General features: G+C 44.5%; 5 protein-coding genes across 13 annotated transcripts; 2 read left to right on the forward strand and 3 right to left on the reverse strand.

The window, feature by feature from the left end:
* Window positions 1–4890: 4890 nt before the first annotated feature.
* PMS1 (PMS1 homolog 1, mismatch repair system component) lies at window positions 4891–80497 on the reverse strand. Its single transcript, XM_064157962.1, has 12 exons — window positions 80344–80497; window positions 70259–70441; window positions 66479–66581; window positions 64295–64458; window positions 45254–45370; window positions 41470–41592; window positions 37916–38059; window positions 33545–34440; window positions 26729–27184; window positions 26055–26185; window positions 9712–9872; window positions 4891–5261 (listed from the first exon to the last, which is right to left on the reverse strand). The coding sequence occupies exons 1-12, from the start codon at window positions 80473–80475 to the stop codon at window positions 5070–5072; spliced, it is 2802 nt and encodes a 933-aa protein (XP_064014032.1). The 5' UTR covers window positions 80476–80497; the 3' UTR covers window positions 4891–5069.
* A 2516-nt stretch (window positions 80498–83013) lies between these two features.
* Window positions 83014–92999, forward strand: ORMDL1 (ORMDL sphingolipid biosynthesis regulator 1). Of its 4 annotated transcripts, none has more exons than XM_064157925.1 (5): window positions 83258–83347; window positions 84237–84301; window positions 85136–85502; window positions 89461–89612; window positions 91473–92999. In XM_064157925.1, exons 3-5 carry the CDS (start codon window positions 85329–85331, stop codon window positions 91606–91608), a joined length of 462 nt encoding a protein of 153 aa, XP_064013995.1. In that variant the 5' UTR covers window positions 83258–83347; window positions 84237–84301; window positions 85136–85328; the 3' UTR covers window positions 91609–92999. The 4 variants fall into 4 exon arrangements, with proteins under 4 accessions (XP_064014022.1, XP_064013995.1, XP_064014014.1 ...); XM_064157944.1 differs by having other exon boundaries at window positions 85322–85502; XM_064157952.1 differs by lacking the exon at window positions 84237–84301 and having other exon boundaries at window positions 83014–83347; window positions 85322–85502.
* A 586-nt stretch (window positions 93000–93585) lies between these two features.
* Window positions 93586–105427, forward strand: OSGEPL1 (O-sialoglycoprotein endopeptidase like 1). 5 transcript variants are annotated; one of them, XM_064157873.1, is made up of 9 exons: window positions 93586–93776; window positions 94267–94519; window positions 95762–95854; window positions 97300–97687; window positions 100550–100754; window positions 100838–100986; window positions 101926–102056; window positions 102201–102272; window positions 105104–105427. In XM_064157873.1, exons 2-9 carry the CDS (start codon window positions 94305–94307, stop codon window positions 105195–105197), a joined length of 1347 nt encoding a protein of 448 aa, XP_064013943.1. In that variant the 5' UTR covers window positions 93586–93776; window positions 94267–94304; the 3' UTR covers window positions 105198–105427. The 5 variants fall into 5 exon arrangements, with proteins under 5 accessions (XP_064013943.1, XP_064013980.1, XP_064013952.1 ...); XM_064157882.1 differs by lacking the exon at window positions 95762–95854 and having other exon boundaries at window positions 93587–93776; XM_064157893.1 differs by lacking the exon at window positions 93586–93776 and having other exon boundaries at window positions 94356–94519; window positions 97305–97687.
* A 3804-nt stretch (window positions 105428–109231) lies between these two features.
* Window positions 109232–115845, reverse strand: ASNSD1 (asparagine synthetase domain containing 1). Its single transcript, XM_064157975.1, has 3 exons — window positions 114364–115845; window positions 113147–113328; window positions 109232–111205 (listed from the first exon to the last, which is right to left on the reverse strand). Exons 1-3 carry the CDS (start codon window positions 115843–115845, stop codon window positions 110944–110946), a joined length of 1926 nt encoding a protein of 641 aa, XP_064014045.1. The 3' UTR covers window positions 109232–110943.
* Window positions 115846–115859: 14 nt separating this feature from the next.
* ASDURF (ASNSD1 upstream open reading frame) lies at window positions 115860–119554 on the reverse strand. Of its 2 annotated transcripts, XM_064157985.1 has the most exons (4): window positions 119384–119554; window positions 117926–117979; window positions 117340–117415; window positions 115860–115938 (listed from the first exon to the last, which is right to left on the reverse strand). In XM_064157985.1, exons 1-4 carry the CDS (start codon window positions 119474–119476, stop codon window positions 115868–115870), a joined length of 294 nt encoding a protein of 97 aa, XP_064014055.1. In that variant the 5' UTR covers window positions 119477–119554; the 3' UTR covers window positions 115860–115867. The 2 variants fall into 2 exon arrangements, with proteins under 2 accessions (XP_064014055.1, XP_064014064.1); XM_064157994.1 differs by lacking the exon at window positions 117926–117979.
* Window positions 119555–142427: the final 22873 nt, after the last annotated feature.

Here is a 142427-nt window from a genome sequence, read left to right on the forward strand (position 1 = left end):
ACAGGCTGGAGGGAAGGGATCCATCCAGAGGCACCTGGACAGGCTGGAGAGGTGAGCACAAGTCAAGTGCATCTGGGTCGAGGCAATCCTAAGCACAAATCCAGGCTGGCCACTGACTGGCTGGAGAGCAGCCCTGAGGAGAGAGACTTGGGGGTGCTGGTGGATGAGAAGCTCAACATGAGCCAGCAGTGTGCACTTGCAGCCCAGAAAGTCAACCAGAACCTGGGTTGCATCAGGCAAAGTGTGGTCAGCAGGACAAAGGAAGTAATTCTCCCCCTCTGCTCTGGTGAGACCCCACCTGGAGTACTGCATCCAGTTCTGGAGCTCCCATTACAAGAGGAATGTGCAGATGCTGGAGCGTGCCTAGAAAAGGACCACGAGGATGATCAGAGGGCTGAAGCACTTCTGCTATGAGGACAGGCTGAGGGAGTTGGGGCTGTTCTGTCTGGAGAAGAGAAGGCTCTGAGGTGACCTTCTTGTGGCCTTCCTGTATCTGAAGGGGGCCTACAAAAAAGCTGGGGAGGGACTTTTCAGGCTCTCAGGGAGTGACAGGACTGGGGGGAATGGAGCAAAGCTGGAGATGGGTAGGTTCAGACTGGACATGAGGAGGAAGTTCTTCACCATGAGAGTGGTGAGAGCCTGGAATGGGTTGCCCAGGGAGGTGGTTGAGGCCCTGTCCCTGGAGGTGTTCAAGGCCAGGCTGGATGAGGCTGTGGCCAGCCTGATCTAGGGTACAGTGTCCCTGCTCATGGCAGGGGAGTTGGAACTAGATAATCCTTGTAGTCCCTTCCAGTTCTGACTGATGAATGATTCTAGGTGATCCTTTTTGCCAGGGCAGTTGGACCTGATGGTCTCTGGAAGTCCCTTCCAACCCCTAACATTTTGTGTCTCTTAAGTGTCCTGAAATAAGTCAGCAATACCCAGGACTACTCCAGACCCCTTCCCTACACAGTTCTTCACCCAAACACAAACTTTGTCATTAAAATCCCCAACACATTCACAAATCAAACACAGAAAAGGTGCTACATCCATATCAGGTTTCTACCCTCATTTATGTGACCCACAGGTGGCAACTGAAAGCGAGAACCAAGTGATGCTGGTTCATGGTCAGCCTCAGATCTGCCTACCCAGTATTTTAAGGGGTCCAAAACATACAACAATAAAATGCCAGCAGAGGGCAGAGAAAATACTGGAACTGCCCTAAAATGTGAGACTCACTAAGGTCAGAAAAGACCTTTAAGATCGTCGAGCCTGACCTTAACTCAACTAACACGACCACTGAACTCTATCCCTAGAGTGCCATATCTACGTGTTTCTCAAACACCTGCAGGGATGGTGACTCCACCACCTCCCTGGACAGCCTGTTCCCATCTCTGACCACTCTTTCAGGAAAGAAGTTTTTCCTAATATCCAACCTAAGCCTCCCCTGGCACAATTTCAGGCCATTTTCTGTCCTCCTATCAGTTGATAGTAAGGCAGAAGAGTGACTCCCACCTCACTCCAACCTCCTGGCTATAGAGAGCAGTAAGATGTCCTCGTGGCCTTCTCCAGACTAAACAACCCCAGCTGTCTCAGTCTCTCCTCGTATGCCATGCCCTCCAAACCCCTCACCAGCCCTGTTGGTCTTCTCTGGATGCACTCATAGAATAAAATCACAGAATGGTTTAGGTTGGAAGTGACCTCAAAGGTCATCCAGTTCCAACCCCCTGCCAAAGGCAGGGACACCTTCCACCAGAACAGGTTGCTTAAGGCCTCATCCAGCCTGGCCTTGAACACCTCCAGCCAAGGGAGCAGCCACAACCTCCCTGGGCAACCTGTGACAGTTTTTCATCACCCTCACTGAAAAGAACTTCTTCCTAACATCTAGTTTAAATCTCCTCTCTGTCAGTCCAAACCCCTTACTCCTCATCCTCTCATTATAAGACCTTGTAAATAGTCCCTCCTCAGCCTTTCTGTAGGCCCCCATCAGATACTGGAAGGCAACTGCAAGGTCTTCCCAAAACCTTCTCTTCTCCAGGTTGGAGAGCCTCAACTCTCATAGCTTGACACTGCAGGACCTTAAGGTCTTCTTCTACTCTAGCACCCAGGACCGAACGAATTGGCTAAGCTGTGGCCTCCTCAGGGAAAGCACAGGGACACAATCACTTCCCTACTCCTGCTGGACACACTCTCCTTGATACAGACCAGGATGCTGTTGTTGTCCTTGGCCACCTGGCTGCTTGTGGTGGAAACGGCTGAGGTTTCCATGGCATGGGGTATAATAACAGGGCAGCCTTGTCTGCTCGCTGCTGGGGCATGTGCCTGCCATGTCCCGCCCTGCTGCTTCTTCTTCTAAGGAAAGAGGCCAAGCACAGCAATAACCAGATCTACTCTTCACACCATATTTCAGGTTTTCTGCTCTCTCTCAGACAGACCATACAGCTGGGGACTGGCCAAGCACACAGACAGGCAGACTTTGCACGCTCTCCAAAGAGCCTGCTGGGATTCATCATTCAATGATACCCAAGTGGCACAAGATGAAGTGAGCCTTGCTTGTTGAGAAGCGTTACATCAGGGGCACCATTTGACTTTTTCACCTTCTCAGACTAGAAGTGGGGCACTTCCATTGTTTAAATAAGGACCGCAAAGCGGATGCACTAAGAGCACCTATAAAACAAGAAAGACCATCTCTAGAAACAGAAAACAGCATTTCCTTCTGCCCACGCTGGATAAAGGGAGACTCACCCTGTCTAAGGCCATCTCCCAATAGCACAGCATCAAAGCAACTCAGTTTCACCTTGCACCCCCTACCACAAGTAGCAGGATGGGGAGACACCAGGGCTTACTGCTCTAAAGTCACGCTACAGCCCTTGCCACTGCCACTCAGTCACACCACACTCTTCAGTGCTCCATGGAGACAGAAAGCAAACTCGTGGACCTAGAGAAAAAACTCTCTGAGCTAGAGGACAGGAAACCTAACCAACAGAAAAGGAAGGAACGCCCAGCTCCCAAATGCTTCACAGGGCACACCTGCACCCATGGCAATGCCTGGTGATAATTTGCTCCCCTAGCAACCAAACCCACCCTGGCACCTGTGAGCACCAATTTACCAAAAAGATTTTACCATCAGCCTAGGGCTGGAACACCAATTAAAGGCCTTCTCCTCCCCAGTGGTACTATTATCTAAAAGCAGGTGATGTTGCCTCTAGCCTTACTGAAGGCACTAGCATAATTAGGCAGGGGTACAATCAGGGTACAGCTATTTTGCCTTTTGGAGAAGAGATAGCAATTATTAATCTCATTAAATACTACACATTATATTCCCACCTGACTCCAGCTGGTGCACACATTCATTGCAACAAACTTGTTTGGAGAGAAATTTCTAGTCTCCAGCTTACTTTTGGCTTTTCTCACTGCAATGGCTACTCTCTAAACTCTCACAGTTTGCATTCAAACGAGAGTAAAAATAAACAAACTATAACCTTCTGCATCCACCACAAGGCTGGGATCCTGTTTCCCCCTCGGAGCCAAAAGTCACGCCTCCTTTCTGTGTCTCCATCCACCTTCTCACTTCCATTCTAAAAATTCACATCTTCTGCACTGAGTGACATTTACAGGCAACAAGTGTCCAGTTTTGCAGTGACATTCTCACCTTATGCCTTGCTCACTGGTCAAGCTTGGAAAAATATCCTGCTTGTGCCATCTGATCATCCCTGCTCTTTATGAGCAGGATAAACTTACTTTAATGACATAAGACAACCATAGAATCACAGAATGGTTTGAGTTGTACACTTCCAGGGTTTGTTTTTTTATCTCATCAATATAATTTTCTGTAGCCTCTATATCTGTTAATGGACCCCTGCCAACTAGAGAGAAACATAAGGTCCTTTATTTGATCTTTATCATAGAATCACAGAATAGTTTAGGTTGGAAGGGATCTCCAAAGGTCATCTAGTCCAACCCCCTGCAGTGAACATGGACATCCTCCACTAGATCAGGTTGCTCAGAACCTTGTTGAGCCTGACCTTGAATATCTCCAAGGGTAGGGGCCTCAATTCCCTCCCTGGGCAACCTGTTCCCCTACCCTCATGGTAAAGAGCTTGTTCCTAACACCCAATCTGAATCTGTTCTTCTGTAATTTCAAACCATTGCCCCTCTTCCTATCACTGCAGGCCTTTGCAAACAATTCCTTTCCAGCCTTCTTATAGGCTCTCTCAGCCTGTCTTTGTAGCAGACGTGCTCCAGCACCCTGATCATCTTTGTGGCCCTCTTCAGGACCTGCTCCATGAGGTCCATGTCCTTCCTGTGTTGAGGGCGCCAGAGCTGGATGCAGTATTCTAGAGCAGAGTGGCAGAATCACCTCTCTCAACCTGCTGATGCAACCCAGGATGCCATTGGCCTTCTGGGCCGCAAGTGCCCACTGCTGCCTCATGTCCAGCTTCTCATCCACCAGCACTCCCATTTTTTTTTCTGCAGGGCTGCTCTCAATCTCCTCATCCCTGAGCCTGTGTTGCTAAGAAGGACTGTTCCAGCCTAGGTGCAGGACTCTGCACTTGGGTCTTGTTGAAAGTGATGAGTTTCACGTAGGCCAAACTCTCCATCTTGTTCAGGTTCTTCTGGATGCCATCCCAGCCCTCTAGCATACTGACAGCACCACTCAGCTTGGTGTAATTATAACTGCATAGGGCCAAGACCAACCTTCAGTAACTAAAGCTATCTGCCCTTCCTTTGACAATTAACATATCAGATCCTCAGTAATCTCTCTACAAGAGTAAACTTCTGCTGAAAGCACCTCTCACCTAACAGATGTTGACATACTGGCATTTTCTAAACCTACAGCTGTAAGAAAAGCATCAAACCAGTTGAGAAGATTTCTTTAATGAACCCTTTAAGAAAAAAACCCACAGGGAGTAGTTGTTCCTCTACAGTATTTATTGCCAGTTTTCAAGTAGCATTTGAATTTAAATTAAAAAGTCTCTAGGTGGTAAGGAAAATCTCTAGGATAAGTTTTTATACAAAAACATACTGAAATTACAGAGTAGTAATCAAAATTAAGCAAGAGAAATATGATCCCAAACAAAGTGTTTCATTTATTGACTAATTTCCATGGAGTTGTGCTTGTAAACTTCTGGAATATCTGCTAAATGATGAAAAAAAGGACGACCATGGACACAGCCTTCATTTTCCTTTCCAAGCTGTTGCTTCATCCTGTGAATGGTGTTTTGTACATCTTCTTTTGATAAGTGCAAGGGCAGCTGCCGAGCTAAACGCACTGCTTCTCCCTGTGACAAGGAACAACAGAAACAAAACCCTGAGAGTTTTAAAGTACCACTTTTGAACACGCCAACCTGGGGCTACCAGCAAACAGCAATGAAACACACCCTGGTTAAAGGTCACTCTTCTCTTTTCTGCTCATCAATGCTCTGAATCCCAGAAACCCAACTGTCTCTAAAGGTATCTTAGTGCTAATTTCACAGCACTTCTATCACAGAGGTGCACACAGAGTCAGTCTCCTGGTCCTGCCTGCATTCTTCTGCTTTTAGAGTCCATTTCTGCAAGCTGCTTTGGTTTCTGAATATCTTACTTGTGCTGGCATCAGTAAGGGACTTTCACAAGAGCTTGTAGAGATAGAACAAGGGGGAATGGATTGAAGCTTGAGGAGAGCAGATTTAGACTGGAGATGAGGAAGAAATTCTTTATACAGTGAAGGTGGTGAAATACTGGAACAGATTGCCCAGGGAGGTTGTGGATGCCCCCTCCCTGGAGGTGTTCAAGGCCAGGCTGACTGAGGCCTTGAGAAGGGTGTCCCTGCCCATCTCCCTGCCAGGGGGTTTCAAACTAGATGATCTTTAAGGTCCCTTCCAATCCAATCCATTCTATGAACCTATGAAGCTGTTTACCATTTCACAACACATATTCTACACCACAAACTTTGTAACTAACAGACATGAGGCCAAACATACAGTTAAGAACATTTTCAAAATAGCATAGGGAGAGTTTAACTTTCTGTTCTACTAACTCTTTTCTGCTGCATTTACTCGTCTCATAAGGCTAGAAGCAGAACTGACTGCTAAACACCATTACTGAGGCACTTACCCTCAGAGAACAAGGCAACTTCAAAAAGTTGTCTATTTTTCTTGCTTCCTATCCATTCCTGCCATTGCCTTCTCTTCTGTACTTCAGTAATGCTGCCTAGACAGAAACAGTTGCAGAACACAATCTCCCTCCACATTGGACAAACCTAAAGAAGCCTTTGCAATATTTGAATATCAATCTTCAAATCTTTGGGTTTTTTGTTTGGGATTTTCTCCAACTCTTTCAAGTGGAAAAAAAAAGATCACTGTGATCTGTTCTCTACCTAGGAAAGCATCTTCTTTAACCATCACGTTATTGTTTCTTCTGAGTCTACCAAAAGACAGCAAAAAATGCTGCTCCAACATGAAACTTAGAAAAAAAGTTGCAATTCTGAACAACATTTCCAGCATTGACTCCCAAAAATGATCAAAGACTCCTCAGTGCTTAATTTTGTAGTTCTGGGCTTTTTTATTACAGCAATCCACATACTTCATAGATTCATAGAATGATCTGGGTTGGAAGGGGCCTTAAAGATCACTTAGTTCCAACCACCCTGCCCTGGGCAGGGACATCTTCCACTATTTCCGAGTTAATGTCTAATTTTCTGTCAGTGTTACTGATGTACATCCATCTTTTAAAGTTCCTCACAGGATCAACATTGCTCTTTAGAAGCCTTCCATAATCTCTGGGTGTGTATAACTCTCTCCGTATATAAACCAACTCCATCCCACTCAGTCCCGAGGCATTTTTAAGTAGAGAAAATAAAGCTTTTGAGAGGGCAGATTTAGACTGGAGGTTAGGAAGAAATGTTTTACAGTTATGGTGGTGAGAAACTGGAACAGATTGCTCAGGAAGGCTGTGGATGGTCCCTGCTTGAAAGTGTTCAAGTCCAGGCTGGATGGGGCTTTGAGAGACCTGGTCTAGTGGAAGGTCCCTGGCCATAGCAGGGGAGTTAGAACCAGTTGATCTTTAAGGTCCCTTCCAATTTAAGCCATTCCGTGATTCTGTGAGTATGAACCCATGAAAACTAAGTGTTGAGTTAGGAATGTCTTGCAGATTATCATGTCTGCTTTAAGCTTCTTTTGTGAGTGCATGAGAATGGTTCACTTGCTCCAAAGGCAGGCATAAACTCACTGTCCCCAAAGAGACAAGGAAAGATTTGTGTCATAAATGATTGAAAGCTAAAGGACATATTCTAAGTGCCCATGGTCCCATTCTGAGGTACCCAGATTCAGGAAAGCACCTTAAGAAATAACTGAAGTAAGAAGAGATTTAACACACATTTTGGTGATGGTTTTAAACAGAGATTTTTAGGGTTAGGATTAAAGACAGAATCAGTGAAATATCTAGACAAGTGAAACTATTATTGGTTGTTACTCCAGCTTTAATTCTTACTACATCTATTAGATGGGTTTGAAATTTCAGTGACAATGGTGTTTCTGGGTGATTTTATCTATTAACATGTCAAATATTAACATGAGTCATCCCAGTTCCAACTGCTGCATGATAACTTCTGTAAGAAAAGAGATGAAAGACTCTTTTGCTCAAGCACTGTGTTTCTGGCAAATAACAATGCTGGCTGCCTGTGAAGACCACATGGCTGCTTCTCTGTCAGAGCACTGCAGAGCTCAGTCACTACTGCACTGAATGAAGTGGACTTACAAGACACTGTTGGCTACCTTTGTGCTTGCTTTAGCTGTTAATTAAATACAGGTGATTGCAGAGGCATGTGGGGTTCACTGTGTTCACACTTCAACTCTATACTTCAATGTCTTAATTGCAGTGCTTTTCTGGCAAAAGAAATTAAAAACCAAATTCCATTAGTCTAGTTCTGCTCTTTCTCTGAATGAATCACAGGAATTTTTCTCTCTTCAGTGGAACTGGTGCACTGATGTTCATGATGTAGAACTCACTGAGCTTTAGTTACCCCTTACTTTTCATAAACTACTTCCTTAAAGCATTCTCTAAGTTCCTGACAGATGGCTCAGGTTGGAAGGGACTCCAAAACCCCCTGCTATGTCCGGGGACCCCTCTTCCAATCTGGGCTTAAACACCTCCAAGGAGAAGACATCCACAACCAGTCTGGACAACCTATTCCAGAGTGTCACCACTCTCATACTGAAGAATGTCTTCCTAAGATCCAATCTAAACCTACTCTCCCTCAGCTCCAAATCATTTCCCCTTGTCCTGAGACTAGACACCCACAGGAAAAGTCCCTCTCCAGCCTTCCTGACAGCTGTAAGGTCTCCTGAGTCTTCTCTTCTCCAGGCAGAAGAACCCCAGCTCCCTCAGCCTATCCTCATAGCAGAGGTGCTCCAGCCCTTGGATCATCTTTGTGGCCTACTCTGGACTTGCCCCAACAACTCTGTATCCTTCGTATGATGGGGACACCAGATCTGGATGCAGTACTCGAGGTAGGATCTCACCAGAGCAGAGCAAAGGAGGCTGCCCTGCTGGCCACACTCCTCTTAATGTAGCCCAGGACATGGCTGCCTTCTGGGCTGCATGAGCACAGTGCTGGCTCCTGTTGAACAAACAACATCCTCAGGAGTTAAATTTTGATAATTGCTCTGGACTCAGCTGCCTTCTCCATTTGGTAAAGTAACTTTCTGTCAGTTCTATACTGTAACATAGAGAAGTGCCTTTCTAGTCTGAGAACTGCCTACACAGAAACTCAAACAGCAGCTCTCACCAGGTATTATATCACACTGAGGACTGGCTTTGGATGTGTCTGATGGATGTATTTTGGCAAGCAATGCAGAGCTCATGTGCCTCACAGAGAACATGACATTCTCCTTTTCAAATGTGACTGCTGCTGGAATAGAACTACTTTAGCATAGATATCAATACAGGCTGGGGGATGATGAAATTGAGAGTAGCCTTGCAGGAAAGGGCTTGAGGGTACTGGAGGATGAGAAGCTGGACATGAGTTAACAGTGTGCACTTACAGCACAGGATGAATATTGTATCCTGGGCTGCATCAAAAGAAGCATGGCCAGCAGGTTGAGAGAGGTGATTCTGCCACTCTGCTCTGGTGAGACCTCACCTAGAGTGCTGTGGCCAGCTCTGGAGTCCTCAACACAGGTAGGACATGGACCTGATGGAGGAGAGCCATGAAAATGATCAGAGGGCTGGAATGGCTCTGCAATGAGGATAGGCTGAGGGATCTCGAGCTGTTCAGCCTGGAGAAGGCTCCAGAGACACCTAATAGCAGCCTTCCAGTAACTGAAGGGGACCTGCAGGAAGGCTGAAGAGGGACTGTTTACAAAGGCCTCAATTAGTAGGACTAGGGACAATGGTTTGACATTAGAGAAGAGCAGATTTATACTGGATGTTAGGAATAAGTTCTTTACTAGGAGGGTGGTGGAAAACTGCAACAGGTTGCTAGGGAGGCAGTTGAGGCCCCATCTCTGGAGATAGTCAAGGTCAGGCTTGACAAGGCTCTGAGCAACCTGATGCATTTGAGGATGTCCCTGCTGACTGCAGGGATGTTGGCCTAGAGGACCTTTAGAGGTCCCTTCCAATCCAAACCATTCTAGGATTCTGTTATTCTATAATTAAAACAGAAAGCTAAAGCAAAAAAAAAAAAATCAAGCTATTTAAGGAATTATTATAAGCTTATGGAAGCCAAAACATGAAAGTAAACTTCTGTCTTACCTCCAAGTAGTTTATCACTTTGAGTGGTCTACATTCATAAACCTCCTTTGCATTTCCATTAACTACTGCATGCAGAATTTCTCTCAAATCAGAAATGCCATAATATGGCAGACAGTTTGCCAGCCCTTTTATTTCCAGATGACTTTCTGTAGCTGAGGCACCTGAAAAGACAAATCCCACACAGTAATGCACACATTGCTTTCATTTCTATTCCAAAGTAATTCAGAGAAAATTAAACTGATGTAAAAGCACTTAGTAAATTAGTCTCTCAGTAAATTCAATACAATTAGGAAAGCTTATTTTGCTCCTCCCTTGCAGTGAAAAGCATTTATTTGTCCACTGTTTCACAATGGTGCTGTGTGCCTATTCACATCACAACTGTCTCAGCTGATTTTAATTCAAATCCTAACTGGCTCTGTTTAAATGCTTGAAATATTCTGCAGCATTCCCAGTCCTCACTTTAATTAAAGCTTCTAGGACTTTAATTTCATCTATGTTTAATTAAAGTAAAAGGTGGTAATAAAATACAATTTAATTGGGGAAAAAAACACATACAAAAACTGTTGGCACCTTTTCCTACGTAATTGTTTAAAACATCTGTAGAGTTGAAATGTTATCATAACAAATTCAGCTTCTACTGAAATAGAAAGCAGGTTTTTTCCTTCCTACCACAGCAGAGGAGAAGCTAAACCCCATGGAACTAAAGGCTCTGTGACACACTTCATAGTGTCACTCATATGGTATCACTGCTGTAGCAGGGACTACTCTGAATATAAATGATGAATAAAGCTTTCAAAGAACTTTCCCACCAGAATCTCTCTCTACTCTTCGAGCAGTAAGAGATTTTGCTTCTTATTCATATTACTCACAAAAAGTCTTAATGAAGCTGCTGCTGTACAGCTAAATTTTCTTCCACTCCCAGTCAGAAGCAGGGCTCAGGCTCACGTATGTTCATGCTCTTTCACAGCTTCTCCTCTCATTCATTTCAAGTGTACAGAAATCCCAATCCAACCTACCTGGCTACCTTCTCTTTTACTCAGCTACAGGTCCAAAAAATGAAGAGCTTCAGAAGGAGAGAACACAATTCATAATTGCAATAAGCTCACTCTTGTGTAGTGGCCCAGGTAGGATAAATTGTAGTCTGCCTGAGTCACCAGTGATTTTTGCAAAGTCAGAGAAGTTGGAGATTGCTATACAGTGGATTAAACTAACAACCTGTGACAAGGGATCATTCTTCTTCCTAACCCAACGTGAAAGGTTTCAGAAGTGAGAGGAAATCCATGTGTATAATGGAAGTCACTGCAGTGTGCTTTCATTAGCTAGCAGAAAGAGGCTGCTATTCATGACAAGGAACTGCTTGCTTAACAGCCATTAAGCAAGACACAGATGACTGATAAGACTGTAGGACAAGATTCCACTCAGGACCTAGATAGGCTGGAGAGGTGGGCTGAGGAGAATCTCACAAGGTTCAGTAAGGCGAAGCGCAAAGCCTTGCACCTAGTCGGGGCAATCCTTGATATCAATACAGGCTAGAGGATGAGGAGATTGAGAGCAGCCCTGCAGAAAAGGGCTTGGAGGTGCTGGTGGACATGAGCTAGCAATGGGCACTTGCAGCCCAGAAGGCCATCCTGGGCTGCATCAAAAGCAGCGTGGCCAACAGGCTGAGAGAGGTGATTCTGCCACTCTGCTCTGGTGAGACCTCACCTGGAGTGCTATGGGGCCCTCAGCACAAGAAGGACATTGACCTGATGGAGAATGGCCATAACAATGATCAGAGGACTGTAACAGCTCTGCTATGAGGACAGGCTGAGAGAGCTGGGGTTGTTCAGCCTGGAGAAGGGGCCTGCAAGAAGGCTGCAGAAGGACTATTTACAAAAACCTGTAGCAATAGGACAAGGGGAAATTATTTGAAATTAGAGAAGAGTAGACTTAAGATTGCATGTTAGGAACAAGTTCTTTACCATGAGGGTGGTGGAACACTAAGCAAGCTGTCCAGGGAGTAGTGGAGGCCCCATGGCTAGATGTATTCAAGGTCAGGCCTGATGAGGCTGTGGGCAATTTGCTCAAGCGGAGGATGTCCCTGCTGACTGCAGAGCGGTTGTACTAGACCTTCAGAGCTCCCTTCTACAGCAGACTCTTACTGTGCTGCTTTATCTCTAAAATGAGAACTCAATCTGTGTGACAGCATTTCAATAATTAACCTCCTCTATATATTTGAATCACAGAACACTTCAGCCCAACCTCCCCAACAGTGAACACAGACATGGTCACAGGTTGCTCAGAGTCCCAGACAATCTGACCTGGAATGGCTCCAGGGATGGCCCTATCTGTCCCCAACTCTCTAGGCAGCCTGTGATAGTGCCTCACCACTAAAAAGATTCCTCCTTGAATCTGGTCTAAACCTTGCTTTTATGGACATCACCCTTTGCCCTGCCACACCAGGGCCCTGCTAAAAAGTCTGTCCTCAGCTTTCTGACAGGCCCCTTTAAGTACCAAAAGGCCACAGTAAGCCTCTTCCTGGAGTCTTCTCATCTCTGGGCTGAAAAACCCCAACTCTTTTGGCCTGTTCTCACAGGAGAGGTGTTCTGGTCCTCACATAATTATTATGGCCTATCCTGGACCTGTTTCCACAGGTCTCTTTTCTTCCTGTACTGAGGGCTCCAGAGTTAGCAAAGACAGAACACAAAATGCTTTTAGATTTTCAGCTTTAAAACTCTTACATCACCAGATCACAGGATCACACAGGATGTCAGGGGTTGGAAGGGACCCAAAGAGATCATTGAGTCCAACGCCCCTGCCAGAGCAGGACCATACAATCTAGCTCAGGTCACAGAGAAATGCATCCAGACAGGCCTTGGAAGTCTCCAGAGAAGGAGACTCCACAACCTCTCTGGGGAGCCTGTTCCAGTGCTTTGCGATCCTTACAGTAAAGAAGTTCCCCCTTCTTTTGAGGTGGAACTGTTACTTGTCCTATCCCAGGGAGCAAGTGAGCAGAGCCTGTCCCCCCACCCAGCCCTCTGAGGTTTAAAAACATTTATTAAATCCCCTCTCAGTCTTCTCTTCGCCACACTAAGCAGACCCAAGTCTCTCAGCTTCTTCTCTTCAGGCAGTGCCTTCCAGTCCCCTAATCATCCTTGTTGCTCTCTGCTGGACCTCCTCCAGCAGATCCCTGTCCCTCTTAAACTGGGGAGCCCAAATCAGAACACACTACTCAAGATGAGTTCTCACCAGGGCAGAGTAGAGGGGAAGGAGAACCTCCCTTGATCTGCTGGACACACTCTTCTTAATACAATCCAAGATTCCACTGGCCTTCTTGGCCACAAGGGCACACCTACGTTATCCACCAGCACTCCCAGGTCCCTCTCCACAGGGCTGCTCTCCAGCAGATCACCTCTCAGCCTGTACTGGTGCACTTTATCATTCCTCCCCACATGCAGGACTCTGCACTTGTCCTTCTTGAACCTCATTTGGTTCCTCTGTGCCCAGCTCTCCAACCTGTCCAGGTCTCACTGGATGGCCACACAGCCTTCAGCTGTATCAGCCAAGCCTCCAGTTTGGTGTCATCAGTAAACTTGCTGAGCAGACTCTGTCTGTCTGTCTGTCCCCTCATCAATGTCATTGATGAAGATGTCGAACAGGACTGGACCCAGCACTGATCATTGGGAGACTTTACTGGTTACAGCTCTCCAGATGACCTGGCAGCATTGATCACCACTCTTTGAACTCTGTCTTGTAACCAGTTCCTAGTCCATCTGTCTGCTCTTCCATCCCACACTTCCTGAGCTTGGCTCACTAGGATGTCATGGGAGACAGTGTCAAAGGCCTTGCTAAGGTCAAGGTAGACTACATCCACTGGTCTCCATGAATCCACCCATTCAGTTATGTCATCACAGAATGCTATCAGGTTCAGCAAGCATGACATCCCTTTGGTAAATCCATGCTGACTGCTCCTCATAACCTTCTCCTCTTCCAAGTGCCTTGTGATGCCCTCCAGCAGGAGCCACTCCATCATTTTTCCAGAGATGGAGGTGAGGCTGACTGGTCTCTAGTTCCCTGGAACCTCTTTCTTGCCCTTTTTGAAGACTGGAGTGACATTGGCTCTCCTCCAGTCCTCAGGCATCTCGTCTGTCTGCCACGGTTTGGCAAAGATGATGGAGAGTGGCAGAGCAATAACCTCAGCCAGTTCTCTCAGCACCCTTGGGTGCATCCCATCAGGGCCCATGGACTTGTGAATGTTCAATTTGTGTAACTGATCCCTAACCCAGTCTGCACTGACCAGTGGGGAGCATTCCCTCCTCCAGGCTTCCTCTCCTTCATCCAGGGTCTGGAGTACATAGGGGAGTTCAGCCTTAGGTGTGAAGACTGAAGCAAAGAAGGCATTCAGCAACTCTGCCTTCTCTGCACCCTCAGTTCTCAGGGCTGCCTCCTCGTTCAGCAGTGGCCCCACACCTTCCCTGTGCTGCCTTTTCCTACTGATAGATTTGAAGAAGCCTTTCATGTTCTCTTTTACTTCCTTTGCCAGCTTCAGTTCCAAAAGGGCTTTGGCCTTACTTGTTCCTTTCCCACAAGCCCTGACAACTTCTCGACAGTCCTCTCAAGTGACCAATCCCTTCTTCCATGAACTGTAAGATTCCTTCTTCCCTGAGATTTCCTTCAGCAGCTCCTTGCTCAGCCATGCAGGTCTCCTAGCACAACTACCTGGTTGTTTACTCAGGGGAACACCTAGCTTGGGCTTGGAGGAAGTGGTCTTTAAAAATTAACCAATTTTCTTGGGCTCCTTTCCCCTCCAGAGCCTTATCCCATGGGATTTCTGCAAGCATGTCCCTGAAGAGCACAAAGTTAGCTCTGCAGAAGTCCAGGGCTGCAATTCTACTTGTTGCTCTGATTCTGCCCTGTAGAATACTAAACTCCACCACATCATGATCACTATCCCCAAGGCTGTTCCCCACCTTAATGTCCTCAACCAGTCCCTCTTTACTAGTTAATGCAGGTTCCAGCAGTGTACCTCTCCTTACTGGCTCCTCCACTACCTGCATCAACAAATTATCATTGATGCACTGTAAGAGCCTCCTGGTCTGGCTGTGCCTGGCTGTGTGATCTTCCCAGCAAACATGAGGGTGATTGAAGTCACTCATGAGTACCAAGGAATTAGCTCTACAGGCTACCTCCAGTTGTCTGTAGAAGGCCTCATCAACATCTTCCTCCTGGTTTGGTGGTCTATAGTAGATGCCCACAACAATTTAATCTCCTTCCCCACATCCCTTAATTCTTACCCACAGCTTTCAACCTGTTCTGCCTCCCCTCTTGGATAGAGCAACTCCCCCACCTCGTCTTGCTGGTCTATCCTTCCTGAACAGTACACAGCCATCCATGACAGCATTCCAGTGGTGGGAGCCATCCCACCATGTCTCAGTGATGGCAATTACATCATGGTTATTCAGCCTAATGCAGATCTCCAGCTCCTCCTGCTTATTCCCCATGCTCTGTGCATTGGTATATAAGCACTTCAGGGAGGGAGTTAATCTATTGGCTTTCACTCTTGCAGTCTGCTCATTCCCAGCCCCTTCCATGGCCACCAATCTAGCAGTAAGCTCTGCTTGTGCTGATTCCTCATCACTTGATTCCCATGGTCCATCTCTGTAAGACATAAAGAGTTCTTGTGTGTCCCCATCATACTGCAAGGTAACAGGCTGAAGGCTCTTGTTAGCCTCCCACCCTGATGTGCCATCTCTTGCATTCTCTCCAGCACACAACTCATTGTTGTCTACCTCCCCTGAGATAGCAATGGAGCTGACACATTGCCCCACAACTATCTCAGGCTTGCTTATATTAAGCCTGCCTTTCATCCCCCCCTCCTTCCAACCTAGTTTAAAACAGGATTAATGAGCCCAGCTAACTCCTGTGATATAAATCTTCTTCCAATTGGAGAGAGGTGCACCCCAGCTGCTGCCAGCATACCTGATGTCATGTAGGGGAGCCTGTGGTCAAAAAAGCCAAAATCCTGCTGGAGGCACCAGTCTCAAAGCCAAGAGTTGAGCAGGGGAGTCCTCATTCTTTCTGGGTTAGTGTCTTCAATTAGGAGGATAGAAAAGAGACCTGTGTGCCGACTCCCTTGACCAGTTGACCCAAGGCCCTGAAGCCTCTCTTCGTAGCCTTTAATTTTCTTCCTCCAAGGTCATCATAGCCTATGTGGAAGGTTAACAATGGGTAGTAATCTATGGGCTGTACTAGGGAAGGAAGCCTTTTTATCACATCCTTTACCTGGGCCCCCGTTAGACAGCAGACCTCCCTTTGGAGTGGGTCAGGTCTGCATGCTGGGCCTTCTGTTCCCTTCAAAAGGGAGTCTCCTATAATAACGACTCTTCTTTTTGATGTAAGATGTTTGTCTGGTGGGCTTAGGCTTCCTTAATTTTGGGAATTCCTCTAAGCCAGATGATTCACCTTCCTCACTGGCCAGCTGTAGCTGCAGGACATCAAACCTGTTATGCAAGGACACCTGGGGGGCACTGTTAATAATTGAAGCAACATTCCCACCATGTTGGGTAGAAACATGTTGCCACAGTGGGAGGTGGACAAGGCAGGAGTTTGTTTACTGCCTTGACCATGGACTTCCCTCCACTTTCTCTTTTCCTTTAAGTTACTGGCCTCAATCTGACAGGGGGTGGATACAGGGGATACTTGTCCCTCAGTGTCTTTTAATGGGTAATCCTGTCTCTCTATCAGGGCTGCCAGGGCCTGGCACCACCTGTCTATCTCACCTTCTGCTTCTCTGATTCTTCTAAGCCTCTGAACTTCATCCTTTAATCTTTCAACCTCATCTTCTAGCTGTGCTGCCCTTTTGAGTAGACAATCTACCTGCTCACAGCACACACAATTACTTCCATTGTTACCTTCAAATTTCATGACAGTGAGGTTTCATAGGTTTCACAGAATGGTTTAGGTTGTAATGGATCTTGAAGATCATCTAGTTCCAAGCCCCTTGCCATGGACAAGGACATCTTCCCCTAGAGGAGGTTGCTCAAGAACCCATCCAACCTGACCTGAACACCTCCAGAGAGGGGAATCCACCACCTCGCTGGGCAACCTTTTCCAATGTCTCACCACCCTCACTGGAAAGAGCTCCTTCCTCATCTCCAGTCTAAATCTGCCCTCCTCAAGCTTCCTTCCACTCCCCTCACCCTATCACTAGAAGCCTTTGTGAAAAGTCCCTTCCAAGCTTTCTTATAGGGCCCCTTCAAGTACTGGAAGACCTCTAGAAGTCTGTCTGTCAAATCCAGCAAACCAACCATACCTGTTTGCTAATTGGACGAATGCTCAGTATTTGTCAGATTCAGCAACAGCAGCTGTCCTGTTCACAACTTTTGACAGCCAGACTTGACTGTTTTGAGAGGACAAGAGGCAATGGTTTGAAAGCAACAGACTACATACAAAGAAGACATTTTTTACGCTGAAGGTGCTGATACACTAGCCTAGCTTGCCCAAAGAGGTAGTAGATGCCCCATCCCTGGAATCATTCCAGTTTAGGTTCTCTGAGCCTCTGAGCAACCTGAAGATGTTCCTGCTGACTTTAGGGTTTTGGACTAGAAGACCTGTAACAGTCCCCTCCAAATTAAAACTATCAACACTTCCGTGACTTCACCATACACAGCTCTGGTGAGGCCACACTTTGAGTACTGTATTCAGTTTTGGGCAAGAAGGACGTGGAGGTGCTGGAGTACAGAGGAGGGCAACGAAGCTTGGGAAAGGCCTGGAGAATAAATCTTATGAAGATTGACTGAAGAATCTGGGGCTGGTTAGTGTAAAAAATAGGAAGCTGAAGGAGACCTCAACCTTGTCTACAGCTACCTGAAAGGACACTGTAGAGAGGTTGGTGTTGGTCTCACAGGTAATTAGTGACAGAACAAGAGGGAATGGCCTCAAGCTGCAACTGGGCAGGTTTAGATGGTACATTAGGAAACATTTTTTCCCAGCAAGAGTGGTCAGGCTTTGGAAAGGGCTGCCCAGGGAGGTGGTGGAGTCACCAGTCTTGGATGTGCTTAAAAGTTGTTAGGATATGGTGCCTGGGACATGGTTTAGGATGAACCTTGTGCAGTAGGGATATCAGTTAGACTCAGTAATCCTGAGGGCCCTTTCCAGCCTGAATGTTTCTGTGATTCTGTGATTAATATGAATGCCAAAAGAAGGCTTCCAAGAGTCTAGCAGAAAAAGAAATCATACAAAATCCTGGCTAAGAGAGGTTTTCCTCTTTGTCATTTGTTTGTGTGTCATTCTCTTTTCCTGCTAACCTTCTTCCCACCTCAAAGCAGCTCACTGCATGCTGATTAACATCTACTTCTCTGCAAGTCTTTGCAGGAATTCCTCTCTTGGCAGCATTTGATGACAGAAGCAGATGTCCATGCCTCAGTGTTCTTGTAAATTTTTGACAAAATACACCTTAAGGTTTTTGAGTATTCAACTAGCAGGCTTCAAGCACTTTCTATGGTAGCTTCTATGAACTGATTTGCAACTTCCAAGGAAAATATTCCCGTGCACAAATAAATTATCTATCAATTGACTCAAAATGTGGATTTCTCATTATTACAAATTTCCCCTTTCTCCTTCCAATCATCTTTGGATAATTCCTTCTTGATGGCCAAGAAAAACTGCTCTCTTCCAGCTGTCACCTAGATTAGGTAACATTGTAAGACTATGGATCTTCCCAGTCTATGGTCAAAATCAATCTGAAACCAAGCAGCAGCATAAGTTTCTATCAGTAAAACATTTATAAGAGTTGAGGCAACTGACATGACCAAAGAAGATGGGTTATCTACCTACTACTGCCCTTGGAGGCTCTGTGAGCACATTCTTTCAATCTGTCCACATTTGATACACACATTCTGCCAGGCAGATGATTCTACCCTAAAAGTCTGCCTTGGAGCATAGTCCATAGTCCACCATTTTTACAAACCCAGGTTAAGATGTGTTTTCTTGCTCTCAGTTCACATTGCTCTGGGTCTTTCCCAAAGGCATGTAGACAGATGTGCAGTGAAGGTACACAAAAGAAAGACATCTCAAGAAGAGCCAGGAGGAAAGCAATCAATCTTACTTCTCAAAATGCTTTTCTGCATGTAGGGATCACTGCAAGCTATACCCAGCAAGCAAATGCCTGGCAGCTGATCCCAGAAAACTGAGTTAAGTAAAAGCAAACAGACTGCATCACTTGAAGTCTCAGCAAGGCCAGAGCATGAGGGGGCGGGAGGGCAGTGGAAGACAGAGTGGAGCTCAGCGCCACAGCTTTGCAGATCACAATAACTGGCATGTTCCACAAAGAAACCATTGATTTTCTCTGACACACTTAGAGCAAGAGGCCTTTTCTGAGCTATTTCACAACATGTTTTTCACTGTCAGCTATCCAGAGAAAGATCTAGCTGAAAGCTCCTCAGACTGCTGTGCAATCGATATAAAGAGAAACAACCAATATAAAGAGAAACAGCAGATCCTAGCCTGTAGAAGTCCCTAGAATCACAGACTGGTCTGGGTAGGAATGGACCTCCAAAGGTCATCCAGTCCAACCCACACTGTAGTAAGCAGGGGCATCCTTAACTAGATCAGGCTGCCCAGAGCCCTGTCAAGCCTCACCATGAGTATTTCCAGGGATGGGGCCTCAACTACCTCCCTGGCAGCCTGTTGCAGTGTTCCACTACATTTATGGTAAAGAACGTCTTCCTAACATCCAATCTGAATCTACTCTTCTCTATTTGAAGCTATTGCCTCTCACACAGAGCACATCCAAGATCTAAGGTACTTGGAACAACTTTGGCAGTAGTTATATCAAGCCTTTGAACAATATTGAGATGCTGCTGTCTTGCGACAAGAGAACGTTCCTTCAGTGAACGACAGGCAAGTGAGGCCTGGAACTCCTGCACTCTGGTAAAAAGAACAATCCAAGGGCTGCATTTCTGAAACAGGGAATCCTCCTAAGAAGCTCAGTTTTCCCACTAAAACGAAAGACCAGGAACAAAACTTGTTCATTGTTAGGAGGAGAAGGTCTAATTATACCTTTACAACCCTAGCAGGAGGGGGTACATGTAAGGTGACATGGTACCATGGGGTTCAGAATGAGGCATGTGAGCTATGCCTTTGAGAAAGACTGCAGGTAGTCAGAGTAACTAAAACTCAGAATCATCTCATGAGCAAAAAAGTCTTGGCCATTAAAGGACATAGCTGTGTTTCAGGCTCTGCTCAGTGATGTGCAATGATAGGACAACGAGCAATGGGTCCAGACTGAAGCACAGGAGCTTCCCCCATGAACATAAGAGAAACGTTTTCACTGTGAGGGCAGGCTGTCCAGAGAGGTTGTGGAGTCTCCTCTGGGTGTCAAGAGGGAGGGGACAAGATCACAGGAGGTTAGTGGTTGGAAGGGACCCAAAGAGATCTTTGAGTCCAACGCCCCTGCCAGAGCAGGACCATACAATCTAGCTCATGTCACAGAGAAATGCATCCAGACAGGCCTTGGAAGTCTCCAGAGAAGGAGACTCCACAACCTCTCTGGGGAGCCTGTTCCAGTGCTTTGTGACCCTTACAGTAAAGAAGTTCCCCCTTCTTTTGAGGTGGAACTGTTACTTGTCCTATCCCAGGGAGCAAGTGAGCAGAGCCTGTCCCCCCACCCAGCCCTCTGATGTTTAATAACATTTATTAAATCCCCTCTCAGTCTTCTCTTCGCCACACTAAGCAGACCCAAGTCTCTCAGCTTCTTCTCTTCAGGCAGTGCCTTCCAGTCCCCTAATCATCCTTGTAGCTCTCTGCTGGACCCCCTCCAGCAGATCCCTGTCCCTCTTAAACTGGGGAGCCCAAATCAGAACACACTACTCAAGATGAGGTCTCACCAGGGCAGAGTAGAGGGGAAGGAGAACCTCCCTTGATTTGCTGGACACACTCTTCTTAATACAATCCAAGATTCCACTGGCCTTCTTGGCCACAAGGGCACACCTACGTTATCCACCAGCACTCCCAGGTCCCTCTCCACAGGGCTGCTCTCCAGCAGATCACCTCTCAGCCTGTACTGGTGCACTTTATCATTCCTCCCCACATGCAGGACTCTGCACTTGTCCTTCTTGAACCTCATTTGGTTCCTCTGTGCCCAGCTCTCCAACCTGTCCAGGTCTCACTGGATGGCCACACAGCCTTCAGCTGTATCAGCCAAGCCTCCCAGTTTGGTGTCATCAGTAAACTTGCTGAGCAGACTCTGTCTGTCTGTCTGTCCCCTCATTAATGTCATTGATGAAGATGTTGAACAGGACTGGACCCAGCACTGATCATTGGGAGACTTTACTGGTTACAGCTCTCCAGATGACCTGGCATCATTTATCACCACTCTGTGATCTGTGTTAGATAGTATGGTCCTGCACTGGCAAGGGGGTTGGACTCAATGATCTCCTTGGGTCCCTTCCAACCCCTGACATCCTGTGATCTTTGAACTCTACTGTGTAACCAGTTTCTAATCCAACTCATTGTCTGCTCTTCCATCCCACACTTCCTGAGCTTGGTCACTAGGATGTCATGGGAGACAGCGTCAAAGGCCTTGCTAAGGTCGAGGTAGACTACATCCACTGGTCTCCCTGAATCTACCTGTTCAGTTATGTCATCACAGAATGCTTATTACGTTAGTTAAGTGTGACTTCCCCTTGGTAAATCCATACTGACTACTCCTGATAACCTTCTCTGCCAAGTGCCTTGAGAAGGAACCTCTCCATCATTTCTCCAAGGATAAATGTGAGGCTGACTGACAGGCTCTTTCCACTTGCTGCCTGGTATAGGACAAGGAGCAATGGATGGAAGCTGCAGCACAGGAGATTTCACTTCAACACAACGGGGAACTTCTTTACTGTAAGGTCCCAGAGCACTGGAACAGGCTACCCAGAGAGGTTGTGGAGTCTCCTTCCTCTGTGACCTGAGCTAGACTGTATGGTCCTGCTCTGGCAGGGGGGTTGGACTCAATGATCTCTTTGGGTCCCTTCCAGCCCCTGACACCCTGTGATCCTTCTCTGGAGACACTGAAAACCCCCCTGGATGCGTTCCTGTGTGGCCTGCCCTAGGTGATTCTGCTCTGACAGAGGGTTTGGCCTAGATAATGTTTTGATGTCCCTTCCAAACTCTAACATTTTGTGATTCTACAAACTCCAAGCACTGTGAGGGAGCTGGATTCAATTGCCTATTATTAATCCAAAAACCTTATAAATTTAATGCAAGATTAATTATTTTTTTTTAATCATTTTTTTTTTTATCTTATGAGAGAAATTGCTCCTTACAGACAAGTTATCCACATAAAGAAAACCCAATACTAAGTGGTGGAGTTTTAAGCAGGAAACTATCAGAATCAGGTATTAAAGGTTTCTCTGTGATATACAGCACCAAAAGGTACAAAAAGTAAGAAGATACTGTGAAGAAACATGTTTGACAGAGACCAAAGGGAATGCAAGCTTAAAGCATCAAAGGAATTAATTACTTAAGTCACCTTCCCAATTAAGCCTGTTTAGACTTTTTTGTTATTAAATAACATCCGTCCTGTAAAACACAATCCACCCCAAGAGGAAGTAAAGAGTGAATCTCTGGTCCTACCTAGGTGCACATCATGTAGGAAACAGTCCTAGCGGGACGCTCAACACCAAGGCAAGAGGTCTTGCATTCCAAATTACTATCTGAGAATTATGAGTAGCATAAATTTATATTAATGGACAGCAATACTTAGGGTCCTTCTCATCTCCTCTGGCAGAGTATTTGTGGAGATTTAAACAAATAATCAATGCAACCTACAAGACTGACAGTCCTCTTCAGAGAACATCAAAAGTCTAGGAAAGCCTCTTCTGCTGCTGACAAAACTGACAAGTATCCAATACTACCAGCTAAGTTTCCTTAGTTTCCTTCATTCTTGCTATGGAAACTATCTTAGAGCTACCAATGTCACCACAGAGTTCTCCAAAAGGATCAGCAGAAAGGTTTGTTATTCATCAAGAAGGAATTCCCAGAAATACCATTTTCACATTCAAACTCAAAAGCTAAAGAAGTGGAACCTTAAAGAGTATATTTCTGACAGGAAGTGGGCAATTTCTATTACAGAAAATAAAACTCTTAGCCCAGGGTGAAAAAGGAAGCTGTGTACAAGTGGCTACAAATAAGGAGTCAACTAGCAGTCAGAAAAAGACATTTAATGTGGCCACATCAGCTTTGAAGACCCAAAAGAAAATAGAGATCTTCAAATACACTACATCAGACTTTGACATCAAGAAAGCATTAATGAAGTTCAGTGGAGAAACAGCAAATGCTAGGACTGACTCAATTCACCCTGAAAAGTTGAGCAAAAGTCAGTTATAAAGGTGAGTGCACAGAGAATGGGGTTCAGGTGTGCTCCTATGGATACTGCTAAGGTGACACTCTCCAGCTACCATGGGTTAAGTGCACATTTGCATTCTGGAGACTTCTGCAGTGCAAGCTGTGACTTTATCACCCACTATGCAAAGTCCTAATCCCTCTCTCCAACAAATTAACAGTATATCCTGAAGAAACAACTTTTCTGAGGCAGCTTTCAGTTCAGTAACATCTGAGCATCCCTCTTTTAGGCTGTGTCTGAGTTTAAAAACCCCACAAAAGCAGACACTGAATTCAGACAAGAAAAGAACCCCCAAAAAACCAAGCTTCTATAGGATAGAGAGGAACGTTTTATCGGACAAACTTGTTCTCTCCAGCTTGAGAAATCCTACAGAACACTCATGTTTAAGTGGGGCACATCACTTCTGGTCTGCAGGTAACTTTCTGTGAGTACTGTATCACAAGAATCTATGAATTAAAGAATCTTGAACTGCACAGTGAAATTCCCATAGAAGGACACATGTGGAGTGTTAATAATTAACACCTGTGTTCCTAAAAAGCAGTTTTAACAAGCTACTTGTAGAACACAAAGGCATGTTTGTAGAAGACAGCATATGTTGAGGATGAGTTTAAGAAAAAGGAGGGATTGATGAAGTATTAAGTAAAAATTCTGGGGTCAGTTGGGAAATAAGCTGGGAGAAATTCCATTTGTTTGCTGGTATCTCTACCTTCACCTGCTTTTGTAACAGTGCTGGCTGTAGCTGCTACAATGGCATCAGCAGAAGCTTAAAAACACAACTGACAAGCCTCAGGTGTTATTAACTTTTCCTTCACGTAGTTAGATAAGACTGGTGACAAATTGCTGAAGTAGATTCCCATTCTTCAGGTGGGCTGGTAGTGATTGAGCTCAGGACTACAGCTCATCAATGTGTATAATGCACAGACAGCACTCCTCCTTTAAACCAAATGAGAACAATTTCCTCACAAGATTTCACCTCTGTACATACTTAGGAACATCAATGAAAGTGTAACCACTGGGATGAGGGAGGTGATTCTCCCACTCTGCTCTGGTCAGACCCCACCCACAGTACTGCATCCAGTTCTGGTGCCTGCAGCATAAGAGAGATTTAATTGCTGGAGCGGGTCCAGAGGAGGCTACAAGGATGTTCAGGAGGCTGCAGAATCTCTCCTATGGGGACAGGCTGAGAGAGCTGGGACTGTTCAGCCTGCAGGAGAGAAGGCTCTGAGAAGACCTTAGAACAAGCTTCCAATACCTGAAAGGGGGCCTTTAAGAAAGCCAGGGAGGGACATTTTACAAAGGCTTGTAGTGATAGGATGCGAGAGAATGGATTGAAGTTGAGGAGGGGAGATTTAGACTGGAGATTAGGAAGAAATTCTTTACAGTGAAGGTGCTGAGACACTGGAACAGGTTGCCCAGGGAGGTGGTAGATGCCCCCTCCCTGGAGGTGTTTAAGGCCAGGGTGAATGAGGCCTTGAGCAACCTGGTCTAGTGAAAGGTGTTCCTGCCCATGGCATAAGAGTTCTAACTAGAGGATCTTTTAGCTCCCTTTTGACCCAAACCATTCTACGAATCTATGAAGACAGGATTGGAATATAGCTACTATGTCCCAGCTACTGTTCTGCTGTACGACCCTGCTCTTAAGATAAGCCATCTTACAACTAGTTTCTCATCTCTAGTACCACAAGATTGGTCAACAACTCCCTTCCATTGCTACCTAGAAACTATTCAAATTTTCACATTCCATTTTTTCATTCATTAGATTCTGAGCAAACTTACAATATCAGGTGAAACAGACAAAAAAAGTATGTGAGCAAAAAGGCTGGAGACGTATCGGAGACCTCCTCAGCTTCTTACGTGCTGGACTGATTTGCTGCTAAACCTTGTAAGAGCTGCCTCTGACAATATGCTCTTTCTTCCCCTAATCATTCAGTCTAAGATTGTGATCATCAATATCCCTTCTACACTTTTTTTTTTTGCTCTTTATGGAGGGATTTAGCAAGTCAGAAAGATGCTTCCTTGGTGTTGCTGTGAGTGATTCAGTAAAGAAAACAGCTTTAGGCTCCATTCTTCCCAAAACCAGCCTCTGAGTTACTCTACATCCCTTTTTTTGTATCCACCCTTAAAAGATCCCATATGTTCTAGTAGATCTGTCATCACTGTCCATATGTGGGAATCTGTAACACATGAAGCTATAGCATTTCTAACAGCTCCTATAGTGAATCTTGTCTCTGAGCTGTCAACTAGGTACTACCCCCAAAGATGTTTGCTTGCCTTGGAACCCTGCTAGAGAAATTCTGATCTGCAGAACCAACCCTGGGTGGGCTGCCTCTGGGTTTTAGCAGCACCCCTATGAATTGTGCTTCGGAAAAACACAAGCATTTGATCTCTCTGGCTAAGGGAAAAGGATCTCACGCAAAACATTTGTTTTGTGATCAACCTAAGGGCACTGAAAAGAACTCTATCAAAAGGTGTGATGGTGATTCTGTCACCCTCCTTTACTGGACCCTTTGCAACTCTGATACAAGTCAGTCAAGAATCAGATTTAGCATCTTACTGGACCTCCTCAGATGTTCAACAGCAGAGAAGTCATCCTCTAAAGCACGTACTTCAATTATCTGCAAATATTGCTCTCAGAAGAAGCCATCAGGACTAAGATATCTGCACCAGTTTAAATTCTGTCAGGATGGCAGTTAAGGACACTGACACCCAGCATTTTGAGAAAAGAAATAGAAGAAAACTGAGGAAAACAGAGATTTCAGAGCATTCGTTGAAATCCTATTAAAGTTTTCCATGCAGTTACCAGTTGCCAACAGTCCATGTTCCATGTCAAAGGTGACATTCACTGCCAAGCAATAAAATCTCATCATTAAGAAAAGCAGGATGTTAGAACAACACAACCCACATAAAAACACACAATAAAGCAAAAGAAACAAGCCTTAGCTGGAGTAAGAGACTAAAGATTTTAAAACCATCATACCTTCTATCATTATGATCTGGAATCCATTTGCAACAAGCCTTGGATCTGACAACTGACTTGATCCATTGAAACTCTGGTAACCCTTCTGCATTTTATAAAGAGCAGCCATATACTGAGCTCCACCAATAAGACTGGGGAAAAAAAACACAAACAAAACCAAACCATGTATCACCGAAGTGTTAAAACCCCAAATGTGAAAATTCAAACTGTGAGAAAAAGACTGGAAAAAAAAAGTAGCAAGTGATGAGGAGAGATCAAGATCTTTAAATATATTCTGAAAATGCAATTTGTTTGAAGAAACAAAATTACAACTATCTTAAAGAGTGACCACATTTCAGCATATAATGATAGTAATTACATCAGCCATTGCCTAACCTATAGTGCGAAAATTTAGCTGGAATGGTGAAACTGTGGAGCATTTAAATTTTCCTCTGGTGGAAGAAATTTACCTCTGCTCTACTACCAGTGAAGCTGGTCAAAATTCATACTTAGTGCAAGTAGAGCATGAGCAGGCCTGCTCATTACTAAAAAGTAAAAGTCTACAAAACATCAAAAAACCATCTTCTTACAGATATATATACAAATAATCCTGGAATTAGCAAACAAGGTCTTAGGAGAGTTTACTGTAAATCTTTATGGAAGATCACAGACATTTTTGTTCAGTTGTACTATACCTGTCTGTTAACACAATTGGTTTGTCCAGTTTCTCTACTGGAAGCTTATGATTCATCAGCAATCTCTTACATAACAGGGCTTCTTCCAATCTGTATGGGTTCAGCAACATTAGCTTTTTGCCAGTAGCAAATATCCAGACATCAGGAAAACTCTGATTACGGATAAGGAAAAGCTCCTCTTCATCTGAATCCTTTCCTTGGCATCTCTGAAGGTGACGCCTACAGGAACTCAGAGAAAAAGGCACTGTGACAATTTTTGTAGGCTCTTCAGGTTTCCTCTTCCTTTCAGTCTGAGCATGAAATATCTTGTCGAGCTTCTGCTGGTCAGCTGGGGAAGCCTTCAGCCTGAGTTTCTGTTTCTCACTCTCCTTCGTTGGTCGGTGCCCTCTGTGTCCCATAGCTTTCTTGACCTCTCTGTTGTACCGTTCCAGGTCTTTAGCAGCTTTCATTTCATAACTTGAAAGAGAAAAGAGACCAGCAATGCAATCAGATAAAACCCCTCCAACCTCAACTCCTAATGTACTGACACAAAATGCACTGTAGCCATTTCAGCAGCTCTCCCATGGCTCTTTCCAGCAGCCACATCAATTTGCTTTCCACTAGGATGGAGGTGGAAGGACATTGGGCACCGTACCCGTATTACGTTACCCTTTGAAGAGGATGAGTTGGACATTTTCCTGCATCATGACAGCCAGCAGAATCTGAATCACTGAAGGGGGAGGAGTAGGCTGCACCATACAAAGAGCTGCAGCAAGCTGCTTTGGATGTAGTCCCAAGGACTGCATTTAACCCTACAATCAGACAGTTTTGGAAGGAGTTTTGTTGCAGGCACTTCCAGCTCAATTCACAAAGTCACTTAAGCTTCTAGAGCTCTACAGACTTCAAGGGGAGTCCATGTGGTTGGGTAAGAGTTTGGAGCCCAAATAACTTTGTAAGCCTCAGGCTTCACTTAATAAAAAGAAGTCAATTTGATTTCAAATGGCCTAAAATTAGCAGCATAAAGGCACAAGAACACAGAATAGATACAATTACCCTAGATTTCTGTAACTAATAAACTTCCAGAATTCTCAAAAGTACTCAGTAATGAACACTACTCCTCAGTGGTTCAAACACCCCTACACACTAAATCACAACCTGAATGATCCTTACTAAGTTTACAAGTGTCAGGAAGACAGCTAAACTTTGACAGATGCCAGGTTTATGCTTGCCTACTGCATACGAACCTAATTTTTTTGGAGGTCAAATGAGTGATTTGTTAAACTCCCTCTTTTTTGCCCTTATTTGACGTCCTAGATTCCAGCAGGTAATGCAAAACAGTCCAACCTTCAAGCAAATAAATTACAAATAAAAGTAGTACTATCATATGTAAGTATTGGCAATCAGTATTTCAGCTGGTCATATTTATTTCTTGCCACTTGCTGGAACAGTTTGATTCAATTATGTGCATGCATGCTGGAAAATTAAGGTCAACAAAAGGGTCACCATTTGCAATTAATTATGATGTGCTAGCCTTCACATATGGTACCAATATTTAGTTAACTAAAAATGTCAGCTTAAATAGTTTCTTGCAATAAATCATGTCCTAGAAAATATGGAGTAAACATTAAGATAAAAAACATCTGCTCCTTTTAAAATGAATGGATGAAATCGCTTGAACAGAACTTTTTTTATCTCAAATGCACTTATAGCTTTGACCAGATCAATAAATACTTTGTTTTGAATAGGCTCAGTTGTAGTGGAGGAGAGTATTTAATTGAACTGAGCTTTCAGTGGTATGCTGATGGTCCAGAACAAAAACATTTCCAAAGTCCAACCTGCCTGTCATTCAGCATCAGAAAAATTCCAGTCTTACAAGCATGGATTCTGAGGGGTTTGCAAATTGACACAAGTCACTGACAGTGCTTTGCTCAGAATCAGAGAAAGCAGCAGGCTTACAAACTATGAGGGAACACCTTTGCCTGTTCTAAAAGCCTTCCACAGAGGCAACCATAGCCAGCAACTGCTGCAAGAGCAGTTTCTTCTCTGTGAATGAAGACTGTAAATTCAAGATCCTTTCCTGAAGCTACCAAACCTTAAGGCAAGGAAATTTGCAAGACTGGGTCCAAGGAGGGAGTGGAAGACTAGAACGAAGTCTAGTTTCAAAGGCAGTTTGGGTTTAACTAGAAAAATGGGTTTATTATTTTCTCCTTGCAACTTATACCCAAAGGAAGTATTTAGCATGTTACAAAACCCTTTTAATAGAAGGCCTCTTCTCAGATCTGAATTTGAATATCTGAAGTAAACTCTGACTGGAAATGGCCACTTGAGTACATTCATGCGTGTCCAGAATACAGAGGCATCCCTTCCTGAATGCAACACATCTCAGCAGAAGCCTCTTCCCATAATGAAACCAAATCAGCTCCAATTATCACCATAAGCATTATGTCCTGCTCCTGCATTTCCTTGCTTTGTGAAGAAGGAAATGAAAATACAAGCTTTTACCTGCCCATATCAGCTTTTTAGTCTACTTCTGAAATGCACAGGTTTCAGCACTGGTTCCTAGGAGTGGACACCACAGACCTACTACAATGCCTGAACAGATGCTGGGGACAAGCAACAGTATGAGAGGAGTCATGCCAGTTATTAATATTCAAGATTAATATCTGGCCAGTATATAAATAGAGCTGGCTAGAGATATGATGGATGGCCAATGAACAGATGGTATGACTAAATGTCCTCCATTCAAAGGAAACATTCCTGTCAACTAAAAGGTTAAAATACAGTAAAAAGTTTTTCCTTATGCTCATGTGGAACCTCCTCTGCTCCAGCTTGCACTCACTGCCTCTCGCCCTATCACTAGACACCACTGAGCAGAGCCTGGCTCTGTCCTCCTGACACTGCCCTTCACATCTTTATAAACATGAATGAAATCACTCTCCAGTCTCCTCTTCTCCAAGCCAAAGAGACCCAGCCCCTTCAGCCTTTCCTCACAAGGGAGATGTTCCACTTCCTTTGGGATCTTTGTGGCTCTATGCTGCACTCTGTCAAGGAGTTCGCTGAGGTTGTTCTTGAAGTGAGTGGCCCAGAAATGGGTATGATATTCCACTCCTATTTGTGCTTGATATGCAAGAAATAGTGAGTCTAGAAACACACACAACCTGTACGAAGTAAGAGAAGAGCAAGTGCAAGAAATTAAATCCTGGCTTTGCAAAGCAGGGAGATCCAAGATACTGCCAACATGGACACACACAGAAGCTTTCCTCTGCTATTATAACCTAAAGACCACAACATTTTACATTCTGGTTGAGTAATAAATGCTGGATTGTTTTGAAAGGGCTATCCTATGCCACTGCAAGACATCTGTTGGTTGTACTGCTCCCCAAAGGCATTTAAATTCGTTCAGACCTGGCTGAAGGAGCCACAGAGAGAAACACAGATGCCAAAGCTGAGCACACCCATTGTAAGGTAAAGGCATGGCTTTGTCACAGCAGGTTGGAGGAGCAGAGCCCAGGAAAGGTGATAGGGAGTTGGAGGTATAGTGTGCTCAGCAGAGCTGCGGCACTTGGACTGTCCTGCTGTATATACATTTGTTGTTACCTCTAGGTGGCCCAATTTATCCAGAGTATCTGGTAGGCAAGACTTAAGTTCTCTGCCAGCCGTACATCAGCTCCTCTGGATTGTTGCCTTGGAGGAGATGATGTCCAAGTGTCTCTTCCTATTGTTATGTTCTGAGGCAAGTTTGTCATCCTTGTGGCCCTTCTCTGGACATATTCCAACTCATCTCGCTGCTTGCTTGGTGAGCTTTAGATGAGCTCAAGCAGAAGCTGGATAAGAAGGTTTAACTGCAGTGTGACAGAGCTCTTACTGAAAATAGTGCAGATGTCTACAAATCAAAATAGTCAAGGGAAAAACAGGAACTCCAAGAGCAGCAGTTCAATGGCTACAGCTTCTCTTTCTCACCATTTCCCTAATCAAATCTCTTAGTGTTAAAATGACTCTGCCTTGGCTCAAATCATCTTATTTTCAATGGTCATTCTGAATTCCCTCTCCTGGTTTCCAGACCATGAAACAAACACATTTTCACAAGTCTTCACTGACTTCACTCTTCGGAACCAAAACTCCATGTCCCAAGCTTTCTGCTAGAAATCACACAGACAGACAGATCACATTGGGTTGGAAAGGATCCTCAGTGGCCAGCAGGGACACCTCCAACTAGAGCAGGCTGCCCAGGGCCATATAAATTCTCATCTTTAATGTCTCCAGGGATGGGGCGTCAACCATATTCCCATATGCCTGGACAGCCTGTTCCAGTATTTCACCATTCTCACTGTAAAGAACTTCCTCTTGATGTCCAGCCTAAATCTGCCCTGCTCCAGATTCAAACCACTGCCCCTTGTCCTTCCCCAGCCTTCCTGTGGATTACCTTCAAATACTGAAATGAAGCTCTAAGGTCTCCCCAAAACTTTCTCTTCTCCAGGCTGAACAGCCTCAGTTCTTTCAGCCTGTCTTCACAGGAGAGGTGCTTCAGTCCTCTGTCATCCTCATCTGAAGTCACATCAGCAGGTCCATGTATCTTTTGTGTTGGGGGCCCCAGAGCTGGACACAGGAATCCAGATGAAGTCTCACCAGAGCAGAGTAGCATCTGCTGGTCACACTTCTTTTAATGCAGCCCTGGATGGGATTTGCCTTCCAGGCTGCAAGTGCTCATTGCTGGCTCATGTGCAGCTTCTCAGCCATCAGCACCCCCAAGTCCTTTTCTGCAGGGCTGCTCTTGATTTCATCATCCCCCCACAGCCTGCACTGATATCGAGGATTGCCCCGACTCAGGTGCAGGACCTTGCATTTTGCCTTCTTGAATCTCATGAGATTCTCCTCAGTCCACCTGAGGACATGCTCCATGTCTCCAAGTGCCATGGCCACAGGTTTTTTTAACACCTCCAGGGACGGTGACTCAACCACCTCCCTGACCCACCTGTTCCAGTGGGGACCACTCTTGAAGGAAAGACACTACTCCCCACAGCCAATCTAAGCCTCCCCTGGCACAATTTCAGGTCATTTCCTCTCGTTCTATCATCTGATACTAGGGAGAAGAGCCCAACCCCCATCTCACTCCAACCTTCTTTCAGGGAGTTGTAGAGAGCAATAAGATCTCCTCTCAACCTACTCTTCTCCAGACTTAAAAGACCCCAGGTCCCTCAGGCTGTTCCTGACCTGATCCTTCGCCATCTTTGCTGCCCTTCTTTGGACCCATTCCAGCCCCTGAACCTCCTACTTGGAGTGAGGGACCCAAAATTGGACCCAGTACTCAAGGTGTGGCCTTGCCAGTGCTGAATCAAACAGCTGGAAGATGAGCTTTAAGGTAGCTTCCAAATGAAACAATTGATCCTACGATCATTTACAAGGAGTAATTCTGCAACTCAAGAGTAATTAGTTGGAACTAATCCAACTCCTGCCTCAAACTAAGCTAAAATAGTTCTCTCCCTCCAAAAACCCATTTGAGTAAAATATGGAAATTAGCTGTTCAGACTGTAAGCTACAAAGAAATGTAGTTGTGACTGAAACAGATAAAAATTCAAACTGCATTATACTCCCTGAATAAGCACTGGAATAGCTGTTTAGGTGGAAAAGAAATTCCTCCATTTGATTGGGCTTTATAAATACAATTCTGATTCAATCTGGGCTGAGACATGTACTAAATGTAGAGGAAAGGAGTTTACCAAATGTTTGAGTCCTAAAGATACTGAAAAGGAATTCTCACTTTGAAGCAATAAAAAAAGAACTGCTCATTGGAAAAGCTCTGGAGGAGCTATACAGGGCTTCATCCACTACCCATGCAGGCTTCCACCAACAGTCCATCAGGAGTGATAACATAGAGGCAGGCCTCAGAAATGTGAAGTTGGCAGGATTCAAACAGTACTTTTTCTTGCACTGTATCTCTAAACAATCCAGCAAAACTGTCGCTACCCAACTGCTGCATGGCACAGTGGCAAAACGACAGACTCAAATCAGCACCGTGCGTCTGCAAAGGATGACAAATCACCACACTGACTGTGAATTAAAGGTTGGACCAGTTGATCCAGAAGTGTGACCAGCGTGATGAGAGAGGTGATTCTCCTGCTCTGATCTGGTCAGACTACACCTGCAGTACTACGTCCAGTTCTGGTGCCTGCAGCATAAGAAGGACAAGGAAATGCGTCAGCAGTTCCAGAGGAGGCAACAGGTCATCAGAGTGCTGGAAAATCTCTCCTATGAGGACAGGCTGAGAGAGTTGGGGCTTTCAGCCTGGAGAAGAAAAGGCTCTAGGGAGACCTTAGAGCAGCCTTCAGTACCTGAAAGCTGGCCTACGAGAAAGCTGGGAAGAGATTTTCTACAAAGGCTTGGAGCAATAGGATGGGAGGGAGTGGACTGAGGCTAGAACAGGGCAGATTTAGACTGGAGATTAGGAAGAAATTCTTTATAGTGAAAGTGGTGTCCAAGATTCTATGGAATTCTGTCATTCTATGGTGAGACACTGGAATAGGCTGCCCAGGGAGGCCATGGATGCCCCCTCCCTGGAGGTGTTGAAGGCCAGACTTGATGAGGCCTTGAGCAGCCCACTCTAGTGGAAGGTGTCCCTGCCCATGGCAGGGAGGTTAGAACTAGATGATCTCCAAGGTCTCCTCCAATCTGAACCATTGTGTAAATTTATGAATCCTTGAGGTCCCTTCCAACATATATTCTGAGACTAAAAATTCAAAAATAATTTTCTGGTTTATTTTTTGTTAACTAGCTGGGAAGCTGCAATTGTTCTAATTCACCACGTGTGGCTGACTGGCAACTATCAGACTGAAAACTTACTTCTTTTTTCCCTCTTCGTTCAAATTCTTCCACTTGTCTTCAATTAGGAGAAGGATGTCGTCCATGCTGGTCTTTGGATTATCAGCCATCACTTCTGGGCGATGCTCTTGAGTGAAAAATCCAATTGCAGACTTTGGTTTCTTTATTATTCTGCTGCTAATTAAATCATAACCTGTCACGTGGCCAAATTTATCACTTATCACATTTCTTTTCTTTGTGCTTGGATTGGAGCTCTGTGGGTGATTGCTCTGCTCACCAGGATGCTCATTCTGCTCATTCACTGTTCCCTCCTCTTCAGGAATCAAAATTTTAACAGGTTCCACGTTGTCTCCTAGATGATTTTTAAATGCACTTCCCCTACTCCAATGATCAGCAGAGATCTCAAGGGGGGCTCTAGGGACTAAGGATTCCTCATTGTTTTCTATTTTATCAATACTGTCACAACTCAAATGATGCTCATCAACTTTTTTAGGCTTGGGGTCCACAAGAACCCCGTTACTTGCAATATCAATCAGATTCTGCCCATTCTGCTCCCACTCACACAATAAATTTAAGGAGCTCTCTGGAAAGGCATCGCTCTTCAAAACCTCTCTTTCGTCCAGGCCACTACGTACATTATCACTACAAAATGTCTGATGATTTAAGCAGATCTCTGTGTTTTTTCCTGCTTGACAGTTCTGCACATCGCTGCTGAGTGAAAGGAATGAAGTATGAGCATGTGGCTCATCGTTTCCAGATGGTCCCATTTCATTAACCACCACATCTGTTTGTTCTGTTCTAGGAGCAAACATGTCTTCAGAGGTAACAGCTGTTTTATTACTTTCACCAGGGACTGCAGCAGGTAGTGGCCCATACAGCGATTTCAACACGTTTTCAACAGCAAGGAAGACAGATTCCTGCAGAAAGAAAACCAGCAGCATAAAAACCACACACACAAGCACACCTTATAACGCAACCCACAGATACCAAGGATACAGAATAACAAGCCAAGTTATCTCATATGGAATATTTACAGGCATATCAGGGCAGATTACCTGAAGATAATCTCCAGTATCTGAAGGGGGCCTACAGGAGGGCTGAGGAAGGACTTTTTACAAGGTCTTGTAATGACAGGATGAGAGGTAATTCTGTGATTGTTGTGTTCCAGTTGTTCACTTGTGCTCAAAAGAACCCTCTGAACTGGACACCTTTAGTCTCAAATATTTTATGATTGATACTCTGCTTCACTGGTTATCACAAAACTAGTTAACAGCTTGCCTGATAAAAGGGTACTGATTGCTTTTATCAATAGCAGGCAAAGCTATGCCCACCTAATACAGAGTAGGAAGCTTATAGTCACAGCAAACAGAATCACAGAATGGTTCAAATTGGAAGGGACCTCAAAGATCATCTAGTTCCAGCCCCTCACCATAGGCAGGGACACCTCAGAACAGGACTCATATCTTCCTTTCATTAACCCAATTATAAATTCCTATCATAGAATGATCTATGTTAGAAGGGACCTCAAAGATGTATAGATAATGAATTCCAGCTAGCCAAATTACAGCCTCTACTTCGCCTATCCACTGTACTGGCTGCTTTTGGAAGGGTGAATTGCTATGTGGTTGCATTGGGCTTAAGCACAAAAGACATGAATCATAGAACGGTTTAGGTTGGAAGGGACCCCAAAGATCATCCAGTTCCAACCCCCCTGGCATAGGCAGGGACAACTCCCACTAGAACAGGTCACTCAAGGCCTCATCCAATCTAGCCTTGAACAGCTCTTTTCTAACCTCAGTGGGTCCCACGATGTTGTGTAAGCCTGCTGGCCTGGGTGCTTTTATTGTGCCTGCTTTCCCGGTCAGCTTTGAACCAAACGATGGAAATTAAAAAGAAAAAAATAGGAAACAAACAAAAAAAATTCCCAAACCAAACCAAATAAACAAAAGGATAAATCAGTCACCTTTCTTAATGCCAACTATATCATATGTGTGAATGCTGTGTTAGTTCTCATGCAAGTGACACTTAACAGGCAATGCATTCACAGGATTAACACAGACAAATACAAAAACTTTTCTACATACTTTCGCTCTGAAGAACCACCTCACCTCTGGAGCCTTCTTAATTTGCATGACCCTGGTTTTCTCACTAGGTGCTACTAAATGGAAACGACTTTATGGAAATCCATCTCTACACACCCTCTGAAGCACAGGTATATGTGGTCTAAATGTCAGGACTTGACAGTACAAACAGGATATCGTGACACTTGATGGGTGCCAACACAGATAATGGCAAAACAGTGTTTTGACCAGAAATCACAGAATATTAGAGGTTGGAAAGGACCTTGAAAGATCATCAATCCAACCCCACTGCCAGAGCAGGGTCACCTAGAGTAGGTCACACAGGAAGACATCCAAGCTGGTTTTGAATGTTTCCAGAGAAGAAGATTCCGCAGCCTTTCTAGGCAGCCTGTTCCAGGGCTCTGGTACCCTCACAAGGAAAGTTTGTTCCTTATGTTCATGTGGAACCTCTGCTCCAGCTTGCATGCACTGCCCCTTGTCCTGTCATTGGACATCACTGAGCAGAGCCTGGCTCTGTCCTCCTGACACTGCCTTGCACATCTTTATAAACATGAATGAGGTCACTCCTCAGTCTCTTCTTCTCCAAGCTAAAGAGCTCCAGCTCCCTCAGCCTTTCCTCACAAGGGAAATGTTCTTCTCCCTCCATCATCTTTGTGGCTCTGTGGACTCTCTCAAGCAGCTCCCTGAGGTCATTCCTGAACCGAGTGGCCCAGAACTGGACAAAATATTCGAGGTATCTCCTCATCAGGGCAGAGTAGACAGGGAAAAGAACCTCTCTCTATCTACTAACCACAGCCCTTCTAATCCACCCCAGGATGGCAGTGGCCTTCTTGGCCACAAGGGCACATTGCCGGCTCATGGTCATCCTCCTGTCCACCAAACCAATTCCCCCTCCACTTCCACCTTAAGGTATGTGGTGTTTAAAAACTGGTTAGCATAATGATGAAGGTAAGAGTCAGACATATGGAAGGACACCCATCATAAGTCCATGTAGCTCCTCTCACCCTAATTCACCAGGGAAGTCACTGTACTCCTGTAGTCAGCACTGGCGAAGTCACACCTTGAGAACTGGATTCAGGTTTGGGGCTCTTCACTCCAAGAAAGACACTGAGGTGCTGGATTGGGTCCAGAAAAGGGCAATGAAGCTGGTAAAGGGTCTGGAGAAGAGATCTTATGAGGAACGACTGAGGGAACTGGGGATGTTTGGCCTGGAGAAAAAGAGGGTGAGGGGAGACCTCATTGCTCCCTATAGCTACCTGAAAGGAGGTCAGAGTGATTAAGGTGTTTATCTCTTCTCCCTGGTAAAGAGTGATAGGACATGAGAAAATGGGCTCAAGTTGTGCCAAGAGAGGTTTAGGTTCAATACTGGAAGACATTTCTCCCCTGAGCAGGTTCTCAAACACTGGACTAAGCTGCCCAGGAAGATGGTTGAATCCCTGTCCCCAGGGGTGTTTAAAACAGGCAGAGATGTGGTGTTAAGGACACAGTTTAGCACCAGACTTGGCAGAAGTAGATCATGGTTGGACTCAATCTTACAGGAGTTTTCCAACTGAAAAGATTCCATAAATCTAAAGTTATTTGAAAATGAAGTGATACACATGTTTCTCTGGCAGCACAAACATGTTTTTTTTAAATTAACTTGGAGTTAGAACATACTGCCAGAGAGCCTGGGCAACACTCTGCAAACAAAGCAGCCCTGTGAGAGAGCGTGCTATCTGGTGCCCCCAGTGTAAGAAGGACATGGAACTGATGAAGCAGGTTGAGAGGAGGCCACAAAGATGATCAAAGGTCTCAAGAACCTCCCTTATAAGGACAGACTCATAGAATCTGGGCTGTTCAGCCTGGTCTCTGGGGTCACTTTACAGCAGCCTTCCAGTACCTGAAGGGGGCCTACACGAAAGCTGGAAAGGGACTTTCTACAAGGGCTTGTAGAGATAGGATGAGAGAGAATAGATTGAAGCTTGAGAAGGGCAAATTTAGACTGGAGATCAGGAAGAAATTCTTTGCAGTGAGAGTGGTGAGACACTGGAACAGGTGATGGATGCCCCCTTCATGGAGGTGTTCAAGGCCAGGTTGGCTGAGGCCTTCATTGACCTGGTCTAGTGGAAGGTGTCCCTGCCTATGAAAGAGGGGTTTGGAACTAGATAGTCTTTAAGGTCCCTTCCAACCTAAACCATTGTAGCAATCTGTGAAATGAAACCCACCAGTGTCACTGTTTACTTTCCAATGCTTCAGCAGCCCCAGAACCCACTCTCATTCTTACATAAGCAAAAAGATTGACAGCTCAAAACCAGATGAAAAACTGACTTACTTTATAATGCAGCAAGACTTGAGTTTTATCAGGTGTTACATTCACATCCACAGCAGAGGCAGGCACTTTAATGTTCAGGAAGAAGACAGGATACAATCGAGTACAATCCTTGTGCAGCACCTGGCTGCAGTACTGTCGAATCAGCTACAGATTGATTTAACGAGAAGTCAATAAAGACAATAAAATAAGCACAAAAGGTGCAGAAATAAAAGCCTCACATTCTAAAAGCATAACTGGTTTGCTGAGGTAGTTTGTTTGGAGTGCTAAAAAGCTCCTCACAGGTACTCGTGTATGGTGGAACCATCACCAAAAGAGTAGTTAGCAGTGGTGGTCTCTCTGTCTTCACAGCTAAACTATAAAGAACCGTTTCCAGAACATTAGTGGTGGCTACTTTGATCTTCTGAATGCATGTACTGCTCATACCTGGAAGAAAAGATGTGATACCCAAATTGGACTGCAACTCCAATGCTTACTGCCTCGATCAACACAAATACTGTTGCTTGGGTGTTAAAATTCACTGCTATAACGTACAACTACACTGCTCCTATGTCAGCCAAACTACCTTTGTTTGAGAAAGCACTACCTGCACCACAGCCTTGCCCTCTTCTCAGAACAGGAATCATCTTTCATTAACCCAATTATAAATTCCTATCATAGAATGATCTAGGTTAGAAGAGACCTCAAAGATATATGGATAATGAATTCCAGCTAGCCAAGTTACAACCTCTACTTGGCCTATCCACTGTACTGGCTGCTTTTTGGAAGGGTGAATTGCTATGTGGTTGCATTGGGCTTAAGCACGAAAGTCATGAATCATAGAATGGTTTAGGTTGGAAGGGACCTCAAAAATCACCCAGTTCCAACCCCCTGACATAGGCAGGGACAACTCCCACTAGAACAGGTCGCTCAAGGCCTCATCTAACCTGGCCTTGAACACCTCCAGGGAGAGAGCATCCATAACCTCCCTGAGCAACCTGTGCCAGTGTTTCACCACTTTCACTGGAAAGAACTTCTTCCTAACATCTAGTTTGAATCTCCCCTCTGTCAGTTCAAACACATTACTCCTCATTCTGTCCTTGCAAGACCCCCCCAGTCCTCCTGTAGGCGCCCTTCAGACACTGGAAGGGCACTACAAAGTCTCCTTGAAGCCTTCTCTTCTCTAGGCTGAAGAGCCCCAACTCTCATAGCCTGTCCTCATAGTAATGCTGCTCCAGCCCTCTGAGCATCTTTGTGGCCTCCTTTGGACTTGCTCCAACAGTTCCATGTCCTTCTTGTGTTGGGGGCTCCAGAACTGTACACAGTACTCCAGGTGGGGTCTCATGAGACCTGTTCTCAAACTCTGCTTGCCCTTACTCTTCTCTCTATACTCTTAAAAAAAAACTACTCCAGAAGTCTACAAAATTATTTTGTGTCAGAATTCTGGCCTCACTTACTAGTAGGAATCTTGGTGGATGAGAAGCTGGACATGAGCCAACAAGGTGCACTTGCATCTGAAAAGGCTAATCCAATCCCAGGCTGCATCAAAAGCAGCGAGGCCAGCAGACTAAGAGAGTGCATTCTGCCACTCAACTATGGTGAGAGAGCTCACCTGGAGTACTGCATCCAGCTCTGCAGCTCTCAACACAGGAAGGACATTGGCCTGATGGAGCAGGTCCAGAAGAGGGCCACAAAGATGGTCAGGGGGCTGGAGCAGCACTGCTACGAGGACAGCCTTAGGGAGCTGGGATTGTTCTGCCTGGAGAAGAGAAGGCTCTGAGGACACCTAATAGCAGCCTTCCAGTACCTGAATGGGGCCTACAAGAAGGCTGAAGAGAGGCTGCTTACAAAGGCTTATATGGATAGGGTAAGAGGTGATGGTCTGAAATTAGAGAAGAGCAAATTTAGATTGGATGTTAGGAACAAGTTCTGTACCAGGAGGGTGGTGGAACACTGCAACAGGTTGCCCAGGGAGGGAGTTGAGGCTCCATCCCTGGAGATATTCAAGGTCAGGCTCAACAGGCTCTGAGCAACCTGATCTAGTGGAGGATGTCTCTGCCAACTGTAGAGGGAGTTGGACTAATGACCTTTGGACATCCCTTCCAACCCAAACCATTCTATGACAAAGGTCAAATAAAGAACCTTACAATTTCCCTGTAGTTGCCAGGGATCCTTTGACACCAATACTAGAGAAAATGGTGATACAAAAGCATCCTTGGAAGTGTAAAAAAATCACAAGCTGCTGTAGATAATTTTTGAAACAAATTTCTAATTCTAAAATACTGTTTAAATAACATTTAACTCATTTAAGTATTTCTCAGTTATTTTAATATTCCCACAGACTATCCTTGGCTGGTACTGAATTGTAGTGATAAGATGTCCAGCAGCACTTAGAATCATAGAATGATAGGATCAACCAGGTTGGAAGAGACCTTCAAGATCATCCAGTCCAACCCATCCCCCAGCCCTATCCAGTCAACTAGACCATGGCACTAAGTGCCCCATCCAGTCTTTTCTTGAACACCTCCAGGGACGGTGCCTCCACCACCTCCCTGGGCAGTACATACCAAGGAGATTTAAGTGACCTACAACTTGCTTTCCTAAATGTGGTCTCACAGCTGTATTGTTAATGCTTACTTGGTCAGAAATAAGCAACGCAAAAACTGAATTAAAAAATAAAAAGGAAAAGAAGGCAGCTTACCATTGTAGAAGAGCAGCCTTAAATGCAGGCCAGTGTGTTGAACCCACCCTGAACCCAGGCCTCTGTGCCTTGGTTAAAAAGCTGTCCCTGTCATGGGATGCAAGCTGAGCTTTTAAGTCCCAGGAGAACCAGGCACATCAAATACTACGTGGAGACATATTAGCCGCATTTGGCACTTAACACACCAAGACAAGTTCAGGGTTCACATCTACAAAGCTTGGTTTGTTAACTGAAAGCAACTTTCTTGCCTCCACTTTAAACTCCACAGATATATTTGGGCAAGACCTTGATTTTCTTCTCTGGGGAGGGACAGCAAGGCTGCTCCAAGCTAGGTGCTGCAAGCTTCAGTAGTGTGAGAAACCCAGGAGTATCAAATTCTGCCTACAAAATGCCTAGCTGTAGCCAGTGCTGCTGCACTATCACTTTCATTTTTATCCAATGCACACACAAACTTAAAGGGAAAGTCTGCCCATGTGCTTGAGAAGCCCACAGCAAGTGGACACAAATCCAAACTTCATTTCCAGAAGACTTCTCTCACAAGAAACTACATCAGGTTCCCACATGGAAAACTGCACACTGTATTTCTGCAAGCTACCACAGAGAAAGAATTGACCATTCCGGCTCTTTGCAGAGCTTCACTGAAAGGAGATGATTTTAAACAGCTACGAAGATAACCTCCAGCTCTGTGCTCTGAAGTGACCGCAGCAAATGAAACAGAACAGAGGCACCAGGAGCATCAAAACCGTGGAATTCTGTTGTAAATTCTTCTGTAACACTCCAGCTATTTTATGTGGGAAAAAAGGTTATAGACTGCAGAGGAAAGTGTCCTCAAAGAATTTTGTTTACATTTCTTGAATAAAAAGGTAGAGGCTGTTACCTTCAGGATTTCCTTCTGCTGAACTGGACGATTATTCACAAAAATGAAACTCCTTTCTGAACTTGAGAGGATTGTCAAGGAACTGTCTGACTCAGCTTTTGGGAGAAATCCAGAAAGGTTTATCTGCAATGATAAAACAAACACAGTGCACAAGGTTGGCTTTTTTTAAAGAGAACCTCAAGAAGGTGTCAGGTGAGAGATTAAAATGAAATTGTCCAGGACACTGTGTCATTCAGGGGCATGGCTTCCTGAAAGTTATGAAACAAAAATAGAAAAGCACTTAAAAAAACCAAAAAGCAGAGGTTAAGGAGGATGAGTTTGTATCTGTTTTCCTTCATTATTTTATGGAGAACCTTCCCCTCCAGCTTGCCAGTTGCACCAGGTCACCATCTGCAGCTGAGAACTCCAGCGAAGAACAGCAGCCAGCTTTAGGTTTGCTGGTCGCAGGGCTGCCAACTTAACCCCTGCACAAGCTCGAGTCACACACAGCTGCCCAACCTGGTGAAGGCAGCAGTGAATCACCCCTATGAGGAAAGCCCAAAACACACAATCCCTCCCTTCCTACACACAGGGCACCTTACATGGCCTGTCAGAGGTCACCTAAATTTACCTACGCCACCTGTATCCACATCATCTGACTCTCAAGTGCTAAGCATACACAGTCGGGACTGCAGCAGACTCTCTGAGCACAAAGCACTGCCAAGGAGGCTCAGAAAAATCAAGCATTCAAGCATTTAACTCCCAGTTTAAAGATTTCATTGTTAAGTATTGTCAGCTTAGGGGTGGGTTTGGTTTTTTTTGGTAAAAGTGAGGCCAATGATTTGTGCTGCCTGCCCCATTACCTTTCTTTCTCCCCCACCAAGCAACTTTGAAACTGTGGGTTCGATTTCGGTTCAATCTGGTGAAGAACCAGAAATGCCAAAGATGATATTGTATTTCCACAATTTCTGTGCTAACTGACAGCTGCTTGGAGAGGAGAGCCTCGAGATCCTGACCTTACTGAGGAAAAGGCAACTGTTGCTTCTCAAAAGCCAGAAGCCGTCAGCATGAGATGTCAGCTAGCCCACATACTGCCCCGCTGCTACCTGCCCAAATAAGAGGTGAAGGAGGGTGAAGGCATTGTGGAGATTTTAGAGACAGGGGAAAGTCTGGAGAATGTTCTTGTAGCAAGGTGGATGGCTGAAGGCAGAATCAGCCCTGGTTAGATTTGCTTTTGGCAGAGCCACTTGTATTCACTAAAATCCAAATTATTCTGCATCTGAGATGGAACTTAAAATCCCTGGGATTTGGCCTGTCCTTCCCATTCATCTACGTCATGCCAGCTATCTGCTCATGTGCTCCCTTATTCCCTCTTGACCTTGCAACGAGCATTCTGTGCTAAAGCTGGAGCGTTCCGGTCAGCAACGTTGCACATAACCAAACACCACTGGTCAAGTTAAAGAGGTGTCAAGTATCTGCTGGATGATTATCAGAAAACAACATGCAGCACTTTTGAGATTTTATTCTGCAGCTTTAGCACATCCTCCCTGAACGTTTCTCCCCTGTGCTCCAAGCTCCTTTTGCAATTCCAAATACGTGGCCGATGAGTCTTTCACTTCAAACAGTATTTTTATGTGCAGACAACATTAAAGCAAAACTGAAAGTCTCAAAATAATTAATTTAAGAAGGTGCCAGATTTAGACATGGCTGACTGCTGTTACTATTTAAGGCCACACAGAATATCACAGGAGGCTCATTACAAGTTAGCAACAATTTCTAGAATTAGCCTTAATTATTAGAATTTTCATCTAGGAAAGCAATTGAAGTATAAAGGTAAAATCAGAGAGACTGGGAAAGATGACAGAATTTTTGCTTTTAAGTTAGATCAACTGCTTTCAAAATTAATACTTTCATAAATAAAACAAACTACTATATATCTATTAAAATACATATTGGTTAATGGACAAAATGCCTTTCTTAAGTACTTTTCTCTTTCCCAGTGGCTGCTGGGAAGAAGAGGTTAGGACAATGTCCTGTGTGAGAGCTTTCAGCCCAGATACATCCATGTACATGACTGAGGATGTGAAAAGCAGAGATGCTGCTTTTGTGTTAATTTTTCATTTTCTTAGTTTCATTTTTATTTTACCAGTAGCTTCTGAGTTTGCATGCTTTGGAGTCAGCTTGAAGTGTATTCTTGATTCATTCAGTGCTCATCATTCAGATGTTTTGAAGAAGGCCAGTCTTTGAATCCCCTGGATCACCTGCTAGAGAGGTTTTAACTCTGCAGTTACTAAGGTGAAGTTGTTTACAGTTCTGTTTTCAGAGCAGACCTTGCAGCAAAGGAGTACAAGGCTATACAGTGCAAAGTAGGAAAGAAAAAAAAATACAGAGCTGTGCTCTGTTCTGTGTATTGAATGAGGCACAGACCCAATAGGAAAGAAAAAAGCAGCATATGCCTTGTCATCCTGACACCTGCACACTTTGAAGAAAGAAAGGGTTACTCAGGCAACCTTAATTCTATCATTTTGTGGTGCTTGGCTGATCCATCTAGAAATATCTGTGATTTTTGAACCCAGCTTTGGGGGTGACCAGTCTGCAGGGATACACCTATGAATGATGCACGTGGTATTTTACACACTATTTAGAGACAGAGAGAGATATGGAATGTTCTCCAACTTCTATTCCAAGGAATACGGATGCCTCAAGATATAGCAGAGAGGTAATGTGAGAACCTGAGTGCCTCCTTCAATCCAGTCCCTTCTAAATCCCCCCATGTCTTCCTTTTGGAGCCCCTTGCTCTCTCCCTGTGAGGCACATCCAACCTGCCTTCAGGTAAGAATAACTCTGAATGTTCTCTTCAGGCATAAGCAACTACAACTCTGCAAACTTCAAGAAGCAGCTTTGCCTTTCCCAGCATATGCATACCACAGCATTCTGACAAACTCAAGATTTAAGTCTGAATAATGCTATTAAACTTTATTCAGATAGGAAAGTCTGACTAATGCTATTAAATCAAACTTAGCAAGCTGAGTGCAGCATGGTAAGCTGTGTTTCAGCAGCCACTGTGACTTTGCAGGTAGTGATTCATTTCATCTATGTGACTTGTCAAGATTAATTACTAGAAGACACAGGAAAATGTAACTTTTCGAGTCAGCAGTAGGAAGTCTTCCCTTCATAAGAATGTCTCCAACATAAATGGAAGCAGAGGAAAAAAATCTGTTGAAAATACCAGACAAAGGAGTTCTCCCAGTTTCAACAGTGGCAAAGAGAGCCAAGTGTATTGAATTTTTTTGACAAGTAACTGGTATGTCTTTAAAACAGGTATTTACTGGAAATTTTGTACAGCTTGCTTTCTAATTATCTGTTGCTTTTACTGCTTAGGTGCCCCTGACTGAAACTGAGGGGATATTCTTTAGCGTATAAGGCCAAGAGGCCACGAAGATGAGAACCTTCTAAATACTCAGATATTAATCAGGGTACAACCTGCCTGTGGGCCAGGAATCCCAAGTTAGACAGCTCTGAGCAATCAGCAATTCTGCATTTGTCATCACAACTGTTTTTACTGCCATTTGATCAGTGCCACATGAGTCCTGACTAGATGATTCTTGGAGTGGATTTTCAATCACCAAACCAATTAATTTTACAGAGAGGACAGTAATAGAATCAGATGCATTAATCAGACGTCAGCCTGGAGATGAGTGTTCTCTTTATCCAAGCTTCTCTCTTTTTGACTATGGATTTAGCTTCTCTTCACAGATAGGCTTTAAACTTAAAGCAGCTTTGGGAGAAGGAAGTTTAAGCTCACCTCTGGATCTTGGGAGCAGTGCTGAAAAGGTACCATACTGCCCATAACGGCTGTTCCCAGAACTGACATACAGGCCATTTTGTGATCTGACACCTTGGTCTTCTGCCAAATAACTGCCTGAAACAAATGGCACCCAGTCAAATTTTTGACATTATATTTGTTGAACTCAAGTCATGTCTACGAACATGCAATATGCAACTGCACACATACTGTATATGTAACATTCTGTACTCTGACCCCCTTACATTCACAACTTTCAGTGTTAACACACACACACATAATGTGATCCTTTCGGGCATGTCTGCTCCTATTGTGTCACTGAGGTCAGCTTCTAGCAAATGGAAAATTAAGAAGGGTTTGTATTTGTGGCTCTTACCTGGCTGATCTGGACATCTGCACCTGAAACAATTGTTAAAAACAAATCAATACAAACACCACTCCTCCTCTTACAGATATCCAGCAGGAGGTTTTGTGTTTTCACCAGGTGTATAAACTGAGGGTTTACAACATGTTTCTGGCACAGTGGTCAACATCTGAAGGTGGACACTGCAATGCTTGTGGTACTTGAGAGAGGCCATTTTGGTAGGAATCAGGCTATTAGATGTTCATTCACAACTCTCATCTGGATAATCTAGGTCTAAGACAAGCCTGCAGAAAGGATCTCAGCTCCTGAGGTAGTACTTACAAGAAAAGCAATCATCTAATGAAAGCTTTGTAAAAGTCAGAAGGATAAAGGGGTAGCAGCCCTATTAGCCAAGTATCTTGCAATACTACTGCAAAGCTCTAACACAGACAACAAACCAGAATGAACTGCAACCTGCCTCAGGAGTTACCTGTCAAGTCCACTTATATATACGGAAAGTATTAGCTACTTTGGGGGGCAAAAATTAGCCTCTCGCTAATGAGAAGTCTAAACAGCTACAAACTTGACTCTGAATCTGCTGACTTTTATTGCTATGTAACAACAACAAACAAATTCTGCTTAGCTGGCTTTCTGCTCCTAGGCAATTGACACTGCTAGATTCAGATCCACTTTATATCTATTTCTGTCACTGCTAGCTGACAGGAGTGTATTTCAACACGGAACATTCAAACACAAAAGGGGGAAGAAATAAAAAGATGCAGCAAAGTTGCAGTTAAATCTGGGGTTACAGTGTTTGAAATAGGTGCTATGTGTCCAGTCAATTCAAAATGAGCCTGCAGTACTCTGGCTATTTTGTGAAAGCCTGGTAAGCAAGCGAAAAATATACAGGCACCCATCTCAAGAAATGCAATACATAGCCTTAAAATTCCACCTGTCCAGTGGGATATTTGCTGGCCCTGAGGGATGAATTCCATGGAAGAACACGGTACTCCTGTAAAATGATACTCCCTTCTTACAGGACAAATGGAATTGTAAAGCTTTGTGAGGGTTGAGCCTGAAACTGTTCCTCAAATCTTTGCATCTCTGTTTCCATGCACACCCTGCAGGATTTGAGAAGTGGAGCTTTCAGTCCTGCCTGAATCTAACTCCATGCTGTGACTGGGGAGGTTTAGACTAGACATTAGGAAAAACGTCTTCCCAGCATTGGAATGGGCTGCCCAAGGAGGGGGTAGTCACCAACCCTGGATGTGTTTAAAAGTCATTTGGATGTGATGCTTGGGGATATGGTTTAGGGGGAACCTTGTAGAGTAGGGTTCTGGGTTGGACTTGGCAATCCTGAGGGTCTTTTCCAACTGGAAGGTTTCTGTGATTCTGTGATTCACCTCCCAGGCACCAGCCCCTTGCATCCTCAGCCATCCTACAGCGAGCATGAACCCCTCAGACATCACTTATGTCAGGGAGGGAAGTGAACACAAAAAGCAGAGAAGGAGAAAGGAGCAAGCAGAGCCAGGGCCAGGTGTCCACAGCTCTGGCAGAGGGAGTCCTCCATCGTGCTTCGTCAGCAGCAGGCAGTGGCAAAGGACAGCCTGGGGCTGCCCAAAGCATGCTGCCTCTCGGCCTCTCTCCTCTACACCTGCTGTAAATCTCCTCAAAGACATTTCAGAGTGATGAAAGAATTTGTCCTCTTCTTTGGAGCTCCTCTTATAAAACATATCCTGTACTGCTTCTATTTTAAACTCGATTACTTAAAATGGAAACACGAAGTGCCAAGCCTTTTTTTTTAATCTCTCTCTTTACTGGATATATTTTAAAGTTAAATGCATGTGACCAAACTGAGAAAGACATTGGTTACATGACTAACACAAACACCATGCTGTTTATTTAGGTTAGCCTCGTGTGATGCCACAGGTACAGATATAAATCTTAGCTGCTGATTAATGCAAGGTTATTGAGCTGCTTGACCTGCTGAATGGCTGATATACAGAACTGGGAAAAAAGATCACTTTGCTAAGGGTGTTTTAAGAGAGCTGTGGAGAATGACAACCTATTAAATGCAAACTTGCCAGAAGTAGAAGCTGTTAGTAAGTTCAGGGGCTGTATTTTAAGTAGTTGTACATTTATCAGATATTAATATTCAGAAGTTAGTTTCCACTGTAGGTTAAATGAAAGCCTACATATTGATGTGGCCAGGGAATGCCTCAATTTCTATACTGTATCAACAATATAGTTAATATCATCAGGGCAATCTCCCCCAGTAGGCTGGGGGAGGAGTGGTATGAGAGCAGTCTTGAGGAGAAGGACCTGGGATTGTCAAGTTGATGAAAAACCTCAATGTGAGCCGGCAATGGTCACTGGCAGCCCAGAAGGCAGCTGTGCGCTGGGCTGCATCCAAAACAGTGTGACTGGCGGGAAAAGGGAGGTGAATTCTGTCCCTCTGTTCTGCCATTGTGAGACTCCCCCTGGAGCACTGCATCCAGTTCTGGTGCCACCATGGTAAGAAGGACATGGAGTGGGTCCAGAGGAAACCACAAAGATGATCAGTGCTAGAGAACCTCCACTATGGGAACGGGCTGAGAGCTGTGGTTGTTCAGCCTGAAGAAGAGAAGGTTCCAGGGAGACCTTAGAGCAGCCTTCCAGTACCTGAAGGTGCCTACAAGAAAGCTGGAAAGGGATTTTTACAAGAGCTTGTAGTGATAGGACAAAAGGGAATAGATCAGAGCTCGAGGAGGGCAGATTTAGATTGGACATCAAGAGGAAATTCTGCACAGTGAAGGTGGCAAGCCACTGGAATAGGCTGTCCACAGAGGTTGTGGATTTCCCCTCCCCTGGAGGGGTTCAAGGCCAGGCTGGATGAGGCCTTCAGCAAGCTGCTCTAGTGGGAGGTGTCCCTGCCCATGGCAGGAGGGCTGTAACTAGATGATCTTTAAGGTTCATTCCAACCCAAACCATTCTATGAACGTAGAATAGAGTGGGTACTAATTTCTAGCCCTGATTGCAGTTATGAAGCAACAGCACAAGAGGAGCTGGTAACCTAAAGAAAACTATTTTCTTGGACTCTCTGGATACATTAACAAGTATTAAAAAGCCCAACAAAAAATAATGCCTGCTCCATTTATTTTAGCAAGTGCTTGTTTCCAGGAGGTTTCTGTAATACCCTATTTTTTCAACCTTGCTTATACCCTTTAGTTTAGCTAAAAATACATCCCCATACACACCCCCCATATTTTTTTTCTAGGTCATATAAAGCGGGTGTCCAGGATGAGCCAAGGAAGAACCTGACTCTAGTCAGTATGATGACACTGCAGAAACAGCCTACTCAAAGATATATTGTTACACATGGCCCATCTTAGCTTTTGCTAAAGCTACCCAAATATATCCCACCTCCTTTCCTACTTCATTGAAGGGGGCTGCAGGAACTGGACCTTACAAAATGCAAAATGTACACAAAAACCATTGGACAGATACTTACTTTTGTGGACAGTGACACTGTCCCTAGAGGGGTACCAAAACCATGCAGATATGGCATTTTGGGACATGGTTTCATGGCCATGGCGTTGCTGGATTGATAGTTGGACATGATGACCTTAGAGGTCTTTTCCAACCTATGATTCTACATACACACATGGAGCAGGCATCACTGTTACTTCAGGATGCACACACATAGTCCAGAAGGATTCCTTCAAAAACAAGGGAAGAGTGCAGAAAGAGCTATCAGCCTCTTCCCACTGAGGTCCCTGGTTTCTGGCACTAAAGAGAGTAAAAGCTGTTCATTATTTATCTCCTCAAAGACACCAAGGAAGGACAGAGAAATAATGAAGCCATTTCTCATCCCTGTCGATCCTTCATATTTTAGAACTTCTATCAGCAGCAAGAGATTTGCAATCACAGACAAAATAAAAGTCTTAATTAGAACTGGGTCCTGGATGCTGTTACTGACTGTGGCTACTTCACTGAAGTTACAATGCTATGAATTACAGATTCTTTTTTTTTTATCTTCTTACTACATGAGGACAACAACCTGCCAAAGTCAACTTTTACTACCTGAAAATCATCGATTTTCTTTATTTCTTTCTGGTAATTGTTGTGGGGTTTATCCTGTAATAAAAGTCAGACAGTAGTAGAGCAAGCACCGTAGATGATCTGTAGACTGCTAACATACTGTGAGTTAGCTCTGTGAAAGAGAAATGCATTTCACAGTCTCTGAGTTGGTTCTTTTCCACATCTCAAAAAATCCTGGCACCTGAGGTCTCACTGCAGACAGTTAAATCTTGGGGCTGGTATGTTCCTTAGCTTTCCTGGCTTAAAACCTTGGATTTTATCAGGCTCCAACACAACTGAAAACATGGCTGCCTATCAGATAAACAAACAGAAAAAAGGGGGAACAAAGCCAGGCAGCAACATCCAAAGCTTGGATTGAGCCCAGGGGAATAAAAAAACCCTCGCCTTGTACGTGCATAACCTCTTCTGCTTAGGATGCACAGACACCTGCACATTCTCTGCAGAAGAAAGTCCATCAGCTGCGATCATGAAGAGATCAAGTTGACGTCTTAACTGCTTTAAAATCCTAGCCTCCAAACATGTTGATATCCTTCATCAGCTCCACCCTTGCTTTGTTCTACAACCAATGCTATTACCTTACTAAAAGAGAGCCCTCAAGTAATGTTCCCTTGAAAACATGAAATCACAGCAGGTTTTTCAAGTCAGCTTAAAGAAAAATAAAATACCTCTGTAAAACCATAATTATTTTCCTCATATATTCTATACATGTCCCTAAGGAATGAGTTGTCCTGCCCGTTTTGTAAGTGACGGTGGGACAACTACCACTTCAGCTATGCAAAGGAGAAACTCAAGGCGCTGATTTTCCCCCTCCTCAGAGGCAGTTGACATACCTGTCCATCCCATGGGTATCACACATTACAGCCAGCAAGGGGATTTGTTGAAAGACAGTAATGTTCCACTGTCCATCCTACAAATTCCAACATATTTCCTGCTCAGATTTCCCTCCTGTCAGACAAGAGCAGCGTCTTAAAAAAAGGTTTCCTTGAGCAGTGGAGAAATGCTTGGATTTGGGAGCTGGAAGGTAAGCTAGGAGAGGAGCTAACAGACATTACAAAGAGCCAAGGACCTTCGTGTAGTCATGTATCACTTCAGAGATTTTCAAGAATTACAAAGACTGCATAGAATTGTAAGATTTTGGCTGCTTAACCACATGTGTTCAGCTGAGGTAGTTGAGAGAAATTCCACGTCCACCACAGAAGGGAATAAAACCCCCAAATCAGATCTCCAAAACAACTAAATTACTGTCAAAATCACCAGCTTCTAATTCTGAACTGTCATTCAGAGGTTGGAAACCACCACAGTGAACTCCATTTAAATAAAGGGAGGTTTAAGTGCTTTTTGTAAAAGGTTTTGGAGTTATTTTTGCTGTGGTTAACAAAAATAACACACCTAACCGTGATAACGCACATTGGGAAAAGAAGAGGGAGAACTTCCAAGCATCTTTGGAAACATCTTTTTTCTGCTTAACCATTTTTAAGTGCACAGAGTGAGCGTGAAAGCCTTTCAAGGTACATCTCGGTCTCTGCACCACACGCTGCCTATGTGAAACAGTAATTGTTTTGAGATTTCAGGCATATACTCTGCTGTCATTTGAAATAAGTGATGGATGAGAAACTGGAAACCTCAAGGAATTAGTAATAGGATATAAAGCATTTCACCTCTAGGTCACCAGTTCAAATTCGACCAGGTTGGGAGTGACCAAAAGTAGTTACCATCTGGCAGCTGTTCTCTGGCTGATGTAAATTGAGTTGAGGGTCTCAGCGCATTTCCTAGTGGACAGGTGTCCTCAGCACAAAAAACACCATAATTAACTCTCTGTTTGGCTTTCTCAGCAAAGCCACTGAACAACTCGTGGAAGTAAAGACTGAGCTATATTCCAGGTCAACAGGAAAGCATGTTGGCTGCAGAGCACTTCAGATTCTTAATCAGAATTCCTCTTTATATTTTAAGACACACAGATTAGGGAGGGACTTCATTTATCATCATTACATTAAATGGAGTGGCCTTTCAAACTGAAGAAAGAGCTTATGTGCTGCTGCCTCTGCTCAGGGTATGCTGTTTTTCAACATGCAGTTACAGCAGAGTTTGGGAGCACAATAAGATGAATGCAAAGCATAAGCCTAGTATTAAAATCTGTAAATTTGCCCTAGCGTACTTACTCCATCTCAAAACCCCACACCCATTACACAAGACTCAAACACAGAAAACAAACTGTTTTGAGGCTACTGGATGCAAACTGTAGGTATTCTACTTTGACTTAAAAATAAAAAGAAAGAAAAAGATGGCATCTTTTAGGTCAACACCAGCCACAAACGGGGTCTGGGAAAGATCATCTGTAGTTAGAATAGCAGCTTTACAATACACCTCTTGCATCCAGAAGTTTTAATCCAGGACTCTCTGGAGAAACAAACAAGAAGTTATTCCAGGCTGAACAGCGTGACCAAGGCTTCAAAATATTATGCATGAAAACCAATGGCGGGGGGGGGGGGAGGGAACATATCTCTATATATACATATAGAGACATATACACACCCTTATGCAGAATTGTCCTCAGCTGAAACTGCAAAAATGTATTGGTCTACATAGGGCCCTCCAAGGCATGAGACCAGCTGTGTATGGTATGACTTGCTGGTAGGCACCACCTAAACCTCTCTTCAGCCTTGTGGGTGTGGTTATTGGTGTCCTCCTCCATTTTAGCAGTTGTGGAAGAAAGACAGCCATAACCCAATCCAAGTACTGCTGTTCATCTGCCTTTCCACACAAAAAGGAATTTCTTGAACATCAGTGGCTTGCAAGACTGACTTGAAGGCTACTGGTGCTAAACAGTTCAGAGTGTGAAAGCTGTTGTTCCAGAGAACAGCATACACCACCTCAGGTAAAACACGGCCAGAGCTTGTGGGTGGCTAGAATGTGGTGTTTTGGGCTGAAGAGTTTGACGTGGTTTAAGCAGTAGCTGACTTTGGAATGTTCTTAGCACGCCCTCAGATAATGTTAACTTTAAATAAACTTGATGAATACTCATGTAAATTATTTCCATTTGGCTGTCTCATTATTCAATATGCTTTCAAGGAACACGGTGATGAAAGAAGAAAAATACCTCTTTCTAACATAACCATACTGGCAAGAGGATCAACATTATCAGTATTCAAAGTATGTCTTGGCAGGATAAACCTTCATAAAAAGAAGGAGCACTAGCTAATCCAAGTTGTCAAAATAGCCATAGTACTTCAAGGCTTGATCTGCAAAGTGATTATTTATTGCTCGTGCAAACAAAACATTCTGAGCAGAAAAAGCAGTCGGGTGTTTCCTGTCTCAGAAACGCACAGACACAGAGCACACAACAAATAAACGCGAAGATGATGGATAAAAAGACACATAGTAAGGATATTTTCTTAATCAGTAAAAAACAACCCAAAGGCAGGACAAGCACTGTGGTTCTTCACAGAAATCAGAGACAAGTTGGGAATAATTTCTGAGCTACCACAGATATGAAATGTGGCAGGAGAAGAAAAAAAAACCTCCAGGAATTTCATTGGGACCTTTAAAAATAACCACAGTGGAAATAAAACACTTGGCATATTGTGCATCCCAAAAGCACTGATACATTCAACAGCTCGATTCAAGGAAGTTTCTGCTTGGATCAATCAGGCAGCTGATTCCAGATGCCCAACCTCAGACACTTCCAGCTAGCCTCATCTTTCTTGCTTGGCAAAGTGACAGTTGTGTCCATTCTCCCTTCATTTCTTATAAAATAGAGGACTTTGATTATATATATATATATGTATATATATATGTATATATATATATATATATATATATATATATGTATATATATACAATCTTTATAGAATCAACCAAGTTGGAAAAGACCTCCAAGATCATGTAGTCCAACCTATCACCCAGCCCTATGCAATCAACTGAACCATGACACTAAGTGCCTCATCCACTCTTTTCGTGAACACCTCCAGTATGTAATGTATATATACATTTTGATTTATTCTGAAACACATTTACACTTTTGTGATGGTTTGGGGGTTACCCCGCCCCCCCACACTTTTGTATTTGCCCCAGCTAACTCAGACGGACCCTGGGAATATAGATGAAGCAATTTATTTACAGCTAGCAGAATTTACAAGCAGCTATTTACAATATATACAGTTATATACAATTATATACAGTTATATACAAAGGATAAACAATACAAAAGCACAACTCCCCTCCCAGAAACCTGAGTCCCCAGGAGGGGCTCTCAAACCACCCCAACACCTCCCCCCGGCCCTCTCAACCTTACCCCAGTTCTCAGGAAGAAGAGAGGTGCAGCCAAGAGGTTAGGGAGCAAGGTTAGTAGGAGCAGGGTTAATGAGATGTGTCTCGGTCTAAGGCCAAAGCAAGAGTGAGAAACAAAATGGAGAATGTTTTCTTCTTCTTCCCAGAGTTCTCAGCGAGACTGTGAGAGAAGTTGACATCAATTGTTTTTCATTTCACTGCCCGTTATCTAGTTCTGTTACCAAAACATTCCAGCTTGCTTCAAACTAGCACAATCCACCCCTTGTCTACTTCGCTCAAAGTATCGCTGAGAATTATCCAATCTAATCTAAACCAATATTTACACTAAGACAATATATACAAGTTCAGTTCACACTTCAATCAGATGTAGGTGATTCAAAAGCTCAGAACAGGGACTCCCAGGTGATGTTGGGTTCGTGCTCACGTACTGTAGATTCTATTGTAGATTCTCTCAGTGTTGGGCGCCGATGTTACCTAGAACAGAAAACTCCTAACAGCTTGGATTTAAACTCTCTCAGCTAAGGTTAGATTTCTCTGTGGAATACACTGGATTTCACCATTCTCCTGCATTACCCAGTATGTATGACCAGGACCTTCAGCAGATACCACCCCTCGGACAGGTTTCCCTTCACCCGAAGGAGAAAACACCCAAACAGTTTTCCCTAACAGATTCTTCTCACGTACAACAGGAACTTTATCACCGTCTACTGTTTGGACCAAATCTGATTGTGCAGGTCCTGCTCTGTTTACTGAACCTCTACTATTTACCAACCAAGTAGCTTGTGCTAAATGTTTGTCCCAGTTTTTTAGAGTTCCACCCCCCATGGCTTTTAGGGTGGTTTTCAGCAAACCATTGTAGCGTTCAATCTTCCCTGAAGCTGGTGCATAGTAGGGTATGTGATAGATCCATTCAATACCATGCTCTTTGGCCCAATTTTTCACAAGATTGTTCTTGAAATGAGTACCATTGTCTGACTCGATTCTTTCTGGAGTTCCATGTCTCCACAAGATCTGTCTCTCCAAACCAACAATGGTGTTACGTGCAGTTGCATGTGGAACTGGATAGGTTTCCAACCATCCAGTGCTGGCTTCTACCATCGTCAACACATACTGCTTGCCAGAACGAGATCGAGGTAAAGTGATGTAGTCAATCTGCCAGGCTTCACCATACTTGTACTTTGACCATCTCTCACCATACCATAAGGGCTTGATTCGCTTAGCCTGCTTAATAGCAGCACAAATGTCGCAGTCATAGATGACTTGGGTGATAGCGTCCATGGACAAGTCAATTGACCTATCGCGAGCCCATCGGTATGTTCCATCTCTGCCTTGATGTCCAGATGAGTCATGGGCCCACCGAGCTAAGAACAGCTCACCTCGGTGTTTCCAGTCAAGGTCAATGTCAAGTTCAGAGTTGGTATCAACTTGAGCAATCTTAGCAGCTTGGTCTGCCTTCTGGTTATGTTGATGTTCCTCAGTGGCTCTACTCTTAGGCATGTGTGCATCTACGTGCCGCACCTTCACTGGAATTTTCTCCAGCCGTGCATCAATGTCCTGCCATAGATCAGCACACCAAATAGGCTTTCCTTTCCTCTGCCAACCATTCTTCTTCCAGTCCTTCAGCCAACCCCATAGAGCATTGGCTACCATCCACGAGTCGGTGTAGAGGTAAAGGATAGGCCAATTCTCACGTTCAGCCACATCAAGAGCAAGTTGAACAGCTTTTACCTCAGCGAACTGACTGGATTCTCCTTCGCCATCTTTCGTTTCGGTAACTCTCCTGGTTGGACTCCAAACCGCTGACTTCCATCTTCGCTTGTTCCCAACAAGACGACAGGAACCATCTGTGAACAAAGCATAGTTCTTTTCCTGATCAGAGAGATCACCATAGGGAGGAGCTTCCTCAGCACGAGTTATTTTCTCCTCTGGAGGTTTGGGACAGTCTGTGCCTTCCGGCCAGTTGGTGATCACCTCCACCAGACCAGGTCGGTCAAGATTACCCATTCGTGCTCGTTGGGTTATCAAAGCCATCCATTTAGACCAGGTTGCATCTGTGGCATGATGTGGTGATGAACCTTTGCCCTTGAACATCCAGTTAAGTACTGGCAGTCTAGGAGCTAAAAGCAATTGTGACTCAGTTCCAATCACTTCAGAAGCTGCTTTCACTCCCTCATAGGCTGCTAGAATCTCTTTCTCAGTTGCAGTGTAATTTGTCTCTGAACCTCTGTAACAACGTCCCCAGAAACCAAGTGGACGACCACGTGTCTCATTTGGAGCTCTCTGCCAGAGACTCCAAGTTGGACCATTGTCACTGGCAGCCGTGTACAGAATGTTTTTAATGTCTGGACCAGATCTCACAGGTCCCAAGCCCACTGCATGGACTACTTCTCGTTTGATTTGATCAAAGGCTGCTTGTTGTTCAGGTCCCCACTCGAAATTGTTTCTCTTACGAGTCACATCATGCAGAGGTTTGACAATCTGACTGAAACCAGGAATGTGTAGTCTCCAAAATCCCACCACACCAAGAAAAGAAAGTGTGTCCTTCTTACTGGTGGGAACTGCCATGGTAGAGACTTTGTTAATCACATCCTGAGGAATGTAACGGCGACCATCCTGCCATCGCACTCCCAGAAACTGAATTTCTCTGGCAGGTCCTTTGACCTTGTCTCTCTTAATGGCAAAACCTGCTTGCAGCAGAATGTCAATGATTTTGTTACCTTTCTCGAAGACTTCCTCAGCAGTTTGGCCCCACACAATGATGTCGTCGATGTACTGGATGTGCTCTGGAGCTTTACCTTTCTCCAGTGCATTGTGGATGACTGAGTGACAGATGGTTGAGCTGTGTTTCCACCCCTGAGGCAAACGGTTGAACTGGTACTGGATTCCTCTCCAGGTGAATGCAAACTGAGGCCTGCACTCCTTTGCTATGGGAATAGAGAAGAAAGCATTAGCAATGTCTATGGTTGCATACCATTTAGCCTCCTTCGATTCCAGCTCGTACTGGAGTTCCAGCATGTCCGGCACAGCTGCACTCATGGGTGGCGTCACCTCGTTGAGGGCACGAAAGTCAACTGTCAGTCTCCAGTCGCCCGTAGGTTTGCGCACAGGCCAGATGGGACTGTTGAAAGGTGAATGAGCTTTCTCGATGACAGCCTGACTCTCCAATTGACGAATCAGCTGATGAATGGGCAACAAAGAGTCACGGTTAGTTCTGTACTGCCTATGATGAACAGTTTGAGTTGCAATTGGCACTTCCAGGTCCTCTATGTCATGATGTCCCACAACTGCAGATTCATCAGAAAGTTCAGGCCTAACAGACAACTTCAATTTATCATCCTCAATCTCTACAGATGCTATTCCAAAAGCCCATTTATGACCCTTAGGATCTTTGAAACAACCTTGTCTCAAAAAGTCAATTCCCAAAATGCAAGGCGCATCAGGACCAGTTACAATAGTATGTGTCTTCCACTCTTTACCAGTTAAACTGATCTCAGCCTTTACCTTAGTTAACTCTTGAGATCCACCAGTGATTCCAAAGATAGAAATGGACTCTGTCCCTTTACAATTAGATGGCAATAAAGTACACTGAGCACCTGTGTCAACTAAAGCCCTGTATTTCCGAACTCTTGAACTGCCAGGCCACCTAATGAATACATTCCAATAGATTCGGTTCTCTCCACTATCCCTTTCCTCCTCCTGGCTGGAGGCAGGGCACCCCTAATGCTGAACATGGCATGTAGGGTGTACACAGTGATTGGTGTTGTTGTGAGAGGAATTGCAACTGTTGGAACAATTGCAGTTGCTCTCGGGAGCTGAAGAAGTGACAGCTACTTTTCGGGCATTGCTGCCTCTGTTTCTGCCACTCTGCAGATCCCTGACCCTCTTTGAAAGAGCTGAAGTAGGTTTACCATCCCATTTGTTCATGTTCTCCCCGTATGTGTCACGCAGAAGTATCCACAGTGACGCACGTGATTGCTGCTGTCTGGGTGGAACTTGTCTCCTCCTGGGCTGGAATTGCCTTGCAGGAGGTGGGCGTCTGTTCCTGACGGCAGAAACATGCACCCATTCAGATGATGCAGGAATGGTATCCTTTACCAGATTTTTGAGATCCTCCTTCAGTTCTTTCATAGTATCTTTAATCTCTGTAGTCATAGTTTTTATGGCACAGATTATACCAGAATGTGACAAACTGTCCTCAATCTGCCTGAGCTGATCAGTGAATTCACCAACAGTGAAAGATCTTCCATTATCACTCCTTGATAGAAACTTACTGGCCAAGATGTTAGCATAAGATGAAGGAGCAAGCTTAATCAGCTTCTTCATGAGACCTGTTCCCAAAGGAATATCGTCAGGCTCATGAGTGCCATGATCTCCATAAAGCACTTCCTTCACAGCGAACTCCTTCAGAAGCTTAATTCCCTGCTCAACGGTGTTCCACTTCTTGGCAGCCCATGGCAAATCATCTCGGGAAGGATATCTCATAGCCACAGCCAACAGAAGGCGTGTCCACAAGCTAACCCTACCAAGAGGACTTGCCAGGTGTTTGTCCACTCCACTCTCCTTAGTGAGTGGTCCCAGCTGCTTGGCAGACTTGTCTCCTACCTGCAGAGCATTAGCACCAATGCCACGGCATCTCACTAACCAGCTTAGGATTGGCTCACCTGATTCCCTTGTGTATTCCTTCCTAACTTCCCTGACCTCTCTGAGTGGATCCTTGGAGCCTTGGATGTCATCTTCCTCCTCTTCTTCCTGTTGATCTGGTGGTGCCTGGCCTAACACAATCTTCCTCATAGCATTCCTAAACTCATGGGAACCATCCTCTCTCTTGGCAGCTAACCTCACAGCGCTCCTCTCACTTGAGTATTGTTGTCTCAGCACATCTACAAGGTCTCGCAGACTAACTGCCTCCTCTTCCTCTTCTTGCTGCTGATCACCAGAGGTCCCCTGTCTTACATCCTCCTGCGAACCACTCTTTGTCTTAGCTTTTGCCTTAGCAGGTGCCAGAAGGGCCTGAGCAGCAACAGACTTGGATGTGTCTGCTGGAGGATTTGAATCTTTAGGAGTCTGACTCAAAGGGTTTGAATCCTTAGGGGTCTGACTTGGAGCTTGTGAGTTCAAATCTGCCTTGCTTTTAACAGGAGGATTTTGGTTCTGGTCTGCTGGCTGGGGGTTCGAATTGGCTGAGCTGGTGTCATTAGGATTTGGACTGACTGGGCTAGCGTTACTAGCACTAGCAGTGTTATTATTTGCCTGTCCTCCTGGGATGCCTGCCAACCCTGACGTGTTTTGATTGTTGCTAGGAACATTCTGATTTTGGGTACTTGCCTGTGTTCCTGAGGCCCCTGCTAAACTCTGTGGCTTGTTTTGGTTATCCTTATCATTGTTTACGTTAGTGGCGGGAACGCTGGCTGTGTTCCCAGAACCTACAGAGGAGGGTGGAGAGGCTGGCAAGGGGGAAGCCGATAACTGTGTTCCCTTGTTTTGCTGTGAAAGAGACTGCTTCTGAGACACAGAAATTTTCCTAGCTCTTACAGAAGCTGGTTTTGAATTTTTCACACATAATGCCAAAATTAATATGAATATCAAAATCATGAGGCAAATATTAAAAACTGTGAGAAGAAAAACAGTTTTACACGAGCATGTGCCTATACAAACAGTTGGAATTCCTGTCTTAGGCTGAATAACTCTCATTAGAGCCATATTTAAAGCAGAATTTCCATTGATTGTCACATTATTGACCAGAGCTCCTGTAATGTCCTTGGTAATATTCTCAGAGATATTAAAACCAGCATAACCAAGAATAAAATCACCCCAGCTCCAGAACATATCTGAAACCTTAGCTTTAGCCTTATTATAAGCCAGATCAATGAAATAAGCAACAATTTGACCTTTTAACCAACTAAATACCAAGAAAACAAAACCAGACCAGAGCAATGCACCAACCAAATACAATAGCTGCTTGATTAGCTTCATCTTAATTCCCAGAGCTAATTTCCACTCACTCCAAAATATCTAGCCCCACGTTGGGAAAGCCAATTAAAAAATGTGATGGTTTGGGGGTTACCCCGCCCCCCCACACTTTTGTATTTGCCCCAGCTAACTCAGACGGACCCTGGGAATATAGATGAAGCAATTTATTTACAGCTAGCAGAATTTACAAGCAGCTATTTACAATATATACAGTTATATACAATTATATACAGTTATATACAAAGGATAAACAATACAAAAGCACAACTCCCCTCCCAGAAACCTGAGTCCCCAGGAGGGGCTCTCAAACCACCCCAACACCTCCCCCCGGCCCTCTCAACCTTACCCCAGTTCTCAGGAAGAAGAGAGGTGCAGCCAAGAGGTTAGGGAGCAAGGTTAGTAGGAGCAGGGTTAATGAGATGTGTCTCGGTCTAAGGCCAAAGCAAGAGTGAGAAACAAAATGGAGAATGTTTTCTTCTTCTTCCCAGAGTTCTCAGCGAGACTGTGAGAGAAGTTGACATCAATTGTTTTTCATTTCACTGCCCGTTATCTAGTTCTGTTACCAAAACATTCCAGCTTGCTTCAAACTAGCACAACTTTTTTCTCTTCCTAGCCTCTCTATTCCTTCAACCCATCTTTTCTTGCTCCTTCTGCAATACCTCATCTCTGCTGCTTTCTCGCTCTTATAAACCTCGGAACCTGATCTTACTCCCTGACGTGGATCTTCCATTGCAACAGAAAGTATTGGATCAGCCTCAAGAATTTGGGATTCTAGGAACTCCTTGGAATAACTGTACATATAAAATATTTTGAACAAATAGGTAATCAATGAGCTACATGAAAAATAAAGCCAAGCTAAGAAGTCAGTTACTTCTCCTAGGACATTTCAAACAGAAATCCAAACAGCCACCACAAAACCAAACCCCCAAATCCCAGCAGAGCATTATTCTAGCACAGCCATACTAACAACTACTAAAAACTTCTCATCTGAATTAATCATTTTAATGATATTAATAGTCAGCACTTGAAGAAAAAAACCAACACAACCACTAATGAATATTCATGTTCTTTGGTATTATGGCTAAAGGGGTGTACCTAAACCTGCTCAAAATTGTTCTGCATTGGAATTTCAGGGTGTACCTATACCTGCTCAAAATTGTTCTGCACTGGAATTTCAGGGATTCAAAGTGTTTAAAAGGTAGGATGCAAAAGGTGTTGTTTGTTTTTTTTTTTAATTTTGCAAGTAATAACATCAGAGGAAGAAACAGAGAAATCTGTAGTCCAAGTTTAGCATTTTCAGATTATTTTAAAGCATTCACAGGCACACAGACTCCACTTTCTGTAGGATTCAATTCTCTTCGCTCAGCAATAGCTACTGAGCGACCTCTTGTGTTGAAATGTTTCAGCAGCCTCCTACTTGCCCTTTTTTTTTAATCCTCAAAAAATGAACGAAAAGCCAGCAGTGAAAAAACAAACAAACAAACAAAAAAATCACACCCAGCACCCTCTCTGACGCTATAATGAAAATCTCTGCCAGCAGTCAGCATGTGCATTGATTTATCTATCTCTTCAAACTGTATGTAATTCGCCTCTGAAGCTAAGAGCATAGGTAGTCAAAACCAATGTGCAATGGCTGCTATCACAGAACTATGGATTAGGATTAGGCTTAGGCAAAGACCTTTAAGGTCATAAAGTCCAACCATTAAGCCAGCATTACCACATCCACTGACCCTCGCCACCAAAATTCTGCATCATTTAGATTCCTCCAGAGAGGATGATTCAAACAGCTTCCTGGAAAGCCTGTTTCAGGGCTTGACAACCTCTTTCTGTAAAGAAATCTTCCGGATGTCCATCCTACACCTCCCCTGACATAACTTGAGACTCTTTCCTCCTGTCACTTGCTGCTTGGAACAGACCAACACCCACCTGGCTAAAAGCTCCTTTCAGTCCCAATGAAGTCAGGCTGAAAGTAGCTGTGCTTTGAAATACCAATTCTGCAACCAAAAAGCTGGCTTTTGTTTTCCACACATCTATATTTTGGTATCTAGAAACACAAACATAAATATAGTCACAGCATGCAACAGAGCTCCAGGAAAATATCATAGAATGGTTTAGGTTGGAAGGCATGTCAAAGATCATCTAGTCCCAAGCCTATGGGACACCTCCCACCAGAACAGGTTGCTCAAGGCCTCATCCAACCTGACCCTGAACACCTCCAGGGAGGGAGCAGCCACAGCCTCCCTGGGCCACCTGTTCCAGTGTTTCACCACCCTCATTGTAAAGAATTTCCTCCTAACATCTAGTTTAAATCTCCCCTCACCCAGTTTAAACTCATTACTCCTCATCCTGTCATTACAAGACCTTGTAAATAGTCCTTTCCCAGTATGGGCAAGCTGTTGCCATTTCAAGAAAGCCAAGTGTCATTCATCATTCCTGCTGAAAAGGAACACATGCATGAATGTTTGGTTGATAGAGTCAGTGATGAAAACTGCTCAATGAACAGGCCAAAGAACAAGATCATTGAACGAAACTGTTTTAAAACGGATGAAGAGTTGCTGAGGAATCTGGCCACGAGATGTCACTCTCTGCTTTGAGGCAAGTTGGAAATTCCTTCCCACAGCTTTCCTCTCAGGTGTCCGAAGCAGGAGTACAATCAATAGGAGGAGTGATGTTAAATTTGGGTCAGGTAAAGGAGAACTGCTATAGCTCTGTAATTGCTGTAGCTGTGCTGGACAAATACTGTTCAGTGTGCTGTGAAGTCAAAGGAACCTCCAAGCAGTCTCCGAATCAGTTCCCTCAAGTCTAACCAAAGTAGCTCTACTAAAGCCTGTTACAATGTACATTAGTCTTCTCTACACCAATGCAGCCAATTGTTTTGAGTGAGTATTTGTGAGCCTTTTTAAATAAAACCATCAGTATGAATAACATCATTATAGAGACTGGAGACAAGCAGTGTCTCTCAGGGGCCCACACGAAGACCAGCACTGTTCAGTATTTTTATCAATAATAGCAGTGGGATTGAGTGCATCATCAGCAAGTTTGCTGATGACACCAAGCTCAGTGCTGCTGTAGATATGCCAGAAGGATGGGAGGTCATCCAGAGTGACCTGGACAAGCTGGAGAGGTGGGTCCAGATGAATCTTTTAAGTATCAACATATACCAAATGCAGGGTCCTGCACCTAGGTCTGAACAATCCTCATTATCAACACAGGGTGGGGAACGAGGTGGTAGAAAGCAGCCCTGAGAAAAGGACTTGGAGTTCTGATGGATGAGAAGCTGGATATGAGCCAACAAGGTGCACTTGCAGCCCAGAAGACCAACAACATCCTGAGTTGCATCAAAACCAGCATGGTCAGCAGGTTGAGAGAGGTGATTCTGCCACTCTGCTCTGCTGAGACCTCACCTGGAGTACTGTGTTCAGGTCTGGATCCCTCTACACAGTAAAGACATGGACCAGACAGAACAGGTCTAGAGGCGGGCCACAAAGATGGCCAGGGGTCTGGAGCACCTCTGCTACAAGGACAGGCTGAAGGAGCTAAGGCTATTCAGCATGGCAAAGAGAAGGGTCTGGGAGCACTTAATAGCAGCTTGCCAGTACCTGAAGGGTGCCTAGAAGAAAGCTGCAGAGGGAATGTTTACAAAGGCCTGCAGTGATAGGATGAGTGTCAGTGGTTTAAAATTAGAGAAGGGGAGATTTAAATTGGATGCTAGGAACAAGTTCTTTATCACAACAGTGGTAGAACAGGTGGCCCAGGGAGATAGCTGTGGCCCCATTCCTGGAGACATTCAAGGAAAAGCTCAATAGGACTCTGAGCAACCTGATTTAGTGGCAGATGTCCCTGCTGACTGCAGGGTGCCTGGACCAGGTGACCTCTGAAGGTTCTGTGATTCTGTACTGAGCTCTTACCATATCACAAGCTACCTGTATGTGCCATAGTTTCTATTCAGAGAGAGGGCCTAACCAAGTAAGATTTGAGAGCTTTTTTACTTGGCTTAGCTTAACATCAGATCAGGCCCCGGTGCCTCATGAGGTCTCACTTTGTTCTGCAGAACACTGCTACCACCACCACCACCATTTCTACTAATCATTAGCATGTAAAGTCATTCTTACACCACTGGCATGTAACAGAATTTGTATACTTCATATACCCAACCAGATCCAAGTCTTGAGTTTTACAAGTTTAGGATCATAGCCTCAAACTGTTGTAAATATACATCTCAAAAGTGAGAGAATATGTCAAAGTTCAGCACAAACCTAGGAAAATTCTTAGGAAAGAAAGATTTTGTGGATTGGATGAGTCACCCAAGTTCATCAGAAGCTTATCCTTAGGATAGCTGATAGAGAAAAAATCATAGTTACCTTATTATGTGTTAAGGTTATCCTCAGCTCTGGTTTTATGACAGCATATGCTGTCAGGAGATCTTGGACTTTTTTCAGCTCTTCCTTACATTTTCTAGTTGTTGAGTAAAATTGCTTCCTCACAGGAAGATTTTTGAATAACTTTAGGACTGTTACTGTAGTACCTGCAAGCAGATGACAGAAGTAAGCGAAGTGACACTGAAAGCATACTGGATATTTTTACTTGAAGAGACTTGTCTGGATGCTGCTGTACATAAAATAAACCCTAGGAACAATAAATTACATATTAATATCAGAAGAAATACACGAAATTAGTAGTCATCCACCCCCAAAAAGTACCTGTAGACATCAAGAGCTCTAATCAACTTCCTTTAGTTAGTATTGACTGCAGGACTAAGCTTCTGTACAAAATGACAATTGTGAGAACTAGCACTAAATAAAGCTGAAGACTCTTTCACTGCATATTAAGGTAACATTCATTAGTTAAATGATAGACTAGAATCTAATCAGACATATCTGGAGGCAAAGGAATATTGTGTTTTATTAAGGTCCTTCATGAGCATTTAATTTAAGGTAGTACCTAAAGAGCCAGATACCTCCATCCAAAGCAAAGCACATTATCAGAGGAGGAACATTCATCTAGCAACACTAGCACATAAATTCCCAGCCCATAAGAATAGGAGGTTATTCTTCCCCTGTACTGAACAGTGGTCAGGCCACACCTTGAGTACTGTGTCCAGTTCTGGACCCCTCAAATCAAGAGAGACGTTGAGGTGCTGGAACATGTCCAGAGGAGGGCAACAAAGTTGGTGAAGGGCCTGGAACACAAACCCTATGAGGAGAGGCCGAGAGAGCTGGGGTTGTTTAGCCTGGAGAAGGGGAGGCTCAGGGGTGACCTCATTGCTGTCTACAACTACCTGAAGGGACATTGTAGGCAGGTGGGGGTTGGCCTCTTCTCCCAGGCAACCAGCAACAGAACAAGGGGACACAGTCTCAAGTTGTGCCAGGGGAAGTATAGGCTGGATGTTAGGAGGAAGTTCTTCACAGAGAGAGTGATTGGCATTGGAATGGGCTGCCCAGGGAGGTGGTGGAGGCACCATCCCTGGAGGTGTTGAAGAGAAGACTGGATGAGGCACTTAGTGCCATGGTCTAGTTGACTGGATAGGGCTGGGGGATAGGTTGGACTGGACGATCTTGGAGGTCTCTTCCAACCTGGTTGATTCTATGATTCTATGATAGTGCAAAGTATTAAATGCATCACAGCATTCTGTAAGTCATTCAACAATTTTGACAAAAGCAAATGCAATCTACAACCACTCTGGGCAACCTCTTCCAGTCTCACCGCTCTTGTACTGAAGAACTTCTTCCTATGATCCAGTCTAAACCTGCTCTCCCTCAGCTTAAAACCATCCCCCTAGTCCTCTCTCCAGACACTTTAATGAGAAGTCCCTCTCTACTGGGGATAATCATGGTAGCCAGCTGAGAAACAGCTTGTGGGCCGAGTACACTGACAATACTGGGCCCAGAATGGAGAAGCAGCTGCTGCAGCTCTGCTGGGAAAAAGCTGCTAGTTACAGAACAGCTCTACTTTGTACTCTGCTCTGTGAAGTCTGTTCAAGCCACAAGCCACTCCATACCTGTGCCAGGTCTGAACCACCAAGGCCACCTCTGAGGTGAGGGCAACCTTTCACCCCTCACACAAACACACAGAAGGACTTCTAGTGACACACCCTTTCTGCAGGTTAAAAAGAACTGTGCCTTTTCCTGGTCCTGTGGCCACGCTGCTTCCAGTGATTCCTTCACATAGCAGCAGAGCAACTCCTCCTTCTCCAAGAAAGGATTTTTCTATGCTACTTTGATCCTGGACAAATCTTTCATATACGTATATAAGCCTGCCTGGACCTGGGTCACTGAATTTTCAGAGCATTCATTTCTGCTGTCAACTTGAAGAAGTGAGTCAGAGAAGGAGAAACTAGTTTGTAATTGCTATCTAAAGCATCTTCCAAGACAAACTGTTTCTACTATAACAACACATTCTCACCTAACAGACATTAAGCAAGAAATGTCCACAGCTGCAAAGATTCCATACTCGGCTTTCAAGTGCAGAGCAGGTAGAACCAAGTAGAACCTCAGAAACACAAAATGCTTGTGCCACAGCACACCAGCACAATGGTGGTACCCTACCTTGCCCAAGATGGGAAGGCTTTTTCGAAGTTACATGCCCAGTGCTATCCAAAGCATACTGAGTGCTGAACTCATCAGTAGCTGTCTTGGTTGTGACCAAAACCTGGAAAGAGTGATTTAAAAACCAATTATGTTAAACAAGGATTTACAAAATTCAGAATGAGATAAGATAACCTTTGCCTGCTGCTCTGACCACTGCTGTATTTTCATTATCATAATTACATTTAATTAGTTTACAGAGTTTTTCTTTTACAGGTGTTTCTTGCAGTCATGGAAACATTTTACATTGCTACAACTGCACCAGGACAGGTTAGGGATTGACTTGTTGGAAAGCAGCTCCATGAAGAAGGACCTGGGAGTTCTAGAGAACAAGTTTACTATAAGCAAGCAATGCGCTCCTGTGGCTGAGGCCGGTGGGGTGCATGAAGAAAAGTATGACCAGCAGACTGAAGGAGATTCTTTTCCTTCTCTACTCTGCCCTAGTGAGGCCACACCTGAGCTCCCTACTTCAAGAGAGACAGAAAACTACTGCAGAAAATCCAGTGGAGGTTGAGGGAATTGGAGCATCTTTCTGACAAGGAAATGCCAAGACACCTGGGGCTGTTCAGCCTGTAGAAGACTTACATATATTATATTATCAATGCTTAAAAATACTGAAAGGGCATGGAGCATAAGGATGGGATCAGACTCTCTTCAGTGGTGCCCACTGATAGGACAAGGGACCCAAACTAGAACTCCGAAGGCTCCACCTAAACATGAGGAAAAACTCCTTTGTTGTGAGAGTGCCAGAGCCCTGGAGCAGGCTGCTCAGAGAAGCTGTGGAGTCTCATTTGAAGGCTTTTGAACCTCACCTCGACATTGTGATACTGTGCAACCTGATATGAGGGACCCTGCTTCAGCAGGAGGGTTGGACTAGACAATCTTCAGAGGTCACTTCTAACTCCCTCATCATTCTGTGATTACTCTTTTTTTTTTCACCCACTTAATTGAAAGCCACCCGTTCCTATCACACTACTACACAGCACACAGCAATCTCTACAACCTACAACACAGACTGATGTCCTCTTCCCTAACATGGGTTAAATAAACAATGAAATCAGTTGATAACTTTGCATTTTCACCTTTTGTGACAGAAGGCACTCCATGACAACTTCTGAAATGCATGCATGGTTCCACAACATAATGACTACTATCAAACAAACAATGCATTATCTTCCCACACCCAAGCCTATCTAGCAATCAATACCAGCATGTTTTGTAAGCTATTAAAGGTAGTGCACAGATTGGCTGTAGCCAAGACCAGACATGAACCAGACATTCCACAAAACTGTAGGTCCCTGAGATCAGGTTATCAACATTTTGAACAACAGAACCACCTAAGAGACATGAAGGTTATCATGCAGATGGAGGTTCATGGTGTCTGTTATTTTAGCATCTCACAGGAACCATTCAGAGTTCACCAATGCCTCCAGAGGGAAAAACCTGTCATTAATTAATTGGAAACTACAATATTACAGACTTACCAGAGGGCCAATAGTAAAGTACCTTTGAACTGGAACTTCAGGGAGCAGTTTGGGTAGGCTGAATGCAATTAATGTCCAGAGTGTTTAATTAACCTAATTACTGATCGAAAGACTAAAGTAACACCTACTAAAGTACTAAATACACTCAGGCCACCTCCCATCTCTTATGAAACCCACCACAGAGCTGATTAAAAGCTCACAACAGATGGCATCCTGCTCTGACAACTCATTAGAAGGAATCAATGACAGAAGTCTGTTATTACCTATCAAAATACCAATACTTTGGAAAACATCTTTGGAAATCTCCATCCAAACACACACACCACTACTGCTTAGTGCAACGTGCACATAGCCCAAAGTAGCAAGGAGTCAAGCTCTAACATCTCTCTTGACTTCAACAGTTGATGGTTCCAACCAGCCATAGAGAACAGTACCTTCTTGCAGAATCTAGTCCTTGACAGGCTTAGAAAGGAGAATCCAAACTTTGGCCTTAGCACAGCATGAATACAGAAAGGCAGAACACAAGAGAACAGGCAGATGTTGTGCTTTTCACAGCCAACAGTCTGAACGCTTTTCAGATGGGTTTTGAACTTACTTTTAGTCAACAAGTTAAATTCTAACACAACACATGGCCAGACACAGGCCAGGAAGCAGGTTGTTGTTTACTCATCAGGACAACAAAGTTTGTGCAATTGCAGTCATATGTCAAAGAGCAATGTGGAGCTCAGCAAGATCCCATGACTTGGAATCACCTGGATAACATCAAGGCAGAAGTCACTGCTGGAATGGTAGGTATGTGAGCCCTCAGTTCTCTGAAAGAATTTCTCCTGGCCACCACCTGCTGTTCTTCACTTTGCAAATCAAAATGAGAAACAACAGGTGGTGGCCAGGAGAAATCCAATTCAAGTAGTCCTAATTCAAGTAGCAAACTCTGTCATAATATCAAAAAGTATATCTGCTTATAGCACTAAAGAGAACAAACCAGTGTTCTAAGGACCCATGTATCTACACAAGTATGCATCTCTAAGTATCTATATGTTAATATAGATACTAATCATCTGGACAAGGGGATTAAGGGCACCCTAAGTTTGCAGTTGACACCAAGTTAGGCATGAGGGTTGACCTGTGAGTGTAGGAGGCTCAACAGAGGGTTCTGGGTAGACTGGATTGATGGGCTGAGGCCAACTGTGTGAAGATTTAACAAAGCCAAGTGCTGGGTCCTGCACTTGGGTCACCACAAGCCTGTGAATGCTTCAGGCTTGGGGCAGAGCAGCTGGAAAGCTGCCTGGTGGAAAAGGATTTGGGGGTGCCAGCTGACCGTCAGCTGAACACAACCCAGCAGTGTGCTCAGGTGGCCAAAAGGCCACCAGCATCCTGGCATGGATTAGCAATAGTGTGGTCAGCAGGACCAGGGAAATGATCATGCTCCTGTACGTGGCACTGGTGAGGCCACACCTTGAATAGGTTCAGTTTTGGGTCCCTCACTACAAGAAGGACATTGAGGGGCTGGAGCAAGTCCAGAGAAGGGCAAGTAAGCTGGTGAAGGGTACAGGGAACAGGTCTTGAGGGAACTGGAGTTGTTTAGTCTGGAGAAAAGGAGGCTGAGGGGAGACCTTCTCACTCTTTACAACTCCCTGAGAGGAGGTTTGAGGAAGGAACAGACTGAGACAAAATGCTTGAAATTGCACCAGAGGAGGTTTAGGTTGGATATTACAAAAAATTTCTTCACTGAAAGGGTTGTCAAGTCCTAGAACAGGCTTCCCAGGGAAATGGTTGAACACTCATTCCTAGAGGGATTTAAAAGATGCAAAGATGTGCTGCTAACACACATGGACATGGTAGTGTTTGGTTAGTGGTTGGATTCAATGACCTTAAAGGTCTTTTATGGCCTAAACAACTTAGATTCTATGTACCAGGAATCCTGCATCTATGCCCTGATACAAAAGCAAAGGATACAGTAAGCAATCTGCCCCTGACCCATCTTGCCTGAGGAAAATAAACAGAGCAATGCTGTGACCAGTATGACAGAGAGGCAGGACTGACACTAACAATAAATGCACACTTCTTCCTAATCATATGCCACGACTTCTGGCGAGGGAGAAAACGCAGGATGGACAAGCCCAACTTCAGAACACACATCCCTGGCAGGCTGCAGGAACAATGTAAAGTCTCTGCACTCTTATCTTAGCAAAACTTGCACAAACACAAACAAAAGCACAGCAAAAAAAGACCAGACACATTTACAGTAACTGCTTACCTCTGAAATAGAGCAAACTGATCCCAATGCTTCCCCACGAAAACCGTATGTTGTCAACCTGTCCAGGTCCTCAGAAGAGCTAATTTTTGAGGTGTAGTGTTTAACTGCCATAACTGGGACATCAGCAGCCTTGATTCCATTGCCATTGTCTCTTACTTCTATTCTGTTAAACCCATAATTCTCCTGCAGAAGAACAAAGGAGCACTGAAACAATCCAAAGAATAAAGACACAAGTTTGAAGTAGCCAAGTTTACAGCTTCCAATCATCCACAGAAGTGGGGGTTTTGTTTACTTGGAGAAACTGAGCAGCTGGAAAATGGTAAAACAATGATAAGTGCTGCAAGTCTCAGGCACAACCCAGCAAGCTGTGAAATAAAATGTCTGAGTTTCCATTCTCTAATATAAAATGTCTGGGTTTCCATTCTCTAATATAAAATGTCTGAGTTTCCATTCTCTAATACTGTTTTCAAGTAATCCAAAATTTATCATAAAATCAAACAATGGCTTAGGTTAGAAAAGACCTCAGAGACCATCTACTCCAGTACCCCTGCCACAGCCAGGGACATCTCTCAACTAAACTTGGCTGGTCAAGGCCTCACCTAATTTTGCCTTTAAAACATCCAGAGAGGGGCATCCATCACCCTTGTACTGAAGAACTTCTTCCTAAGATCCAGTCTAACCCTACTCTCCCTCAGTTTAAAACCATTCCCCCTCGTCCTGTTGCTAGACACCCTTATGAAGTCCCTCTCCAGCTTTCCCATAAAATCCCTTCAAGTACTGGAAAGCCCCCAGCACCTTGTCTTTTCTAGGCTGACGAACCCCAGTTCCCTCAGCCTATCTTCATACAGGAGGTGTTCCAGCCCTTGGATCATACTTGTGGCCCTCCCCTGTATTTGCTCCAACAGTTCCACATCCTTCTTATAACTGAGACACCAGAACTGGACGCAGTACTCGAGATAAATGCAGTCATTGAGCTGCATTATGGTATCAACCTTATTTAGACTTCCTTCAGTCAAAATAATCTTTTGATACAAAAATAGTCATATCACAAAAAATCCCAGGAAAAAAAAATCTAAATGTTCTACATCACTGCTGTGATGGTTTGGGAGTTACCCATGCCCCCACACAATGAATTCACCCAGACTAGACTCAGCCAGATGGAGGTTAAGGAATGAAGCACATATTTACCAATGTATTACAAATATTTACATCTATATACAGAAATATGCAAGCTAATACTGAAACACAATACCCCTCCCAGAAATCAGAGTCCCCAGGAGGGGTTCCCAACCGCCCTTCCACCTTCTTTCCACTCTCTACCTTACCCCAGAGTCTGCCTTATGTGCAAGGTGAGTTGTAAGGATTGGCAAGGGGAGTTAGAAGCAGAATGATTAGTTGGGTTACACGGATCCAAGAAAAACCTCAGGAAGAAAACACAGACATCAAACTCCAACAGACAGAACTGTCTTATCTGTGTTTATGTCCTTGCTTTTATACATCACAGCAAACCTGTGAGTGAAGTAGACATCATCACTGTTTTCTTTTCACAGCCTGTAATATTTCTCCTCATTAAAATACTCCAATTAGCCTCAAACCAGCACAATCTACTCCTGTCTATTTCACTCAGAGTATTGCTGAGAACTGTCTAATCTAAAACAATATTTACAAAAATGAATATTACAAGCTAAGATTGCACTTCGTTCCGGCTACCTCAGATGTAGGTGATTCAAAAGCTCAGCAAACAGTTTGTCTCCTCACAGACGAGACGAGAACAGGGACTGCCAGGTGACATTGGGTTAGGGCTCACGTACTGTAAATCCTCTCGCAGGTTCTATCTTTGGACGCCAGGTAAAACCTAGAACAGAAAACTCCTAACAGCTTGTATTATACACTCTGAATTTAAACTCTCTCAGCTAAGGTCAGATTTCTCTGTGGAATACACTAGATTTCACCATTCTCCTGCATTACCCAGTAGGTGTGACCAGGACCTTCAGCAGACACCACCCCTATGATCAGTCACCCTTCACCTGAAGGAGAAAATACCCAGTTTTTCCTAACAGATTCTCTTCATGTACAACAGGAACTTTATCACCATCCACTGTTTGCACCAAATCTGATTGTGCAGGTCCTGATCTGTTTACTGAACCTCTACAATTTATCAACCAGGTTGCTTGTGCTAAATGCTTGTCCCAATTTTTCAAAGTTCCACCCCTCCTTGCTTTTGAGGTCGTTTTTTGCAAGCTACTGTAGCACTCGATCTTCCCTGAAGCTGGAGCATAATAGGGTATGTGATAGATCCACTCAAGGCCATGCTCTTCGGCCCAGTTTTTCCACAAGATTGTTCTTGAAATGAGTGCCATTGTCTGACTCGATTCTCTCTGGAGTTCCATGTCTCCACATGATTTGTCTCTCCAAACCAACAATGGTGTTACGTGCAGTAGCATGTGGAACTGGATAGGTTTCCAGCCATCCAGTGCTGGCTTCCACCATCGTCAGCACATACTGCTTGCCAGAACGAGACCAAGGTAAAGTGATGTAGTCAATCTGCCAGGCTTCACCATACTTGCACTTTGACCATCTATCACCATACCATAAGGGCTTGCTTCACTTAGCCTGCTTAATAGCAGCACAAATGTCACAGTCATGGATGACTTGGGTGATAGTGTCCATGGATAAGTCAACTGAGCTCTCACGTGCCCATTGGTAGGATGCATCTCTGCCTTGATCTGCCTGCTGGTTGTGTTGGTGTTCCTCAGTGGCTCTGCTCTTGGGCACGCGTGCATCTGTGTGCTGCAGCTTCACTGGCATTCTCTCCAGCCATGCATCAATGTCCTGCCATAGATCAGCACACCAAATAGGCTTTCCTTTCCTCTGCCAACCATGCTTTTTCCAGTCCTTTAGCCAACCCCATAGAGCACTGGCTAGCATCCATGAGCTGGTGTAGAGGTAAAGGATAGGCCAATTCTCATGTTCAGCCACATCAAGAGCAAGTTGGACAGCTTTTACCTCAGCAAATTGACTGGATTCACCTTCTCCATCTCTTGCTTCAGTAACTCTCCTGGTAGGACTCCAGACTGCTGATTTCCATCTTTGCTTGTTCCCAACAAGACGACAGGAACCATCTGTGAACAAAGCATAGTGCTCTTCCTGATCAGAGAGATCACCATAACAAGGAGCTTCCTCAGCTTCAGAGTTACTCTCTCCTCTGGAGCTTTTGTACAGTCTGTGCCTTCCAGCCAATTGGTGATCACCTCCACCAGACCAGGTCGGTCAAGATTACCCATTTGTACTCGTTGGGTTATCAAAGCCATCCATTTAGACCAGGTTGCATCTGTGGCATGATGTGGTGCTGAACCTTTGACTTTGAACATCCAGTTTAGAATTGGCAATCTAGGAGCTAAAAGCAATTGTGACTCAGTTCCAATCACTTCAGAAGCTGCTTTCACTCCTTCATAGGCTGCTAGTATCTCTTTCTCTGTTGCAGTATAATTTGTCTCTGAACCTCCGTAGCTATGACCCCAGAAACCACATGGACAACCACGTGTCTCGTTTGGAGCTCTCTGCCAAAGGCTCCAAGTTGGACCATTGTCACTGGCAGCCGTGTACAGAATGTTCTTAATGCCCAAACCAGTTTGAACAGGTCCCAAGCCCATTGCATGGACTACTTCTTGCTTGATCTGATCAAAGGCTGCTTGTTGCTCAGGTCCCCACTTGAAATTGTTTCTCTTACAAGTCACATCATGCAGACGTTTGACAATTTGACTGAAACCAGGAATGTGTAGTCTCCAAAATCCCACTGCACATAAGAAAGATTGAGTCTCCTTCTTATTGGTGGGAACTGCCATGGTGGAGACTTTGTTGATCACATCCTGTGGAATGTGACGGCGACCATCCTGCCACCACACTCCCAGAAACTGAATTTCTCTGGCAGGTCCTTTGACCTTGTCTCTCTTAATGGCAAAACCTGCTTGCAACAGAATGTCAATGATTTTGTTACCTTTCTCAAAGACTTCCTCAAAAGTTTGGCCCCACACAATGATGTCATCAATGAACTGTATGGGCTCTGGAGCTTTACCTTTCTCCACTGCATTGTGGATGACTGAATGACAGATTGTTGAGCTGTGCTTCCACCCGAGGCAAACAGTTGAACTGGTACTGGATTCCTCTCCAGGTGAATGCAAACTGAGGCCTGCACTCCTTTACTGTGGGAATAGAAAAGAAAGCATTAGCAATGTCTATGGTAGCATACCATTTAGCCTCCTTCGATTCCAGCTCGTACTGGAGTTCCAGCATGTCTGGCACAGCTGCGCTCATGGGTGGAGTCACCTCGTTGAGGGCACGAAAATCAACTGTGAGTCTCCAGTCGCCCGTAGGTTTATGCACAGGCCAGATGGGACTGTTGAAAGGGGAATGAGCTTTCACGATGACAGCCTGACTCTCCAGTTGATGAATCAGCTGATGAATGGGCAACAAAGAGTCACGGTTAGTTCTGTACTGCCTGTGGTGCACAGTCTGAGTAGCAATTGGCAGCTCCAGATCCTCTATGCCATGATGTCCCACAACTGCAGATTCATCTGAAAGTTCAGGTCAGATGGACAATTTCAATTTACCATCCTCAGTCTCTACAGATGCTATTCCAAAAGCCCATTTGTGACCTTTAGGATCTTTGAACCTACCTTGTCTCAAAAAGTCAATTCCCAGAATGCAAGGCGCATCAGGACCAGTTACAATAGTATGTTTCTTCCACTCTTTACCAGTTAAACTGATCTCAGCCTGTAACTTAGTTAACTCTTGAGATCCACCAGTGATTCCAGAAATAGTGATAGACTCTGTCCCTTTGCAGTTTGACGGCAATAAAGTACACTGAGCACCTGTGTCAACTAAAGCCCTGCATTTCCCAACTTTTGAACTGCCAGGCCACCTAATGAATACATTCCAATAGATTTGGTTCTCTCCACTATCCCTTTCCTCCTCCTGGCTGGAGGCAGGGTACTTGGAATAATTGCAATTATTGGAATAATTGCAGTTGCTCTGGGGAGCTGAAGAAGTGACAGCTATCTTTCTGGCATTGTTGCCTCTGTTTCTGCCACTCTGCAGTTCCCTGACTCTTTTCAAAAGAACTGAAGTAGGTTGACCATCCCACTTGTTTATGTTCTCACCAAAATGGTCACAAAGGATTACCCAGTGACCCACGTGATTGCTGATGTCTAGACGGAATTTGTCTCCTCCTGGGCTGTAACTGCCTTGCAGGAAGTGGGTGTCTGTTCCCGACAGCAGAAACATGCACTCGTTCAGACGATGAAGGGATGGGATCCTCTGCCAGACTGGATATGGAGGTTTTAAGTTCCTCCTTCAGTTCTTTCATGCTATCTTTAATGCCATCTTTTATCTCTGTACCCAGAGTTTTTATGTCAGAGACTAGGGCAGAATGTGACAAGCTGTTCTCTATCTGTCTCAGCTGGTCAGTGAATTCACTTCCTTCACAGCAAACTCCTTCTGAAGCTTAATTCCCTGCTCAATTGTGTTCCACTTCTTAGCTGCCCATGGCAAATCATCTTGGGAAGGATATCTCATAGCCACAGCCAACAGGAGGCATGTCCACAAGCTAACTTTACCAAGAGGACTTGTTAAGTAATTGTCCATTCCACTCTCCTTTGTGAGTGGCCCTAGCTGCTTTGCAGACTTGTCTCCTACCTGTAAGGCATTTGCAACAATAGCACATCATCTCACCAGTCAGTTTAGGACTGGCTCTCTTGATTCCCTTGCATATTCTTTCCAACTTCCCTGATCAAATTGAGGGGATCACTGGAATCCCAGATGTCATCCTTCTCCTCTTCCTCTGGTTGTCCTTGGCCCAGAAACAGAACTTTCTTAAGAGCACTCTTAAACTCCTCAGAGCCATCCTCCTTCTTGGCAGTCAATCTCCCATAGCTCTTTTCATCGCTGTATTGCAATTCAAGTGTATTGGCCAAATCTCTAAGGCTGTATTTCTCCTCTTCTTCCTGATGTACCAGAGGTCCCCTTCCATAAACCCTCTCTTGAATTACTCTTTGTCAAATGCTTGATCTCGGCTTGTGCTTTTGTGAGAGCAGGAAAGGTGGTAGATGTTCCTTCTAGTGGGCCTGAACTGCTGTCTGTGAATTTGAATTTGGTTTAGGGTTAGAAATTGCTGTCTGTGGATTTGAACAAAGTGAGGAAACGGAGACTTGAACAGCTGGACTTGGTCTTTGACCTCCTACCACACCATTGTCAGCAACTGAGACTTTGGCAGTTGTCCTAGAACCTGTGCGAGGAGGTGTAGCAGCAGACATGGCAGCCCCTCCAAGCTCTCCCCTTGAACAGAAATTGTTTTGAGAAAGTTGCTCGCTATCTCCTGTGGGATTCTGGCCAAGCACTCCTAACTCCGTTTCCCCAACTTGCAAACTCTTCGAACACTCCCTCCTGCCTTTCCCCAGCTGTTTTTCTACGGAGGCGACAGCCAAATTCTTGACACATAATACAGCAATTAGACATAAACCCATGATTATTAGATCTAAGATCACACATGATCAGTATACCACTGTATTACATGTGTAGAACTTGCTACAGGGATGTGGAATTTCAGTTTTGGGCAGAATTACTCTAATCAGGGATGCTGAATAAGTTGCAGCAGTTGTAATATTTCCTGACTTACTAAAAACAGAGTGGGTAACAGTTTCAGGAATATTAAAGCCAACCCAACCAAGACAATAATCTCCAAAATCCAAGAACGTTCCTTGAATCTTTCTCCACATTAAATCAAACAGAAGAGACCCAAGCTTGGCAACAATCCAGGTATCATAGTCCTAATGGATAAAAAATTGTCCAGACCAACCAGATAAGCTTCATTTTTTAAATTCCAAGCCTAAGTAGCAATCAATGAAGTTGAATTAGCCCCATGTTGATGTGACAGAAAAATAAGATGCGACGGTTTGGGAGTTACCTGTGGAAGCATTTCTTGCTGACAGAGGACATGATTTGATAAACATGAGCAACCTGTGCTGAGAAGAGCGTCCTTGAGCTCATCTTGGAGGCAGGAATTAAGGTGATGAAACAATCCCCACATCCAGCTGCAAGGGGGTAAGATCTGCTGGCCACAGGAGGCTGGCCCTACAATTGTTTTCTTTAAGCCTTAACCTATCTGTACCTTAGACATAGCCTTAAACCTTCCACATGTACCAATCTTAAAGTAAGTTAGCTGTGCACACCACTTCCAAGTTAGCGTATAAGACGCTGTATACCCACAATAAAATGGAGAATGATCTAACTATACTGATATCCGCCATTACTCTGGCTGCCTTTCCACCGACAGTTACCCACCCTCACACACAATGTATTCATCCAGACTAGACTCAGCTGGCTGGAGGTTAGGGAATGAAGCTTTATATTCAGAGCTTAGCACAATATACAAGCACATATTTACAATATATTACAAATATTTATAGCTATATAAAGAAACACAATACCCCTCCCAGAAATCAGAGTCCCCAGGAGGGGCTCCCAACCACTCTTCCACCCTCTACCTTATTCCAGAGTCTGTCTTACATGCAAGGTGAGTTGCAAGGATTGGCAAGGGGAGTTAGAAGCAGAACAATTAGTTGGGTTACACGGATCCAAGCAGAACAGCAAAACCCCAGGGAGAAAACAGAGACATCAAACTTCAACAGACAGAACTGTCTTATCTATGTTTGTGTCCTTGCTTTTATACATCTCAGCAAACCTATGAGTGAAGCAGACATCACCACTCTTTTCACAGCCTAAAATCTAATCTTTTTCATTAAAATATTCCAATTAGCCTCAAACCAGCACAACTGCTGTGCACAGTTGTGCAAAGGGCAAGTTTTCTCTTCTCCACTAGTACCTACAGCAGAAAAAGCATCAAATCTCATTTACTCTCTGACAACCTGGTAAAGACAGGTTGGTTTGGTTTAGAAATACAGGAATTTGGACTGCATTGAACTAACAACAGAAATCCAGGCGACTCATGCACTGGAAATGGCTGAAGATGGTCTTTTCAATTGTTTTGATACCTCTCACTATAGAAACATTTAGTTATCACCCCGTGAAATTTCAGCACAATAGGGGTTGGAAGTGACCTCTGGAGATCATTAAGTTCAACTCCCCTGCTGAAGCAGAGTCACTCAAAGCAGATTTCCCAGGACTGAAATGTTCAATTTGGTTTGGAATCTCTCAAGAAGATGACTCCACCACCTCTCCAGGCATCCTGCTCCAGTGTTCTGGCACCTTCACAGGGAAGAAGTTTTACCTTAAGTGCAAGTGAAACCTCTGTTTCAGTTTGTGCCCATAATCCCTTGTCCCATCAGTAGCCACCACTGAAAAGAGCTCAATCTCATCCTCGTGACCTTCACCTTTTGGATACTGATCAGAACTGATAAGATCCACTCCCAGTCTGCTCCTCTCCAGGCTAAACAGCCCTGGGTCTCTCAACCTTTCCTCATCATAGCCATGCTCCAGTTCTCATCACCTCTGCTACCTCCCCTAGAATCTCTCCAGTAGTTCCCTCTTTCCCTTGAAGTGAGAAGCCTAGACCTGGACACAGTACCTCAGATGTGGCCATACCGGTGCAGAGTAAAGGGCAAGGAAACTCTCCCTTGAGCTGCTGGCCACACTCTTTATGAACCTCAGGATCCCACAACCTTGGGCACAAGAGCATGCCAAAGGGCTTTCTTCTCCATCTATCTGCATGGCTCTGCATTGGAACTCCAGTAAGAGACAAGATTTGTTTAATCATTTTTGAAGGCTCTAAAACTTTCTGTTGACTTCTTGCAGTTTTTGATTGGCACACAGGATCCAATTCTGCCCCCAAATGCAGATGCACTGCTCACTTTGGAGTTACTCATGAAACAAGATACTATGCAGTCTAAATATTGAGAGGACAGAGGTCATCACAAACCATAGTGATGACAGTTATCTTCAGCTCACTTGAGACAAGTAAGTATGTTTCTTGGCATCTGCAAGAAATCAAACTCCAATGGAAAACACTTGTGGCTCATTCAGAAAAGACAGCTGTGGCATGGACAAGGAAACAAGCTGAAATTCAAGTTCCCTCCTAACTGAGAGCATCCATCTAACACTTGATTCCAGAGCAGGTTATGCACTGTTATTTGCAGACTGGCAATTGGATGCATCTTATAAAATCAGTAGCTAGAGCTCAGTATGTGATAGTTTATACTACACAAGTATCTAGCACAGCCATCAAACTTTTCCACTGTTTTAATTTTCACCTTCATGGCCCTATTTTGTACTGAGCATTAAATATGCCAGCAAGTCCAACCCTGAATCAGTACAATTCACAGAATGTTTTAGGGTGGAAGGAACCTTTAAAGGTCACCTAGTCCAACTCTCCCATAGCGAGCAGGGACATCTTCAACTACAGCAGGTCCCTCAGAGCTCCAGTCTGACCGGGAATGGTTTCAGGGATCAGGCATCTACAACATCTCTGAGCAACCTGGGCCAGTTTCTCACCACCTTCACAATAAAAATTCTTCCTTGTATCTACTGTATATCTCTCTCTTTCAGCTTCAAACCATCACTTCTTGTCCTGTCACAACAGGTCCTGCTAAAAAGCCTGTCCCATTTAAGTACTGAAAGGCCACAAGAAGGTCCTCCTGGAGTTTTCTCTTCTCCAGGCTGATCAACCCTCACTCTCTCAGCTTGTCCTCACAGCAGAGGTGCTCCAGACCCCAGATCATTTTTGCAGCCTCCTGTGCACCTGCTCCAATAGGCCCACACCCTTTTCTGTGTTGAAGGTCATAGTTTAAAACAAGCAGTTAGAAAAACCTATTTGGAAGTAGGAAAAGTATTAAAAGGTGACTTTTTTCCCCAAGATATATTTGTGCTCCTGAGTGTGTCTCACTGTTGCAGTGGGGGCTCAAAAATGTTAAAGGAAACTGATTTGGGACCATTTTTATTTGAGATTAAAACACACTGTCAATACATCCTCACTCCCCAAACCACAACAGCCTACAAAACAAATACACAGGACAAAAACTCTCCTTGCATCTTATTTTCCATCCAACTCTGCAAGAGAAGGAAAGAGGACTCACCAGTTTAATATCGATATTTGTAGCATCTGCATCCAAGGAATTTTCTATCAGCTCCTTCACCACATTGACAACTGATGTGATCACCTGAGAGCTTGAAAGCAGACGAATCGTCTCTGCTGACAGCTGTTTCATAGTGGAATAAGACTCAGAGAAGCTGCGCAGAAAGATAACAGAGGAAGAATGTCAAACCATGCATTACATACACACTTTCCTAAGTGATGGTTTCATGGCAAGTTTTAAGTGTAGGCAGAACACAACGTTGTGGATGAAGAGCCAAATCTTCAAGACACAGCAAGGCTCAGATTCCACTGTGCTATATGTAGGATTTTAAATATCATTGAAGAAATATAACCTGAAGGCAAATGTTTTGGAATTGGGAAAGAAGCAAGGAAGAGGCACAGTAGCGCAAGTCATATGGAACAGCAGTATGATCTACTGGCAACAATGAAAACCAAACCAAACCCAGAAAACCGGTGTGCCCTGTCCTGGCTTGAGCTAGAACAGATCTAATCCTGCTCAGCAATTTGACTTCTCTGCTTGGTGCTGGCACTTTGTGCAGTTCAGGGCATGCTTGCACAGAAAGTGCCTGCAGTGAGAATGCACATGGGGAGAGGTACTGACAAGGAGTGGGGTCCAGAAAGGCTCTTGCTTAGACTTGCTCCTGTGCAGACCAAGGGCACTGCTAAATCTTGTGTGCTACATTGAGGGTGTAAAATAAAAGGGCTGCACCTGCAGGGAGAAGGGGATAGGACAGGTGACCCTAAACCGATCAGTAAGAGATTCCATCCCATGAACATTGTATTCACCAGGGATCACCAGGGTCAGGCCTCTTCTAAGGTCAGCATCCCAGGAGGACTTCTGTCTATTCTCTCTGGAATTGCAATCCACAAGTTCCTGAATCCAGTTCTTGTCTGCCACGGGGTCCAGTTTGGGACTTCCCAAGTGCCTGCCCACAGCATCAGTGGTGACACTGACTAACTGTCATCAGAGGTCGGGTTCAATATTTGCTTTGTACCTGTTTCATTTTATTGTGATTATTTCCATTAGCGCTGGTTCTCTTTCCCAACCCATCAGTCTCTCTCCCCTATTCCTTCACTCTGAGAGGGAAGAGGGGTTAACAGAATGTATCTCTCACTCATTTAGTGGCCAGCCCAGCCCTAACCCTTGACATGCCCTCAGCTGGGTCAGTTTATTTCTCTTTATCTTCCACTTGAAAATGGAGATGCCTCATGTTATAAAGCTAGAGGAGATTTTTAAAACTTATTTCTATCACTGGAAACACTTAAAAATGGCTAGAGAATTTCAGCTGCACTACAGAGGCACTCTACTATGAATATATTCTAAGTGTATCTGCACATTTTTTGCATACGTTTTTGTTTGATTACCCAAATGGGCAATATTAACCAAGCTCCAAGAAAATTTTTTTTCAATCCTTGTAGCCTGACACACTCAAGTCCAGTTTTTCATGCATATGAGAATGGGTGGAGAAAGAGGATTGCCTGACAGCTCTTTGCATCTTAAGAGTGGTTCAGGTTCTTTGCTAGGTCACATTACATAATTTTATTTACATCAAAAGGCAAACAATCCTGCCAACTCATTCCAAGCCCAGACTGCACACTCAGCACCTGTCCCAGGGATATGAGCACACGTGGAGGAATGGAGTAGACCCAGATCTCCTCCTGATGCGGCCAAGACACAGTGAAGGGCTGCGGCCAACACCCCAGAGCACCACTACCCTACAGGATATATGCAGCTGATACCACCATTGCAGGACACTTCTAACATAAACACAAAAGACAAAGCTAAACCGAGGTTAACTGGGACGGGGAGTACAAGGGTTTGGAGAAAGCAGCATCAGAACTTTTTAAGAGGTTTTGCTTTATACTTGTTATTTAGACTCCAAAGGTGGTAAACAGATCTAACTATTCAGTTTTCCACCAACGAAATTGGGAAAGGCACAAAGGAAGGCAGACCAACTACTGATCTACTAATGACAGGTGCCAGATCACAGCAGAATGCCTCCACCACAACATGCTGACAAAACCAAGGGAGGATCTTAGACGAGAAACGCTGCAGATCCCAAAGATAAGTTTTCCATGAGGCATAACTCTTACAGGTTTCTGGGGACAGAGAAACCAGCTTCTGGTGTGCCCCCTTTTTCTGCAGCCAAGCGACCCTGTGCAGGGCTGGTGGGTTTGAGCTCCGCCACTAATGCAATCCTTTTACCCCTCTAAACGAAGTTTGACACCTCAGCAACAGGCCAGTATCGCAGGTCCTCGGGTAAAACCGCCAACAAAAACTCCTTCGGCTTCACAGACGCCTGAAGCAGCACCCACAGCCCACTCCAACAACCGCCTTTTGCACGTACTCGGATAACTCCTCAGCTGATGAACGAAAAAAGGGAGGCACTATGCAGACGGTCACTTTCGAGTTTATGTACAACACAACGAGTGCTCTGAAAACACAGGGTAAGGGAGAGGCGTGGATGGCCATGAGCAAGGCCTGGCTGCCGCCCCGGCCTCCGGGCCTCACTCCCCGACAGGGCCCGGCACTGCTTCGGAGGCGACTGCCGCACCGCGGCCCACCAGACCGAGGCCGAGGCCTAGGCCCGTCCCTTTCTGCCCTGGGCGGCAGCCGTTCCCGCCGCGGTGCCGCCGGTGGGGAAAGACCTCCCCTCCCCGGCTAGGCCCTGGTGGAAGGCGGCGGTTTCCCGCGCGGCGGGCAGGCAGCTGCCCTGCCCTGCCCTACCCTCTCCCGCACCGCCCCTCCGCTCTTCCCGGGAGCCCGCGTCCCGCACGGCGCCAAATCTGCGCTACCTGCCCGTTTGCGGCTCTCACACCGCCGCCGCTGCTGCTGCCGCCGTGGGCGGTGCGGGCGGCCCGGCCTCTCCCCGCCCCTCGCTGACAGCCCTGCCCACGAGGTCGCCGGCGGGCGCAGCCTGCGGCTGGCGAGTCGTGGGCCGCGCTCTGCTCCGCTTCTCGGCGCCCGGCGGCTCTGCGGAAAGGTGGGGTTGCGCTCGGAGGGCGAGCAGGCGGGCTCAGCTGGGCTGTCGCTGCTGTTCGCGCCGCGGTGCTTGCGAGCAGGCCGCAGAGCGTTCGGCGGCGGCTGCTGAGAGGCCCAGCTCTGAGGCGAGCGGCGGCGGCCGGTGGGGCGGGAGGAGATCTGCCTGGGAGCCCGCACGGTGCGTGGCCGGGAAGGGAGGCGGCTCTCGGAGAGAGCCCAACTCTTGCGGGCACAGCGCCCCGCTGCTTTTGTGCGGACAAGGGCCTGGCCGTGAGAGCTGAGAGAAGGTGCCCATCTAGTGAAACATGTAGAATCATGAGGGAAAGCTAGGAGGAGATCATAGATGTCAGGGGTTGGAAGGGACCTAAAGACATCATCGAGTCCAACCGCCCTGCCAGAGCAGGACCGTACAATCTAGCTTAGGTCACACTGGAACACATCCAGACAGGCCTTGAAAGTCTCCAGAGAAGGAGACTCCACAACCACTCTGGGGAGCCTGTCCCAGTGTTCTGTCACCCTTACAGTAAAGTTCCCCTTGTGTTGAGGTGGAACCTCCTGTGCTGCAGCTTACATCCATTGCTGCTTGTCCTATCCCGTGGAGCAAGTGAGCAGAGCCTGTCCCCCCCACTCCTGGCCCCCAGCCCTCAGATATTTATAAGCGTTTATTAAATCCCCTCAGTCTTCTCCAGACTAAACAGCCCCAGGTCCCTCAGGCTCTCTTCATCAGGCAGTGCTCCAGTCCCCTAATCATCCTTATAGTCCTCTGCTGTACTTCTGCAGCAGATCCCTGTCCCTCTTAAACGGGGGAGCCCAAAACTGAATACAGTACTCGAGACGGGGTCTCACCAAGGCAGAATGGTGATGGTAGATGATGTCCCACTGTTGTCTAGGTACTCACTCACCAGTAGTGCTGCACCCCAGGGAGACAGGAACAATCTTGTTTCCTGCATCTCAGGTAATGTGTTCCCATTTTGAAATCCTTTGTAACTGTTGATTAAAATCAGCTGTGTCCTGTTCAGTGTAGGGTTCATCTATTTTTATTCTACAGCTCGTTGTTAGTATTTCAAAATACTCAAGTGTTACAGGGCTCTGAAACACTAAGAGAGCACAAGAGAAATACTACCATCAAAGGGAAGCTGGATTTGGTGTTTGAACAGTGCTTTCATAGAGTGGTATGGAAGGCAGGTAAAAGATCTCCATCGCAGGCCCATAAATTAATAAAAGTAGTCTCACAGCTGACATGAATATGAAGTACAGCATGATTTTTTTCCCTTTTTAAGTTTTCATTACAAACATTAGTGCAGGAGGAGGACAAGAGTGTCAAGTCCACCAAGCTCTGTCTGTCTCCTGAAGAAATTAGCATTGTGAAATTGTTTTGTGTATCTCTGCCTGTCTATCAGTCAGAAAACTTCTGAACCCATTGGCTAATTCTGACTGGATTTGAAGGATGGAAATATCTGTCTGGAAACTAACAGATGGGGATAGGGGCAGGGGGGAAATCTGCACTCTGCTGCAGAAAAAGCAGGCAGGAATTGGTCTGTGTGGATTCTTCCTAGCAGTTGGTATATGCAGAATTAGTCACTACTCATTACATGAACAAGAAACAGGAGGAAAATTGCCTGATAAGGGTAGAGGAAAGGATTGCAGATGTTGAGGTTGAAGAAGAGAGGACAAAAGTTACAAAACCTGATGTCTTGCAGGTTTGCAATTTCAGCATACTATTTTTTTTAATGTCACTTCTGTAGATGGCTTGTGGATTTTATTTGTTTGCTTGCTTTTAACCAAACAGTTCCCTGTTTGTACTGACTTCTCCACGAACCACACTTGGAAGATTTCAAGACACCCCTTGCTTTAGGCTCTATGCTCCTCCCAGACCTGCTCATTTATGCCAGGCTTTCCCCACACTCTCAACCTGAGTACGCCAAGTATTCCTCTGTCACAGTCATCTCAATCCTCAAACAGATGTGTTTTGTAGAGTCAAAATGAATGTAGGAGTCGCCCACAGTGAGGTTAATCCAAACACGCGGGTGATGAACAGCCGTGGAATGTGGCTGACATACGCTCTGGGAGTCGGCATGCTGCACATTGTCTTGCTCAGCATTCCTTTCTTCAGTGTCCCTGTTGCCTGGACCTTAACAAACGTGATTCACAACCTGGTAAGTACTCCTCTTGTATCAAAATTGGAAAAGCTATTTATTTGTAATAGCAGGAGAAGAGAAAAATGGTCAGCCGTATGGATAATGAATTCCAGCTAGCCAAAATGCAACCTCTACTTGGCTTATCCACTGTGTTGGCCATTTTTGGGGGGGTGGATTGCTATGTAATTGCTTTGGGCTTAAGCATAGAATGGTTTAGGTTGGAAGGGACCTCAAAAATCCTCTAGTTCCATCCCCTGCCATAGGTCTCGAACACCTCCAGAGAGAGAGCATTCACAACCTCCCAGGGCAACCTGTTCCAGTGTTTCACCGCCCTCACTGGAAAGAACTTCTTCCTAACATCTGGTTTAAATCTCCCCTCTGCCAGTTTAAACCCATTGCTCCTCATCCTGTCATTACAAGACCGTGTAAATAGTCCCTCCTCAGCCTTCCTGTAGGCCCCCTTCAGATATTGGAAGGCTACTACAAGGTCTCCTTGAAGCCTCTCCAAGCTGAAGAGCCCCAACTCTCATAGCCTGTCCTTATAGCAGAGCTGCTGTAGCCCTCTGGTCATCTTTATGGCCTCCTCTGAACTCCCTCCAACAGTTCCATGTCCTTCTTGTGTTGGGGGCTCCAGAACTGTACACAGTACTCCATGTGGGGTCTGACGAGAGTAAAGAGGCAGAATACCTTCCCTTGCCCTTATGTATGTGTATATATATATATATATATATATATGTATGTGTATAGCTTATGTATGCTTTTAAAAGGCATTTAAGGTAGAATCTTGCAGACATAAACTTATCATGCCAACTGACTTCCACAGTGGTTTGTATATTACTATGCTGTTAATAAATGTATATCATTATTATTCAGAAGTGCATGCCATATTATTATAATAGTGTAGTGTTTATTATTGTATTTATTAATCATTACTTACTATTATATTATTTGTGTATTCTATTACTCAGCTGTACTGTATCCATAAAATACATTGCAATTTTAGTTCTTGGATATTATCTACTAATGTTTCTACATAAACGTGTTATTATCCCAAAATGTTTTATGTCAGCACTTTACCCATTTCCTTGGACAGAAACATTTGTGGTTTTTTTCTCTTTGCTTTAATTTCTGGTCAAGCTAGGTAAATTTTAGCTCACAATGACTTCAACATACAGCTTTTTCACTCTGCGTAAAGTCATAGAAGGCTGTAGGTTGTAAGGGATCTTTAAAAGTTGTCTAGTCCAACCCTCCTGCAGTCATCAGGGACATCCTCAACTAGAGCAGGTTGCTCAGAGCCGCAAACAACCTGACCTGCTGTGGTTTCAGGGGTGGCACATCTGCCACCTCTCTGGGCAACCTGGACTGGTGTCTCACCACTGTCAGTGTAAAAAATATTCTTCCTTATATCTAGTCTAAATCTCCCTCTTTTGGTTTCAAACCATCACTCCTTGTCCTGTCACAAAAGACCCTGCCAAAAAATCTGTTTCCAGCTTTCTGCTAGGTCCCCTAAAGCACTGAAAGGCCACAAGAAAGTCTCCCTAGAGCTTTCTCTTATTCAGGCTGATCAACCACAACTCTCTAAGCTTGTCCTCAGAGCAGAGGTGTTCCAGCCCTTGAATCATTTTTGTGGCCCTCCTCTGGACCTGCTCCAACAGGTCCACATTGTTTATGTGCTGACAGCTCCAGAGCTGGATGCAGTACTCTAAGTGAAGTCTCACCAGAGAGGAGCAGAGCAGCGCAATGTAAGAATAATCTTACTTGAAAGTAGTAGGAAAAACTGGACCACCTTGACCCAAGCTCCCAAACCATTTATTACTCAGTGGGTTATGATTTGCATGTTGACTTTGTGTGCAAAATCATTTGGAAGCTTAAGACATTAGGAATCTTTCTGCCTCCTCTGCCCTGGTTGCTGTAATTTTGTTGTAATCATTCAAGTACTGCAAGCCTGAGAAAAGAGGGCCATAATCCAGCAGTTTATGTCATCCTCAAGCTTTGCTAACTCAGCTTTCTATGAGGAACAGCAAAGAAATCTTGACCAAAATAGAGCTTTTTCCTTATTTAGAAAAACTATAGTTTGTTTTCAAGACTGAGGTTGGATAATATCCACCTGAATCCTTTAAAAAAAACCCATTATTTTTAATTCTATTTGATTTTTTTTCATGTTTGTAGGTGAGTTTAAAACTAGTAGTGAGATTGTAAGCCTCGTTAGAGCATTTTGTACTTTGTCATGCCTGACTTTGGAAGACATGGGCAGAGACTAGAATGACTTAAGTGTTTCTTAAACACCTTAGCAAATCATTGCAAGGAGCTGTAATGACAACAGGGATGTGAGGATTCACTGGCAAGGAGTTTTCTAGTGGAATTCTAGAAGATGAGTGTAACACTAGCAAATGAATATAAGCTGCACCTTTGGATATTTCAGCATATTTGGTACTTTTTCTTTTTGGAAGTAGATCCTTGAATGGTTCGACAAAGCAAGAAGTCTTGGATTTTCACTAAGGGAAAATTTAGCTGACCTTGAAAGTGGTTTTGGTGGTCTTCCTACAAGTACTAATGTGAAACAAGGCATACAGTAAGCATTTGCATCTGTCCTGATAGTGCTTTTTTGGTTAAGCTATTAAAACAGGTGCTGCAAGCATCATAAATCAATGATTTAATTCAGCAAATTAATTCTCTGGCAAAGGGGGCTGCTAGAAAAAAAAGTGGAAGAAACTATGAGGTGACTTGCTCAAATTTCACCTCCTTTGTAGGAATTCAGAAGAAATATATTGTTTGTGTTTGATTTTGTTCTTTCTTTATAAATCTTTCTGTAACAATTTATGTGCATGAGAAAGAACCCAAGAGAAAGAAAAGGAAATCTTTGTTATTTCCTGGCCAAAACTCATGCTTGGAGTTGGTGTACTCTCTGTAAGAGAACACAAGTGGCTGTGGAAACTGGAGGAGGGCAGACTGCCGTGTGTGAAATCGGCGGGTTCAAAGTGATCTTTAACAGGGCAGTCTCGGCAGGCTCCCATCAAATAGGTACAAAGTCCAATGTGGTGAAGACGATGAGAGGGCTGGAGCACCACCCCTATGGGGACAGGCTAACAGAGTGGAGGCTGCGCAGCCTGGAAAAGAGAAGGCTCTAGGGGGACCTTATAGCAGCCTTCCAGTACCTGATGGGAGCTACAAGAAAGGTGGAAAGGGAATTTTTATGAGGGCTTGTAGTGATAGGACAAAAAGGAATGGACTGAAGCTTGAGGAGGGCAGAGTTAGACTGGATATTAGGAAAAGAATCTTTGCTGTGAGGGTGGTGAGACACGGGAACAGGTTGCCCAGGGAGGTGGTGGATGCCCCCTCCCTGGAGGCGTTCAAGGTCAGGTTGGATGAGGCCTTGAGCAAGCTGCACTAATGGCTAGTGAACCTGCCCATGACAAAGGAGTTGAAACTAAATGATTTTCAAGGTCCCTTCTGACCTAAACTGTTCTATGAATCTATGCAGGAAAAGCAGCCAAGACTGGACAGATGGTATTGCACTAGTAGTTGGTGTTCCAGCTTCTGAGGGTTTTATGTTGGTGGGGGGCTGAGCAAGCTTTCAACAATCCTTATAATATTGCCAGTATTTGTAGATTGAATGTTGCTTTGTGCAGCCTGAACCACATAACTCTGTTAGCACTGTTAGGGAAGTGTTATATGTAAATATACATCATCAGCCCTAAAATGGTTAAAAAGCTGTTGATTTCACACCACTTTTACCATCTGATATAGAAGACAAAGCACTGGATTGGATGTCACATAGGGCTAGACTTTGACTTTAGCACTGTCTACACAACCTCAAATCACTTCTTGTCTCTTCCTCTTTAACGGTTTGTCTTCACAACCCTGCAGCTCTTCTGGGTGGGAATTAATTTTCTCTCTCTTTTTTTCACAACACCTTGACCAATATAACAGTTACAAAAATCTGCAGCTCAAAGTTCTCCTTTTTCTCTTCCTCCAGGGAATGTATGTGTTTTTACATGCAGTAAAGGGAACTCCTTTTGAAACACCTGATCAGGGGAAAGCTAGGCTCCTGACACACTGGGAACAGCTGGATTATGGAGTGCAGTTTACATCTTCAAGGAAATTCTTCACAATCTCTCCTATCATTCTGTGAGTTACAATCTGTTATTGTGGAATAATTGAATCATCAAGCCAGGGTTTCAAAAGCTGCAGCAAAATGGGTTGTGAGTCAGATTCTAAAAGCATTTTCTCTCTTTCTGTGGCTCATTTGTCTGTTTCCACGTCACAGATGTAGGAATAGGTATTTACAGGCCATACCATCAACAATTTTTCTTCCTGTAGCACTTGACACTCCACATACTGAGGTCAAGGTTTGTAAACAGTTATTAATGGGGCACATTTGAAAGACCATAAACACTGGGAAAACTTACTGTTAACTCTTGAATTTCTTTTAAGACTGTGACATTATGAAGATTGAAAGTCTTTAGCACACAGAAGCATTTATTAACATTTTGGAACTTGTGAGTCAGGAGGAGCTCTCTTTTGATGGGGTCCAGGCCTTTGCATGTTGCCTTTGCCTCCTAAAGGTTGTCTTCTGTGTACATAAGTTACTTAAGAAATGCTATACCTCCTGTCTCTGTTGACACAAGTCTGATTGTGTAACAGAGAAATCAAGTAAGTATTTCACATTTGAGAAGTCTCTCTGTTTTTCACTGAAGGAAGTTGTCCACTTATACAGTGGAGGGGGAAAATGCTGCATAGTGTTTAGAAAGTTGGGTTACAAGTGATACAAACTGAAAAAAATCTGTAGTGAACCCCTCAAAAAATCCTCTTTCCTCAGATACAGCTTTTCCTACTTCCTATCAGTAAAATGAAAATATTGGCTGAAAGCCTGAAGGAGTTGGTAGTCAATTGGGTTTTCTTGCATCTGAGTGGGTCATGATCTAGCTTTACTAGATGTTTTCTGGAAACATCTATTGGGTGGAAGGCATTTTAAAATCACAGCAGTCACAGATGTGCTCAGCAAAAATTATTTTTGCACTGAAAAATGTTGAATGCTTTGTCACTGAGCTTGCCAGGATAGCAGATTTGTGTGATCTGGTATAGGTGATCCTGCTCTGGCAGAGGGGTTGGACTACATTATCTTTTGAGGTGCCTTCCAGCCTCTGACATTCTGTGATTCTGTGAACTGCAAGTATTTTGGTAACAGGTTTGGCACAATTGAAAACCTGGCCATAAATATGTGGCTGCAGACATCAGAGACTCCAGCTTGAGGGGTGGGTAGAATTGCTCAAGGAAAATGCTAACAGAGAGTTGCTTTTTAGCACCTTGGTAAGTATGAGGAGGAAGAGACATACTTCATAATCTTGCCCTATATATGCTAGAACCTCTGAATCACAGGATGGTGGATGTCAAAAGTGACCTCTGGGGCTCATCTGATCCAACTCCCCTCCTAAAGCAGAATCACCCAGAGCAGGTTGCCTAGGATCAAAATATCCATGTGGGTTTGGAGTCTCTCCAGAAAAGGAGACTCTGCAACCTTTCTTGTCAGCCTGGTCAAGTGTTCTAGCTGTCTCACAGGAGAGTTCTTCCTCATGCTTAGGTGGAACTTGCTGCATTCCAGTTTGTGCTCACTGCCCCTTGTGCTATCACTGGGCACCAGTGAAGAGAGCCCAGCCCCATCCTCTTGCCCCCTGCCCTTTAACTATTGATCAGCATTGAGAAGATACCCTCTCTGGCTGCTCTTCTTCAGCAAAACAGCCCTAAGTCTCTCAGCCTCTCCTCATCAGAGAGATGCCTCAGTCCTCTCATCATCTGTGTAGTCTGTAGTAGTTCCTTGTCCTTCCTGAACTGGGGAGCCCAGACCTGGAGCCAGTGCTGCAGATGTGGAGCAGTCAGTTGTTAGCTAGTGAAATCACCCCAATTGCTGAAGCACTTTTGTCAGACGTGCTTTATTTGGTTTTCAGACAAGGCTGTCACCAGCTAAGCTTGCTCCCTCTTCTCCCACAGATATTTCCTAGCAAGTTTCTACACCAAGTATGATCCAACACACTTTATCCTCAACACAGCCTCCCTCCTGACTGTGCTTATTCCCAAGCTGCCCCAGCTGCACGGTGTTCGAGTCTTTGGCATCAATAAGTATTGAGCAGCAGAAGGTTTGATGCTGACTGCCCCTGACATGGCTCCTGCTGTTCCTGAGGTGAAGGAAATGAGTCGCCTGCTGTGCTGTGGATCTAATCTTATTCAGTGAGAAACGCTTTTACACCTGAGACACAAATCCTACTTCCTGCAGCATTGTTTGAGATGAAAATTGAGTTTATAAGAACCAAAATGAATCACAAACCTCCAGAAGAAAGATTCCCATGAAGAACTGGGCAGATCCAGCTCTAAAGCGTGATCCCTACTAAGACTTCATTATGCCTGCCTGATGCAAGTGACTTGCAAGGAAGATGTGAGCAACAGCTGCAATGGGGAGCAGCATTTCACCTGAAATGGAGAGCAATGTTTCTCAAATAGTCAGTCAACCATAATGCAGATGGTAAAGTTAGGTGTAAATCCAGGATCCTTGATGCCAAGAACTGGTGAGGCCACACTCTGGGAGTGAAAGTAACTTGTATCTGCTGTATGGGCTGTGGGTGGTTGTGCTTGTTACTGTGTAGTAAAGGTCTGTCTCGCAGTAAATGATGTGACAGCTGCCATAAACTGATGGTGTAATTCACGCCTTATCTGCTCTTGTGATTATTTTGTCACAAAGAAGAAAGTCCTTCAGGGTCAGCTCAGAGAATTTCAACGTCTGCTTGATGGCTCAGTCCATGGACACTGACACGTCACTGCTGTTGGGTCGATTTTGTTTTGCTTGCCAGGAGACTGACTTTTCTGTCTGTAAATGGGACAGCCTAGAAATACGACATTTAAAGTGTGGATTTTTGACTGTTTTCTCTGGTACTTGACTGATAGCTTATTTTTCAGTGAGAGGCCTACAGTGGTGGAAGAAAGTGTTGCTGCTGTGTAGAAGCATTACTGTCAGAAGACATAGAGAAGCTATGTGTAGACTATAAGGTAGGATAGAAGCCAAGGTGAGCAGGCAAATCACAGGGTCTAACTTTATGCTTTTTCAGACAAAGGTGTAGATAATTTGCATGTCTTGGAAATGTGGAGGAATACTGTGGTTTCAGGGGTACTGTGTAGTACAGAGTAACCTTGCAGATAATCAGCTCTGGAACTAGACTGACAGAGGTACGTCTAGAGCTCTGAGCACTTAATGATCTGTCGTGAAGAAAGGATTAATTTTGAAGCCTCTGCTGTATATCTGCCAGCCAAAACCAGCCTGAATTTAACAGGAGACTCCATTTAAGACTTCATCTACATTTTTGATTCAGTGGCAGCCAGTGAGCTGGAGAGAAAAAACAGAATAAAGAAAAGGCCCAGTGGTGTATTTCTTGTATTGTTAAGATAATTTTTTGGCTGTTTACCTTCTTGATAGAGACATTGTTTAAAAATAAAGCTATGAGTTATGATTTTATGATTTTTTTTAAACTGGAAGTAATTTTTTGTGTTACTTGTACCGAAAGTGACAACTGGCGCTTTTAAGTAGTGGCCATCAAGGCCACTCTCTCTGTCTCAACAAATGACAAGGATCAGGGTGAGATGGGGGTGGTCCTCTTCTCCCTAGCAGCGAGTGAAAGGACAAGAGGAAGTGGGCTCGAGTTGAACCAGGGAAGGTTTAGGTTGGGTATCAGAAGAAACTTCTCCACTGAAAGGGTTCTCCAGCACTGGAACAGGCTTCCCAGGGAGGTGGTTAAATCCCCACATCTGGAGGTGTTTAGAAAAGGCAGATATGTGGTGTTAAGGACATGGTTTAGCACCAGACTTGGTAGAGAGTTGGAGAATTAATGGACTCGATGACCTTAAAGATCTTTTCCAATTGAAATAATCCTATGATTCTGCTCTGTGGTTTTAAGGACCCAGACCGAATTTACCGACACAAACCTGCGGTGATATACATTAGGCAGGGACGGCCTGGGGAGGGCTGTACGAAGCCAACTTGCGGGGCTGAAATGAGTCGTCTGCTCGCAAGGAGGCAGGAGCGGAACGTCCTTCCCAGACGGCCCACTCCGCGCCGGCGCCGCAGGAGCCGGTGGGCGGGAGCGCGTCCCGGTGCCCGGCGGCTGTGTCTGGTGCTTGCGCCCGTGGGTCACGGGCCAGGCCGGGCAGTGCGGGCCCGGGCTGCCAGGCCCTGGCAGACGCTGGTCGCTACGCTGCTGGGAAGAGAAGGGCGAGAGGCGGGAGTTGGCGGTGAATCGCGATGCCAAGGTACGCTGCGGGGGCGCGGAGAAGCGGGAGTCGCTGATTTGGCACGGCAGGGGCTCGGAGGCCCCTTCCCGTCTTCGCCCGAGGGCCCTGGCTGCGGCCTGGGGCGGCTCTGAAGGCTCGCGGAGCGTGGCTTTGAGCCATGGAGGGTGAAACAGCGAAGAGAGAGCGCAGAGACGGCGCTGCTGACAGCGGGGAATGGGACTGTGCGCAGGGGTCACACGGGGCGGGCGCGTCCCGAGGTGCCGCGGATCCGGGGCTCCCGGCGTGGTTCGTGTCTCTGCCTTAGGGCCGCAGAAAGTGCAGCAAGGATGGGTGAAGAGCTCTTGAAGCGCGTTACGGTAAAGACATCAGTTCCCAACTCTAAAGTTGTTTTGGATTTCTTAGGGTCTTAAGTATGGTGCGTGTGCCTTGGTTGTTATAAAAAGAATTGCTCTTCCCAGAAAATCCGAGCACAAGGGTGAAAACCCTCCAGTCACAGTCCGCTGCACAGCTCTGTTCTAGATGCAGCTGCCGGATAGACGGTGAACGATGAGCAGCATTGCCAGAAGCCTTTTGAAATCGGTCAGACACGGGCGGGCCGTGTGTCTGAGGAGCAGAAGCTCTGCTGGCCGTGGAGAACAGCACCTTCGGCAGCTGGTGCTGGGAATCGAGACGAGCTGCGATGACACCGGCGCTGCCGTGGTGGACGGCGCTGGCAATGTGCTGGGAGAGGCCCTGCACTGCCAAAAGGAAGTCCATTTACAGTAAGAATAAACTTCTCTCGGGCACTTTCCTTTACCAGTGGTGTTACTGTTACTCGTAGGATTGTCCTGTCTGCTCCATAAAACTCAGTGAGAAGTGGATGGCTGTAACAACCTATCTCTAGGGTCACAACACATCCTACTTGAAATACTACTAAGGGTGAGGAAAGAAATGCTCAGTGTTTAACTAAAGTTTCATCCAGTATTTTTTTTCCAAAAGAGATGGATTACTTAGCTTGAGCTAAAGATTAAAGCATTATTACTGTTAAAACCATTAAATGTCTCTACTTTCTTTTAAAGGAAAGTTCATAGAATGATAGAATCATGGAATGCCTCAGGTTGGAAGGGACCTCAGACGTCGTCTACTCCAACCCCCTGCCATGGGCAAGGGATGCGTCTCAAAAGTTACTCAGTTATAGGTGTTGGTGGCTAAGTACATGACCTGACAAGTGAGGTTTGTGAATGTTAAAGTGCCGGCACTGTTTTGGAACAGTGTTAAGGTACATTCAAGAGGGGTATCCGTACCAAAAAAGGGCAAATTCCATCCTTTCTGACCTCACCATAGTAATTTTGCTCTCTTCAGTGTAAGGCTGTCTAGCAGAAAGGGACGTGGAGGTTCTAATCTACAAGCAGCTGATTGTGAGCAAGCAGTGTGCCCAGGTGGCAAAGAAAGCCAATGCCATCCTGGCTGGGATTAGAAATGCTGTGTCCAGCAGTAGTAGGGAGGTGATTGTCCCCTCAGTCTTGGCTCTCTTGGCTCTGGTGAGGCCACATCTGGAGTATTGTTCAGTTTTGGGCACCTCATTACAAGAGGGATGTGGAGGTGCTGGAGTGAGTGCAGAGTGTTTCAGAGGGGTATTCTCAGTACCTACTCCTATTTGGCGGAGGAGAGAAATTAATTGGGGCCATATAAAATTTTACATAAAAATACAGATTTATTAAATTCAATATTTTGAACTCTCGCCACCCCCAACCACTGTATATTAATATTAAGGGTCATACACGATTCTGAAAACAATTTAGGATAAAATATGCACAGGGAATTTGTTATTTAACTAGCAAACATTCAAACTATAAACAGAGAGAGGAGTTTTCCCTGTGGCTTAATGCCGCTTGGGATCTTTATGCTATTTGCCCAGCAGGGCAGGCTGAAACTCTTTCTGCTCTATGGCAGAGGTAACTTATGTTACAGAGGTATCAAAGCTTTTACTCACAACTCTTTATCAATCATTAATCACCCTCCAGGGCTGTGTCACAGCCTGTGTCTAATGTCCAGACTTCAGGGGATCTCTACTCGCAGACTTGGAGGCTGGCATCTTCCCAGCTTGAGGGGAGAAGGTAAATCTTCCCAGTCTCTGGGGTCTTAGGTTTTCTCTAACCTTTCTCCTGGTGAGGGACGATCTCTGCCTTTGGTGCTTCTGGCTTCTTCTGGATGCTGTGTCCAGGGATATCAGCTGGCAGGACTTCAGGAGCAGGAGAAGAATAGTTGTTCACGGCTTCAGGCCACGTGTGCAGACAATCTGGAGTCTGCTTCCTGGTTGTCTCAGCGGCAATGGCTTTTACCAGGCAATGGTAGGCAGCAGGCATGCAAAGTGTGCGCGGCTGCTGGGAGTCTGAGCTCCGTAGGTAAATGCAATGCAGGATCTGGTCCTGGTAGCAATGTAGCGTGCAGATGTGCACAGCTGGCTTAGGAGGCTATAGGCTCCTTATATATATATATATATATGTGTGCAGGCTTAAATGAGCTCTGCATCTAAGGTACGCAGGCAGGTAAGCCGTGAATAAGTCAAAGCATGAGGTCTGAGCCTCTGAGCGCTGCAGGTGCTCAGAGGGTCAGAGGTGTGTCTGAGCTGTGCAGGGTCTGTGCCATGCAGGTGAGTCAGAGCAGCAGGGCGCTGCAATGGGGTCCAAGCTGAGCTGTGGATAGGGTCAGAGCACGTTGTTTACCTGTGCACCCCTATTTATTGATTGTGGGATGAAATTAATGGCCTCTTTGGCCACTAGAATGACCAGTCAGTCAGCCAAACCTTACCATAGTAGGCAGAAGCTACTTGCCTGGACTTTCCCAAATATGGGGATCACATGGGCTTACCCCAGGGAGACACGAGCTGGGTGTGTGGGGGCTTACACAACCTGTTTACAACCAGGGGTCCTGGCAGAAAAACATGTCCAGGCAAGGCATAAATAAGACTCTTTGCGGGCCTACAGGCCCTCCACAACACAGAGGAGGGCAACAAAGCTGAGGAAGGGCATGGAAAATAAATCTTATGAAGAGCAACTGAAGGAGCTGGGGCTGGTCAGTGTGAAAAAGAGGAGGCTGAGGGGACACCTCATTGCTGTCTACAGCTACCTGAAAAGATGTTGTAGAGGGCTGACGCTGGTCTCTTCATTACAGGTAAATAGTGGTAGAATGAGAGGGAATGGCCTCAATCTGTGACTAGGTAGGTCATTAGGAAATAATTTTTCATGGAAAGATTGGTCAGGCATTGGAATGGGCTGCTCAGGTAGTTGGTGGTGGAGTCACCAATTCTGAATGTGTTTAAAAGTCACTTGGATGTGGTGCTTGGAGATATGGTTTAGGGTGAACCTTGTGGAGTAGGGTTCTGGGTTGGACTTGGTGATCCTGAGGGTCTTCTCCAACCTGAATGTTTCTGTGTTCTGTGAGATGGCCTTTACACAGTGTTTGAGAACAGGCAGGATATGGCAAGGTTAAGAGGAGTCTGAAATCTATATGACAATTTATGTGTTAAGACATAACAAATACAATTCTTCATTTTCACTAGAACAGGTGGAATAATTCCTGTGGTGGCACAGCAGCTTCACAGAGAAAACATTGAGCAAGTGGTACAAGATGCTCTTAGTGCCAGTGGAGTTTCTGTAGCTGAGCTGGCAGCCGTTGCCACTACAGTGAAACCAGGCCTGGCTCTCAGCCTTGAAGTGGGGCTGCGGTACAGCCTGGATCTGGTGAACAGGTACCGGAAGCCATTCATACCCATCCATCACATGGAGGCTCATGCTCTGACCGTCAGACTGACTCATCACGTGGAGTTTCCCTTCTTGGTTCTTCTGCTCTCTGGAGGTCACTGCCTTTTGGCAGTAGCACAAGGGGTGTCAGATTTCCTTCTGCTTGGACAGTCCATTGATATAGCACCGGGTGACATGCTGGATAAGGTAATAATGGCCTTACAGGTGGGAATCTTGCTGGGTCTTCTTTTAATTGCAGTTATACGGCGTCACTGTACTAGCAGCAGCCGCCTGAGGACAGTCATACAGCCATCTTCTGTCTCTGTCTGTAATACTGTGGTTTTAAGACAAAAGAGACTGTTAAAAATGTGTGCATGAGATCAGCTGTGAAGGAATTACAGTGTTAGCAAACAGGCATTGTGACGGCTTAGGGCTGGGCTGGCTGCTAAATGAGTGACAGATGCTCTCTGTTAACCTCTCTGTTTTCCCAAGTGGAAGAGACGGGGAACAAGGAAGAGAGACTGATGAGTTGGGAAAGAAACTGTGCTAGCTTTAATGAAAGTAATCACAATAAAATGAAATAGATACAAACAGACATGAACCAATATTGAACCTGATGTTATTGCTGACGCTGTGCGCAGGCACCGGGGAAGTCCCAGACTGGGCTTGGCAGCAGATGGCAACCAAATCCAGGAGTTGGATTCTGGAACTGGATTCAGAAACTCATGGATTGGTATTGAAGGCAGAACGGACAGTCCTCCTGTGGCACAGGCCATTGAAGTGGAGGCATGATCCTGCTTTGGCAGGGGGGTTGGACTTGATATCTGGAGGTCCTTTCCAACCTCTACTATTCTGTGACCCTCATGATCCCTTGTCAGTCAGTTCAGGGTCACCTGTCCTATCCCCTTCTCCCTACAGGTGCAGCTTTTTACTTTCTGCATCCCACTTTGGGGCACAAGATTCAGCAGTGCCCTTGGCCTGCAGCCTAGCCCTTGGCAGTAGTTCTCCCCATCAGCGTTCTTGCTGCCAGCAACAGCCCCTGGCTATGCAGACGTGCTCTGAACTGCAGAAAGTTGCCAGCACTGAGCAGAAGCTGAGCTGAGAAATCAAATCCCTGAACAGAATTGGTTCTATTCTAGCTCAAACCAGGACAGCAAAACTGGCGTGGGAAGTTTCATTGACAGCCCTGATACAAAGAGGTTGTATGAACTAGAGAAGATGGACAATGATGTTTTAAAGGGTACTGTCAGGTCTAAACAACACATACTAAATTATTTCTTACAAGGCTTTTTGTACAGTTTGAAAATCCTGCTTTGGCTTTCAGAATCACAGAATTGTAAAATCACAGGATGCTCTGGGCTGGAAGAGCCCTCCAAAGGTCATCTAGTCCAGTCCTCTTATGTTATCCAACCCTCAGTTCTGGGTTGCTGAGTGCAAGCTGTAAAACTTGTACTCAGAGTTTTGTCCACAAAGACAAGCACAGAGATTTTAACCAGCATTTGTGTCTATTAATGAAAAAAGTGGGAGAGTGAAGGATCAGAAAGAGGATTGTTGAAACAAACTTTATTTCTTTGGTAATAGACTATGGCAGTCAGTGTGTGTTTCCTATACCATAAAAACTGAGTCATTTAGTGTTTTCTTCAAAGTACGTTTGTCCAAACTGTTCTAGAATTGCACTTCAAATTACTCCTGAGAAAGAGCATCCAGATGATGTATGACTTGACCTTATTGTGGCCTGCTCATAATTTCACCTTATCAAGGTCCGGAGGAGCAGAGATTAACAGTATCTCTGTCCACAGGAGCTAGACCAGTTCTTATGGATTCCGTGTTGTGAAATTAAGGTGCAAACGGGACCATATATCACCATGAAACTTTATTAAAGGATAAGGTTGGGCAAAACAGAGTGAGAGACGGGAGAAGGGGGAGAGAGAAAGGTCAGAACAGAGGGAGAGAGGGGAGAAGGGGGAGAGAGAAAGATAAAGAGAACGATGGAGAAGAGAAGAGGGAGCAGGGAAGGGAAAAAGGCTGTGATCGTATTACCCTCAGCCGCAGATGGAGGGGAGAGAGAGAGAGATGGGTGCGTGGCTCAGGGATGATCTTCTGTGGAGTTTGTCAGAGGTTCTCCAGGTAGTGTGCAGGTCTGGTGGTCTGGTGATGGTCTGCCCTCGGTGGTCCAGTGGAGAAGTCACTGGTGGTCCGATGGAGGTGGCACTGGTGGTCTGGTGGGAATGCCACTGGTGGTCTGATGGAAATGCCACACTTGGCAGGCATTTCTCCTGCCTTTTTATACACTTTTCTGCTCAGTGTCCGGCTGCAGCCCCCCAGGGCATCTTCCTGTGCATTCTCAGGCATTCACAGGGGTCCGGCGTCGCCGGGGGGAGGGCCTCCACCCTCTCTCGGCTACACCTGTCCACACCCTGCATACACAACCCTTGGGGGTAGCTGAGATAAGATGTAGGCTTCCTGGGCAGTCCAGCCAGGGTGAGGTCTAGGAGTTTCAAAGGTATTGTCTGTTGATTTGCATCCCTGAGCTTTGGGCTAAGCACCGAGTCTTGAGTCCCAGGAGTAACAAGATTAAGGAGAGATGATGCAATCTTTGTTGATTAAGGAGGGACGATGCAATCTTTGTTGATTAACAAGAGAGAGAATCAGACTCACACACCTTGAGCTGGATTTTATGGCATCTTAATTCTACTCTGTGGACTACAAAGCAGTGATGCAGCTGCAGAAGGAGTTAATTGAGCTCTTTGTAATGAGTGGTTGTGGGTTTGAGTTTAGAGAAGAGCAGATTTAGATTGGATGTTAGGAAAAAGTTCTTTACAATGAGGGTAGTCAAACATTGGAACAGGTTGCCCAGAGAGGTTGTGGATAACCTCTCCCTGGAGGTGTTCAAGGCCTGGTTGGATGAGGCCCCATCCCTGGACATATTCAAGGTGAGGCTTGACAACGCTCTGGGCAAGTTGATCCAGTGAAGGATGTCCCTGCTTACTGCAGGGAGTTTGGACAGGATGACCTTTAGAGGTCCCTTCCAACCCAGGTGATTCTATGACTGATTTATTGTCTCCATAGGTAGCAAGAAGACTGTCTTTGAGAAAGCACCCAGAGTGCCACGGCATGGCTGGAGGGAAGGCAATAGAGCATTTGGCTCAGAGTGGAAACAGGCATCAGCATACATTTAGGCTTCCCATGCAACAGTACCGGAACTGTGACTTCTCTTTCTCTGGCCTTCAGAACCTTGTCAATAAAGCCATCACAGAAAAAGAAAAAGAAGAAGGTACTTTGAAACGAAGTTGGATATAAACCATGGGTTTGATGACCTTCATGCAGGGAAAACCCTTTGATGGTGTATTTTTACAGGTATTGAAGAGGGTGAGATCCTCTCCTGTGTGCAGGATATTGCTGCTGCTGTACAGCATGTGGTGGCCGTTCACATTTTCCAGCGGACGTATCGGGCCATGCTGTTCTGCATGAAAAACAGCATACTGTCAGCGAAAAATGCAGCTTTGGTAGGTAAACTTTGGGTTTTTTTCCTCCGTTTTATATTCATCTGAAAAACAGGTGCCTTGCTGAACTTTCCCTAGACAGGCAAGGAAGATGTCAGTATATAGGACGCTTTAAATAGCAGGATTGAGGTAATAGCTATATAAATATTTACAATGAAGTCTTTCAGTGTTTGGTTTGAAACTAGAAATTAGAAATATTTGTTCTTCCCATTTATTCTGATCTTCCATAACATTTAAGGCCATATAATTTGATATAGTACTCCCCAATACTTGCAGCACTTCTAGTTACGACTGTCTGATCCACTGAGTCTGATGATTGGACTGAATGATTCTTAGAGGTGTTCTCCAACCAAAATGATTCTAAGATTCTGTGCTTTATTCAAAAATGTGTTCTAGTGTACTAAGTTCAAGTGGCACAACTCTGTTATGTTTTCATCTTCAAAGATATTAGTATTTTAATAAATGCATATTCATTGCTGTCATCCAACAACCTTTTCTTGGAAGGCTCCAGGGAGACCTTATAGCAGCCTTCCAGTACCTGATGGGCGGCCTACAAGAAAGGCAGGAAAGGACTTTTTACAAGGCCTTGGAGTGATAGGATGAGTGGGAATGGATTGAAGCTTGAGGAGGACAGATTTAGACTGGAGATTAGGAAGAAATACTTTCCAGTGAGGATGGTGAGACACTGGAACAGGTTGCCCAGGGACCTTCATGGATGCCCTCTCCCTGGAAGTATTCAAGGCCAGGTTGGATGAGGCCTTGCAAAAGCTGGTCTAGTGGAAGGTGTCCCTGCCTGTGGCAGTGGGGTTGGAACTGGATGATCATTAAGGTCTGTTCCATCCCAAACCATCCTGTTATTTTATGAAATACGATGTAAATTGAGTGTGACCCATCAGTAGTTCTGAATTGATGCCTTTTTTTTCTTCTGAAAACTGCCCTCAGGTTGTATCAGGAGGAGTTGCAAGCAATCATTACATCCGAAAAGGTCTGCAGGCTCTAGCAGATGCAAGTGATTTTGCTTTTCTGTGCCCTCCTCCGAGACTGTGCACCGATAACGGCGTTATGATCGCGTGGTGAGAGCTGCTTCTCTTTGCCTGTGTTTCTCTAATGCTCTGTGAAGGCTGACAGTAGAGTGAAGAGTGTCTGTCAGTAGTGACTGAACCACATACATTCAAGTAGCTGGGATGTAGTTTTTATATCCTTTCTTTCTTGCTTAGGAATGGCATTGAAAGGTTACGTGCAGGCCTTGGTGTTCTACACAGTACTGACAGCATCCGCTATGAACCCAGGTAAGTGACTCACTTCATTTGCTGTTACTTCATGTATGCACCATGGTGTGATGGTTTGGGCGTTACCTGCCCCCCCCCCCCCACGTTGGAAAATCACCCAGACTAGACTCAGCAGCTCTGGAAATTGAATGAAGCTTTATATTTACAGCTTAGCACAATATACAAGCAGGTATTTACAATATATACAGCTATATACAGAAATAGACAACTTAAAAGGTATTACAGAAACACAACATCCCTCCCAGAAACCTGAGTCCCCAGGAGTGCCTCTCAACCACCCTTCCACCTTCTTCCCACCCCTCTACCTTATCTTAGATCTTTGCCTTACGCCCAAGGTAGATTGGAGGGTCAGACAGGGGGTTAGGAAGCAGATGGATTAGTCACGCAGACGGCAGGTTAGGTTAGAGAGAGATGTGCAGCCCACGAAGCCCAGAGAGCAACTCTGTTATCTATATTTATGTTCTTGTTCTTATACATCTCAGCAAGCCTATGAGTGAAGTAGGCATCACCATTGCTTTCTTTTCACAGCCTGTAATCTAGTTCACAGTATCATCAGGGTTGGAAGAGACCTCACAGATCATCAAGTCCAACCCTTTACCACAGAGCTCAAGGCTAGATCATGGCACCAAATGCCACGTCCAACCTTGCCTTGAGCTGCCCCAGGGACGGCGACTCCACCACCTCCCCGGGCAGCCCATTCCAGTGTCCAATGACTCTCTCAGTGAAGAACTTTCTCCTCACCTCAAGCCTAAGGTTCTTCTCACCCAAACATTCTAACTAGGCTCAAACTAGCACATATGGTCAATGAGAGGGGAAGGAGGTGTAGATGAAAAAGTATAGCTGAACCTGATAAGGAGTTGTCTTCACAGTGCACAGAATCACAGAATGTTAGGAGTTGGAAGGGACCTCAAAAGATCATCCAGTCTATCTCCCCTGCCAGAGCAGGATCACCTACAGTAGATCACACAGGGATACATCCAGAAAGGTTTTGAATGTCTCCAGACTCCGCAACCTCTCGGGGCAGCCAGTTCCAGGCCTCTTATCCTCACAAAACTTTTCCTTATGTTCACATGAAACCTCTTCTGCTCCTGCTTGCACGCATTGACCCTTGTCCTATCACTGGACATCACTGAGCAGAACTTGGCTCTGTCCTCCTGACACTGCCTTTCACACCTTCATAAACATGAATGAGGTCACCTCTCAGTCTCCTCTTCTCCAAGCTAAAGAGCTCCAGCTCCCTCAGCCTTTCCTCACAAGGGAAATGTTCTTCTCCCTCCATCATCTTTGTGGCTCTGTGCTGGACTCTTCCAAGCAGTTTCCTGAGGCCCTTCATGAACAGAGAGGCCCAGAACTGGACACAGTATTCCAGATGTGGCCTCAGGAGGGCAGAGCTCTAGAAGTTGCTAGCACTTCCTTTTCAGTGTAGTTAGGAAGTGGAAATGATGTGCTTCGCCTCAGGGCCTCCAATCACCAGACACCATAAAGTTATGTGCATATTCCTGTTGGAAACATTGGAGCAAATTCTGCCATAGTCCACTCCCCTTGGCTCCTCATCAGCATCAGTCAAAATGCTCCAAGCCTCAAACTGTGCATTCATAACAAGTAGTCAGTTTTGAAAAAGAATTTGACATAGATCATCTGATAATACTGCTTCTTAATGATAATACTGATCTTGCTAATGACTTGTTAGGTTAGACTTGATCTATGGGTTTAAATAGATCCTTGGCTTAAGGCCAAACAAAATTCTAGTATTTCAAAAGTACCATCTAGGCTTAAACTTGGAATTTTGTTCAGGTCTTTCTCCTTGCCAAGTTAGGAGACTTGGAAGGTCTCAGAACAACAACAACAAAAAGTCATGTAATTGTCACTTGAAAAAGAATAAATTACTCCTCTTCAAAACTCATTTGCTGTATTGATCTAGTGGAGGCTGTCCCTGCTCACTGCAGGGGGTTGGACTAGATGACCTTTGGAAGTTCCTTCCAATCCAAACCATTATATGATTCTGTGTACCTCAGTGAATAAAACACTAAGTTTTGTTTGCTATAAACTATTATCATGGAAGGAGATATTTTTGGATCTCTATAGAGTGTCTTGCATTCATTAGTGAGATGTAACATTAGTAATCAATCAGAATCTAAATAAAATAACATTCCCAAAAGCTGTTTTTGATATCCCAGCTATATTTCCTTGTGGGAATGCAGAATGCAGAAGAGTTGTGGGGTGCAGGTGCAGGAGAACTGTGGGAACGGAGTGAAGAGAAGTGACAATAGACAGTTCCTTGTAATTACACACCTTGGGTCTCACATGCAGCTGGCCACCTTATCTCAGAAGGGGTAGATAATGGACCTTCGCTAACGAGAATAACAAGACGTGTACTTATGCAGATGTGATGGGTTGTCCCTGACTAATTATGCTAATGTGTAGGCCTGTGCTCTGCTGGCTGAGTGTATATATGTTTGGGCTGTACATAATAAAATTGGCTTCTGCATAATTCACATTGAATCATCTGGAGACCCTCGTGGCTGGCCCACACCACACTGGTCTATGGGCTTTTTTACCGTGGTCCCACAGCAAGCAGAGGTAGCAGGCAGCGTGGCCTGCAACACTTTCTGAGTTAGGAATGGCCATAAATGCAATAATTTCCTCAGTGTAAAGAGTTTTGAGGTAGGCTTCAGATGGACTATTGTAATGGTTACAGAGTCTTGCAGTGCAGGGAACATGCAGAACTCCTGCAGTTCCACTATAAACCAGGTCTATGAACCTGCACATCTGTGTGATATGGAATAATGTCATTTATTTCTAACAAATGCATGATTTTGGTTATTTTTTAGAGCTCCCCTCGGGGTCGATATTTCAAAGAGAGTTGAAGAAGATTCCATCAAGATGCCAAAACTCAAAAAGAAGATAAGGTGGTTGGCATCATAAAGAGCAACATAGTCAAATAAAAGCAATTATAAACTGTTAATATTTTTTTTTTAATCTGTGTTGTTACATTTCCTGACATATTTGCTTTGCAAGTGTTGAAAATCACTTGCCAGAGAAATAAGTGCTGTGTGGCATTGCTACAACACTTCCAGTTCCACAAATGTCCAAGTTTTCTAGATGCTAATAATTCAAAGTGCAATTACTAATAAACATGTACAGTGTAAACAGTGGAGATGCTTTCACTTGTCTCTTAGTGTAAGTTTTGGATATTTGTATTACATGTTAGAAAATTCCTACATGCTGTGGGAATGCAATGTGAGGAGGATAATAACAAGTAAACCTCCACCTTGGTTCCCACAGCTACAGGCTACTTATCTATCCTTTCCCAGATAAGTGGACATCTTGTTAATGAGAAAAACAAGGTGTGGTGTATGTAAAAGACTGGGTTGTTCTTGCTTAGTTACGCTAATGTGTAGGTGTGTGCTCTGTGCTCAAGACTATATAATGAGAGCCAGAGCAATCAGTAAAGGTCTCCAGTATAATTCACATTGAATTGTGTGGAGTCCCTGTGGCATCGCTCTGATCACACTGATCTGTGTAAGCTTTGACCACATTGTCCTGCAGCAGCAACAGGTAGCTGCTACAACACACCGTGATGAAGAAGTTCTAGAACATGAAGATGAGAAAGCACAGATTTCAAAATCTCCAGGTGTTTGCTGTGCCGCTACAACGGAATTTCAGCAGTACTCCATTTGCTGCTGTCATTACTGCTAGAGTACTGGAATGTTGGTGTATAGGTCTAGTGCCTTTCATCTTACACAAATTACAGGATGTCAGGGGCTGGAAGGGACACAAAGAGATCATTGATTCCAACCCCCCTGCCAGATCAGGACCATACAGTCTAGCTCAGGTCACACAGGAACACATCCAGACATGCCTTGAAAGTCTCCAGAGAAAAGAGACTCCACAGCCTGTCTGGGGAGCCTGTTCCAGTGCTCTGGGAACCTTACAGTAAGGAAGTTCCCCCTTGTTTTGAGGTGGAACCTCCTGTGCTGCATCTTCCATCCATTGCTCCTTGTCCTATCCCAGGGAGCAAGTGAGCAGAGCCTGTCCCCCCACTCCTGACCCTCAGCCCTCATAGTTACAAACACTTAGTACATCCCCTCTCAGTCTTCTCCAGAATAAAAAGTCCCAGAGTCCATGAGCCTCTCCTCATCAGGCAGTGCTCCAGTCCCCTAATCATCCCCATAGCCCTCTGCTGGACCTTCTCCATTAGATCCAAACTGAATGCAGTCCTCAAGATGAGGTCTCACCAAGGCAGAGTAGAGGGGAAGGAGAACCTCCCTTGATTTGCTGGACATGATCTTCTTAATATACCCTCCAGGATCCCACTGGTTTTCTTGGCCAAAAAGGCACATTACTGTCCCATTAGCTATCCACCAGCACTCTCAGGTCCCTCTCCACAGGGCTGCTCTCCAGCAGACCACCTCCCAGCCTGTACTGGTGCACTTTATCATTCCTCCCCAGGGGCAGAACTCTGCACTTGTCCTTCTTGAACCTCATTTGGTTCCTCTGTGCCCAGCTCTCCAACCTGTCCAGGTCTCACTGGATGGCCACACAGCCTTCAGCTGTATCAGCCAAGCCTCCCAGTTTGGTGTCATCAGTAAACTTGCTGAGCAGACTCTTGTCTGTCTGTCCCCTCATTAATGTCACTGATGAAGATGTTGAACAACACCAGATCCAGCACTGATTCCCTTGGGGACTCCACTAGTCACAGCTCTCAGGCTGGACCTGGCACCATTGATCACCGCTCTTTGAACTCTGTCTTGTAACCAGTTCCTAATCCACCTCATGGCTCAGTAAAACTCATCAGTAGCAGTGAGCTGCTGAGCTGCAAGTTCTCAGTTTTGATGTAAATAATGGATTATTTAACTTTGTCTTTTGATAATCAGGATAATATATTTCATGTGTAAAGCCTTATTATCTGCAGTACTGTGTCCAGCTCTGAAGCCCTCAGCACAGCAAGGACATGGACCTGATAGAGAGGGTGTAGAGGAGGGCTGGAGCACCTCTGCTATGAGGGCAAGAGGAGGGAGCTGGGGTTGTTCAACCTGGAGAAGGCTCCAGGGAGACCTAATAGCAGCCTGCCAGTACCTGAGGGGGGCCTACAAGAAGGCTGCAGAGACATTGTTTACAAAGGCCCAAAGGTGATAGGATGAGGAGCAACGGTTTGAAATTAGAGAAGAGTAGATTTAGGTTGGATGTTAGGAGCAAGTTCTGCACAATAAAGGTGGTGGAACATTAGAACAGGTTGCCCAGGAAGGTGGTTGAGGCCACATCTTTGGAGATATTCAAGGTCAGGTTCAACAAGGCTCTGAGCAGCCTGCTCTGGTGGAGGACATCCCTGCTGACTGCAGGGAGGTTGGACAACATGACTGTTGGAGGTCTCTTCCAACTCAAACCATTCTATGACTCAATGATTATTTATTTGTAGTGGTATTTACTGGAATAAATATTTGATGCATTGAACACCTCTTCAGTATATCCCCTGAAAGCAAGATGAGCAGTTTTCTTACATCAAATGCAAGCACTGCCTCCTGTAGGCAATTGTGAACTCCTACAGTGCTCAAATAAGGGAAGAAAAGGCCTCAGCAACCCTGGTCTCTGCTCATTTCCAACTTAAACCTTGGTTTTACAGTGCTTTTGCAAGGGAATTTTTACATGCTTGAATTTAAAGCACTGAAAAAAATCAAGTTCTTATCTTTATGATCAAGGAGGGTTTTTTTCAGCTCTTTTGTTTATTTAATTCCAGAAAGTACCTGTCTTATACAGGAGAAGTAGTTGCACAACACTTATCCAGAGGCAACAGGTACAAGCTATAACACAGCAAGTTCCATCTAAACCTAAAGAAAAACTTCTTTCCTGTGAGCGTGCCACAGCCCTGGAGCAGGTGCCCAGAGAGATGAAGTCTGCTTGGGAGGGATTCCAAACTCACCTGGACATTGTGCTCTTGGGCAAACTGTTTTGGGTCACCCCACTTTAGACGGTCTCCAGGGGCAGGGCACCTTCCACCAGACTACATTGCTCAAGGCCTCATCCAACCTGGTCTTAAACATCTCCAGGAAGGAGGCATCCATGACCTCCCTGAGCAACCTGTTCCAGTGTCTCACCACCCTCACTGTTAAGAATTTTTTTCCTAATCTCCAGTCTACATCTGCCCTCCTGAACCTTCAATTTGTTCCCTTTCATCCTAACACTACAAGCCCTTGTAAAACGTCCCTTCCTACCTCTCTTGAAGGCCTCCTTCAGGGAGTGAAAGGCTCCCTGGACCCTTCTCTTCAGGATAAACAGTCTCAACTCTCACAGCTTGTACTCAAAGGGAGGTGCTCAAGCTCTCGGTTCATCTTTGTGGCCTCTTCTGGATCTGCTTTAGCAGTCCCACGTTCTTCTTACACTGAGGGCCCCAGAAATGTTTTGTAAATGCCAATCTGAAATCAGAAAGGACTTAGTAATTTTAACAACTATACTAACTCATCTGTTGCTGTGCACATTCCTTACCTCTTGCCATCAAATCCCATCACTGGAACGCAGTAATGTTCTCTACCTGGCATATCCAGGACAACGACTGAGCCTTATGCACAATGCATGACATGCAGCCTAGGAGAAAACAGACTCTCAGCCAGCTGTTAGGATTGGCTTCCATCAAAACCCAACTGCCTTTTGTTTTTTGAGTGCAACACTGTCTTTATGATCAAGGCAACTTGTGCCAGCTTGCCCAGTTCAGTACTGGCAGCAAATGGAGCATATTCAGTTGAAAAGCGAGTACTGAACTCTTTACTAGCCTGGGCTGTAAGAATCACTTGGAGATAACCAAGCCACAGCATAATCTGGACCAATTCATTGACTCCCGGAGCATGTTTTCTCTTTATCCCTACTGTTAATTTTAACCAAGCACAACATTCTCTCATCTTTTAATAGCTGTAAAGACACACACATGCATATGTTACAAGAGACCGCAAACTGGAACCCAGATCTTTAACAAAATGCCCTTTACTGACAGAGTACCAACATCAAAACCACACAAAAATTCTCACTGCACACATTGAAAAGGTTGCTATTTGGAATTTCGTCCAAAAAAAAGCCTCAAACACAAGGCAGTGGCAGTCATCTTTCAGTTTTAACTCCACAAAATATTGGAAAAGGATGTTTGTATTTGGTTTTGTTTGGGTTTTTTGGTGTTTCGGTGGTTTTTTTTTTCCCAGAAGCAGCAATATGCCAACAGCTTAAACCACTGAAGTTAATTCAGTATTTAATATAGAAAAGCCATAAACATGTAACAAGTCTACAAGTTGTGGTATCTAGAAGATATAGCAAATTTGAATTTAAAAAAAATAGAAAAGTTACATTATTCTTACTAGAATGTGGCTGAAGGCATCTACTTACATTTAGGCTTTCCACCTTCTTTTCAAACCCCAGTAAAAATGGAATCCAAGCTCATTAACTTCGGGTACTCCGTATTTCTGCGGATAGCTCTGAGCTTCAGCTGTTTCTTCAGAAGCTTTTGCTGACAGCCTAAGCTCTGCTGCAGTCTGGTATGGTTTTCAAAGGCTTCTGTGCAGATCTTACCACACTAGTGAACCTATCAAGTGTCAAACCTAAATGCATTTTCAAGTAGTTCGAGTGCCAATTTAAACAGTGTATGCCCAGCATATTGCATGAATGACACAGTGCAGCTGTGCTATTTGCAATACACCAGCTCTCTGCTACACAAAGGAAAAGCCATTGGGCTTAATTCAGTGTGGGCAACAGATTGGATGCATTCAATATGCTTTTTGTGATACTGACATCAATGGGGAAAGGGGTAGGGAAGCCAATATCTGGTGGACAATAAACTGGACATGAGCCAGCAATGTGCATTTGCAGCCCAGAAGGCAAATTGCATCCTGAGCTGCATCAGAAGAAGCATGGCCACCAGGTTGAGAGAGGTGATTCTGCCACTCTGCTCTGCTATGGTGAGACCTCACCTGGATGACTGTGTCCGGCTACGGGCGCCTAACACAAGAGACACATGGATCTGCTGGAGTGGCTCTAGAGGAGGGTCACCAAGATGACCAGAGGGCTGGAGCACCTCTCCCAGAGAAACAGACTGAAAGAATTAGGGGCTGTTCAGCCTGGAGAATAGGAGGTTCTGGGGAGAACTTACAGCAGCATTTCAGAATGTGAAGGCCATCTAAAGGCTGGGGAGGAACTGTTTAGAAGGACTTGGACTGATAGGATGAGGGACAATGGTTTGAAACTGAAGCAGAGCAGATTTAGGTTGGACATCAGGAGGAAATTCCTTACAATTGAGTGAATGAGTTAGAGTGGTGAATACTGGAACAAGTTGCCCAGAGATATGGTGGAGGCCCCATCCCTGGAGGCATTCAAGGTCATACTTGATGGGGCCCTGCTGTAGTTGTAGGTGCCCCTGCTAACTGCAAGGGGGCTGGACAAGATGGCCTTTGAGGGTCCTTCCAACCCGATGTATTTTGTGATTTAATCCTCTCTTCCTCATAGATTCCTTTCTCCCTGCCAGAAGATACATTCCTAGCAAGTCTCTTGGGCTATAGACTTTGATCTTGGATGTAATACTTTGATAATTAACAATGTCCAAGTCTGTAAAAAATACCAGACCAAAGATTCTAAGAAAACTAAAGATTTACTGAATTCACATATAAAGTAAATGCAGCATCTCAAGATGTGGTCTTCATAATTCTTCTACTGACAATAACTTCAGTCTGCTACAGATGTCAGCTGCTTTTTCTCTGCTGCTCTCCAGTTTTGCAATTCGAGATCCGAACTGTACAGCCCTCTTGGGCAGAATGGTGGATGCTGCAAGGCCAAGCTCCTTGGCTGCAAGGCGCAGAATCAGCTTCTCACCGACTCCTCGAGGTAAAGTCAAGTCAGCTTTTTCTGAGATGGGCAGAGAACTGAGGAATGAAACCACATCTTCATCAAGAAAAGGAAATCTGGAAGAAAAAAAAATATATATGAAGAAAGTCTCTTTAAAACCCACATACCAATACTCTTGGGTTTCCCCTTTACCACGTGGAAATACTTCAAAGTCCAAGTCAGTTCCTAACTACAGATGTACCTTACATGTTAGTGTCGCAGTACTGAGGGGCAAGTCTCCAAAGCAGTTATACTGTCTTGGAGAAAGAAAACATAAAGCATAAAAAAAATATACCTGGAAGAAGCCTGATTTAGATTAGACATTAGGAATAAATTAATTCCTTTGATGAAGATGGTGAGGCCCTGAAAAAGGCTGCACAGTGAAGTTGTGGAAGCTCCAAGCCTGGAAGTGTTCAAAGCAAGGTTGGATGGGGCCTTCACCAACCAGGTCTAGTAGGTATCCATGCCCATGCCAAGGGATCAGAATGAGATGATCTTTAAGGTCTCTTCCAACACAAAGCATTGTGTGATTCTGTGATAATACATGATGTTTAATCTTAGAAGCACACAAGTTTTCAAAAGTCAACCAACAAGAGAGTAAGGACAAGCACTAGAAATGTTGAGCTTGTACAAAACAAAAATTATGAAGAAAATCTGAAAATAAGAGCAAGACAAATTTTAAAGGAACACTTCTCAAGATAACTTCTAAGTATTTAAAAATACTCTCTGGAGCTACGCTGCCACTTTGAATCCAAAATACACCCACAATAACCTCTGAGAACATTTCAAATTCCAGGTGTTCCTTCTATCTGATCATAAGCATGATTACCAGCATTGCAATTGTTTTTCTGCTGAACTGAAAATGTGCAATCAAGGAGAGATTTGGAAATATACTGGCACAAATATTGCACGAAAAGACCTTTCATGCACCTGAGAGGCCTCTGCTACTGGGCAATACCTAAGGAATTCTATGCAAGTTGGTGGTTGCATGGTGGAAATAAACACAAACCAAATGATTCTTTAACTACTTGATTCAACAACTCAGAACTGCAGCGTGTATTAATCATGTCTTTTCTACCTGGCTTCTACGTTACACTGCAATTCTCCAAAGTCACTCCCCAAATGACCACACCAGAACGCTTCAAAGTTGTGCAGAAGACCTTAAAATACTAAAACCAACTTGATTTTGTCAATTTCATGGAATCACGGAATTATTCTGGCTGGAAGAAACCTTTAAGATCATGGAGTCCATGTGTTAATCCAGCACTGTCAGGTCACCACTAAACCACCGAATCATAGAACTTCAGTATCTCTTGCTTCTTCTTAAAACTTTACATGGACACCTGATGTTTCAGTTGCTGAATTTCCTTAAGTATATCTTCCTCAGAACTACAGGCCACTTTTTAGAAACCTGTGCTGGTTTGAGGCTAGTGGAATATTTTAATGAGAGAAATCAGATCATTCATTTGTCTGCTGAGAGGGATAAAAAACCAAAATGTCAACAATTTGTCCCACTTGGTCTGTGATGCTGGATCTATTCACTTCCTCTTCACTCTAATTCTTTCCACTAATACTGGCTAACAGAAAACAACATAAGCTTTGCTGGTTGTTTTTGTTTGTCTGTCTGGGAAAATAGAGTGAGAAAGAGTAGCTTTGAGCCCTTATGGGCAGCTTTATTTATCCAGGAGAGAGTCTGGATTTCTGTATTATTTCTAATTTGTATAGAATTGTAAATACTTGTAAATATATTGTCTATACATGCTTGTAAATTTAGCTTTGCTGTAAATATACCTTCATCTTACTTCCAAGCTGTCTGAGCTAGTCTGGTAAATCTCAATAGTAGGGGAGGGGAAAGTTCCTAATCCATCACAGAATCACGAACCCACACACCACAGTACATATTAACAAAATTGCAACAGACCTTACAGACAGTAAAAATTTCAGTGAAGCTTGAGTGGAATGTCAAAAGCAAAATCTCACTGGCACAACCAGTCTGCTTCATGTTAAAACAAGAATACCTGGCTTCTTTTCCATGATCAGCAATAATCCTGTCATCTCTGCCAAGATTTCTGGAAGAAATGCGACCCAACTCAATTTCAAGTTCTTTATTCAGGCCCTCTAAGCCATACTTTTTGAAGCAAACACGATGTCGAGAGTAACCAGCAAGCTGTTCATCTGCTCCAATTCCTGAAAGCACAACCTAGGAAAACAGAATAAAAGAAACCTTTCTTGGCACCTATACAAGCTGATCATTTGTGTATCACACCTTGCAGTCAAGAAGGCTAACAGAATCCCAGGGGTCATTAAGAACAGCGTGACCAACAAGTCAAAGGATATTTCTTCCCCTATACTCTGCCCTAGTGAGGTCAGACCTGGAGTACTGAGTTCATTTCTGGGCTCCTCAGTTCAAGGGAAACTACTGGAGAGTCCAGTGGAAACTACAATGATGCTAAGAGGCCTGGAGCATCTCTATAAGGAGGAGAGGCTGAGGGACCCAGGGCTGTTTAGCCTGGAGAAGAGCAGACTGAGAGAGGATCTTCTCAATTCTGATCAATAGCTAAAGGGTGGGGATCAAGACAATGAGGCCATTCTTTTCAGTGGTGTCCAGTGGCAGGACAAGGGGCAATGGGCACAAAATGGAACTGAAAAAGTTCCACCTAAACATGAGGAAAGAAGTATTATCTGTGAGGGTGCTGGAGCCCTGGAGCAGGCTGCCCAGAATGGTTGTGGAGTCTCCTTCTCTGAAGAGATTCCAAACCCACCTGGACATTCTGATCCTAAGCAACTTACCCTTGGTATGCCCTTAGCACAATGGTTGGTCTAGATGATCCCCAGATGTCCCTTTCAGCCCTCACCACCTGGAATTCTGTGATCTTCAACATCTAACTACATCTTAAGGAAAACAGCTCCAATACATATCTAAACACATTACCTATCATGATGGGATGTCCTTGCATGTTTATAGAGACTGAAACAGTTTCCAATTAAAACCCTGTAATTTTTTTTTCCTAGGCACACTGTTACTTACTCAAGCTCACACACAGCACAGGGCAGAATTGAATGCAGCTTTTAACCCCATAACTGCAAAAGGATTTTAATTACAGAATGATTCCACATTCTGCCACCGAATTTCAGAAGATGCATCAATACTGGAGGACCTCTACTGATTTCAGAAACAGAACTGGTTTTACAGTGACAGGTCAAGCAGAAGGCAGAAAGCAACAAAACTCAGTACCTTTGCAGGACTTTTGTACGGCTTCAGCTGTCCTTGGTTACTAATAAAACCCTCCCCTCTGGAAGCAAACCAAATTGCACAGCCAATGCTGTCATCTAATACTGTATCCAGTGGATAAATCAAGTGATGAATGCATTCTTGTCTCATTTTTTTTAGTTCCTCCAGTGTAACATTGATTTCCACAAAGTTCCAGGTTCTTGAAGGGTTAATGGCTTCCAATTCTTTCAGTCCAGCCCTACCAGTGATCCTGTCAGGAACATCGAAGCAAGACAAGGGAACAGCACTTTTAGCATCAAGATCTTGACACCCTTCTCGATGACAAACCAAATCCAGCTGTACTTGCAGGCTGGCACAGATTTTAGTGGGGCTTTTTTGCTTAGCCTGTTCTTTGGCCATAAAAGCTACATTAAGAAGATCAATTGGCTCCCCTGAAGGCACATGTTTATCAGCAAGGGCCGCAATCACCATGGAATCAATGCCGCCAGAAAACAGCACTCCAACGTATGCCTTCCTGCTAGATGTGCTTGGAAGCTCTCTTGTGTTTTCATCTTTCCCTCTAACAAGAGACAAAACCCGTCTCTTCACTGCTTCATTAAGCACATCAGTAAACTCATGGACTAATTTTCTCCGGTGCTCCTCTGCAAGAAATCCTTGAAGGGTTTCTACAGAAACCACGTGGGTAATATTGCTACTATCAGTGTCTGGACATTCACCTGAAGCTCCGGAAATTGTTTTATTCAACGGGATAACGGGTGCTGTGAGAAACAGTTCTGATTCATTCATCACGAGACGTATGTGGTTTGGTAAGTCTTTTGAAACTTGGTCCAGAACATTAATGAATCCTTCCACTGCTGCTTTCTCTGTACAGCTGTACTTCCATGGAAACAGTGTCAAAGACAAAGATTTAGTTGCTGCACAAGCTTTGAGATCAATTTTGAAAATCCCCGATGCTGGGACTTCTTGCCACTGGTTACCTGATTCAGACTGAACACTCACAGATGCGAGACAGAGAGTACTGTCAGCCTCATCACTGAAGCGCCAAAGCAAACTACGACGACCAAAATAATCTCTGCCAAACCATAAAGTGTGTCTAGATGCTTGGTAATAAACAAAAGACCAGGGACCCCGAAGCGATGAGAAGAGTGACAAAATGTCTGCTTCACTACTGCATAACGCAAGATGACGAAACATCACCTCAGTGTCATTCTCTAGATTTCCCACGTGCACTCCACCGAAAATCTCTCCATTCCAAAGAAAAACGTTGCTATTGGCATCTTCCACAGGCTGAGGAGTCACCGGTCCCCTCAAGTGAAGAACGTGGCCATAAAACAGACATTTGTAAGAGAGGTCAGACACAGTTTTTATCAATTGTTTGCTGCTGTCTGGTCCTCTTCTTCTAAGACAGCAGAGCAGATCTTCATTAAGGAAGTGATGAATGACATGTTTGCTACACAACGTGACAACACAACAAATACCACACATTCTGACTTTGAAGTCAGTTGGACTAATTCTTGATTTTAGTCTTTTCTGAATTTTCCATCTCCTGATGTGTCTTCTTTAAGTCATCTAATATGTCTGTGTAAGAACAAAAACACACAACTATCGGTTCCATAAACTGGTACAGTTTATGAGTAGGTAATTTAAGAGCGTACTTAAGAAATTAATAACTCCGGCACCTTAACCATCAGAGAATCACAGAGTTGTTTCAGTTGGAAAAGACTTTTAAGATCACTAAGCCAAACCATTACCTAACTACCCAGTCTTTTGCTAAACCAAGTCCCTCAGCACCACATCTCTGTGTCTTTTAAACATCTCTAGGGATGGGGATTCAGATACCTTCCGGGGAAGCCTGTTCTAGTGGTTGCGATCTTGCTCAGTTAAAAAAAAACACCATAAAATACTAAGTTACAAAAGTGCTGCAGTACCAATGTGACACCAACATAGCTCACAGTGGCTTACTTCTCTTTAACTGTACAAAGATTATGTTTCAGTTTTTGTTTTTCACCTTTGAAAGAAAAGCACACTAAATGTATAAGGCCCCAATACAAGGGGACATGGACAGTGGTGGCCATGACAGAGCAAGAGGCAATAAAAAAACTGGAATACATAAAGTTCCACTTAAATATAATGAAAAACTTCTTTATTGTGAGGTTGCTGGAGCCCTGGAGCAGGCTGCTCAAAGAGATTGTGGAGTCCCCTTCTCTGGAGAGATCCCAAACCCACCTGGACATTGCAATCTCAGGCAACCTGCTGTGGGTGACCCTGCTTTAGCATGAAGGTTGGACTAAATGATCCCCAGAGGTCCCTTCCAACCCTCAGCATGCTGGGATTCTCTGATTCTATAAGAATTACAGGAATGATCAATTATTGCCTATATAATCATTATGACTCAAGACATTTGTAAGAATAAGTGAACTGTCAATTAAAATGTCCATACTATTAAATCAAAGAAAATGAAAGCAGTAGTTGTTCATTCCAGAGATAAATTTATACTTCTAATTTCATGGACCTAACATTTTTCAATCATCAACTTTATCATCAATTCTCTTAACTTTATAGTCCCACAGATCCATTCTTTCAACTACCTGGAGATTTACAGCTTAGGCTCCAGCTTTACTTGCCATTATTTTCCTCCTACTCATCCCATGCAACTTTTAGACTGTTGTAGTTCTTGTTGTTGTTACTGTAATTTTTTAAGGGCCAAAACACTTTATGGCTTCCCAAAGGGCACTGAGAATAACAGCTCCTCCGTGGGGCAGACGTTGCTGCTCTTCCTACATCTTCAGCACTCAGTCTTTTATGACATCCCTGTATCATGTGGAAATGCTTATCCAGTCCCAAGTAACAAGCATGTGTTTTAGGTTTTACTTTGCTTTTGATATACAGATGCCAGTCTTTCATTTTAATATACCTTTGAAATCATGAAGAGCTCTGAAATACTTAACTATTTGATCAACTTTTACACTGCAAACTTACTTTTGCACTGAGACAGCGTTTCTGTTCGGTCTACAAGGAAGAATATGTTGCTATTGGGTTGCTGCTTATAAACTTTCTGTAAAACAAAAACAAAGCTGCATGAAGTCAAAGCCAAAAACTCTGGCAACCACACTGCAGAAAGCTGATGCAGGACCATTGTGATACTTTCATTTTCAAATCAGAAGACTAAGTTCTGCCCTAACAACACCGGCACTCCAATGACAACATCAAAAACATTTAATGGGCGAGCCATGACTATTCTGCATTTCTCTTTTCCTCATATGTGAGGGATCACATTCCAGTTTAAAACACAAGAAAAGTAAGACCATTTCTCAAAGCCTTCTGATCAACTCAAGCATTTTAATGAAGTTACTCAGACAAAATATAACACGGCAAAAAAGCCCAGCAATGCATCGTGTTACACTGCACCAGTGTATGTAATCAAATTATTTGGAGGGTGAATTATTCTAACAGCGGACCACAGCTGTATTAAAATCAATTAAAGACAGCGTTTCCCCTCTTGAGTCTGTGCTCATTTCTGTGATGCTAAAATGAAAGTATCAAACCCAAGTTTTTAAATATTTACCCGGTTCTTCTTCAAATTAGAAAGCTCATCAACTACAACCTTCTGCTCTTTAATCTGAAAGGCAAAAGAGGCACTTCAATTCAATTATGAAAAATAAACCTGAGTTATGATCCTGGTGGTGAGCACACTCACTGGTATTTTAAGGTAAGTATGTGCATGTATTGCCACTGTTCTTGGAATGGAACATTGAACACAGAGTGGAAGTAGAGATAAAAATTACGTATTTAATAGATATAGAAACAAATTATTTGGCTTGGTATGCCACTCTCCTACCATCAAAAGCAATCACCACTGGGAAGCCAGAGTATATCCAACTACTTATGATCAGAGCAGAAGAAAAGAAAACATGCACACAATTAATAAAACATCGAATAACATTAGAAAGCAAAACTTAGCATAGTATCTACATTTTATAATCACAGATATCCTCTAGATTTAAATTAGTAACACACACATCCCAACACCCCAACTGTATTAAAAACCACAGAAGCCTTTTTGTTGCTCTGGGGTTCTCCTTAGAGGGATTTACCACTCTCTTCCACTGCACTGGCAGACGTGGTAAGTAGTCTCATTTTATCTACCATGACAGCTGTGACCGCTAAAGAACAATCAGAAGGACAGCAATAAAATCCAGAAAATAAAACAAAAATACGGTCAGCAGGCTCTAAACAATTTTTCTTAAAACTCATATGGTTTTCTTAGTTCCTCCTTTGTGTATAGTGGAATTGCCCTAACAGTAGAAAGCTGACACAGTGGTAGGCTAGCCAAACTGAAAGTGGCACACAGAAAAGACTGTTCCAGCAGCTATATCAGTGTTCTATATCTACAGCTCCAACCGGTGAAAGAGCAGCATAATCCACTTCTGCTTAGCAGAAATTACAACCTGCAATACTGTTACATGCTAGATGTACAGCTCCCCAGGCAATTAAAACCATCAGTGACTTTAAACAGTAGGGTCATACGGAAAAGGAGGCCATGGAACTCCACAGATGTCACACTAAACAGAGCTCCTGGCATCATGGAGCGTAGAACAGAGCTATGAGGAGAGCCAGCCTCTTTATTAAATCCCTGGAGACTTTCTGAGCAGCTAGGACTGGAATAGACGCTCAGGAGAAAACTTCGCCGCGAGTCACATGACGTTTCAGGCTCGGCTTGGAGCAGTGAGAAGCAATCTGGCAGCGAGAAACAATCTGACAGAGAAGAGAGCTAACCGTGACGCCGAGGGCAACCCACTACCAGATCCCTCGCACTATAGCGGTAGCCCTCCCCATCCCGGACAGGCCATTTCTTCACGCTGATCACTCCCGAGGCGTCACGGGGCCGCCTCCTGCCGCCACTACGGCCCTGGACATGACTCAGCCTGCCACAGAAATCCAAGAGCACCGCGGTGAGGGAACACACACAGAGACAGGGCCGCGGCCAGTCCCTTCCGCACGGCTGCAGGCCGCCTCATCTCACCTTCCGGCTCAGCTCCTCCTTGTGGCGCAGCCTCACGATCTCGCTCTCGCCCTCCTTCTCCTCTTCCTCTTCCTGAGCCGAGCGGGCCGACATCCCCCCGCGCAGCACGTCCCGCCGGGCACCACGGCCCCACACACACCCGCAGCGGCCGGAACGGTGACAGCGCCCACACGGACGCGCGCGCGCAGCGCGCATGCGCACAGCAGGGCCGCGCGGAGCGGTGAGGCGCGAGCGGGCGAGGTGGGCTCCGTTCCCGCCGCGGCTGCCCCTGGCGGTGACAGACAAAGCTCTGCGCCGCGGCCGGGACCTTCCACCGATCGAACACTCGCCTTAACCTGTCACCCTGTGAGGTGGTTTGGGTGTTATCCGCCCCCCCACACTTTCAGAAATACCCAGTTAGACTCAGCCGGACTCTGGGAATATGAATGAAGCTATTTATTTACAGCTAGCACAATGTACAAGCAGCTATTTACAGTATATACAGTTATAGACAGAAATAGACAAGGTAAAAGGTAATACAGAAACACAACTCCCCTCCCAGAAACCTGAGTCCCCAGGAGGGGCTCTCAACCACCCCTGCACCTCCCTCCTGCCCCTCTCAACCTTACCCCAGTCCTAAGGAAGAATGGAGGTTCAGCCAAGAGGTTAAGAAGCAAGGTTAGTGGCAGATGAGGTTAAGGAGATGCAGCTCAGCCAGAGCCCAGCCCAAAAGTGAAGCCAAAATGGCAAAAGTGTTATCTAGTGTTTACATTCTTCTTCAGCGAGACTCTGAGGGAAGGAGACATCACCATTGTTTTCCTTTCACAGCCTATCATCTAGTTTTTTTCGCACCAAAACATTCTACCCTGCTTCAAACTAGCACACCCTGTCCGTGAGACCTGGCGTAGGCTGGAGCGATGGGCCGAGGACAGTGCGATGAGGTTTAACGAGGCCTTGTGCTTGGCTCTCAAGAGCCCCACAGATGCTCCCGGGTTTGGGGTTGCATGACTGGAAGCTGCCTGACGAAGAGGGGCCTGGGTGTGCTGGTCGACAGGCGGTTGCCACCTGAACCGGTATGTGCCCAGGTGGCCAAGGTAGCTGACAGCATCCTGGCCTGCATCAGCAATAGTGTGGCCAGGGAGAAAGGACAGGGATCATCAAAATGACTCTTGTATTCAGCTCTGGTGAGGTTGTACCTTGAATAATAGGCTCAGTTTTAGGCTCTTTACTGCTAGAAGGACACTGAGGTGCTGGAACAGGCCCAGAGAAGGGCAGCAAAGCTGATGAAGGGTCTGAAGAACAGATCTGCTGAGGACTGGCTGGGGGAACTGGGGTTGTTTAGAGAAAAGGAGGCTGAGAGCACTCCCGAGTAACAAGTGAAAGGACAAGAAGAAATGGTTTCAAGTGGTACTAGAGGAGGTCTAGGTTGTCTATTAGAGGAGACTCCTTCACTGAAAGGGCTCTCAAAGACTGGAACAGGCTCCCCAGTGAGGTGATTGAATTACCATCCTTGGAGGTGTTTAAAAGACAGACATGTGGTGATGAAGGACATGGGTTAGCACCAGACTTCAGTAGAGTTAGGTATTGGTTGGACTTGACGTTCTTGAAGTATTTTCTAATCAAAATAATTCTACAAATCTCTGTGAGGGCATTGGCAAGGTGGAGGGCTGGGAATGGGTCTTAGGGAGTTAAAAAAAAAAAAGAAGAAATCCCAAGAGACAACAAAAAGGAAGTGTTTGGAACTGTGAGGTGTGATGGTGACCCTGGACCAGCCTCAGGCAGCTTGCTCTAAAGCAGTTTGCTTAAAGGTATTCTAGAGAAGCTCTAAGTATTACACCTTGTATTGGTGGTATCTGTGGACTTGGTTGGAATGTCTGTGCTGCTGATTGGACTTTTTCACAGTGACATAGGAAGAATAAGTTATGGCTTTGTTACGGAGGAATAATTAATTGATTGCAAGATGGTATTTTCAAAATATTGTTTATTAATTTTGGTATTCATAACTCTTGCCACCCCTGACCACTGTTTTTTAATAGTAATTAGGTTATTCTGCACTGGTTATGGAAACATACAGAGGAATAATACAGGATCTAGAACAAATAACTAGCAAAAATATAATATTAATTGAACTTGAAGGTTCCTATGGTCAGTACACTACTTGCCTGCTAGATGGACTCGGGAAGCTCCTTTCTGCTTATGGCAAAAGGCAATTGGTGAATTACAAGAGGCTTTAAGTATTTACTCACAAAATATTAGTCTCCCAACTCCCTGCATCTTCAAACAGTCCCCCAAGCACTTGCAGAGGTTTCTGTTGGTATCTTCTTAGCCACTGAGGCTTATAATTTTTCCCAGGCTTCACAGGGTACTGGGGAAAGGAGGCAGATGATTTCTGACCTGGTCCTGATTTCTCTGGGCAATCTGTATGTCCCCTCCAGGGCTTCTCATCTTGGCAGGTGTAGGCAGGATACCTTGCAATGTGCAGTTTTGGCATGGTGTCGCACTGGCTATGCAGGCTGATAGCGTGGAGGCATTTAGAGCCTATTCCTGATAAACTCAAGGCCGGCAGTTTCCAGGCAGTTCAGCAGGGCCAACTTCAGCTTAGCAAGGCATAATGCTGCAGAAGGCAATGGTAGAATCACTGCCAGGGATAGAGAGCAATAGCAGCAGGCAACTACAGGCATGAATACAATAGCAGAGCACGTTGCGTTACCTGCTCATCTCTTTTTATCAATATAGCCCAAGACTAATGGGTCCTTGGACACAGAATAGCCAATCAGAATGGCAGGTATCCAAGCTTGACCATATTAGCTGAAACCATAGGCTTGCTTTTACCCTTTTAGGGCAGAACATAGGCCTTGCACAAGGCAGGCACAAGCCAAGTGTGTGTACCTTGTTTACCACAGGATGTAAACAAGAGCAAAATAAGTCTGGGCAGGCCAAAGTCCTTAGACTCAATGGCTCCAGGCTCTTTGTCCTCTTTCCCATGGTTGTTTTTCCCCATGGCAGAATGAGGGAGAGAAGAAAAAAATGCCTGGGCAAGCCAGGACATGTATAAGCCTATTTTGGCCTAGTCAAGCCTACCATGACAAGCTTCTAGAAGGAACATTTAAAAACATCAATTTGTTTATAAAGAATATTTAACAATATAGTAACTTGCATAGAGTTTGCTCGCCTTTAACAGAAAGAAACACTGAGGATACAGGTTCATGAAAGGTGAGGTTTGCTCTTCTCTCCACCTTCAACTGCACATTCCAGCCTCCACCCTTGCATCAACATGGCCGCTGGTGGGACTGGATTGTGTGGTGACACTTGCAGTGTCCCAGTGCAACTTGATGCTGTCAGTCCCAAAGCAGGCTAATGAAAGCTGTTGGAGAGATATCTGGGGTTTGGAGAGGTTCTGGAGCTTGTCCTTCAAGCTGAAGAAGAAAAACACATATCTGAGTCTCACACAACAGCTTTGGTGTGCTTTGTAGGTTGCAGGTTGCCACTTTTGTTCTGTGGAGTAGTTTATCTCCCAACCCTCTATTGCCTGAGAGTTTTGCTGTTGATATGTTTACAAAGGTTAATAATTGAGTAAGCCAGTAGTCAAAGTATAATTTCTGTACTGATGGTCCCTTTCATGTTTAGCAATAAACATAGTTAATGTTTATTAATCAAAAATCCAGCACTCTGTTCCTGAGGCTACTGTCACATAGGAGTGATAGTAATGATCTTGAGGCATAATAGTGAATGTGGAATGTTTCCAGCTTCTGGTCTTACCACACATTGCTGATTCTTGTGCTGATAGAGAATGTGCTTTTGATAAGTTCTCTTTGAAATGAATGGATGGATTGATCCTGAAATTAGCCACATTCAACACACACAATAAAAGCAGCCATGTTTAAAATTCAGCAAAGGAAGAGGCTGGCACCTTTTATCTCCCTGCACAGAGCTACGAGATCTTAATCCAACCTTACTTCAGGGCTGCTCTAGTTGTAGTGCTTGTGGTGTGCTTGCCTTGCTCTGCATGAAAGGTGGTGAGGAGCCTCAGGAGCTGATCAGGCTGACAGCTGAGTGGGTGAAGTAGTTTAGTGATAAATCTCTGGTCAAGCTGCTTGTGCCTTTGCACTTCTTTTGTGTCAGCCCTGCTGTTCTGAGTTATTTAGAATGCAAAACTGGTTTTGAGAGGATAGTAATGTCTGTTAATAATAAAGTATCAAGGAATATTTTTAAAGCCTTCACCTTTCCAGCATCTGGGAATCTTTAAAAAGCTATTTAAGACAACACAAGTTAGCCAACAAGCAATGTAAACAGTTGAGAAGCAGTAGTCAGTGATGCCAGGAAATATTTGAGGTTGCCATCATGTGTTAGCAAGTACATGACCAAACAGCTCAGGCTCTGACAGATGGTTGTCAGAAGCACACTGAAAATGTTAGGCTGTCCTTCTGAAAACTGATGTCAGTCCTGACTTCTTTTCAAGGTGTTGGCAAGACCTTTGTCAGATGATTTTACAGATGAGAGACAAAAGGCAGCATTGATAATGCTTTGAGGCTTAGCATTGCCAAGCTGCTATGCTTTGCCATGGGCTAAAATCGTCATGCGCTCAGTTCTCTGTCTAAACTGATGGTTGGTAACATGTTAAGCCATAGTAACTTGACTGTGGGCTCAAATCTGAGTAATTTACTAGGTTCAGCTGTAATCTGAAGAAACTTGTTATGCTTTAGAAGAACCACTCTTGAAGGTCCTTGGAACTGGACAGCACCAAGACAATTGTAGCTCTAATGTTGGCCACAAGAGTGCAAGCTGAAACTATGTTGGCTACTCTGTGAATCCAGAGACAGTCAAAGCAAGAGTGGATCCTGGGATATGAGACAATTAGATGAGGTCTCTAGAAGGGGGAGAGCAGGGTCAGAGAGTATTTGTCTTCTCTGGAGACTTTCAAAACCCACCTGGATGCATTCCCCCTGCAGACTACCCTAGGTGATCCTGCCTTTAGCAGGGGCATTGGACTTGATCTCTGGAGGTCCCTTCCAACCTCTCACTTTCTGTGATTTGTATTTTTTGTCTTTGGAACATTTTCAAATTTGATCCCTGGTTATTTTGTGCTCAGACATTGTAATGTCAGAATCCATGTGAGTAAACTGTGAGATGTAACATTGGTCTAGGTGAACCTCTGTCCTAAAAACCTACTCATGTACACCAGTCTAAGAAAACCCAGATTGTTGAAATTAGTTGGGTTTGCTTTATAATAATCCTTCTGCTAATTCAATTGTAGCATTAGGATTTGGAGAGAATCGGTTTAGCTTACACAGCCAGGGATCTGGCTCTATGTACTGGAATCAATGTAAAGTTGTGGTTTATTTCCTTAGGTTAAGTATCTAGATTATCAGTTGCATATAGAACCCTGCAAACCCTGTAGTTATTCTACTTTAAAAGTCCTGTTACTGCAGACAAAACAATAAAACTGAGCACTTTTAAGAGCTGGAAGTAGGCAGCTTTATCAGTATTTACTTCTGAGACACCATTAAAGCTATCTCAGAAGTCCTTTGTGCAAAACATCTCCATAGGTCAGAGGCATAAAATTGTTAGTTTTATAATTAAAACCAGAATGTCATAATTTTCACAGGAAGGATTTTAAGGCTGTTGTGAAAAGAGCTGAGAACTTGTGTAGCATCAGTCTATTACTGACTGCTTTCCTATAAGCTTCTGCAAATGCTGGACCAAACAGCTTGTTTGTAAAATATTCCCAGCAGACCCAATTATCTGATGGGTTAAATAAGAGTGTAAAAAAATACTTTTCCAAGTCCACTCAGTGTAGAGCAGAAATAACTCTAATGACTTTAGTAGGGTTCCACTTACTATGTTGCTTTAGCTGAACACAGTTTGACCTCTAATTCTCATAACCTACCAGAACACTTTGTTGTGCACTTTGCCTGGAGTTTAGAATCATAGAATTTTCAGATCTGGAATGGAACCCAAGGATTATCTAGCTCCAGCCCTCCTGCCATGGAGGTAGGGACACCTCACACTAACTAGATCAGGTTGGTCAGAGCCCCATCCAGCCTGGCCTTAAAGACCTCCAGGGATGTGGCTTCTACCAGTCAGTTCCAGTGTCTTACTGCCCTCATGGTAAAAAACCTCTTCCTAACATCCAATCAACCCACTTCCAGTTTTGCTCCATCCCAGTTTAGAAGACCTGAGAAGCTGATGTGGTGATTTGACTTGGAAGGGTAGAACTAAAAGATTTGGTTTTGTCTCTTGTTCATGAACTCTTTTGTTAAGGCGTTCATAACCTGGCACAGCAGACCTCTGTGTGATTTGAATAACCAGCACAGGTTTGCTATAGGAACAGTCTGGTTTGAATAGGAGATCAGATTTCCAGACACACATGTTGAGCAGTGTTTGTTCAGGGATTTTAAAAATAACAAAATAACCAAGTGCTCTGTTACAACAATACTATTTTGTTTGTAGATTGAAGCTGGAAGCCTGTTGACTGAAAATGGGAAGCCCTTGCTGCGAAGGAGCAGGGGTATGAGTGGCTCATGGGCACCTGATGGACTTGTGCCTTGTTTGTGTTACCTCTCAATGCAAAGTCAGATCAGTTTTAACATTTCTGACCAATGAGAAGCCAAAAGAGAGCTACACCAAATACACTCCTGGGCAGGAGTCAGCCTGCCTGCAAGTCTGCTTTTTGCAAGTTTTTCCTTAGTGAGGAAACCTGGAGAAGAATAGAGGGATAATTATGTGCCTGCTTCTACTTCCTGTTGGGAGTGCCACCCTGACAGTAAGTACCGTGTTTAATACTGTGTACAATTCATATTTTCTTAAAGATAACACACAGATTAGAATGCCATGAAGGAGCGGGCAGCCCTGAGCAGGATGGGCCAGACATACGGAAGCAGCAGCCTGCTTGGGTTACTCTGATAGGAGTCTCCTAGAATCAGGCACTTGGTCATTTCATCTGATGTAGGTCACCATCCCATGAAGCACATACCCTTGAACACAAAATGGACCTGCCTAAGCTCGTGCTTAGACCACAGCACGGTTGAGTAGGCTGCAGAAAGGGGAAAATGCTTAATATCTTTGAAAGGCTCTCTGAGGCAAAACTAAAGGTAAGGCTGTTTGTTCTAAGGTGCCCTGATGGATTAGGATCTTACCCAGACCGACTTATTGCAACACTTACTGTGTTGCTTTCAAGGGCATTTTGTACATTTGTTCTCCCTGCCACAGACATTTGGACTGAGTGCTTTCTAGTGAGCAAACAGACACTTGGTCACCAAGGAGAGAAAACGTATTTTTTTCCATGTTGCAGAGGGCAGTTACTTGAAAGAGAACTTTTTGTTTTCAAATTCTAATGTGCCAGAGGCCATGTTATCAGATAGTTTGGCTTCACTTATTTTTATACTTCATTCTTTGTGTCCTAGGCTGTTTTCTATTGACCTACTGGCTTTTTTTCCCCTGTGTACCTTCTCTAGTTTTTTCATCTGCCTGAAGCTGTGGTACAAGTCAGCTTGCACACATGGCAAAACAGCCTGGGATCCAAATAAGTGAAATCTTATGAAAGCTTTTAGTCTTGAGGATTATACTCATTCACCATCGTTTTATGATGAATATGATTTCTTTAATCTATTTTAATTGGATCATGTTTATTTTATCGATTGTTTTCATCATGCTTGTTTGGCAGCCTAGGCACTTAATCTCAGTAGCTAGGAGGAGACTAGTCTAAATTCTTATGGGGTAGCAGGTAGCTGGTGATGTCTGACAGAAAACCTCACAGAAGAGGTCTCATGAGACATTTATTTTGGCAGGGGAGTTTGACTCAGTCTCCGGATGTCCTTTCCAACTCCTAATATTCTGTGATTCACAGAACATATCTGATTAGGAGAGATCTCCAAGATCATCCAGTCCAACCTTTGATTCAGCACTGAAGGGTCAATGCTAAAACATGTCCTGAAGTGCCAGGTCCACACACTGACTGAGCACCCGCTAAGGATGATGACTCTACCAATATTTGATGACCTTTTAAGTGAAGAAATATTTCTTAACACCCAGCTTAAACCTCCCCTGGTGCAGCTTGAAACCATTTCCTATAGTCCTCTCATCTGCCACCGAGGAGAAGAGGATGCCCCCTCCTTGTCCCAGCCTCCCTTCAGGCAGCTGTGGAAGAGATGAGGTCTTCCCTAAGCCTTCTCTTCTCCAGACTGAAAAACCCCAACTCCCTCAGATGCACCTCATAGGCTGTGTAATCCAGGATCTTTGAGACCCAGTCACAATTTGCTGTGTTCTGTGTTTTACTCTGATTGTCACATTTTTAGTCTGAACGTCACTGAGGTGTAACTTCTCCCCAGATTCCTCCTATTGAAACACCATTATTGACCCTGTATTCTTCCCCACTTTTACACAGTTTTGGGGGTATTAGAGCTGTACACTAAAGGACGTACAGTAGTACAAAAGGGCTGTAACTACTGTGAGGTGTTAGAACTTCAGCTTTTATGTAATAGCCTTCAAAAAGGTTTAACACTTCTGAAATTAAGACAGCGAGGCAGCTGTCTAGAAAAAAGCCCAATCCAAACCTGCCATTGGATACTTTACAGTTAAAATCTCAGCATGCACACATTGTTAATGCTGGTAAAGCAAGCGTTCAAAATCTTGTAAATGAGAGTATCAGTGTAAGCTGACAGAAGTGCTCAGAAATTATGTCCTTGGTTAGCAGTGGAAATCAGAAATAGGAACACTGAACTGAGAATAAACAACCTTTTGAATTTTGCTTTGAAATGTTGAACAATGATTATAAGAGGGAGAACAAATTTCAGCCCTTGATATGAAACCTTTGAAAATGGGTACTTGAGGAATCTAGTAGGTTTTTCTAGTGTGGACTGTGCATTATATGGATATCGCTCTTCCTTGCAATGCACCAAATAGAATCCATTCTGTTATCTCAGTCATAAAACAATGTCAGTGTAATTGTATCTGAATTACAGCACCAATTGGTATCATGAAAATCCTGCAATGTCTGATACATAGCACTCTGGAGGGCAAAAAAGGTAGGTTAACACATAAAATAACACACCAGTGGCTGCACAGAATGAGATCAAAGGCCCATCTAGCTCTGTTCCCATCTGTGTTTGAATAAATGAAGCCTTGGAAAGAATGAGCAAAGAAGTATAAAAGAGGAAAGAAACAATTTGTTTCCAGTGCCAGTTGCTCTGAAAACGATGATCTATGTGGCAGAATTCTCCTGGTTTTCAACTCAGTGCCTTTAACAAGACAGAGAAATTGAGCACAGCCTCAGTAAGTTTGCAAATGACACCAAGCTGTGTGGCAGTCAACTTACTAGAGGGCAGGGATCCATCCAGAGGGACCCGGACAGGCTGGAGAAGTGGTTCAGGCCAACCTCATGAAATGCAACATCACCAAATGTAAGGTCTGGGTTGGCACAATCATAGTATCATAGTATCACAGTATCATCAGGGTTGGAAGAGACCTCACAGATCATCAAGTCCAACCCTTCACCACAGAGCTCAAGGCTAGACCATGGCACCAAGTGCCACGTCCAACCTTGCCTTAAAGTGCCCCAGGGACGGCGACTCCACCACCTCCCCGGGCAGCCCATTCCAGTGTCCAATGACTCTCTCAGTGAAGAACTTCCTCCTCACCTCAAGCCTAAATCTCCCCTGGCGTAGCCTAAGGCTGTGTCCTCTTGTTCTGGTGCTGGCCACCTGAGAGAAGAGAGCAACCTCCTCCTGGCCACAACCACCCCTCAGGTAGTTGTAGACAACAATAAGGTCACCCCTGAGCCTCCTCTTCTCTAGGCTACACAGTCCCAGCTCCCTCAGCCTCTCCTCATAGGGCTTGTGCTCAAGGCCTCTCACCAGCCTCGTCGCCCTTCTCTGGACACGCTCAAGCATCTCAACGTCCCTTTTAAACTGGGGAGCCCAGAACTGAACACAATACTCAAGGTGTGGTCTAAGCAGTGCAGAGTACAGGGGCAGAATGACCTCCCTGCTCCTGCTGACCACACCATTCCTGATGCAGGCCAGGATGCCACTGGCTCTCTTGGCCACCTGGGCACACTGCTGGCTCATGTTCAGGCGGGTATCAATCAGCACCCCCAGATCCCTTTCTGTCTGGCTGCTCTCCAGCCACTCCGACCCTAGCCTGTATCTCTGCATGGGGTTGTTGTAGCCAAAGTGCAGCACCCTGCACTTGGAGCTAATGAACCCCATCCCATTGGACTCTGCCCATCTGTCCAGGCGGTCAAGGTCCCGCTGCAGAGCCCTTCTGCCCTCCACCCCAGCCACATCTGCCCCCAGCTTAGTGTCATCTGCAAACTTGCTGATGACTGACTTGATGCCCTCATCCAGATCATCTATGAAGATGTTAAAGAGGATGGGGCCCAGCACAGATCCCTGAGGGACACCACTAGTGACAGCCGCCAGCTGGATGTGGCACCATTCACCACCACTCTCTGGGTCCGGCCCTCCAGCCAGTTCCTAACCCAGCACAGAGTGTTGCCATCCAAGCCATGGGCTGATAGCTTAGCCAGCAGTTTGCTGTGGGGGACAGTGTCAAAGGCCTTGCTGAAGTCCAGACAGACCACATCCACAGGCCTCCCCACATCCACCAAGCGGGTCACCTGATCGTAGAAGGAGATCAGGTTAGAAAGGCAGGATCTGCCCTTCCTAAACCCATGCTGGCTGGACCTGAGCCCTTTGCCATCTCTTAGGTGCTCTCTTATCACCCCCAAGATAACCTGCTCCATCAGTTTCCCTGGCACTGAGGTCAGGCTGACAGGTCTGTAGTTCCCAGGTTCCTCCATCCGACCCTTCTTGTGGATGGGGACCACGTTGGCCATTTTCCAGTCTCCTGGGACCTCTCCGGTGAGCCAAGACTGCTGGAAAATGATGGAGAGCAGCTTGGCCAGCTCAGCTGCCAGCTCTCTCAGCACCCTGGGATGGATCCCATCTGGTCCCATGGACTTGTGGGTGTCCAGATGGCTCAGCAGGTCCTGAACTAGCTCTTCATGAATTTCCAGGGGAACACACCGCTCCCTGACCCCATCCCCCAGTTCAAGAGGCCATTCTTCTCCTCCTCCCTCCTTACTGTTGAAAATTGAGGCGAAGAAGGCATTCAGGACCTCAGCCTTTTCTACATCATCAGTTATAGTGTTCCCCTCCTGGTCCAGTAAGCAGTGGAGGCTCTTCTTGCCCTTCCTTTTAGCATTGATAAATTTATAAAAGTGTTTTTTGTTATCCTTCACGGAAGTGGCCAGCCTAAGTTCTAGCTGGGCCTTAGCCTCTCTAATTTTTCTCCTGCATAATCTGGCTACCTCCTTAAACACGTCAGGAGAAGCCTTCCCCTCCTTCCAGAGGTGATACACCCTCTTTTTCTCCCCCAATTCCTTCAGGAGCTGTTTACTCATCCAGGCTGGTCGCCTTCCCCGCCGGCTCATCTTTCGGCACATGGGAACTGCCAGGTCCTGTGCCTTCAAGAGCTCCTGTTTAAAGTAGGTCCAACTATCCTGGACCCCTTTGTTCTCAAGGACTGCTGCCCAGGGGACTTCGGAAATAAGTTTCCTAAGCAAATTGAAGTTTGCCCTCCGGAAGTCCAAGGTGTAGGTTTTGTTGCAGTGCCTCCCTACCTCCCTGTATATTGAAAACTCCACTATCTCGTGATCACTACACCCCAGGCAGCCTCCCACTGCCACATCTCCTACCAGCCCTTCTCTGTTGGAGAGCAGCAGGTCAAGCTGAGCTTGACCCCTAGTAGGCTCACTTAACAGCTGGGACATGAAGCTGTCCTCCATGCACTCTAGAAATCTCCTGGACTGCCTCCTCTCTGCTGAATTTAGTTCCCAGCAGATATCTGGCAGGTTAAAGTCGCCCACCAGGACAAGATCTGATCTTGAGACAGCCTCCAGCCGTTTGTAAAATATCTCGTCTGTTTCCTCATCCTGGTTGGGTGGTCTATAACAGACTCCAACCAGGATGTCAGATTTATTAGTCCTCCAAGCACAAATCCAGGCAGGGTGGAAAATGGCTGAGATCAGCTCTGAGGAAAAGGATCTGGGGTTCTGGGTTGATGAAAACCTCAACATCAGCCATCAGTGTGCAGGTGCAGCCCAGACAGCAACAGCTGGACTGCAGCAAGAGCAGAGTGGCCAGCAGGGCGGGGGAGGGGAGGGAAGGGAGGGGGGATTCTCCCCCTTTACTCTGCTTTCCTGAGACCACACCTGGGGTACTGTGTATAGTTCTGGAGCCCCCAACACAAGAAGGACACGGAACTGTTGGAGCGAGTCTAGCGAGGCCACAAAGATGCTCAGAGGGCTGGAGTAGCTCTGGTATGAGGACAGGCTACAAGAGTTGGGGCTCGGCAGCCTGGAGAAGAAAAGGCTTTGAGGAGACCTTGGAGTGGTCTACAAGAGGGCTGGGGAGGGGCTATTTACAAGGTCTTGTAGTGACAGAACAAGGAGTACTGGGTTTAAACTTGCAGAGGGGAGATTTAAACCAGATGTTAGAAAGAAGTTCTTCCCAGTGAGGGTAGTGAAACACTGGAACAGGTTGCCCAGGGAGGCTGTGGCTGCTCTGTCCCTGGAGGTGTTCAAGGCCAGGTTGGATGAGGTCTTGAGCAGCCTGTTCTAGTGGGAGGTGTCCAACTAGAGAGTTGGAACTGGATGATCTTTGAGGTCCCTTCCAACCTAAACCATTCTATGATTTGTATCCTATTTGCTGATCAGGGAGGAGCTGGTGTGTACTGTTTCAAGTAGAGAAGGGAAGAGCAGTGCATGACAAAATCTTTTGAGAACTGTTTTCTCAGCTGTTGTAGGTGGGCAGCAAGGCATTTGGGAGGGAATTTTAAGGAATAAATGTTTCTTCTTGCCCTATTAGACTAGGAGAACAATAGTTTTACAGCAAACATATGTGATAAAAAGGAAAAACAAGGCTTGTTTTCAGCAACAATCTGTAAAAGAAGCTCCATTGCAGTAAGAATGTGTGTTTATAGTATGCAGAAATAGTAAGTATGAAGCAATTCCAAAATGGCTGTTGGAGAGCATTTTAATTTGTGCATAACTTAGGTTAAATAGGGGACTGTGGTAAATTGATGTTCAGGGTTATAATTTAGTCCCTGGCTGCCACATAGAACATGCAGGACTGTGCCACTTTCTCAAGATGTGTTCAGGCCTCACCTTCTGTAGCCTGTACGTATGGCCAAAGTGAGAAATGTCCACAATTCCAAAGGCAATCCTTAGGCATAAAGAGTATGGCTAAGGTGCTGACCATGGGACTGCCAGGGGTCTTGAATTACCAGTCCTGACCCCTTAAGCAGCAATGTCACAGGCTGTCTAACCTACTGGGCAGAGCTCAAGTGATAAGTTTGTGACAACTGTCAAGATTTTACACTTTTCATCATGATGAAAACACAGCAGTGTTGCCAAATACCCACCGAAGGGGCCTCGTAGTCAGCATTTGCAACTGTTGGGTTGACTCTCTTAAAGAGCTGCTGCAGAAATTTCATTAAGATGTCTGATTAGAAGTTCTATAAACTAGGAAGTCATGGTCTTTTAAAAAATCAGAGGCAGGTGATTATCACTCTTTATTTGCCTTTTACTTCTTATCTGAAGGATTTAATTGACTTTTAGTACTTTCTTAAATGAAGTCCACAAAATGCAATCTTGTGTGGAGTGTCAGTGTTGTTGAACTGAGTGCAACAGCTCCTTAACAGTACATAGAAACCATTTAAAATATTTTGGGGTAAGAAATAAGGGCTCTAGGATTTGGTTTCTGTGCATGCAACTTACACTTAGTTGTTTACTGTGTCTTTACACAGTGTTGCCAGGAGACTTTGCGATGCTTTTCAGTCATGCTCTGGAACAGACTCCTGCGGGCTGAAGGCTTCCTCCTTTACTGTTATACACTTTATTGTTTTTTAATAAAAGAGAGAACACCTTGGAGAAATAAAAAGCTGAACAGTTGACAAGTTTTGTTAATATCTAGTGTTGGGAAGTAAAAGCATTTCTTGTTCTGAAGAATAATTGTAAAATAGATTTCTTTTTAGTTTGCAATAATATTTTGTATTTGTAATGGTCATAAACCCCAATATCTCATTATATAATAATTGGAAATTTGAGCTGCATCTTCTTTAAATGAATAACAGTCCACAAAGCCAAATTCTGCTGCCTTCCTCTTGTAGGTAATTTGAATCAAGTTGATTAAAAAGACAAGATGAGCAAGATTTAGCTAATAAAAGAACTATTTAGGTGACTGCATTCTTTCTGTAGGAAATCTAAGCAACACAGTCTTGACAGTATTGCAAATGGAGGATTTCCATTAGCTTTAGTGAAACTTAATGTCTCATGGGTATATATTTGAGTGTGTGCAAATTTGTGAGTATAAAATACAAGTTCATTTACATGTCTCTAAGCATATTGTATTGGATAACAATAACTCTAAATATTCTGCTTATTGTTAGTAGCATTTCTTTTATGTTGTAGAATTTCGTGGTTTGTGTGTCAAATAAGGAGTTTGTGGTTAAACTCTAAATAAAATAATTTCCAAGTTAGTGTCATTTCTAGGAAGTACTGAAAATAGAGGTAGAAATAAAATACTGGAAGTGTAGACAGAAAAGCTTAAGAATTTTGGTACTAAAAATCAAGAATAATGATGGAAAAATGACAAAGGCTGAATTATCTTCAAGAAAAGAGTTTGGAAGTTGAGAACTGTTGTGGTGAATAGTCCTAAAGGACATAAAATGGGCTTAAGCATGTCCTGTCTTATTTACCTGCCTGTCTGCATTGCAGGCAGAGGCGGGAAAACAGGACAAAAGGCACCCAGGCAGCTTAGTCTCTTTGCCTGAGAGGGGTTTCATGGGGACCGCGCCCCTGGCCCCTGGCAGGCGAATGCGCCCCCATGTTATGGAGGACAACCGCCTGTGGGTTCTGCCATTTCTGTGTCTACTTGGGTGACTGCCAGAGGTGATTGGGTGATTGTGTGGTCAATGAGACCATTAGCCTCGGCCATTACCCTATAAATGGGGGTGAACAGGGGAAAAGGGGCTGGCGCGTTCATTCATTCCTCGCTGATCTGCCATTCGTCCGCCCCTCGCCTCAGCCGCAGCCTCAAGCCACCTCAGCCAGCAGCGGATTTTCACTTTGCAGCCCACGTGGAATTTGCCACGGGACTAAGAGTGATTTCCCATTGGAATGGGCTGCCCAGGGAGCTGGTGGAGGCACCGTCCCTGGAGGTGTTCAAGAAAAGCCTGGATGAGGCACTCGGTGCCATGGTCTAGTTGACTGGATAGGGCTGGGTGCTAGGTTGGACTGGATGATCTTGGAGGTCTCTTCCAACCTGGTTGCTTCTATGATTCTATGGCTTCTGTTGAATATTTTCCTGCCTGTGTTTTGAGCCACGGACATTAGGACTAGTGAGTATTCTCCATTCTTTGTTCAAGTTTTAAGGATTTTAATCAACCTCACAAGTGCCGAATTAAGCCACCAGACTCTCTATCAAAGACATTTTCTGATATCTTTCAGAATTCCATTGTGCATAGACATTCTGTAAAATAGTTCTGCTAACCGCATCCAAGAACTTGTGTGGAGAGTTGTAAATAAGTTTGGGGGAATTATTTTGGGTATATTAATAAATATTTCATAACTTTTAAATCTGCCTCATTGCATTTTACCCCAAACTCAGATTTCAACTAGTCCCATTTACAACTGTGTATTAAAATTTTACCCTAAGAGACTGGGAGACTCTTTTGATAGCAGAGAAGGGATGATGATGCAATATTGGTACTGCTTTGGTTTGTGAAGCAGCTTCCCACTTTCAGTAGTTCTGGATTTTTGTGAAGTTTTAGTTAGGTCCAGATATGAAGCACTAGAAGTTTGTAGGAAAGTGCCTACAGGTTTCAGCAAGCTTTTGTCTTGAAACCTATACTAGCTTCAATATTAAGTTTAGACTTGATCAGAAGCTGTTGTTAGTACTTCATATAAAAAGCAAACTGCTTGGAAAATGTTATTTGGGTAGGGTAATATATGGAAACTTTGAGCGCTCTGCATAGGTGACAAAGTCAGGCTTATCCTAGAGTACAAATTCACTTCAGGATGTGACAACAATAGCTTTTTCCAGGATGAAAAATCTAGAAGTTATTTATGAGAAGAATCCAGATTTTTAGTGGACCAACACCATTTGAAATATTTAACAATTAACTAGAAATAAAGAAAGGTTAGGTGATGCTAAACACTTACAACCTCTCCCACCACCGCCTCCCAGACAACCAAAACCACTTAAGGAGAACAACTGCAAACATTTTTCTGCCTTACAGATCCTTTTCTTACTTAGATCCTTTTCTTCACTTCTGATTTGCCTTGCCTACCAATAAAAACTTTCTCTAAGGCTTGATGTCTTCTGATGATGCCACACTGCTTTGAAAAGAATTTTTAAATCACTGATTGTCGAGTTGGCCTCTCTTCTAGGCCGTGTGGGAGAAGGAGAGACACTGGACTTACACTGGTCAATCCGCTTATTAAAGCTAAGTGTGATACCTCTATAGTGGAGTTTGGTACAGGGGTGTGCACTTTTGATAGGCTTACATAGGAGAAATGGGCTGTCCACATGCACAAAGGCAGACCTGACCAACTACCCCCCCTTTGCAGCAACTTAGCCATAACACTGCTTGTTCCCAGGGCTGACTAGTGTGCCTCCTCACACAGCTCAGCTAAGATAGCAGCTTCTCTGCCAGCCTCCCAAGGCCACCACTCTACAGCTGTGCCTTCTTGTCAGTGTGACCTAAGTTACTCTGCCTGTTCTTTTCACTTCAGTTCTGCTTAAACCCCAACAATGGATAATTCGGTTTCTTTCCTACTTTACAAAAGTTATTAAAACCTAAATTCAGGTGAATTAAAACAGTAGTGGCAATGGAAACAGCAAAGGGGGCAGTGTCCACAGCAGCATCTGACATGTAATAGGCATCTGAGATCACTGCAGTTCGCAATTTTCTTTCAGGCACTACTTCATTCCAAAACTCTGCAGAATGCCATGGTGTTTATCTTGATAAATGTATTCAGTAATTGGTATATACCTCAATATATCATGTCGAGTTCAGTCTTATTCAAGCTGCTTTTAGATTCTGAAAGGTGTAGGTATTTTTGTTTGACAAGGTGGGACACATAGCTACATCATGCAAGCAGCTGATAAAGAAAAGCTGAAGATCTGTATTTATTACTGAACAGCTCGGTTTCTAGCCATTGCAAAATGTGTGAGTGAGTCTCATCCTGATGCTGAAGATATTGATGGTAAAGATTTTCTATTCTGTGTAGATGGGGAAGTAATTCTGGGGAGTGGGAGAAGAGAAGGTTTGTAGTCTTCAGGCTCTTCACAGTAGAGTTTCCAACAACAGATTGCACCATCTCTTCTGCCTACATATCTGTCCCTGCACTAAAAACCGAAGAGATTCTTGTTAGATGATTGGCAAGGTGATTGCTAGAAGTGTTGACATTAATTACCCTTCTCATCTAACATTCACTGGTACTGTATGGTTGTCATGTGGGAGTTTATTTACAAGTAACTGGAAAGAGGTTGAATGCATTGTTCCTTCCTTTTAAATTTAATTTTATAGAGAAGGAGCACTGGGAGGTGAGGTTTAAAGCTGAAAATACGTATGTTGCACATAGCCAGTGGGTGAAATGTAATGCCAAAAGAATTCCTAGTTTAAAATTAATTTATTGTTTATAATTTATTATTTTTGATGGACTAATTTTATGAGCACTGACTTTTCCTGTCATATCATACAGTAGAACAAGGAGAACCAAACCTATGTTTCAGTGTATAAGCAGGTGTCAAAAAGAAACTGAATCAATCCCTTAAGCCTCCCTCTGCACAAGAGCATGCAAATGCCCACAGTAAACTGCACATCTACCAGAAGCTGCTCTGTAGCACTGGGTGTTGGTCAGACATTTGGATGAATGCAGTAGAGCTTCTGCTCCAGCATCAAATGTTCTTTTTAAGAAGGCAACAACAGCAACAAAATGACACAAGATCTTATGCTATACCCAACTACTGCTAGCTGCTAAGTAGTAACATACCCTACATGCTAGGGTAGTCTGAGACAACTTCTGGTATAGGGCGATAGGCAGTTGGCAATGGTAGCCTCTGGTCATCATCTTCAGTTTTGAGTGTTTTATGGATGGTTTGGGGGTTACACATGCCCCACACACAATGAAATCACCCAGACTAGACTCAGATGCCTGAAAGTTATGGAATTAAGCTATATTTAAGTTTAGCACAACTTACAAGCACATATATATACACAAATATTTATAGTTATATACAAATTAAAAGTAATACAGAAACACAAAATCCCTCCCAAAATAATTAGACTGTCAGGAGGCTTCTGACCCAAACCTCTTCCTCACTCCCTGCTCTTTCCCTCCCATCAGAAATAACCAGATCAATCCTTGTATATCTCACATGATAAATCTGGAGAGATCTGAAGTGAGATTTCAAAAAGATGACAAGGAAGTTAGAGGGAAAAGGGTTAGGTCGGGTTAAAGAGTTAAGGCAGAGGCAAACACACAGACCTCCAGAAAGAGAAGAACTGAGAGCTAAGAAGTGTGTGAGCAGTGAGTGACTTATCTATATTTTGACTAGTTGCATTTCTCAGCAGAAGAACGAGTGATATAGGGTACTGGTGTCTTTTTTTTTTTTTTCTCCTCACAGCTAAGGTTTTAATTTCTCTCAGTAAAATATTCCAATTAGCCTCAAACCAGCAGATATGTGATTAGCATGATTAATTACAAATAACTGGATTCACATAAGTTATTTGGATTTTAGTATTACAATTTTTTTTTAGATTATGGTTTGGGTTTTTTTCCCTGCTGAAGCATTTGCTACAGCTTCTACTGAAAGACAGAACAAAAGGGAATTCTGCTTACATTAATATGATTAATTTGAAGTTATTTTCTAACTAGTTCATCTTTAAAAGCAAGGCTTCATAATATATCTGTAGATAGTATAGAGACCTTTTTACTAGGGTTCGTGATATGTCTTTCAGTTTCTGATTAGCAGGGTAGACAGTAATTCTTTTCATATTGTACTGACCTCATGCACAGAAAAATGATTTAGCAGTGCTCCATTACTCTTAAGTTTTGTTTCATATCAGAGTGTAGTGCATGCGTAGAGCAGATGTTCCTTGCTGCTTCTGTATGATCACAGAATCACAGAATGGTTTGGGTCAGAAAGGAACTTCAAGATCATCTAGTTCCAACCCTCTTGCCATGGGCAGGAACACCACCTGCTAGACCACATTGCTCAAGGCCCCATCCAACCTGGCATTCAACATCTCCAGGGTTTGAGCCTCTGCAACTTCTCTGGGCAACCTGTTCCCAGTGCCTCACCTCCCTTGTGGGGAAGAATTTCCTCCTGATGGTTGAACTAAATTGAGCTCCTTCCAGTTTGAATCCATTACCTGTCATCCTGTCACTCCATGTCTTTGTACCTCTCCATCTCTCCTATAGCCCCCTTCAGATCAAATACTGGAAGGCCACTGTAACACCTCCCTGGAGCCTTCTGTTCTCCAGGCAGAACAAACCCGGCTTTCTCAGCCTGCCCTCATAGCAGAAGTGCTCCAGCCCTAGGATCATCTTCGTGGCTTCCTCTGGATCTGCTGCAAGTATTCCATGTCATTCTTTTGCTGAGTGCTCGAGAGCTGGACACAGCACCCCTGGTGAGGTCTCAAGAGTGAAGGCTTGCGGATCCCCTCCCTGATGAGGGGCTATGCATTTTTTGATGCAGCCCATGATGCAGCTGGCTTCTAGACTGTGAGTCCACATGGCCAGGTCATATTGAGCTTCTCACTATCAGCACTCCCAAGTCCTTCCAATAGCAGGCCAAATGGTTTTTTTTATAAGCTCAGCAGTGGTGGTGAACAGACTGCTCCATGTTGCTGTCATTTTATATCGGACTGTGCTTTTGGTTCTTCATATCTGAATGTTAAGCAGACTTCCTGCTTGACTTTGGTCTCATTGCTTCATGTATTTACTTGCAGTTTTACTGTGAAATAAAGCTTTACCTCTGAGAATTTTTAAAGCTCATCACCAGCTCTGCATTAGTATGAAGTAATCTCTGCTTCCTGGCCTAAATTATTGCATAGTACTTCTCAGCACATCTGTGAAGCAGCTGCAACATCCTGACTGGAAATGCTGCCTTTTCTCTAAAGAGAGAATGTGGTGCAGTTGGGCCAAGATTCTGTCCTTGATCACACTGCAGTTTCTGCAGGTTTCTCCAAATAAAGCTGTCTTCAAACTTGCAGGATTATGAACTGAGGGAAGCTCGCTGGGTAACCCAGCCAGGTTTAGCATGTGTGTTCTGAAAGACCTTTCCTGTGTTGTCGTTATCTAGCAAGCTGTTTTCCTGCAAAGAGAGATTTGACGAAAGAGCAGGGTGCCACGCCTCTGTGCCTGGGTGTGGGAAAAGCAGTTATCACTGCTTTGCAACACAAAAGGTGTTGCTGACTTCATTCTCTTAGGTGATGAGCATCTTGGCCCCTCTCTAGAAAGCACATACGAATGCCTCGGAATGAATAAAAATCTGTGTTGTGGAGGATCCTGCTGTCTTTTACTTCCCCAATTCTTCTTCCACGTTTCTCTCCCTTTGACTCCCTGTGGTTCTCAGAGTACAAAATACACACTCCAGTTGCTGTTAGATACTGTTTTGTTGGTTATTTCGACAGGAATCTTTGCACTTCTTTCATAAAACGCCTCTGGGGACTGAAATCCTTGTCCTGATGACAGTGAGAATGTTTTCTGTTTGTCCTGAAGTCAGGTGGGAGCTCCTAAAATTGTTGCACTAGAGCTTTTTAACCTACAGAATTTGAATATACCAACTGTGAGACTGTCCACAACCAGACAATGCCATCTGCTAGTGAACAAAGGTGGAGTTGTTCAAGTTTATAGTGCGGCATCATCTCCCTTGTATTTTATTCTCAGCTCACTCTGGAAAAAAAAATCCAGTTATGCCTCTTTAGCAGAATAAAAGCAATTCCAGGGTGCGAGTATCAATGAAGATGAAGCAGGAAGAGATATAAGAGATACTTGGCAATTGGAAGCATCAATTAATTTCACAGATGAGATATAAGGTGTAGATTAAGACAATGAAGCAGTGGAACAGGTTATCCAGGCAGGTTTTGCTGTTTCCAACCTTGCAGGTTTTCAAGACCAGACAGGATAAAGCTTGGAGTAACCTGATCTCACAATTGACCTTGCTTGGAGCAGTCAAGAAACCCTTTGAGATAATTTCCAACCTGAATTTTCCTATTGTTCAAATCTTTGAGATTAAGAAATGCTTGAAGGTAGTTAGCACTTCCCAAGGGTCATAAAACCTGCCACAGTCCAGCCTGATGTTTACCTGCAACATCCTCCTATAATTAATTCTTTCCAGTGAGTCTGCTCACATCTGCTGCTGTTAGATGATCAGCACCTGTGTGGAATGCTACCTAAAACCCGTGTCCCATCTCCATTGATTTTTCAAACCAAACCAAAGATTGCACTGATCAGTTGTCTCCAAGACTGCAATGGAACTTGTGTAACTTGGATGAAGTTATACTGGAGAGAGGAAAGGGTAAGGACAGTGTGCACCATGTTCATTACATTTGCAGGAGGTTTTGTTTTCTTTTGTGTGCTAGACTACTGAAGTTAATTTAATTTCTGTACCTCCTCTGTTCTGATAGTAGTGCTGTATGTGATCTGTTAACCTTTTTTCTTGCTTTTATCATGCTGTAATAGAGTAAATTTCTTGACCTGGCCTCTCCAGCCATTTTCATCCTTTTACTCCAGGTGTTCTTTAATTCCCACGTTTTTTTCCCAAGGTCTGAAATCAATTGCATCTTGCATCTATATTTTTCTTCTAATTCTGCTTCCTTTCTTGTCTCTTCTGTTCAGCAGATAAACATTCTTGGCTCCTGAAACTATATGCTTTGTTGTCCAGTTGCCCAACCACTGCTGTAATGGTTTACTTTATCCCACAGGTCTTGTGGAGATAGTTCACCAAAAAGCTGGTCTGCATCAGAAAGCATATGATAGACACAATGGAATGGCAAGCAGCAGTTGGAGGGCTCTGAAGACCTTGAAGGAAGGTGATTTCTCCGTGAACTTCAGCACATCTTCAAAGGCTACATTCAGGTCCACTTTCCTTTGGCAAGGTTAACCACACTGAGTGTTAGCTGGGAGATGATTCTCCCCTTTAGTGCTTTGGTAAGACCTTACCTGGAGTACTATGTCTAGCTCTGGGGCACTCAGCATAAGAAGGACTTGGAACTGCTGGAGTGGGTCCATAGGAGAACCATGAAGATGACTGGGGGGCTGGACCACCTCTGCTGTGAAGGCAGGGTGAGAGAGTTGGGGTTGTTCGGCCTGGAGAAGAGAAGGCTCCAGGGAAATATTGCAGTGGACTTCCAGTATTTGATCTGAAGGGGGCTACAGGAGACCTGGAAAGGTATAAAGACATGGAGTGACAGGATGACAGGTAATGGATTCAAACTGGAAGGAGCTCAATTTAGATTATTTATTAGGAGGAAATTCTTCCCTATGAGGGTGGTGAGGCACTGGGAAGAGGCTGCCCAGAGAAGTTGTAGAGGCTCGAGCCCTGGAGGTGTTGAAAGCCAGGTTGGATGGGGCCTTGAGCAACATGGTCTAGCAGGTGCTACACCTGGCAAGAGGGACCTGGCAAGAGGCCCATGGCAAGAGGGTTGGAATTAGATGATCTTTGTAAGGTGCCTTCCAACCCAAACCACTCTGTGATTCTATATATAATGGGAGTAGAATTACCCAAACATGGAATACGTAATGATCATATGGGTGAGGGAAATACAGTGGTATGTAGATACTTCATGCTGTCCAGCTACTTTGTTCCCTGAGGAGCACCTAGTGCTGTGGCCAGTGTGTAAATGTATGATTTAGGTATTATCACTATGACTTTTCTTCCCAAAGAACAAATCATGACATGGATCCTGCAAACTGCACACTTTCCACGAGGATCTTTACAAGTGCTCAGCATCCTGCCACAAAGGAACATGAGTGATTCCAGCTTCTCCAGTG

This window comes from Pogoniulus pusillus, chromosome 2, assembly GCF_015220805.1.
Source record: "Pogoniulus pusillus isolate bPogPus1 chromosome 2, bPogPus1.pri, whole genome shotgun sequence".
Lineage (NCBI taxonomy): Eukaryota > Metazoa > Chordata > Aves > Piciformes > Lybiidae > Pogoniulus > Pogoniulus pusillus.

Bases quoted from the DNA above. Each gene is read 5' to 3' on its own strand.
- PMS1 (XM_064157962.1), bottom strand. From the start codon at position 80,475: ATGAAACAGCTGTCAGCAGAGACGATTCGTCTGCTTTCAAGCTCTCAG. The intron at 66,582-70,258 runs GTAAGCAGTTAC...CACTCTTTCCAG, and splicing joins CAGTTTGCTCTATTTCAGAG to GTTTTGGTCACAACCAAGAC. The intron at 34,441-37,915 runs GTAAGTCAGTTT...TTCTTTCTGCAG, and splicing joins AAGTCTTGCTGCATTATAAA to GAATCTGTCTTCCTTGCTGT.
- OSGEPL1 (XM_064157873.1), top strand. From the start codon at position 94,305: ATGAGCAGCATTGCCAGAAGCCTTTTGAAATCGGTCAGACACGGGCGG. The intron at 94,520-95,761 runs GTAAGAATAAAC...ATCACCCTCCAG, and splicing joins CAAAAGGAAGTCCATTTACA to GGCTGTGTCACAGCCTGTGT. The intron at 100,755-100,837 runs GTACTTTGAAAC...GTATTTTTACAG, and splicing joins AGAAAAAGAAAAAGAAGAAG to GTATTGAAGAGGGTGAGATC.
- ASNSD1 (XM_064157975.1), bottom strand. From the start codon at position 115,845: ATGTGTGGTATTTGTTGTGTTGTCACGTTGTGTAGCAAACATGTCATT. The intron at 113,329-114,363 runs GTACTGAGTTTT...CTGTTTTCCTAG, and splicing joins CGTACAAAAGTCCTGCAAAG to GTTGTGCTTTCAGGAATTGG. The intron at 111,206-113,146 runs GTATTCTTGTTT...TTTTTCTTCCAG, and splicing joins GATCATGGAAAAGAAGCCAG to ATTTCCTTTTCTTGATGAAG.
- ASDURF (XM_064157985.1), bottom strand. From the start codon at position 119,476: ATGTCGGCCCGCTCGGCTCAGGAAGAGGAAGAGGAGAAGGAGGGCGAG. The intron at 117,980-119,383 runs GTGAGATGAGGC...TTTGCCTTTCAG, and splicing joins AGGAGGAGCTGAGCCGGAAG to ATTAAAGAGCAGAAGGTTGT. The intron at 115,939-117,339 runs GTAAGTTTGCAG...GTTCTTACACAG, and splicing joins AACGCTGTCTCAGTGCAAAA to ACATATTAGATGACTTAAAG.
- ORMDL1 (XM_064157952.1), top strand. From the start codon at position 85,329: ATGAATGTAGGAGTCGCCCACAGTGAGGTTAATCCAAACACGCGGGTG. The intron at 85,503-89,460 runs GTAAGTACTCCT...CTCTTCCTCCAG, and splicing joins CAAACGTGATTCACAACCTG to GGAATGTATGTGTTTTTACA. The intron at 89,613-91,472 runs GTGAGTTACAAT...CTTCTCCCACAG, and splicing joins ACAATCTCTCCTATCATTCT to ATATTTCCTAGCAAGTTTCT.